General features: G+C 48.0%; 4 protein-coding genes and 1 non-coding gene across 10 annotated transcripts; 2 read left to right on the top strand and 3 right to left on the bottom strand.

The window, feature by feature from the left end:
• Positions 1–20,990: 20,990 nt before the first annotated feature.
• Positions 20,991–83,977, bottom strand: VAV1 (vav guanine nucleotide exchange factor 1). Its single transcript, XM_043466394.1, has 27 exons — positions 83,696–83,977; positions 53,179–53,295; positions 52,620–52,678; positions 52,436–52,501; positions 52,169–52,277; positions 51,982–52,077; positions 50,370–50,438; positions 50,082–50,185; positions 48,606–48,705; positions 47,778–47,873; positions 47,484–47,552; positions 47,128–47,214; positions 46,943–47,028; positions 46,167–46,299; positions 45,254–45,363; positions 44,281–44,382; positions 43,936–44,033; positions 43,825–43,847; positions 43,441–43,486; positions 40,684–40,820; positions 40,305–40,370; positions 36,967–36,998; positions 31,811–31,927; positions 29,307–29,394; positions 25,586–25,700; positions 23,414–23,565; positions 20,991–21,735 (listed from the first exon to the last, which is right to left on the bottom strand). Exons 1-27 carry the CDS (start codon positions 83,897–83,899, stop codon positions 21,682–21,684), a joined length of 2,535 nt encoding a protein of 844 aa, XP_043322329.1. The 5' UTR covers positions 83,900–83,977; the 3' UTR covers positions 20,991–21,681.
• TRNAG-UCC lies at positions 32,925–32,997 on the bottom strand. The gene has a single exon. It is a non-coding gene; the product is annotated as a tRNA-Gly (tRNA).
• A 3,933-nt stretch (positions 83,978–87,910) lies between the features above and the next one.
• Positions 87,911–101,986, top strand: SH2D3A (SH2 domain containing 3A). 4 transcript variants are annotated; one of them, XM_043466393.1, is made up of 12 exons: positions 87,916–88,039; positions 89,017–89,258; positions 91,447–91,583; positions 92,962–93,311; positions 93,734–93,810; positions 98,690–98,728; positions 99,070–99,171; positions 99,304–99,419; positions 99,555–99,752; positions 99,836–99,947; positions 100,473–100,658; positions 101,415–101,986. In XM_043466393.1, the coding sequence occupies exons 3-12, from the start codon at positions 91,515–91,517 to the stop codon at positions 101,573–101,575; spliced, it is 1,410 nt and encodes a 469-aa protein (XP_043322328.1). In that variant the 5' UTR covers positions 87,916–88,039; positions 89,017–89,258; positions 91,447–91,514; the 3' UTR covers positions 101,576–101,986. The 4 variants fall into 4 exon arrangements, with proteins under 4 accessions (XP_043322326.1, XP_043322328.1, XP_043322327.1 ...); XM_043466392.1 differs by adding an exon at positions 88,342–88,468 and having other exon boundaries at positions 98,690–99,171; positions 99,578–99,752; XM_043466390.1 differs by having other exon boundaries at positions 98,690–99,171; positions 99,578–99,752.
• A 307-nt stretch (positions 101,987–102,293) lies between these two features.
• TRIP10 (thyroid hormone receptor interactor 10) lies at positions 102,294–111,804 on the bottom strand. 2 transcript variants are annotated; one of them, XM_043466388.1, is made up of 15 exons: positions 111,666–111,804; positions 110,382–110,497; positions 110,241–110,297; positions 109,236–109,383; positions 109,096–109,158; positions 108,779–108,883; positions 108,559–108,687; positions 107,627–107,773; positions 107,309–107,503; positions 106,085–106,252; positions 105,713–105,822; positions 103,421–103,553; positions 103,050–103,195; positions 102,839–102,960; positions 102,294–102,709 (listed from the first exon to the last, which is right to left on the bottom strand). In XM_043466388.1, exons 1-15 carry the CDS (start codon positions 111,687–111,689, stop codon positions 102,561–102,563), a joined length of 1,812 nt encoding a protein of 603 aa, XP_043322323.1. In that variant the 5' UTR covers positions 111,690–111,804; the 3' UTR covers positions 102,294–102,560. The 2 variants fall into 2 exon arrangements, with proteins under 2 accessions (XP_043322323.1, XP_043322324.1); XM_043466389.1 differs by lacking the exon at positions 106,085–106,252.
• A 2,262-nt stretch (positions 111,805–114,066) lies between these two features.
• GPR108 (G protein-coupled receptor 108) lies at positions 114,067–120,942 on the top strand. 2 transcript variants are annotated; one of them, XM_043466386.1, is made up of 18 exons: positions 114,067–114,222; positions 114,947–115,066; positions 115,835–115,885; positions 116,113–116,195; positions 117,155–117,279; positions 117,380–117,441; positions 117,528–117,596; positions 117,694–117,798; positions 117,985–118,118; positions 118,229–118,304; positions 118,773–118,846; positions 118,944–119,061; positions 119,152–119,282; positions 119,368–119,411; positions 119,618–119,667; positions 119,834–119,917; positions 120,195–120,317; positions 120,594–120,942. In XM_043466386.1, exons 1-18 carry the CDS (start codon positions 114,103–114,105, stop codon positions 120,855–120,857), a joined length of 1,833 nt encoding a protein of 610 aa, XP_043322321.1. In that variant the 5' UTR covers positions 114,067–114,102; the 3' UTR covers positions 120,858–120,942. The 2 variants fall into 2 exon arrangements, with proteins under 2 accessions (XP_043322321.1, XP_043322322.1); XM_043466387.1 differs by having other exon boundaries at positions 117,377–117,441; positions 120,195–120,319.
• Positions 120,943–128,536: the final 7,594 nt, after the last annotated feature.

The following is a 128,536-nucleotide window of genomic DNA, read 5'->3' as shown; positions in this document are numbered from 1 at the left end:
GAGAACATAGGCAAAACACTCTCTGACATGAGTCACAGCAGGATCCTCTATGACCCACCTCCCAGAATATTGGAAATGAAAGCAAAACTAAACAAATGGGACCTAATGAAACTTAAAAGCTTTTGCACTACAAAGGAAACTATAAGTAAGGTGAAAAGACAGCCCTCAGATTGGGAGAAAATAATAGCAAATGAAGAAACAGACAAAGCATTAATCTCAAAAATATACAAGCAACTCCTGCAGCTCAATTCCAGAAAAATAAATGACCCAATCAAAAAATGGGCCAAAGAACTAAACAGACATTTCTCCAAAGAAGACATACAGATGGCTAACAAACATGTGAAAAGATGCTCAACATCACTCATTATCAGAGAAATGCAAATCAAAACCACAATGAGGTACCATTACACGCCAGTCAGGATGGCTGCTATCCAAAAGTCTACAAGCAATAAATGCTGGAGAGGGTGTGGAGAAAAGGGAACCCTCTTACACTGTTGGTGGGAATGCAAACTAGTACAGCCGCTATGGAGAACAGTGTGGAGATTTCTTAAAAAACTGGAAATAGAACTGCCATATGACCCAGCAATCCCACTTCTGGGCATACACACCAAGGAAAGTAGATCTGAAAGAGACACGTGCACCCCAATGTTCATCGCAACACTGTTTATAATAACCAGGACATGGAAGCAACCTAGATGCCCATCAGCAGACGAATGGATAAGAAAGCTGTGGTACATATATACAATGGAATATTACTCAGCCATTAAAAAGAATACATTTGAATCAGTTCTAATGAGATGGATAAAACTGGAGCCCATTATACAGAGTGAAGTAAGCCAGAAAGATAAACACCAATACAGTATGCTAAGGCATACATATGGAATTTAGAAAGATGGTAATGATAACCCTATATGCAAGACAGAAAAAGAGACACAGATGTATAGAACAGACTTTTGGACTCTATGGGAGAAGGCGAGGGTGGGAAGATCTGAGAGAACAGCATCAAAACATGTGTATTATCAAGTGTGAAACAGATCACCAGCCCAGGTTGGATGCATGAGACAAGTGCTCGGGGCTGGTGCACTGGGATGACCCAGAGGGATGGGATGGGGAGGGAGGTGGGAGGGGGGTTCAGGATGGGGAACACATGTAAATCCATGGCTGATTCATGTCAATGTATGGCAAAAACCACTACAATATTGTAAAGTAATTAGCGCCCAACTAATAAAAATAATTGGGAAAAAAAAAAAAGCACCTTCCTCCACCTTCAAAGCCAGGAATGTAGTATCTTCTAAATCTACCTCTCTCTCCCTCTATCACACACATTCACTCCATGGCTGGATGGATAGATAGATAGACAGACAGATTAACAGACAATAGATAGACAGACAATAGATGATAGATAAACGATAGATAGACAAAAGGTAGATAGATTTCTCTGTCTTCAACCTCTCTCTCTCTCTTCATCTCCATCTCTCTCTCTCTGACCCTCCTTCCTTCCCACTTAAAAGGACTTTGTAAGTACATTAGACCTACTCAGATAATCCAGAATAATCTCCTGTCTTAAGATCCTTAACTTCATCGCACCTATACAGTGCTTTTTGCTGTATAAGGTCATATATTCACCATTTCTGGGGACTAGAATGTGGTCAACCTGGCTGGGATTGGAAGGGAGGCTCATCATTCTACCAACCACAGAGAGGGTCTGGGGTCCTGGTGAGTGACTGAGGATTGAAGATGTCAGTCATTCTTCAGACACTAAAGAGGTGACCAAGGCTATGACATCTGGATGGCAGAGATCCTCTAGGGATGAGCGGGGGCGTAAGGAGAGAAGAAAGGGAAGGAAATGTTCAACTCTACTCAAGTGACTTGCGGAAGACTAACCTTTGTGACTTTCCTGGCAAAGGGGAAATTGAAGGAACATTCATGACTCAAGAAGTCAGTTTGGAGAGGCCCCAGAGACGTCACTCAACTGTACTCTTAATGAGTGTGGGGGGAGGGATGGCTCCAGGACAGCCCTGCCGGGCTAAACTACATTCCTCCTATACCCTAAATCCTCCCATGGCTTCCTATTAACCTCGATGAAGTGCAGGGCTCATTAATACAGCACTCAAGACCCTGCCTAATATACCCAGTGAAAGTGTCAGTCACTCAGTTGTGTCTGACTGTTTGCGACCCCCAGGACTGTATAGCCCACCAGGCTCCTCTGTCTGTGGAATTTTCCAGGTAGGAATACTGGAGTGGGTAGCCATTCCCTTCTCCAGGGGCTTCCCCAACCCTGGGACTGAACCCAGGTCTCCTGCATTGCAGGCAGATTCTTTACCATCTGAGCCACCAGGGAAGCCCATATATACCCAGAGCAAACCATAATTCAGAAAGATGCACGCGCCCCAGTGATCAGAGCAGCGCTATTCACAACAGCCAAGACATAGAAGCAACCTGAATGTTCATCGACAGAGGCCTGGGTAAAGAAGATGGGGTACTTATATACAGTGAAACGCTACTCCACTATAAAAAAATAACAAAGTAATACCATTTGCAGCAACATGGATGGGCCTAGGGATTGTCAGACTGAGTGAGCAGAGAAGAACAAATATCATACGGTATCGATTACGTGTGGAATCTGAAAAGAAATGGTACAAATAAACTTATTTACAAAATAGAAATAGAGTCATAGATGCAGAAAACAAACTTATGGGTACTGGAAGGAAAAGTAGGGTGGGATATAAACTGGAAGATTGGGTGTGACATATACACACAACTCCATATAAGATAGATAACTAATAAGGACCTACTGTATAGCACAGGGAATTCTACTCAATACTCTGTAATGACCCATATGGTGAAAGAATTTTAAAGAGTGGATATATATACGTTTAACTGATTCACTCTGCTATACAGCAGAAACTAACGTAACTTTGTAAATCAACAATACTCCAATAAAAATTATAATAAAAAATAAAAATAATATGCAAAAATAAACTAAAATGGATTACAGACCTAAATGTAAGACCAGGAACTATAAAACTCTTAGAGGAAAATGTAAGCACAACACCCTATGACATAAATTGTCTATGACCTCCTTCCTAGAGTAATGGAAATAAAAACAAAAATAAACAAGTGGGATCTAACTAAACTTAAAAGCTTTTGCACAGCAAAGGAAACCATAAACAAGGCAAAAAGACAACCTTCAGAATGGGAGAAAATAATAGCAAGTGAAATAACTGATAAAAGGTTAATCTCAAAAATATACAAGCAACTCCTGCAGCTCAATACCAGAAAAATAAATGACCCAATCAAAAAATGGGCCAAAGATCTAAACAGACATTTCTGCAAAGAAGACACACAAATGGCTAATAAACACATGAAAAGATGCTCAACATCACTCATTATTAGAGAAATGCAAAATAAAACTACAATGAGATAGCATCTCATACCAGTCAGAATGGCCATCATCAAAAGTCTACAAACAATAAATGCTGGGTAGGGTTTGGAGAAAAGGGAACCCTCTTGCACTATTGCTGGGAATGTAAATGGATACAGCTGCTATGGAAGACAGTATGCATATTCCTTAAGAAGCTAGGAATATAACTACCATATGACCCAACAGTCCCACTACTGGGCACACACCTTAAGGAAACCATAATTGAAAAAGACACATGTACCCCAATGTTTATTGCATCACTATTGATGATAACTAGAACATGGAACTAACCTAGATGTCGATCAACAGATGAATGGATAAAAAAGCTGTGGTACGTATATACAGTGGAATATTACTCAGCCATATAAAGGAACACATTTAAGTCAGTTCTGATGAGATAGATGAACCTAGAGCCTTGTACACAGAGTGAAGTAAGTCAGAAAGAGAAAAACAAATATTGTATATTAGTGCATATATATGAAACCTAGAAAGATGGCACTGATGAACCTATCTGCGGGACAGCAACGGAGAAGCAGACGGAGAGAACAGACTTGGGGGCACAGGGGCAGGAAGGAGAGGGTGTGACGAGCGGACAGAGGAGCATGGAAACACACATACTAACATATGTCAAATAAACAGCAGTGGGGATTTGGTGTATGACTCAGGGAACTCAAACCAGGACTCTGTGACAGCCTAGAGGGGCGGGATGGGATGGGAGGTGGGAGGGAGGAAGGGGACACGGGTCTACCTGTGGCTGATTCATGCTGATATATGGCAGGAACCAACACAATCTTGTAAGCAATTATTCTTCAATTAAAAATAAATAAATCTTTAAAAATTAAAAGAAGAACAATGCAAACACACACACACACACAAAGACCCTGAGCAGCCTTACACTGGTCCGCCTCTGGCCTCATTGCACCCTCATCCCTCCAAAGCTCCAGTCATCCTAAACCAACCCAAGTTTCCTGTAATGGACGCTGTTGGTGACCTTGTCCAGCCTCCTTTAGCTGCTGGAGCGCCCATCCCCCAGTTTCAGTTTCTATGGGTGTTCCCTGCTAACAGCTCACAGCTTCCCCTTCTCCAGACAACTGCTCTTCAGTTCAATGCCTGCACAAACCCTCAGACCTGACTCGTGGCCAATAACCAATGGTCGTGAAGGTAAAAACCTCGCCCCAAGGTGAAGTCAACTCGGGGGTGTTATTCAGGCTCCAGGGAGCCCTATGGGGTCAGGCTAAGCCTAGGCTCCAGGTAGGACCACCTCCTTGCTCAACTCTTTCTTCCATCTTACCCTCCTTCCCTGCTCATTGAATTCCTATGCAGAATATATCATGTGAAATGCTGGGCTGGATGAATCACAACCTGGAATCAAAATTGCTGGGAGAAATATCAACAACCTCAGATATGCAGATGATACCACTCTAATGGCAGAAAGCAAAGAACTAAAGAGCCTCTTCATGAGGATAAAAGAGGAGAGTGAAAAAGTTGGCTTGAAGCTCAACATTCAAAAAACTAAGATCATGGCATCTGGTCCCATCACTCCATGGCAAATAGATGGGAAAAAGTGAAAACAGTGACAGACTGGGCTCCAAAATCACTGAGGACCATGACTATATCCATGGAATTTAAGAAATGCTTAGTCCTTGGAAGGAAAACTATGACAAACCTAGAGAGCATATTAAAAAACAAAGACATCACTTTGACGGCAAAGGTTCAGATAGTCAAAGCCATGGTTTTTCCAGTAATCATGTATGGATGTGAGAGTTAAACCATAAAGAAGGCTGAGCACCAAAGATCTGATGCTTTCAAACTGTAGTACTGAAAAAGAATCTTGAGAGTCCCTTGGACAGCAAGGAGATCAAACCAGTCAATCATAAAGGAAATCAACCCTGAATATTCATTGGAAGGACTGATGCTGAAGCTGAAGGTCCAATATTTTGGCCACCTGATGAGAAGAGCTGACTCCTTGGAAAAGACCCTGATGCTGGGAAAGATTGAAGGCAAAAGAAGGGGGCAATAGAGGATGAGGTGCTTAGATGGTTTCACTGACTCAATGGACATGAGTATGAGCAAACTCCAGGAGATGGTAAAGGACAGAGAAGTCTGCTGTTGCAGTCCATGGGGTCACAAAGAGTTGGACACCATTTAGAGGGTTTGCACACAAACCCTCTTCCCCTCACTCATCCTCTGCTATCCCCTCCATCAATCAACCCCAAAATAAGAATCCTCATGGCAGAGTCAGCTTTCAGGGGAGCCTAAGAACCCCTTCCCACCATTAGACACTAAGCTGTCTCCAACAACACAAGAGAAGACTCTACACATGGACATCACCAGATGGTCAACACCAAAATCAGATTGATCATATTCTTTTCAGCCAAAGATGGAGAAACTATTCAGTCAGCAAAAACAAGACTGGGAGCTGACTGTGGCTCAGATTTTGAACTCCTTATTGCCAAATTCAAACTTAAATTTAAGAAAGTGTGGCAAATCACTAGACCATCAAGGTATGACCTAAATCAAATCCTTTATGGTTGTACAGGGGAGGTGACAAATAGATTCAAGGGATTAGATCTGATAGACAGAGTGCCTGAAGAACTATGGACAGAGGTTTGTGACATTGTACAGGAGGCTGTGATCAAGACCATCCCCAAGAAAAAGAAATGCAAAAAGGCAAAATGGTTGTCTGAGGAGGACTTACAAATAGCTGAGAAAAGAAAAGAAGCTAAAGGCAAAGGAGAAAAGGAAAGATATACCCATTTGAATGCAGAGTTCCAAAGAATAGCAAGGAGAGACAAGAAAGCCTTCCTCAGTGATCAGTGCAAAGAAATAAAGGAAAACAATAGAATGGGAGAGACTAGAGATCTCTTCAAGACAATTAGAGATACCAAGGGAACATTTCATGCAAAGATGGGCACAATAAAGGACAGAAATGGTATGGAACTAAAAAAAGCAGAAGATATTAAGAAGAAACAGCAAGAAAACACAGAAGAACTATACAAAAAGCGTCTTCATGACCCAGATAACCATGATGGTGTGATCACTCAGTTAGAGCCAGACATCCTAAAATGCGAAGTCAAGTGGGCCTTAGGAAGCATCACTATGGACAAAGCTAGTGGAGGTGATGAAATTCCAGTTGAGCTATTTCAAATTCTAAAAGATGATGCTGTGAAAGTGCTGCACTCAATATGCCAGCAAATCTGGAAAACTCATCAGTGGCCACAGGGCTGTAAAAGGTCAGTTTTCATTTCAATTCCAAAGAAATGCAATGCCAAAGAATGTTCAACTACCACACAATTGTTCACACATTAGCAAAATAATGCTCAAAATTCTTCAAGCCAGGCTTCAACAGTATGTGAGCTGTGAACTTCCAGATGTTCAAGCTGGATTTAGAAAAGGCAGAGATCAAATTGCCAACATCCATTAGGTCATTGAAAAAGCAAGAGAGTTCCAGAAAAACATCTACAGCTGCTTTATTGACTATGCCAAAGCCTTTGTGTGGATCACAACAAACTGTGGAAAATTCTTAAAGAGGTGGGAATACCAGACCACCTGACCTGCCTCCTGAAAAATCTGTATGCAGGTCAAAAAGTAACAGTTACAAGTGGACATGGAATAACAGACTGGTTCTAAATTGGGAAAGGAGTACGTCAAGGCTGTAGATTGTCACCCTGCTTATTTAACTTATATGCAGAGTACATCATGAGAAATGCCGGGCTGGTTGAAGCACAAGCTGGAATCAAGACTGCCAGGAGAATTATCAATAACCTCAGATATGCAGATGACACCACCCTTATGGCAGAGAGTGAAGAGGAACTAAAAAGCCTCTTGATGAAATTGAAAGAGGAGAGTGAAAAAGTTGGCTTAAAGCTCAACATTCAGGAAACTTAAGATCATGACATCTGGTCCCATCACTTCATGGCAAATAGATGCAGAAACAATGGAAACAGTGAGAGACTTTATTTTGGGGGGCTCCAAAATCACTGAAGATGGTGACTGCGGCCATGAAATTAAAAGACGCTTACTCCTTGGAAGAAAAGTTATGACCAACCTAGATAGCATATTAGAAAGCAGAGACATTACTTTGCCAACAAAGGTCCAAAGCTATAGTTTTTCTAAAAGTCATGTATGGATGTGAAAGTTTGACTATAAAGAAAACTGAGTGCTGAAGAACTGATGCTTTTGAACTGCGGTGCTAGAGAAGACTCTTGCAAGTCCCTTAGACAATGAGTAGATCCAACCAGTCAATCCTAGGGGAAATCAGTCCTGAATATTCACTGGAAGGACTGATGCTGAAGCTGAAACTCCAATACTTTGGCCACCTGATGTGCAGAACGGACTCACTGGAAAAGAGTTGGGAAAGATTGGAGGCAGGAGAAGAGGACAACAGAGGATGAGATGGTTGGATGGCATCACCATCTCAATGGACAAGAGTTTGAGTTGGCTCCGGAAGTTGGTGATGGACAGGGATGCCTGGAACGCTGCAGTCCATGGGATCGCAAAGAGTCACGACTGAGCAACTGAACTGAACTGAACTGAGCTGTCTTAGGAACTGAGGTCTGTCATGGATGCTCATGGGTCCCATATCCTATGTATATTTCCTATGTAAACATCACCTCTTGAGAGGGCAGCAGAGCTTTCTAGTGTAAATATCACGTCTTCCAGGGAGACTTCCCATGTAACTATCACCTCCACCAGGGAGCCTCCCAGTGTAATTATCATCTCCCCCAAGAAGCTTTCCCATATAAATATCACCTCTTACAGGAAACCCTCCCTGCCCTTCACTTCAAGATTAGAGACTTCTGTACTCCCCCAAATCCCAATGCTCAGCATCATCTATGCTTATTGGAAAGGATGAAAGTGAAGTGTTAGTTGCTCCATCGTGTCTGACTCTTTGCAACCCCATGAACTGTAGCCCACCAGGCTCCTCTGTCCATGGAATTCTCTAGGCAAGAATACTGGAGTGGGTTGCCATTTCCTTCTTCAGGATAACTTCCAGATCCAGGGATAGAACCCGGGTTTCCTGCATTACAGGCAGACTCTTCACTGTCTGAGCCACCAAGTCTGCTTCCTTCAAAGACTGGGAGCATCACAGCGGCTGGAAAGCGATTCCGTGGGACGTTGTATCCTAGAAAATGAAGAAGCAAAAGAGGAAGAAGACAAAAGGGGAACTAGTGAATATCCTGATCCTCCCCTGACCCCAGAAAGATGACCAGAGATTTGACGGATTTGGGGGTGAGCAGCAACAGCCTTTCTACTAGACTAAAGGAAAAGGAGCTCTGAGAAGGAAACAGTTGACAAAGACCAGAGCCCCTGCTTTCTCTGAAAGATTCCTAGTTATCCTGGGCTCCTCAGACCCCCGCCAAGTAGGGCTGATTTATTGACAACCCCCCAGAACCATGCCCAGTTCAATGACTCCCTAGGATGACTCTTAGAACTTGGCATATAGCCATCCTCTCAGTGAGATACAAAGCAAATCAACAGGAGGCAAATACTGGGACTTCCCATGTTGTGCGGTGGTTCAGACTCCACGGTTCCAAGGCAGGGGGCCTGGGTTTGATCCCTGATTGGGTAACTAAGATCCAAATGCCACGTGTTGCAGCAAAAAAAAAAAAACATTAAAAAACAAATGAACAAACAAACAAACGAACAAAAAAAAAAAACCAAGAAGAACAGGTTCAATCTTCCAGGGTTGCCTAGGGCCAGGAGTGGAGGGAGGGAAGGATGATCAAAGGAATGAAGAAAATTTAGGAGGAATGACAAAAATGTTCTCTATCTTGATTGCATCAGAGTTTGTCAAAATGCATCAAATCTTATACTGTGAAAAGAAACAGTCTGTTGTATGTAAATCACTCTCTTGGTAAAATTGCTAAGATTAACTCCAAAATGAAGAGTACCCAGCATTCTAATTATTTTATTGTGCATGCCGCATGAAGGGACAAGATTGTTAGATTTTGCATAGTATGTATAAAGGGACCAAATTATTTTTATATTATATAATTGGATCAGAAGACATGTGCTTAGAGGATTGCTAGTGAATTGTGTTCTCTTTTTCATTTAAGCATTTGTTTAAATAAATAGCTAATTTTGGGACTTTCCTGGTGATCCAGTGGCTAAGACTCTGAGCTCTCAATGCAGGACATGAGGATTTGATCCCTGGTCAAGTCATTAGATCCCTCATGTTGCAATTAAAGATCCCGCATGCTGCAACATAGTTCAAAGATCTTGCAATGCCCCGACTTAAGCCAGGCGTAGCTAAAGAAATATTTTTTAAAATAGATAGCTGATCTTATTTCACAACTATAAATACACAACTATAAAGACCTTAGAAAGCTTAGAAACAATCTAAATGTACACTCCCTTTAAAACTGAAATGAAACAACAAACACTAATACATTTTGTGTTTCCTAACTGCACCCGGACAGATAAGAAATGTTCCTTGGAAGTCCTGCCTCATCCACAGTTACAGCATGGTTACACCCATGAACCTACATAGTTACATGAACCTACATTAATCTCATGTAATCTAATGGAACGTTCCTCTCTGAGTGCATTGCTGGTGTTTGCAGACATTGTTGCGCACCTACTCTCCCTCTGCAAAATATCTGCAGAAATTTAGTTCTCTGAATGGTTTTCTAGTGATTATTCCATCTCACAGCTAGAGGAACTGTAAGTAGACCTTGTTTGGACAGAACCAAGAGTATCAACAGAAGAGGATGTGGACAGACAGAGCTGTGAGAGAAAAATAAGAAGTCTTCATATTTGCTCCCCAAACACAGGATAATTAGGGGCCAGAATTTGAAGAAGCAATTCTCCAACAGTGTAAGAAGAAAGTGGGCCTCCAGGTCTGAGCCTCTGCAACTGTCAAAGATTCTGGAAGGAGAGGAACATCAGAAGGAGACAGCCCTTGAGGACTTCCCCGGGGGTTCAGTGGTTAAGACTCTGTGCTTCCAATGCAGGGGGCAAATGTGCAGTCCCTGATGAAGAAACTAGATCCCACATGCCACACATGGCATGGCCAAAAAAGAACAAGACAGCCCAAACAAGTGATAATTCTGTCCACGAGCTTAGAATACACTGGCAGATAGAACTCGTATCAGTGCATTCATTTGCTGGGACTTTCCATAACCAAATACTACAGGTGGTGCTAGTGGGAAAGAATCTGCCTGCCAAAGAGGAGATGCAAGAGACCTGGGCTTCATCCCTGGGTTGGGAAGATCCCCAGGAGAAAGAAATGACAACCCACTCCAGTATTCTTGCCTGAAGAATGCCATAGACAGATGAGCCTAGCAGGCTACATGGAGTCACCAAGAGGCAGACAAAATTGAGCACGCATGTGCACAAATACACACACACACACACACACATACACACGTAGGTGGCTTAAGCAACAGATAGATATTCTCTCGTGGTCCGGAGGCTGGTTGCCCACAGTCACGATGTCAGCAGGGCTGGGTCTCTCTGTGGCCTCTCTGCTCGTCTTGTAGACAACCGTCTTCTCCCTGTGTTCTCACACGGTTCTCCCTCTGCTCAGGTGTCCGTGTTCTAACCTCCTCTTCTCCTAAGGACGCAGTCCTCGTGGATCAGAGCCCACCCTGATGACCTCATTTAGCTTCATCACCTCTGTGAAGACCGCCATCTCCAAGCACAGTCACACTCTGAGGACCTGGAGTTAGACTTTAACAAACGTGTTTTGTTCAGAGATGGTGACACATTTCGGTCCATCACACTCACATTCCAGCTCCAACCACTTAGCATGTGACCTTAAAATGTGATCCCCTCTTTGATCCTCAGTTTTCTCATCTACTGAAAAACATGTCTACTTCTGGAAGGAACCTAAACGTCCATTGATGGAGGAGTGGATAAAGAAGATGTGGCATATGCATATGATGGAATACTACTCAGCCATGAAAAAGAATGAAATCATGTCATTTATAACAACATACTTGGGCCTAGAGATTCTCATACTAAGTGAAGCAAATCAGACAGAGAAAGACAAACATCATATGCGGAGTCTAAAAAATGATACAAATGAACTTATTTACAAAACAGAAATAGACTCACAGACATAGAAAACAAACTTATGGTCACCAAAGGGGCAGGGGGAGGGATAAATTCAGAGTTTAACAGACACACGCAACTATATATAAACTAATCAAGGTCTTACTGTATAGCACAGGAAACTATATTCAATATCTTGTAATAATCTTTAAAGGAAGACAATCTGAAAAAGAATATGATGCAGAGATAGACAGATGGAGGAATTATTGAATCATTTTGCTGTATGCCTGAAATATTATACATCAACTATACTCCGATTAAAAATTAATTTAAAAAATATACATGTCTACTTCAAATAGTAATCATAGAGACTCAATGAAGTGACATAGTACTTAGACAAAGCACTTAGAGTAACAAAATACACAGTAAACATGTATCAGCTATATTATCACTATTACAATACACCACACACATCTACATCCATGTACATATGTATTATTAGGCTTCCCTAGTGGTTCAGTTGGTAAAGAATCCGTCTGTAATGCAGGAGTTACAGGTTCTATCCCTGGGTCAGGAAGATCCCCTGGAGGAGGAAATGGCAACCCATTCTAGTATTCTTGCCTGGGAAATCCCAAGGACAGAGATTTTTCATATGTCGTGAAATATTGTTCTTGTTTTGATTTTCTTCAACCATTTTCTTACTTTTTGGCTGAACCACGCGACTTGTGGGATCTTAGTTCCCCTCTCAGTCATCGAATCCACGCCCCCTGCAGTGAAAGTGCTGAGTACTAACTGCTAGACTGCCGGAGAATTCCCTCTTCAGCCACTTAAATGTAAAAAACACTCATAGAAGCACTATTCCCGAAAGCTAAAAAGTGGAAATAGCCCAAATATCTGTCAACAGATGGGTGGATATGCAAAATATGCTCTATCTATCTGTTACATAATAACAGATCAGCTCTTCACCTTGAGTGGCCAAAGTATTACAGCTTCAGCATCAGACTCTGATGCTGGGAAAGACTGAAGGCAAAAGGAGAAGGGGGCAATAGAGAATGAGACAGTTGGATGGCATCACCAACTCAAAGGACATGAGTTTGAGAAAACTCTGGGGGATAGTGAAGGACAGGAAAGCCTGGGGTGCTGCAGTCCATGGGGTTGTGAAGAGTCAGACCCAACTTAGCAACCAAACAACAGCAACCACAATCTGTTACCCAACCAAACTTGGATCCAAGCCATGGTGTGAATATATTATGTATATTTACCACAATAAAATATTATAAATTTTTACAAATCTTCAAACTTGAAGCTTAACTCAGGATGAGTTTTGATCTCCCCTTGTCCCCCTAACAAAGCACTTTTGTACAGAACACAAATATATGTAGAAACAGCAGCTTCCCATCAAGGTTAGAAAAAAATCCCAAGTTTCCATCACAGTCTGTCTCTGCCAACCTCTTACTTCTCTCTTTTCTCTATTTCAGCCACTTTGGCCTTATTACTAGTTTTTGATTTCACCAAACTCATTCTTCATACCTCCATATAGTGGTTTTTTAAAAAAAAAAAGAAGAAGAAGAAGAAGAAACTCTGTCCTACATCTGACTTCATTGCCTGAAATTCCACTGTTAGAGAGTCATTCCTTTGGCTAAATGCATTTCTCATCCAGGAAATACAGGGTACTGACTCAACAATCTCCTCAGAGTCTTTTCACTTTTCATTTCCTCTGTATAAAACACACAGTTTTTTCCTCCTCGTTTTTCCATGGTGCACTCTCTCCAATTCATTTGGGGTCTCAGTTCAAAAGTCCGAGATGACTTCCCTGCTGTCTGATCGATAATAACCACCCAACACCATCAAGACACTCTCTGCCCTGCGACTCTACATCCTTTTCCTCCATGAAGCTAGTTTCTAAGTAAACTCAAGCTGAGGTCACATCTTTGCTCAGCCTCATCTCCTGCCCCTTCCAGTTTACAGAGGTCAGTGTGGCCAGAACAAGAAGAATAATGGAAATTACATAAGGTTCAATGGCTCATCCTAAGGATTCAGTTTGGTGCCTGAGTTATATGATATTGATTGTGCTTTTGCAGAATGGATTGGAAATTGGGGAGACCTTTACAAAAGTCAATGAACATGATGATACTAACGACTTGAAATAAGCTGTGACAAGTATAAAATGCCATACCAGCATCCACTGAATAAATTCCCTTTCTCCATGACTCAGTCCTCCTGCAGCTTGAAGCTCAACCTTTTTTACAACATTTTTTGGCTGAGCTGGGTCTTTTTTTTTTAAAATGTGGTCCACCGGCTCTTCGTTGCTATGGGGGCACTCTTGTTGTGGCAAGCAGGGTTTACTCTGTAGATATGGTGGATGGGCCTCTCATTACAGTGGCTTCTCTTACGCAGTTCACCGACTCCAGAGAGCCGGCTTCAGTAGTTCAGTAGTTGTAGCTTCCAGGCTTAGTTACCCCACAGCATGTGGAATATTCCTGGACTAGGGATCGAAACTGTGACCCTTACACTGGCTAGAGGATTCTTATGCACTGTATGTTAGTGCCTCAGTCGAGTCCGACTCTTTGTGACCCCGTGGACTGTAGCCTGCCAGGTTCCTCTGTCCACGGAATTCTCCGGGCAAGAATACTGGAGTGGGTTGCCATTCCCTTCGCCAGGGGATCTTCCCAACCGAGGGATCGAACTCAGGTCTCCCGCATTGCAGTCAGATTCTTTGCCGTCTGAGCCCGCAAGGAAGCCCTTTGCACGTACCACCAGGGAAATCCCAAAGCTCAAACTTGTAAGCCTGGTGTAGAGTCCGCCCTTCCAGCCTGGTCACAGAGGTAGAAAGTTTAGAATCCGCCATGGCCACTAGAGGGCAGCACACAGCTTCAAATCGTTGAAGCTGGGACACAGCGCAAAAAGATTTCGCAGGGCCGGAGCCGTTCCTGCTTCCTCTCAAACGTTGTCCTGAGTCGCCGAGGACAGGCTTTCATCAAGTCAACAGTCCCCATGAAATGTGATAGGAACCCAACATGGAAATCCACCGCAGGAGTCAATTTTGGGAGGTGATGAAGATGTTTATGGCCTAGATAGTGGTGGTGTATTTGTAGGAGGATGAGAGTGCGTGTTAGTCACTCGTCTGTGTCTGACTCTTTGCGACCCCCATGGACTGTAGCCTGACAGGCTCCTCTGTCCATGGGATTTTCCAGGCAAGAATACTGGAGTGGGTTGTCATTTACTTCTCGAGGGCATCTTCCCTACCCAGGGATCAAACTCAGGTCTCCTGCATTGCAGGCAAATTCTTTACCATCTGAGCTACCAGTGTGGATATGTATCCCCAAACTCATCGCTATGTATACACTCAATGTGTACAATTTTTATATTAATATGTCAACCATACCTCAATAAACTAGGTTCAAAACGAAAGAAAAAATGCCCTGTGCCTGACTTCATTGGCATTCCACCATTAGAAAGTCATTTCTTTGGCTTTAATATTTCTCTTCCAAGAGATACAGGGTACTAATTCAACAGCACAAGCTGAGCCCTGGAAGGGATTAAAGAATTAGGAAGAGCCTTTGTGTCAGAGTAAAATGTTATGGGCAGAGCCCACTGCACCTACAGCAGGTGCCTTTTCAACAGTATAATTAGAGTTAGTGGCTCAGTTGTGTCCAACTCTTTGCAACCCCATGGACTGTAGCCTGCCAGTCTCCTCTGTCCATGGAATTCTCCAGGCAAGAATACTGGAGTGGGTTGCCATTTCGTTCTCTAGGGGATCTTCCCCACCCTGGGATCATACCCAGGTCTTCTGCATTGCAGGCAGATTCTTTATCATCTGAGCCACTTGGGAAGCCCTTAAACACAGGCTTATCCTCCAAAGACCTAGATCCAACCTCTCCTTCCCGGAAGCTCATTCCTCTAGGCTCCTCCAACTCTGTGTTTCTCCCTCTTGCCCCAACCTGGCCACGTGAAGCTGTGAGTGTTCGTGTCCAACGACTCTGACATGAGACCTCTATGGATCCCGTCCCTATACTTCCGGGTGAATGAGTTGAGGGTGGGATTGAGGGTACCTCTGGGCAGTGTAATGATACCGCAGGGCCAAAAGTATCAAGGGCTCTTTCTGTTGTTCAAACCTGGGCTCATATAAGCAGGCTTGTGAACAAGCGCGTGCACACACACACACACACACACGCACACATATACAGACCCACGCATACACACACCCTGCTCTCTGCTTCCCCAAGCCAAGCTCTCGCTCAAGGAGGTTGGTGCACTATTCCCAATGTCCACCAGAGGGCAGGCGTGGCTTAATTTGGGGCTATCTGCATTTGTAATGTGTGTGTAATCTTTACAGGTTTTGTTTTGTTTTGTTTTTCCCTTTGGATGATGGCCATTCTGGCCGGATGGCTTTGGGTTTCCCAAGTGGCGCTAGTGGTAAAGAACCCACCTGCCACTGCAGGAGACATAAGAGACAAAGGTTGGATCCGTGGGTCTGATCAGAAAGATCCCCTAGAGAAGGAAACGGCAGCCCACTCCAGTATTCTTGCCTGGGAAATCCCATGGACAGAGAAGCCTGGAGGTCTACGGTCCATAAGGTTGCAAAGAGTTGGACCTGATTGAAGCTACTTATCACACACGCATTCTGATCAGTGTGAGGTTATGCCTCACAGTAGTTTTGATTTGCATTTCTCTAATAATTAGTGATAGCGAATATCTTTTCATGTGCTTGTTGGCCATCTTTTGTGATGTTTATAAATGTACTTGTTTGATCCAATGGATATATGTCTGATTATGTTTGAAGTCTGCCCACGAATTTCACCTGTGGATGTCTTCATCTGAGTAAGTTCCCAGGGCAGGGTGTATTGTTTGAGGGTGTTGTATCTGTCAGTCTGTCTGCTTGTTTCGGGGACCATCTGGTGTGTGCTTGGGGTGTGTTTCTGCACCTGGCTGAGTAGACATATGTCTCCGCACCTATCTTTATAAATCAGTTTGACAGGTGCACCTCTGAATTGCCAGTTGAAAGCGGGTGTCAGTATTTTTGCACCTCTGTGTGGGCGTTTCTGATCTTATTTCAGTCAGTTTTGGTATTTGGGGAGGGGAGTATTTGGGGTCTGAGATCTGTTGGCCTGGTGCAATGAGGGGAGGATATCTGTGTGCATCCCTAGAGATGTCAGCTTGCCATCAGATGTGGGCAGTTCCTTTCTGTGTCCACCTGCACGCCTGCTTTCCAGTCTATTTGCTGTATTTGCCTGTCTGTGTATTTGGGGGGCTGTGTTTCTTCATGACAGTCAGTGCACCTGCTTGGCCTGTTACGTGTCTGTTTCATCACAAGGGCCTTTATATCCATCACGTGTGTTATGGGTTAAATTGCATTGCTGCTGCTGCCAAGTCGCTTCAGTCGTGTCTGACTCTGTGCGACCCCATAGACGGCAGCCCACCAGGCTCTGCTGTCCCTGGGATTCTCCAGGCAAGAACACTGGAGTGGGCTGCCATTTGCATTGACCGCTCCCCCCCCAAATAGAGACCTAACACCCAGGATCTCAGAGTGTGACCTTATCTAGAAATAGGATCTTGGCAGATATGATGAGTTAATTTGAGGCCACACTGGAGTAAGGGGGACCCTTAATCCAGTTAGATTGGTGTCCTTATGGTGGTTTAGTTGCTAAGTCATGTCTGACTCTTTTGTGACCCCATGGACTATAGCCCTCCTGCAGGGCTGCAGGCTCCTCTGTCCATGGGATTTCCCAGGCAAGAATCCTGGAGTGGGTTGCCATTTCCTTCTCCAGGGGATCTTCCCGACCCAGGAATAGAACCCATGTTTCTTGCATTGCAGGCAGATTCTTTACCAACTGAGCCATAGGGAAGCCAGTGTCCTTATAGAAGGGAGAAATTTTTTGTTTTTGTTCTTGTTTTCACCTCATGGCTTGCAGAATCTTACTTTCCAAACTGAGGATGGAACTCTGGTCCTTGGTGGTGAAAGCATGGAGTCCTAACCACTGGACCACCAGGGAATTCCCCACAAGGGAGAGATTGGACACTTGCTCACGAGTAGGATGCTGTGTGAACACTGGGGTTGTGCTCCCACAAGGCAAGAAGGGGTGAGAGAGAGAGATGCCTGAAACAGATTTCTCTCCACCATCTTCAGAGGGACAACAGCCCCCCGCTGACACATTGATCTTGAACTTCTGGTCCCCAGAACTGTGAGACAATCCATTTGTGTGGTTTAATTAAGCCATTTATGGCAGGAAAGCTATGACAAACTCAGTGTGTTCGAAAGCAAAGACAGCAGTTTGCTAACAAAGGTCCGTATAGTCAAGGCTATGGTTTTTCCAGTAGTCATGTACAGATGTGAGAGTTGTACCAAAAGGTTGAGCACCAAAGAACTGATGCTTTTGAACTTGAGAGTCCCTTGGACTGCAAGGAGATCAAATCAGTCCATCCTAAAGGAAATCAGTCCTGAATATTCATTGGAAGGACTGATGCTGAAGCTGGAGCTCCAATACTTTGGGCACTTGATGCAGAGTCGATTCATCAGAAAAGACCCTGATGCTGGGAAAGATTGAAGGCGGGAGGAGAAGAGGACGACAGAGGATGGGATCGTTGGGTGGCATCACCGATTCAAAGGACATGAACTTGGGCAAACTCTGGGAGATGGTGAGGGACAGGGAAGCCTGGAGTGCTGCAGTCCATGGGGTTGCAGAGTCAGACATGACTTGGTGACTGAGCAACAACAACAATTAGGCCACTCCGTTTGTGGTACTCAGTTGCGGCGCCCTGAGCTAACTAATACAGTGTGTTTGTGTGCGTGCATCCCCAGGCAGCTGGATGTAACTGACAGCCAGGGCCTGGGAAGTTCCTGGTCAGGGCAACGTGGGACTGCGCTGTGTTCTACTTGTTTATTTATTGGTTGCACTGGGTCTTTGTTGCTACACACGGACTTTCTCTACTTGCAGCGAGCAGGGCGACTCTCTGTTGTGGTTCGTGGGCTTCTCACTGCAGTGGCTTCTCTTGTTGCGGATCATGGGTCCCAGAGGGCTGGCTTCAGTGGTTGTGGCGCAGGGGCTTAGTTGCTCCCCGACATTTGGGATTCTCCCAGAACAGGGGTTGAACCTTGTCCCTTGCGTTGGCAGGCAGATTCTTAACCACTGGACCCCGAGGGAAGCCCCTGCCTTGTGTTCCTCTGAACCTGTCTATGCCAGTACATTTGGGTGACAGCTGTTCCCTGGAACCCAACTCCACAACCATCTGCAGGCCACGCCAGGGCACACCTGAGACCACGCCTCACCTCCGCCCCCGGTCAGAAGTGGCCTCCTTCAGCAGCTGTCTGCCTGGGCCCTCTCGGGGTACGTAACAGGGCAACTCCAGTCTCTTCTCCAGCCCCTTACTCTCTCCCTCCCCTTCTAGCACAGTAAACTCCTGGTGATTTTCAGAACCTACAAGGCTCACGTTCATTTCTCTTTCCCCTAAACCCACTCCATTTTTCTTTTTTCAAATTGAAGTATAGCTGATTTGCAATATTCTGTTAGTTCCAGGGGTATAGCAAAGCGATTCAGTTTTACATCCTTTTTTTTTTTTTCGGATTTCTTCCCATATAGATTGTTACAAGATATTGAGCATAGTTGCCTATACTATAGAGTAGGTCCTTATTGTTTGCCTCTTTTATATAGTGTGTAGACATGAATCTCATACTCCTAATTTATCTCACCCTCCTGCCTTTCCCTTTTGGTAACCACAGGTCTTTAAAATCTATGAATCTGTTTCTATTTTGTAAATAAATAATTGTATGTTGTTGTTTTTTTTTAGTTTCCACGGATAAGTGATATCATACAGTATTTGTCTTTTTCTGATTCACTTTGCTTAGTATGATTATCTTTAGGTCCATCCACATTGCTGCAGATGACAAGATTTCTTTTGTATTATGGCTGAGTAGTATTCCAGTGTGTGTGTGTTTGTGTGTACGTCTTTAGCCATTCATCTGTTGATGGTATTGATGGTGCGTCCCAATCCTCAGAAAGACACTAGTCACATTGACTTAGGGTCCACCCTAATGACATCACTTTAACTTAATTAGCTCTTTAAAGAACCCATCTTCAAATATAGTCAGCCTCATGGATTCCTTCTTATCACAAAAGTGAGTGAATAAATCAATGAATTAATGAATGAATGATAGAAAGGGCTTTCTAGCAGGTTCTGATTTTATTCCAAGTAGGCACTGCTTCTCCCTGGTTGAGGACTAAATCTTTGCCAACTGATGCTGCTCTGGCCAATGAGATATCTTCTTTTCATTCCCAAGAAGAAATATGAGGAAACCACTGGGTGGTCCAGTCATTTCTCTCTCACTCCTGCCACAAGCCTGGCACATCCCAAGGCTGCAGCACCTTCTCCTTCCAGAAGCTTCTTCTTCAGCAGAGTTGAGGCCAGTGCATGAAAGAATTATGCGACGTTGAGATGAGAAATCATTTGTTAACAGCAGCAACACTCAGCCTAAGGTGACAGATTTTTTTTTTTATTCCTTCAGGAAATCTACCAAAGATGTGACTTCCGGGCTTTCAAAAGCCTAAGGAAAGATTCTGGTGCTCACTTCGGCAGCACAAATACTAAAATTGGAACAGCCCCTGTGCAAGGATGACAGCAAATTTGTCAAGTGTCCCATATGTTTGACGTGGATGGACCTGGAGCCCTTCACTCTCTATACAGAGTGAAGTAAGTCAGACAGAGAAAAATAGATACTGTGTATTAACACATTTATGTGGGATCCAGAAAGATGGTATAGATGAACATAGTCCCAAAACAGAAACAAAGACATAGATGCAGAGAAGAGACATGTGGACACCAAGGGGGAAAGGAGGGAGGGCGGGATGATTTGGGAGACTGGGACTCACATATATACGCTGACAATACTGTGTATAAAATAGGTAACTAATGAGAACCTGCTGGACAGCACCCGGAACTCTACACGATGCTCTGTGGTGACCTAAACGGGAAGGAAATCCAAAAAAAGAGGGGGTATGTGTGTACACATAGCTGATTCACTTTGCTGTAGAGTAGAAATTAACATAACATTGTAAAGCAACCTTTGCCGACAAAGGTCCATATGGTCAAAGCTGCGGTTTTTCCAGAAGTCATGCACAGACGTGAGAGTCGGACCATAAAGAAGGCTGAGTGTCGAGGAATTTTTGCTTTCAGATTGTGGTGCTTGAGAAGATTCTTGAGCAAGAGTCTTGGACTCTGGACAGCAAGGAGATCAAACCAGTCAATCCTAAAGGAAATCAACCCTGAATACGCACTGGAAGGACGGATACTGAAGCTGAAGCTCCAATACTTTGGCCTTCTGTAATGAAGATCTGACTCATGGGAAAAGCCCCTGATGCTGTAAAGATTGAGGGCAGGAGAAGAAGGGGACAGTAGAGCATGAAGTGGTTGGGTGGCATCACCGACTCCATGGACATGAATTTGAGCAAACTCCAGGAGATGGTGAAGGACAGGGAAGCCTGACGCACTGCAGTCCCTGGGGTCACTGAACAATCTGTGAATGTAAAATTCTTTCCTGCCACATCGGAGCCCCATTTCCAGATTTCAGGCCTTATTTGTTTCTATATTCTAAACTTTTTATTTTCTATTTGGGTATAGCCAATTAACAAACAATGTTGTGATAGTTTCGAGTCAATAGTGAAGGGACCCAGCCATATATACATATGTGTCCATTCACCCCCAAACTCGCCTCCCAGCCAGGCTGCCATGTAACCTTGAGGAGCAGAGTTCCATGGTCCCTGTTGGTTATCCATTTAAAATATAGCAGTGTGTACATACCCATCCCAAACTCCCTAACTATCCCTTCCTCCCCATCCTCCCTCCACCATCCCACCCCACTGGCAACCATAAGTTCATTCTCTGAGTCTTCGAGGTCTTACTTTAAGTGACAGAGAAAGGTGGCAGGACTGGAAAGCAGGAGTCAGTGGAGGGGCTTGTGTCTCTCCCGACTCCCTCTCCCATCATTCCCCTTGCAGGTCTGACACCGTCCATCCATCCATCATTTTTTGAAAGTGGTTGTTGCCTGGAGCCCCACCTTCTCAAGGGGACCCAAGAGGAAATCCATGTGTTATAAATTAACCATGGCAGGGCATCATCCCTGGAGCCCCGCCAGCTGGACACTACCCCTCCACAGTCCATTGCAGACTCTCAGCCCGCCAGGATCTGTCCCAGCTCCTGGCCCCACTGCCTGTTCATCCTGGGCTTGGAGCCTGGAATCTCTCATCTCTCTGCCAATGTGCCAAGACTCAGCAGTACTCAGAATAGTCCTCTTCCACATAGTTGGAGGGGAACCAGCCAACCTGGAAAGAGACAGGGAAGCAGTCAGGGCGGCCTCTCTGCCCATCCTCCCACTGCTCCTTGACACACCAGCCAGGTTTCCTCCTGCCTCGGGGCCTTTGCACCTGTCCCATCTCCCACCGCAGGAAGTACCTCCTCCAGACACACCCTCGGCTGACCATCTGTACCTCCTCCTGTCCTTTACTCACGTGTCACCGTATCCATAAGGACTTGTAACCATCCTATTTAAGGCCTGCAAACCTCACCCATCCTGACACTCTTTACCCCCACTTACTACTTTTCCATAACACTTTTCACCATCTAATTGATTATATATGTTACTTATTTATAGACTTGTTCTCTGTTCCCCCTCCCTTCACTACAACAGGACAGGGATTTTTGTCTGTCTTATTCATCACTGAGTTCCAAAAATCTAGAATAGTTCCTGGAACACAGTAGATACGTAATAAATATTGAAAAGATAGATGGATGGATGATGGATGGATGGATGAATGGAATGATGGATGGATGCTGGAAAGATGGATGGATGGAATGAATGGATGGATGAACAAAGGATGGATGGGTGTAATAATGAACAATGTACAGATGGACAAAATGATGGATGGATGGATGCGTGGGTGGATGGGTGGGTGGATGGGTGGATGGATGGATGGATGGATAGAATAATGGATGGATGGGTGGGTGGATGAATTCTTTATAGCCCAGACCTTCGTAAACACCCCAGAAGTCTCCTTCACACCCTATTTGTCCTCCATTGCACAATAAATTTACCCTCTATGGTTCCTAAAACTGTTCTCCTAAGCAATTTTCCAGAGGTCACTTTTCATGTTTCCCTCTGGTAGAATCCAAGCTCCTAACCACTCTCCTTATCTTCATTCAACAAGTAGTTTTTGAGAAACTGATACAAGCAAGGGCAATATGCTGGAGACTAGAAATTCATCAGCAGCTGAAATAAAGAAGACTCTCTGCCTTTGTGAGACAACAATAAGAAGCAAAGGGAAGCAAAGTTTTCTGAGAAAATTTGAGTTCCCTCCTGAAAGTCCAAATGCAGGCAAAGAACACAGAAGGCAAAAGTAGTTGGTCTGCCTCTTCATGCATTCAACAAATATTGAGCAACTACTATGTGACAGTCTGTGTTCCAGGCACTGGTGACACTGAAGTGAATAAGACAGACAAACTCCTCCCTTCAGGTTCCCCCAAACATGCCACTCACTCTCTCACCCCAGGGCCTTTGCACATGATGGTTTGTTTGCAATAGTTTCCCACACTGGTCCCCCTCCCCACCCCCACTGTGACCTTTTTACCTGGCTAACTTTACTCATCCCTCAGTGATCAGCTTGCCTCTCAGAAGGTGTCCTGACCTCATCCAGGGTGAGTCAGGGGTTCCCCGGGGGCTCCCAAGGTGCCTCACGAATCCCCATCTCAATCTTGACCACTCACTCTTATGAGGGCATGCTCACAGTTCTACACTTCCCACTAGACTATGAGTTTCATAGGGCAGTGCCTCCTGTGCACCCAGCAGAAGGGCACATAGTAGGTGCTCAATAAATAACTGCAAGATGCATACATGAAATCTCTGTCCCTTCCTCCTTTCCAACCAGGTACGCCCCCCTGCCCACCCTCTCCAGTCCACCATCCAGGACAGCCCCACTGTGACTGCTGAGCCCCGCCCCAACTCACCCGGCCGTAGATCTCCCCTCGCCACCAGCCCTGCTGCCCCTTCTTGTTAAGGATCTTGATAATGTCGCCCTCTTTGAGGGACAGCTCTGATCGGTCCCGGGCGCAGAAGTCATAGCGGGCTTTGGCCGTGCCAAAGTATTTGGTGCTCCCGGCTGTAAGGCAGAGAGCAGACATGGGAAACAGCCTCGATTAGAGCCCTCCCGCCCGCCCACCACCTGCAGAGGACCATGCTCTCAGGAGAATGCGCTGGGATAAAGGACCCCTCAGTGCTTCTTTCCACTGAGTGTTGGGTGCCCTGTGTTCTGAGGGAATACAGCTGTCTTCCCAGAATCATTCTTCCAGCCCAACCAGCGTGCAAATTTAGAAGAGAATACCATATATGATCTTTTAAATGTTTTGTGTCTATTCATGCTTTCCTGGTGGCTCAGATGGTAAAGAACTATTTGCAATGCAGGAGACCCTGAGTCGGGAAGATCCCCTGGAGGAGGAAATGGCAACCCACTCCAGTATTCTTGCCTGGAAAATTCCATGGACAGAGGAGCCTGCTGGGCTAGAATCCATGGGGTCACAAAGCATTAGACATGACTGAGCAACTAACAAACACACATATATTCATAGTAAGAGAAACAGAAGAAAGATGTGGAAATTTTCATTCTAGATAATATTAATTATACTAAGGAGGTCTAAGGGTTAAAAAAGAGAAGGACAGGGGCTTCTTTTGGTGACCCAGTGGTTAAGATTCTGTGCTCCCAATGCAGGGGGCCCAGGTTCAATCCTTGGACAGGGAACTGGATCCCACATGTCACAACTAAGTGTTCGCATGCCACAACTCAAGATCCTGCATGTCACAACTAAAAAGATCCTGGATGTCACAATGAAGATGGAAGATCCCATGTGCCGAACTAAGACCCAGCACAGCCAAATAAATAAACAAAGAAACAAGAAAAGAAAAAGAGAGAGAAAGATAAACAAGGGGGAAAGGGACACAGGAAAACTTCTCAAAGTACAATATTAAGTGATATTGTAGAAAACTAGTTTGTAGTATTTCTGCAGATAGGCTGATTGAATATATTTTCCAACAAGAAATGTGCAGACAGAAACATCTGATTGGGTGATGAGAATAATGACAATTTTCATCTTAGAATCCTGATGTTGTGCTGCTGTTGCTTTATCAAAAATATAGCTTTTTCAGTGGGGAATTGTTATTTTATTGGCAAACATTTGAACAATAATTGATTTTTATTTTTATTTATTTATTTATTTTTTAATAATTGATTTTTAAATCCATCTTAAAAAATTTTTTTGGACAGGTAAGAATTCAGAAACTCCACCACCCATGTGACTTTTCCACTAAATGTACTCCAGAATGCACTCCAGCAAAATAAAGTTTGAATCAGAATAAGGAATTTTAAAAATAAAGGAAAACATGGAAAATAAGAAATGCAGACAGTTTAAATAATGCTTGATAACAACTTTGCAAACTGAAATGCAATGGTGAAGAAAGAATTCCTAAAATGTAAGGCATGATTGTTTTCAACCATAGCCAACAGTCCAGAAAATTTCAACAAACCAGGTGAGTAAGCTATACAAAGGAAAACAGAAGTAAGAGTGTGCTAAAGATCTTGCCTTTCTGTGGGGAAAAAGTTTATTGTTGTCTTAGTCACTCAGTCGTGTCTGACTCTGTATGACCCCATGGACTGTAGCCTGCCAGGCTCCTCTATCAATGGGATTATCCCAACAAGAATACTAGAGTGGGTAACCATTCCCTTCTCCAGGGGCTCTTCCCGACCCAGGGATGGAACCCGGGTCTCCTGCATTGCAGGCAGATTCTTCACCATCTGAGCTACCAGGGAAGCCCAGGAGAAGGTTATCGATACTGATTAATGCCTGATATTAATACAAAATTAAAGGCTTAAAAGATACAGATGAGCACCCTTCTGGTTTCTTGTATCCTCATTTCCCAAATGCGAAAGTAACCCCTTTCATCCAAACAAATGGATATGCAGATCTCTCAGGAGCAAAGGGACAAATTGGAAGTGGGAAGGAGTTCAGGCTCTTTCACCAAGAGGACGTCTCCACGCCCACTGGAAGCAATGTCCTCCGCATCCCCGCACGTTCCCTCCACAACGGGAAGGAGCTGGCACTGCGGGCCCCCGGCTGCAGGCCTCCTACCTGCTGGTTTGCTGATGGCTCTCCTCTCGGGCTCCTTGAAGGGGAACTGCAGAGTGGTGTCCAGCGACTTGAAGCAATCCTTCAGAGAGTTCTGCTGGTAGAATTCCACCAGCTCCTAGAAAGAGAGCAGCAGGACAGATGCTCTTCCAGAGGGCCAGCCCGCAAGAGAGGGAGGCAGAGCTGGAAGGAACCGCACCCCACTCCTTGTGTGAAACAGGCCCCTCTTCTGCGCTCCCTGGCAACAGACTCCTTGAAAGCTCCCCATGACAGGGAGCTCACTCCCTTCCCAGAGGCCAGGACCATTTTATGGGGAAGAAATCACATTGTCTCAAAACAGTTCTCCTAATATCCAGTTTGTTTCATGATAAACTTACCAAAGAATCAACTTGCTTGACAACCAATTCACCAAAACCAACCCCCCCCCACCCCACCCTCTGGGTGTCAAGAGCTCTATTTTTACAAATAATTGTAATAATAATAAATGCTATTTATTAAGCAACTACTGTGTGCTGGTCAGTGTGCAACCACACATCATCAAAATCTCTTAATAACCTAGAGGGGTGGAAGGGAGGCTCAAGGGGGAGGAGATATATGTATATTTATGGCTGATTCACATTATTGTATCGCAGAAACCAACACAACATTGTAAAGCAATTATCCACCAATTAAAAATAAATATTTAGGGGCTTCTCTGGTGGCTGAGTAGTAGAGTCTGCTTGCCAGTGCAGGAGACATGGGTTCCATCCCTGATCCAGGAGGATCCCACATGCCACTGAAATCCCTGCACCACGACTACTGAGTCTGTGCTCTAGACTCCAGGAGCTGCAAATGCTGATCCCATGAGCCGCAACTACTGAAGCCCACGAGCCTTAGAGCCCATGCGCTGCAGCAAGAGAAGCCACCACCAGGAGAAGCCTGCGCACCTCAACTAGAGTCTAGCCCCTACCTGGGGCAAGTAGGGAAAAGCCCACACAGTAATGAAGACCCAGCCCCAGTTTTTTTTTTTTTTCAGTTTTAAAAAATAAATATTTTTTTAAATCTCTTAATAATCATGGGAGGTAAATACATTGATGAGTCCCCTATTTTATAGATGGAGAAACTGAGTCACAGAGAAGGCTCATCCAGGGTCACACAGCTAGAAAAGGACAGATCCAGAATTCAGTCCTAGGACAAGGGATAGAGTGTGGCAGCCAAAAGCTGGTCTCTTTGTGAACGTATGAAAGTCGCTCAGTTGTGTCTGACTTTTTGCAACCCAAGGGACTGTACAGTTCATGGAATTCTCCAGGCCAGAATACTGGAGTGGGTAGCCTATCCCTTCTCCAACAGATCTTCCCAAGCCAGGAATTGAACCGGGGCCTTACTGCGTTGCAGGCAGATTCTTTACCAACTGAACTATCAGGGAAGCCCGATGTTTGGCAGAAACCAATACAATACTATAAAGCAATTATCTTTCAATTAAAAATAAGTACATTTAATTATTTTTAAAAATGCCAATGTCATGGGTGATGGGAGTGGCTTTTTTTTTTTTTTAACAGAATATAGTTGTTTTATGTAATTGAAACCTTTTTCCAGTTCATTACAAGTGTGAAAAAACACTCAAAACTCTGGTTGTTTATTTCATTTTTGTTGGATTAACACATTCTCTCACTTGGAAAACAAACAGACAAAAAACGTCAACATCATGAAAGACCAAAGAAATAAATAAAAGACTGGGGAGCTCTCGAAAATTAAGAGACACACGAAGGAGATGAATGCAATGGGTGATTCCCCTGATTACATCCTGGGGACGAAAAGGCTGTAATAAACATAATTGGGGCCATCAGGGAGCTTGGAAAATGTTCTGTATTAGGTAATAATTTTGTATCAATGTTCAACTCCCTGACCGTGATAAGGATACGGTGGTGAGGGGAAAACAATTGTCTTGGCTCTTCAGAAATGCATGCTGAAGTACTTATAGGAAGAATTTTTAAAATTTATTTTTAATTGGAGGATAATTGTTTACAATGGTGTGCTGGTTTCTGCCATACAACAACGTGAATCTGCTCTAAGCGTACATATGTCCCTGCCCTCTTGAATCTCCCTGCCCCCTTCTACCCCTTCCCACCTGTCTAGGCCATCACAGAGTACCGGGTTGATCTCCCTGTGTTATAAAGCAACTTCCCATTAGCTATCTATTTTGCACATGGTTCTGGAAGAGGGCATGGCAACCCACCCCAGTATTCTTGCCTGGAGAATCCCATGGACAGAGGAGCCTGGTGGGCTACAGTCCATGGGGTTGTAAAGAGCTGGACACGACTGAAGCGACTTAGCATAACACCACACGTGGTAATGTGTATGTTTCCATGCTACTCTCTCAATTCGTCCCACCCTCTCCTTCCCCCACTCTGTCCACAAGTCTGCTCTCTATGTCTTCGTCTCTAATACCGCCCTGCAAATAGGTTCATCAGTACCATTTTACTAAATTATAGGAAGGATCTTGATATCTGCGAATTACTCCTAAATAGTGCAAAATAAGTGTGTGTGTGTGTGTGCGTGCATGTGTAGAGGCAGAGAGGGAGAGAAAGAAAGCAAAAGAGGAATATTAACAACCAATCAGTAAAACCAGGTGAAAGGCCCACAGATATTCATGACACTATTCCAGTAACATCTCAGTAATTTTTCAGAAATAAAAAAAAAATAGAGGGAGGAAAAATTTTCAGAATAAAAAGTTTGGGGAAGAAAAAGGTATGTGGAATGAATGAATAGTCCTTAACTTTTGGGGGAGTTAAGGATCTGTTTGAAGCTCAAATGGAATTTGAGACACCTTCCTCAAAAAAAAAAAAAATACAGATATATGCAAAATTCTAGATTTTTTTCCAGACAATTCAAAGCTCCCCAAGGATCCACAGACCATGGGTAGGATCCATGAGCCTTATCCATGGGCTTAAGAGGTCTAAAAGATAGTCCAAAATTGCACGGCAACAAATAGAAGCAAAAACACTTGAAAGGCCCCTGGATTCTCCATGAAATGGTCATTAAACAGATTAAGGAGAGCTAAATCTTTTTAAATTGGGGTATAGCTGCTTTACAACGTTGTGTTCATTTCTGCTATTCAGCAATATGAATCAGCTCTATGTGTGTATATATATATATATATATCCCCTCTTTTTTGGCTTTCCCTCCCATTTAGGTCACCAGAGAGCATTAATTAAGTAGAGTTCCCTGTGCTATGCAGCAGGCTCTCATTGGTTTTCTGTCTCACACATATTAGTGTATACATGTCAGTCCCAATCTCCCAATCCATCCCACTCCCCTTTTCCCACCTTGGTGTCCATACATTGGTTCTCTATATCTGTGTCTCTATTTCTGCCTTGCAAAAAGAGCTAACTCTTGATGTCTGACAAAAACAGAGACTCTGCCATTCTATGATACCAGATGAGAACTAAACCTCAGTTTCCCCCATCTGTGAAATGGGAACTCAGAGCTGAGCGAATGACCTGCTGTCCTAGTGATAATACGTCTGGCACTCAACAAGTGCTTTGCAAATGACCACTGCAGCTACTGTGGTTATTATTGTTATTCTCGTTGTTGGTGATTAGAAAAACAAGTTTAAAGCCAGTTGCTCCATAGTGCCTCTTGGAGCGGTTATTTTGGATGGAGGAAAAGGGGTCCTAAGGTGGAGCCTCAGAGAGGGTCCAACTTAGATTCTGAAAGACTGGGGTTGGGGTAGATTGACCCTTACCGTAAGCCCCCTGAAAGCTTTCTTCTCTGTAATCCGGTACAGTCCTTCTGATGTCATGATTTTAATATGCTTGACTTCAACATTATACCTGCATGCAGGGAAAGAGCGCAAGATGTCCCTGACAGCTGAGTCGGGGAATTCAGGCCCATTTCCTATCGTGTCTCAGCCCCGGGCTATACCCGCCCCCAACCATGGAAGAAGGGTACTTGGCTACTGGAGGGAAGGGGCGACCACTGGAACCCTACAGAATCCCTTCCCTGGAGACTTTGCTGTTCTAAGCCTTCATTTCTTCCCCTGTGTAATAGGAATCATCTTCCTTAAGGTTGTTTAGAAATCAAATGGACTCTGTAAGCAAGGCATCCTTCTAGAATAGATTGGATGAAATCTCCACTTCCACCAATACAAAGGACCATAGAATCTAAAGGATGTAGGAGAGGGGAATTCATTTCCACCAATATGGCAGACCACAGACTAGTAAGGACCCGGAAGAGACATGAATTGGCAGGAAAGGTTCTGTCTACATGAAGAACTAGATAACCAAAAAAAATCTCCTACTTCTAAAAACACCTAGAAATGCTGAGAAAAGAATGCTGAACTCTTAAAAAAAAAAAAGTAAGGGAAATCCCCCAAAGGACAAAATGAGGATGAAACTTAAAAGTATGTGTCAATTCAATTTTGGCTGTGCAATGCGGCTTGCAGGATCTCAGTTCCCCAACCAGGGATCAAACTCGGGCCCTCAGTTACCATGGAGAGTAAAACTGTTAGCTGCTCAATTGTGTGCAGCTCTTTGTGACCCCATGGACTGTAGCCCACCAGGCTCCCCAGTCCACGGAATTCTCCAGGCAAGAATACTGGAGTGAGTTGCCATTTCCTTCTCCAGGGGGTCTTGTTGACCAAGGGATCAAACCTGGGTCTCCCGCATTGCAGGCAGGGCAGCCCCAACTGGACCACCAGGGGATTCCCTAGAGCGTACATCTTGATCACATAGAAATATGAGATGAGTTATTGTGTCCTTGTTGGGTAGAGAGTTGGCACTGAGACCCACCCTCATCTCAAAAGGCTGGACTGTCAAGTCAAAAAGCTCCTTCCTCAGGGGGGAAAAAGTGTTCTAGAAAAACCCCACCCATCAGCACAGCAGGGACCATTTGAGTCTGTTTGTCTCAGACTCAAAATAGAAAAGTTACACTTAAGAATTCATCACCTTAACCTCACCTTCTTATGGGTTTAGCATTTATATTTAAATCACCTGTATAGACTGGGAAACTAAGGAATTAAACAAAACTATTTTAATCTGAAAAAGAAGTAAACTTGTTGGTGATTCCCAACGGAAGCAAATGCAAAATCTCTGGAGACCCAAGCAGCAAAGATACCCATGGGGAAAGCCCCACTTATCATCACAAGACAAAATGAAAAAACCAACAAGGAAACGAGTCACCACAAGAAAGAAGCTGCACCCAAAACAAACAGAAAGGAAGGACAGCCAGGGTCCGCAAGACTTGGGTCCAGACTGCATTTCTGCCTCTTAGGGCATCACCGATCAATGGACATGAGTTGGAGCAAACTCCGAGAGATGGTGAAGGACAGGGAAGCCTGGTGTGCTGCAGTCCATGGGGTCACAAAGAGGCAGAAACTACAGAGCGACTGAACAACAACAAAGAATATGCTTAATGTCCCCTTAGAGCCTTGCTTAAGAAGCTTGTCTTTTTTCTGTGGGTTACCAATCAATGAAAAAAAATAAAAAACAAAAATTAAAAACACACAGGACCCTACAGAAGCTCAATAAAAAGTGACTATTGTTAATGTACAGTAGTCAATCGTCTTGACAGGGACAGAATAAAGGGACAAAGTAGGTGATTAAACAGTCAATCCCACTAGGGGATTGTAAATAGAAAAATATGGGAGACCCCTGTAAGTTAATGATTACTCAAGAAAGAAGATTTGCTTAACCACAAAACCAAGCAGCCTTGCTTAGTCACATAACCAGGTAACAGAGGCTCGGGACATGCCCCAAAACAATAAAAAAATGGTGGCATGAGCCCCACTTCCTGCCCCGTGAACTCAGTAAGTTAATGAATCCTAGGACATGCTCTCTGCACACAAGAAGAATAATTGGCGGACCACACAGGGACAAGAAAACTCCTCTACTCAACCTGGGGGAGGAGGAGCTGATGCTGGAAGCATGACATCTATCTATTCAAGAAAGTCAAAGAAGTTCTCTTCCCCCTCCCCACTTTTCCTTGGTTTATGAAATTGTAGGCCGGTGAGTCCTTAGGGCACAGCATTTCTGGCCCACCCGTTGGTAAACCTCACAAGCATCCTATCCTAATAAGTCACTTCTTATCTCTCACTTTGCCTCTCACTGAGTTCTCTTCCTGTGCTGAGACATAAAGGACTGGTACTAGAGCTCTTCAGAGCCCCTGGACACAATACCCAAATGGTTACATCCTAAGCACCTGAAGTGCTCAGCTCACAAGGGGAAACGGGCCAGGGAAAGAAGAAATTACTTAATGCTGATGGCAAATTCTGCGGCATCCTTCACCCTCTGCCGCACCAAGAACGTCCCATCCGAGCGGTTGGTGAGAATGCTTTCCGCCCCGGCTCGCTCCATGGGGCCAGCATACCTGTCAAGACATACCAAGAAGAGAGGTTCACATAACTCTGATGGGTACACCTCGGGGAGGCAGTGGGCATTAGACACGTATAAGCCACACCCAAGCTTTCACAACTGGATTGCAGGAGACAACACAATCCTTTGGGTGTAGCTATGTCTCAGTGTGATACAGGAAGAAATATATTTGTTCTCTATGCTTTCCACCCTTTCCTGGCACATAACTCCTAAAACCTTTGGAATCTCCAATATGTCTTCTTAAAATTTGTATTTATTTCTATTTATTTCTCTTTTTGGCTGTGTTGGGTCTCTGCTGCTGTGTAGGCTTTTCTCTAGCTGTGGCACAGGGGCTCAGGAGTTGCAGCTTCCGGGCTCTAGGGCACAGGCTCAGTAGTTGTGGCACACAGGCCTAGTTGCTCCACAGCAGGTGGGATCTTCCCAGATCAGGGATCGAACCCTGATCTTCTTCATTGGCAGGCAGATTCTTTACCTCTGAGCCACCAGGGAAGCCCAATAAGTGTCTTTTTGTATGCTAATAAGCTGATTGGGGCTCTTCTTTTTTTAATATTGACTTTTATTTACTTGGCTGCCCTGGGTCTTAGTTGAGGCATGTAGGATCATCGGTCTTTGTCGCAGCTTGCAAACTATTAGCTGCATGTGGGATCTAGTTCCCTGACCAGGGATTGAACTCAGGCCCCTTGCATGGGGAGCTTGGAGTCTTAGCTACTAGACCAGGGAAGCTCCTGGGGGCTCTTTAATAGCCTCAGGATGAGGGTTAGTAGTCAGAAGAACCATGTGATTAGAGGCTTGAAATTTTCATCCCTGCCCCACCTCCACATCTGCGAAGATGGAGGTTGAGTCCATCACTAACGACCCATAATTTAATCAATCTTGCCTATATAAAGATGCCTCAACCGAACTCCAACCAAATAGTTTCGATTTTTTTTTGCGGGGGGTGGGGGGAGTGGTGTGGGGATTCCCAACCACCACCACGTCATGTGGGATCCTACTTCCCTGACCAGGGATCGAACCTGTGCCCTCTGCATGGGAAGTGCAAAGTCTTAACCACTGGACTACCAGGGAAGCCCCAGCCAAAGTGTTTGGAGAGATTCCAGGTTGGTGAGCACAGAGAGATACTGGGGGTGGGGTGGGCGGTTGCAAGGCCAGAGAGAGCATGGAAGCCCCGTCCCGTCTCCCCGCACCTTGCCCCAAGCAACTCTTCCAGCTGACTCTTCCTGATTGGAATCCTTTGATAATAAACAGGTAGTCTAGTAAGGAAACTATTTCTACAAGTTCTTGGAGTTTGTGTTAGCAAATTATCAGACCCAAGGAGGGGGCTATGGGAAGCCCCCATTTGTAGCTGGTGGGTCAGAAGTCTGGGTGACCCAGGCTTGTGATTGTCACCTAAAGTGGAGGGGTATCTCTTGAAGCGTGTTAGTCACTTAGTCGTGTCCAACTCTTTGCAACTCTGTGGACTGTGGCCCAGCAGGCTCCTCGGTTCACGGGATTCTCCAGGCAAGAATACTGGAGTGGGTTGCCATTTCCTGCTCCAGCTGATCTTCCCAATCCAGGGACTGAACCGAGGTCTCCTGCACTGCACACGGATGTTTTCTACCCTGTGAGCTAGGTAAACCAAGATAGAGGCCGAGCCCTTAATCTATGGGATTTGTCACTAACTCCAGACAAATAGTGTCAGAATTGAATTGAATTGTAGCACACCCAAGCTGGTGTCTGTAGAATTAGAGAATTATTAGGTGTGGAGGAAAAAAAAAAACCACCACACATTTGGTTTCAGAACTGTTGAGAGTATGAGCATAGGAAAACAGCTGTGGGTTTTTTTCCCTTTTACTCTGAAATTTGGCATTTGTGGAAAGGTATTTACTGAGTGTCCACTGTCTGCCCATCTTTGTGGTCACCAGGATGGAAATAGGATGAGGAGAGTGAGACACAGCCTCGCGTACAAAAATTAAAGGGCAAGCCAAAAAACTCAGTCATCAGGGTAAATAACAGCAAACAAATAATAACAAAGAAAATAAGCAGCACTTTAATGCAATATTTTCTAAATCGCAAAAGCAGCCATACAAAGGAATGAAGTACTGATTAAGTGCTATAAGGTGAATGAACCCTGAAAATGTGGTGCTGAGTGGGAGAAGCCAGTCACAAAGGGCACACAGTGTAAAATTCCATTTATATGAAACACCCAGAACTGGCAAATTCATGGAGACGGAAAGTGTGTTCACGGCTGTCAGGGCTTGGGGAGGGAGAGGAGGGGTCACTGTTAACAAGGGGGGCATTTCTTTTGGGGGTAATGAAAATGTTTCAGAGCTAGAGAGAGGTGCTGGCTGCATACCATTGTGAATGTACTAAATATCATTTAATATAAATGTGAAAAATAAACAAAGATGTGACTATGAATATATTTATGCTATAAGTGCAAATATACAACATAAATAATGTATATTAATTATAGCTAATATATAATTATATATGATGTATCAGCAAGAATATGAATATGTTAATAGCATAAGTTTAAGAATATAACATAAAAATATACATTAGCATTATACACTAAATATACATTAATATAGATAACACACAATTATAAGTGATATAAAATATGATGTCAATGTGTTTATGCTATAAATATAAACATTAATATATAACAAGTAATATATATTAATTATATACTATATAATTATAGACAGTACATATGGAATTAGTATATAACATAAATAATATACACTATAGATAATGCATTTATGATATAAATATGAATTATGTATTATATATAAAATGAATGTGTATGTAAATATATAACAGTTTATATTATATACCATATAATTACAGATAATCTATGTATGAATATGCCTATATGCTCTAAGTGTGAATATAACATATATAATATATGTTAATCATACATTTTTGTTGTTGTTAAGTCGATTAATCATGCCTGACTCTTTGCAGTCCCATGCACTACAGCTGGCCAGGCTGCTTTGTCCATGGGATTTCCCAGGCAAGAATACTGAAGTGGGTTGCCATTTCCTTCTCCAGGGGACCTTCCCGGCCCAGGGATCAAACCCACATCTCCTGCATTTGTCAAATATTAGCAGGCAGATTCTTTACTGCTGAGCCACCAGGGCTTCCCATAATATAAACATATAACCTAATGTGTATTAATTACATATTTTTTAATATATAACTAGCTACATTATGCAATATATAATTATATTGATAAATGTGAATATGTAATATAAGTGTAAATAATAACATAAATGCCATTTTAAATGGTGAGTTTTATGTCATGTGAATTTTACCTCAATTTTGAAACTAAATTTTAAAAAACCCATGGTGAATAAAATGTGGAAACTTTACATAAGGACCAGATCTGACTCTGCACGTGCCTGGCTGACCACAACTCACCTCTCCCTACTCCCAGCGCTGTCATATCCTGTCGTGATTTACAGTTTTGATAGTTTGCCCATCATAGTTGTTTTTTTTTTTTTTCCTTGCTTTTGTTTGATAAAACATCACTTTAAAACAGTATGGCTCTCAAAAAAAAAAAAAGAGAGCACGGCTCTCAAAGTTTGAGTTTTGGGCACCCACTGCAATCCTCGTTGCACCCAAAGTCAGGGTCTCTCTCTCTCCTGACCCCAGGTCCGGCCGCAGTGGCCTCACCTGACCACATCTGACAGGGCAGGGATACAGTGAGCACCCTGCCTCAGGTGAGCACAGTTTAAACCCTGGGTCTGCCACCCAGCTGCCCCGAGACCTCAGGAACTGAGTGTGCTCCTCTGAGCCTGAATTGCCTTCTCTGAAAAGAGGAGATAAAACTGCCCATCACAGAGGAGCATTTTTGACAAAAGGCAAAGACGCAGTTGAAGCACCTCATACGTGGTGGGTGTTCACCACACGGGAGCATTGTTAGGCCCTTTGTGTAATGAGGTTGGGCTTTGAAGGCCTGCAGACTTGGGTTCGAATCCCACCTCTTTGACTTCCTTGCTTTGTGACACTGAACCAGTTACCGCTCTCTGGGTCTCGGTTTCCTCCGTCGCAGAAAGAGATTAAGAAGAGTATGCACTCAAAGCATTATTACAAGAATTGCCCTTAAAATGCTGACACAGTGGTCATAAAAACAATACCACAGTGCATCAAGTCTAAGATATCAATCATTGTAAAATACACCATGCTTTCACAGGCAATTACGAAATAAAAATGACTGGTTTCCCTGGTGGCTCAGATGGTAAAGAATCTGCCCGGAGAAGGGAATGGCTACCCATTCCAGTATTCTTGTCTGGGCAGAGGAGCCTGGCAGATTACAGTCCATGAGGTCACAGAGTCTGACACGACTGAGCAACTTAGCATGCACATGCGCCCATAAAATTAGGCAAAAGAACTGAGACACCACTAATCGTTAAGAGCCATTCCAATGCCAGAGGCGTTAAACAGCGAGAGGGTAAAATATGCATTTTACAATGGATGAAATGTGGTCATAACAGTTAATGCTAATAAGAACAGATAATAAAGTGCTTTTTGCATGTCAGGAATAGAGCTTAGCACTTTACAGGCTCATGGAAACTTCTTAACAGCCTTATGAATCAGATATTGTTACCAGTCTGTTTTCCAGGGAGGAAAGCTGAAGCACAGAGAAGCTGAGTTACTAGCTAAAGGTCACACAGCTGGATAATGTTAGAGTCAGGATTGGAACCAAAGTCAGTGGGCTCCGAAGCAACAGCATAAACCTCCATCCCTCACTGTGCTCTAAGCAGTAGGTTCTCAAAAGAAGGCAGGGGGAGAGGGAGAAGAAGCTCCCATTATATTGTCACCGTCATTTTCTTTCCATTAGAACCCAATATCCCAAAGTCAAGGACCCTCTTTGGTCTGTGCTCTCTTCTCAGCAGCCCCCAGTGTAGGGCTGGACCCAGAAGTTAATGCCCAAACTTTGAAGAATGAATAATTGACTTCTTTGCAGCCCCTTGTGGCACCCCAATGTCCAGCCCAAACATCCACCCCAAAGCACCCCAAGCTGAAAATAAGAAAGATGGTTCTACTCACCAGAGATGAACGGACAGGTCCTGAGGGGGACCCTGGGGACACAGACAGAGACGGAGACTTAGGGAAAAGGGTTCAGCGTGGCAACAGACTTCAGGACACTGCATTCATTCATTCCACTGTCATGTATTGGGGGTCTATTATGTGCCAGGCACTGTGCTCTTCTCTGGAAATACAGCCCCAGAATCCAGTGGGAGAGATCAGTCCACCCCTCCCAAATGAATCAGCTTTTAAGAGGCAGCTACGTGTGTAGGCAGAAACTGGAAAGGCGTTCAGATCTTGACATGTGAATGCCAAGTCCCACAGAAAGGATCCTGGCTCCTTGGAAAAATGGTTGATTCCAAGATTGAGGCAGAAAGAGTACAAGAGCAGCCTGCTCTTGTCCTAAACAGTAAGGAAGGGCTCAGAGAACAATGAGGTTATGTCAAAAGGACAGAGGAGCCAGGCTGAAGGGGCTCCCACTGGTCCAGTGAACCAGTGAAGTTGCCCAGTCATGTCCAACTCTTTGCGACCCCATGGACTGTAGCCTACCAGGCTCCTCCATCCATGGAATTTTCCAGGAAACAGTACTGGAGTAGGTTGCCATTTCCTTCTCCAGGGGATCTTCCCCACCCAGGGATCAAACCCAGGTCTCCCGCATTACAGGCAGACGCTTTACAGTCTGAGCCACCAGGGAAGCCCTAAGCCCACTGGTCCAGGCCAGGACAACATTAAAATAAAAATCCAGGAACATTTCCTGAGATAGATAACACACAGATACACAGATAGACACATAGATGATTGATAGATACATAGATAAATACAAAGATGATAATTAGATACATAAATGATTGATAGATACAGAGATGGATATATAGATAGATACATAGATAATCGATGGATACACAAGTACATAGACACACAGATGATTGCTACATAGATACACAGATAAATATATAGATGATTATTAGACAGATCCATAGATAATTGATACATAGATGCAGACGGATACATGGATAGACACACAGATACATAGATACGCAGGTGACTGACAGATTCATAGATACAAAGATGATTGATTGATAGATACATACATACACAATGCACAGATACATAGAAGAGACAGTTCTTTACAATAAGTGAAAGTGAAGTTGCCCAGTCATGTCCAACTCTTTGCGACCCCATGGACTGTAGCCTAACAGGCTCCTCCGTCCATGGGGTTTTCCAAGCAAGAATACTGGAGTGGGTTGCCATTTCCTTCTCCAGGATATCTTCCTGACCTTGGGATTGAACACAGGTCTCCTTCATTGTAGGCAGACGCTTTACCGTCTGAGCCACCAGGGAAGCCCTTTTTACAATAGAATATCAGCTAATAACTTAGGAAGAATAACGGAGTTAAAAATTCATAATGCAACTCCACAGTGGAGAAAGGACCCCAAGCCAAAGAAAGAAAAAGCAAAAGATATTTTCTGGAAAATTGGTAAAGTGCAAATACATACTCTGAATTACATAATATATAATTTATACATTATAATTTCTAATATGTGATAATTTATAATAATAGAATATCCATGCTGAATTTCATGTTTTCAAAAATCACGCCATGAATATACAAGAGAAGGTTCCTGTTCTTGGCAGGTATTCAGAGATTAAATGTGAAATGTGTCTGTAAACTTACTTTGAAATGTCTCAATAAAAAATAAATAATAAGACATTTTCTAAATAAATAAAATGTTCAGAGAAAGATGACAGAGCCAATGAGACAAAATGTTAACAATTGGTGATCTGACTAAGAGATATATGGGAGTTCTTTGCATTATTCTCGTGACTTTTCTGGGAGTCTGAAATTACGTAAAGTGAAAGCAAAAAAAATGGGAGGCTATTGTCTCCCATTTGTCTCTGCAGGCTCCGATGAGGGCTACAAGGCGGGCAGCGGGGTAGTGAGGAAGAATGAGGTCTGGGGAGAGTGGGGAAGATTTGAAGTCATTATCAACATGGGGAAATCAAGAGAGTGGGAAACAGGTGAAGAAAGACAAGCGCCGGGCAGAGGGGTGGGCAGGTCTGCTCCCTGCAGAAGGAGGCACAGGGGATGTGACCCCGTAGAGGACTCTATTTGGTGCCTCTGAAGGAATGCAGGGGTTGGCCAGCCTTCTGAACCCCTGTTCCTTCCCCCAGTGATGGAGAAGGTCTTCATACAAAAAGAATCAAGGATGGAGGTTCTTTAAAAAACTAAAAATACAGCTACCATATGACTCTGAAATCCCACTCCTAGGCACATATACAGAGAAAAACGTGGTCCAAACGGATACACGTGCCCCAATGTTTACTGCTGCACTGTTTACAATAGCCAGGACAGCCTAAATATCCATTGTCAGAGGAACGGACAAAGAAGATGTGATACGCATATAAAATGAAATACTACCCAGCCATTAAAAAGAATAAAATAATGCCTTTGCAGCAATGTAGACGGAACTAGAGATTGGCTTCTCTGGTGGTTCAGATGGTAGAGAATCCACCTGTAATGTGGGAGACCTAGGTTTGATTCCTGGGTTGGGAAGAGCCCCTGGAGGAGGGCATGGCAACCCACTCTGGTATTCTCGCCTAGAGAATCCCCATGGACAGAGGAGCCTGCGGGCTACAGTCCATGGGGTCACAAAGAGTCAGACATGACTGAGCAACTAAGCACAGAGATTGTCATACTGAGTGAAAGAAGTCAGACAGAGAAGCAGAGACATCATATGACATCCATTTTATGCTAAATCTAAAAAGACATGATACAAATGAACATATTTACAAAACAGAAACAGACTCACAGGAACTTAGAGAATAAACTTATGGTTGCTGAGGAAAGGATGGGAGAAAGGGAGAGTTGGGAAGTTTCAGATGGACATGTATACCCTGCTATATTTAAAATAGATAACCAACAAGGATCTGCTGTATGGCACAGGGAACTCTGCTCAATGTCATGTGGCAGCCTGGATGGGAGCAGGGTTTGGGGGAGAATGGATACATGTATATGTATGACTGAGTCCCTTTTCTGCCCACCGGAAACTATCACAACATTGTTCACTGGCTATACTCCAAGACAAAATTAAAGGTTAATTTTAAAAAGTCATATGTTCATGTGTATGTAATAAAAACTGAAAAGTAAAAAATAAAAATAAAAAGAACCAAGGAGATAAAGGACTGGCCATCCTTCCCAGGGTGAACCTCTCTCTGGGCTTAGTCAGCAAGGTAGGGAGTGACATGCCATGATGGGCAGCCCCTCCTGATCTCAGGAGCATTCCCCTCAATGCTGCCCACCCTCACAGGACTCTCTCTGCAACCCCATGCCCTCACTCCAACCAGACTGAGGCACTCACATGCACATAGGGCTTGACCCTATTGCAGGGAAACCAGCCGACTTCATTGGTAGACGTATTCCTTCCCTAAAAAGATGGAAGGGAGAGATGGACAGAGAGGTTACAGGCAGCCACCCTGCTTGTGTGTATCCATCTTTCACCCAATAGCCACTCTGCTTGGCTATCTCTCCATGACCTGGAATGACCCAGAGAGGTACCAACCAGTATCAACTTCTGGAAATACCACCAGCCAAGAAGGGCCAGGTCAGCCCCAGAAATCCCCATAGACATCACCCTGCCCAGAGCAAACTTCCATTGCATGATCCCACTCCAAAGGCCACCTACACCCTGACCCCATGTTCAGGTCCTTCCCCATCACTCCCAAGGCCCCAGCCTATACCTCCCACCAGTTCTGTTCGGCTTCAGCCTTAGTGAGCTCCACAATGTCTCCCGGGTTGAGGCGTAGAAAAGGTCCAATGGCTCCAGGGGGTGGGGGCAGCCCGTAGTATTCCTGGCACACCTCCATCTTGGGAAGGCCTGGAGGGGAGGGGAGGGGAGGGGATGATACAGTGAAAGTCCAGGACTTTCAAACCCAAGTCTCGCCACCCAGCAGGATGGCTAAGTTAAAAAGACAGACAATACCAAGTGGTGGCAAGGATGTGGAGCAACTGGAAGTCACCTGGATTCCTGGATTCTTTTTTTTATTTTAATTTGAAGAAGTTTTTAATATGAAAGCATCTAAAATAATTTTTTTTGCATAAATGGGAAGGGTGACCATGGCTCCACAGCTCATTCCTGCATGACTAGTAGGAACCCACTTTGGAAAACTGCTGGGCACTATTCACTAAAGCTAATTCCACTTACGAATACATCACCAAGAGAAATGAAACACAGGTCCCCAGAGAGTCGTAGATGAAGAATGTTCACAGCAGCTCTATTCACAAGAGCCAAAAAATTGGCAACAAACCCAATGTCTTTAAGAAGATGGATAAACACAGCATGAAATAACCACATCATGGAATACCATATAGCAATGAAAAAGAACGAGTGACTGCTTCAAGCAGATGCACCAATATGCTGTGAGAGTCCATGCTATACAACTGCATTTGTGTGAAGTTAAATGGCAGGCAAAACTAATCTATGCTGATAGAGGTCAGAAAGTGGCTCCCTCTGGGAGACAGGACAGACTAGCAGTGAGTATGACCAGCGCCATCCAATAAAACTTTCTGTGATGATGGAAGTGTTCTATACATTGATCTGAGGGGCAGTTACATGGGTAGAGATTCAGTGAGCCATATTCTTAAGATTTATTCATTTTACACACTTTATGGTATGTATTTTCTATCTCAAAAGAAATATATCTGTCTCATAGAAAATTATATATATATATCTCAATAGGAAATTATAGAAAATTACGTATTTCTGTCTCAATAGAAAATGATAATTATATATATCCATATAAAATGGATATGAGCAAGAGTATGTGTATATATATATGCAAACATATATGGGAACATATACATATTAAGTATCTATATGGTGGATATATATGCACATACACACATTCATATGTATTTTCTCCTACTGAGGACATCTGGGTTGTTTCTGGTTTTTGACCAGTAAAGCTAATATGTACATTTTTTTATAAAGCTGATTTTATACATATATATTATTACATTATATACATGTATAGCATATATCATATATGTATTCCCACTGTTGACCATATTTGAGTTGTTTCTAATTTTTAACTATTACAAATAAAGTTGAAGTACCTATAGCTATAGACATAGAACTATAGCTATCTATAGATATAGATAGAAAGACAGATATGAAACTGAATCTTTATATTGATTCTGAGCAAAGAGTTTATTTTTCTTGGCCACACCAAGTTCTTTTTTTTACTTTGTGGCCACACTGTGCAGCATGTGGGGATCCTGGCTCCCCGGCCATGAATCAAATCCACACCTCCTTCATTGCAAGGCAAATTCTTAACCACTAGACCACCTGGGAGGTCCCCCTTAGTTCTTGAATAAAGTCTTGCCCTACCCACCCCCTGCTTCCTAGGCTTTGCACATGCTGTTCCCTCTGCCTGGACCACTCCTGCCACCTCATCCGTCTAACTCCACCTCATCTTTCAAGGGTCCACTTTAATGCCTCCTCCTCTGAGCAGCCTTCCCTGATGGCTCAGATTCATCATGTCTCCCACTGTGATGCACTGGAAAACCCTCTACTCCTATCACCTCAACTGGAATAACTTAGCCAAACCCTGTCTCCCACTATGCACCTGGGAGCTTTGGGAGGACAGGAAGTATCCCGTTTTCAGTCATCAGTTTACCTCAGAGGATATATACAATAGATGTTGAATAAAAATTACTCATCGTGATTGTGATCCCACAGACACTGTTAACATATATATGAATCCAGCCTTTCTACCACCTCCCCCAGGCTAAAAAGAATTCTGGCTTGGTCAAACTGCATCTCCTGCTCCTTACCTTTCAGGAGGACTATGCTTTGCTGAAACCACCCTATTATGATAAGATTCTGTGACACAGAATCCAGGGGAGAGGGCATGAGGTGTGCCCAGCCAGCTAAGACTGCAGATGGAGTTTGTCAGCAAACAAAAAAAGGGAGGGTGGCTAGTGAATAATAAAGGTGAATGGGAGGGGGTGGAGGAATAAACTGGGAATTTGAGATGGACAGATGCACACTACTATATATAAAGAGATAAACAACAAGGACCTACTTATAATACAGGGAACTATATTCAGTATCTTAAAATAACCTACAATGGAAAAGAATCTGAAAAATATCTATAACTAAATCACTTTGCTGTATATCTGAATCACTGTAAATCAACTAAACTTCAATTTTAAAAAACACCTGTGTACATAAAAAAGTGAATGGGAGGAAAGAGCATAGTAACAAGGATTGCGATGTTCCAAGCACTCCCTTCACAGTGTTTAAGCAAAGCTAATAACAAACTGACTTCACCATTTAAAACTTCCTTTCCAGTTTCTGGGACTAGAACAGATGCCTTATAAGTAGGATGTTATGTGGTCATTAACATAATCATTGAGATCTCTCCCTGGGTCAGCATCACTGAGGCAAAGACTAGATTTCTTTCTGTCCTGCAGAGTGCCCTCTGCTGACTCACCCAGCTCATTCCTCTTTTTGTCCTGAGCCCGCCGATGCGGCTTATCCTGGAGGGAGAGACCAAAAAAGGGAGCATGACTATCTGCACCCAGTCCAGGGGCTCCTCAGCCCTTATCTGCCTGCGTGTGCCTGCTCAGTCACTCAGTTGTGTCAGACTCTTTGCAACCCCAGGGACTGTAGCTCGCCAGGCTCCTCTGTCCTTGGGATTTCCCAGGCAAAAATAGCGGAGTGGGTTGCCGTTTCCTACTCCGGGGGATCTTCTAGACCCAGGGATCGACTGGGCATCCAGCCAAGAGCCACACCCACTGATAGAGTCTCCCAGGTCCTTCCTTCCTGACTCCTACCCCAATTTTCCATGCACAGAAAGGAACTTGGGGGGTCTTACCTTCTTCATAGTTCCTGAATAATCTACGAGAGGGTAAAGGATATACTGGTTAGAATGGGGTGGGGGGAGCTCTCACGTAGAAACCCACCTCCCAGCTCAGTCCCCTAGTACCTTGTCCATGTCGACCACAAGGAGGGACCCTCCCAAGACACTCCTTATGGGCAGGTGCTCGGCACCGTTGACATCGGTACCCCTGATAGAAAGTGCCTCTGAGATGCAAGTAGGAGATAAAGGAAGGAGTCAGTGATGCTGAACAAACACAGCCAATCATTTTGCCAACAACATAAAGGGCCCCTTTGGGTTTTCTTTAGAGCAGAAAAGAGACGGAGAAGCTGAAGATCAAAGGAGAGCCTCCGCCCTCCCAGCTCAGGGGCATGATGGCCAGGGGAGCCCCTCACCCCAAAGAGGTAGGGACAACCCACCCCAGCATCCAGGTCCATCCTCCCAGACTCCCACCTCAGCAGCATCTGGCAAGCCTTGCAGGATGTTGTCTCCTCAAAGGAAAACATCTGGAAGTCATGACCATTGGCAGTGGCATTCTCGGGGTAGATGTTGGAGCTGGCGAGGGAAGAGAATTCCATGCAGTGGAACAGGATTCAGCCATTAAAGGGAATGAGGTACCGGGACACGCTGCAACCTGGATGGATCAAGACCTCTTTCCTTTTTTACGGCTAAATACTGTTCCATTGCATGGATATGCCCTATTGTGTTTCTCCATCCACCCACTGACGGACATTTGGATTGTGACCACCATTTTGCTATTGTGAATAGTGCTGCGGGGAACATAGGTGGAGACAGAAAGTGGGTGAGTGGGTGCCAGGGGCTGGGAGTAGGGAAAACAGGAAGTGATTGCTGCTTGAGTGCAGGGCCTCATCTTGGGGTTTGAAGATGTTTTGGAACTAGATAGAGGTGATGGTCGCACAGGGTGAATTTACTAAATACCACTGAATTGTGCACTTTTTTAAAAGATTTTTTTTTAATGTGGAGCATTTTAAAAGTCTTCATTGAATGTGTTACAATATTGCTTCTATTTCTTATGTTTTGGTTTTTTGGCCACAAGGCATGTAGGATCTTAGTTCCCTGACCAGGGATTGAACTCACACCCACCCTGCACTGGAAGGGGGAGTTTCAACCGTTGAACTGCCAGGGAAGTCCCAGAACTGTGCACTTCAAAATGGCCAAGTTTTTCTTATGTGAATTTCATCTCAAGAAAGAGAAGGAGAAAGACAAGGAGAAAGGATTTCCAGGCTGGTGATGGAAAATAGTGACCACCTCGCATTCTGGGGATGCAGACTGTCTTGAAAGCTTGTCCCTCCCATTTCCCAGAGGAAGAAGCTGAGGTTCTGAGTGACCCCATGGCAGGGTGAGACTAAAGTCCAAAACCGCCTAACGTCCCCTGAGGATGGAAAGATGGAGGAGGGGGTCTCACATGGCCATCTCGAATTGCTCCATCCACTTCTTCTTTAGCTCCCGTGTCTTGAAGAACAGCTCATAGCCCTGGGCACCTTGGTCCTCGATCAGGAGGAACATGTGAGTCCACTGCAGAGAAGCAGGGTTCAAAATGAAGGCACCCGCCCTGCGGAGGGTGGGACCACATGCCCATTGACCCTACTGCTCTGGGGAGGAAGGGGTCAAGCCAACTACAGCCTGTCTGCCCCCAGGAGAGCCGTGTAAAGGGCTTCCCAGGAGAAGCAGATACACATCCACAAATCTAGATTCATACACACGCATACTTATACCCATGGCCGATTCACGTTGACATATGGCAGAAACCAACACAATATTGTAAAGCAATTATCCTCCAATGAAAAACAAATTTAAATAAAAATTTTAAGAAATTTAAAAAACAAAATCACACTCGGGACTTCCGTGGCTGTCCAGTGGTTAAGACTCCATACTTCCACTGCAGGGGGCGTGAGTCTGATCCTTGATGGGGGAACTAAGATCCCACATGCCACGTGGCCAAAATAAATAAATTAAAATTTTTTAATTAATTTATTTAATTGGAGGCTAATTACTTTACAACATTGTAGTGATTTTTGCCATACAGTGACATGAATCAGCCATGGGTGTACATGTGTCCCCCATCCTGAACTCCTCCTCCCACCGCCCTCCCCATCCCATCCCTCAGGGTTGTCCCACTGCACTGGGTTTGAGTGCCCTGTTTCATGCATTGAACTTGAACTGGTGATCTATTTCACATATGGTAACATACATGTTTCGATGCTAAATCTCTCACACACACACACACACACTGGCATTCCAAGGGCCAAGCAGACAGCTCAAGTGGCATTGAGGGTCCCCTGCATTGGGGTCCCCCAGTTACCACCTCCGAGCCTTACCTTCTTGTTGTCCCTCTCTCCGGAGGAGTCATCTCGAACCTGGAAGCTATGCAGGTTCACAAAGTCCTTGAGGTCGTAGGAGTCCCCTCGGCGCTTACAGATGAGCAGAGCTTTGTCAAGCAGGAAGGCATACCTGGAGGCAGGCAAGTGTCCCTGTCTGGCTCCTCCCTAGGCCCCCAGCTCCCTAAGTTCAGCCAGCTCTCTACCTGATCGCCTCCCACTTTCCGGGCCCACTCTGCTGTCAATCTAGGATTCTGGCTCTCTTCTCCCCAGTGGCCAGCTTGGCCACACCTACCTGTCTATCGTGACCTCACCCATTTGATTCTTGCTGTTCCTGCCACCTGTCCTTCTTGGCTCCACCCACACAACCATGCTGGCTTTGCCTCTCCTCTCAGTCTAGGCTCCACCCACTGGTCCATATGGCCCCACCCACCTACCTCAGATGGTAAGGAATCCGCCTGCAATGCGGGAAACCCAGGTTCGATCCCCAGGTTGGGAAGATCCCCTGGAGAAGGGAATGGCAACCCACTCCAGTATTCTTGCCTGGAGATTCCCATGGACAGAGGAGCCTGACGGGCTACAGTCTATGGGATCGCAACGAGTCGGACACGCCTGGGCCACTAACATTTTTTTTTAACCTGTCTATCTAGAAATAGCACCAAGCCCTTGCCCAGGCTGCATCCTAGGTCTGTGTTGGCTCCACCCACCTGCCTAACCAGTAGCCTGGCCCCGCCCCTGTCCAGGCTCCGCCCCAGATCCGTATTGGCTCCGCCCACCTGTCCATCTTGGAGCGCCTCTCCACCGAAGTTATCTTCAGCTCACCATCGATCTTGGGTCGGCCGTAGTGGGCTAGAGACTGGTCCTACACAGCAGACAAGAGGTCTGGCAAGGGGCCCTCAGGAGGAGGTGACAACCTCTCCCCACGTGGCCACACCCCGGCCCTCCCCTCCCACCCCCTCACCAGGTTCTCGATGGACAGCTGGAAGTTGGTAATCTGCCGCAACGTCTCATTGTCCCGCTTGACCTCGTTTACGCACTGTGCCAGGTCCTGGGGGTGGGGCAGGGGTGAGCCTGGGTGCCCCCCCCGCCAGCCTTATCCCCCACCTGGCAGGGAATGGAGGGTCAGCCTCCATTCCCTGCCAGGGGGCAGCAGGAGAATGTCACTGTCCCCAAGGGGGATGCTGGGAATAAGTCATTCGAGGTATAGGTGTGGAGGGAGGGGGCGGCCCGTGGGTGTGGCCGTGCCTGGGTGGTACTCCCTGACTTAAACCCATGGGTGTCTGTGTGGCACCGCCGTCCCTGTGTGTGACCACTCACCCTCATGGCATCTAGGGCCAGCCGCAAGTTGTCCTTCTCCATTGCATCCTGTGTGTGTTTCACCAGCTCCTGTGTGACCCACAGAGATGCATGTTGCCTGGGCCTGCCCCCTCCTCCTGGGGGGCCTTCCAAACAAGCCTGGCCCACCAGCTCCTTCTTCCTCCCCCTGCTGTCCCTAGAGGCTGGGGCAGAGCCCCAGTGATACCCCCCCAGAGACGGAAGCCCAGCCCCCAGCAGTCCTTGCAGGGAGATCTGTGTGCCCCGAGAAGCCCACGCCTTGCCCTCTTTGTGCACCTGGAGAAGGAGGTGATATTTGAGCACCCGCTGCATGGGCACCATCAACAGGTCCCTTAAGGTGAACCTCCCGTTGTTCGCGCGCTGAGAGCATTCCTAGGAGGTTGGCGAAAGGGGTGAGTGAGAAGAGGTGGAGGCAGGTGGGGATTGTTCTAGACCTGAAGCCTCTTCTCCCCGCTCCCCAAGGAAATAAGGAAGAATGCCACGGGGTGAGGGGTGACCAGCTGGAGGCTGCCTGAGGTAGAGGTCCAGGATTCCTCAACTGAGGGGGGGCTCCAGAGAGGGAGGTAGACAGGCCTGGAGGGTCCCCATGATGGAGACCAGAGAAATTAAATGGACAGCAGATACTGGCCACCCCTCATCATCCCTGCTCCATCTATGCTTCCACTAGACAAACGGATCCAGGTTGGGGTTCAGTCCAGGATCCGTGCTCCCTCCAGGATCAGGGCTTGTCTGGGATCGGGGCTCTGTGTGAAGTGGGAACTCAGCCCAGAACTGGGGTTTGGCCCAGACTTGGTGCACAGCCAGGGTTGGGCCTCTGGCTGGGGTTCAGGTCAGTGTCAGGACCCCAGGCTGGTACCAGGGCTCCATCCAGAGTACAGGGTTCAGCTGGGGTCAGGGCTCAGCGCTCTGGTCTATCTCCTCCTGCTCAGTTTCTCCCACTTGGCTGATCAGTACCTCCCTCCCCAAACCTTCAGCGGGCAGACCCCTGGCTGGGCTGCACCAGGAAGGGATGCTCTCTCCAGCTCAGTCTCCCCCCTACTGCCCCCCGGAGAGTGGAAAGGAGTGAGAGAGCTTCCCCCCGCAGAGATGGAGCCCATCCCCTACTTCCAGCTTCATTTGTACATCCTCCCGGGCTGTGGCCACACGGTCCAGGTGCTTGCTGGCCGACTCCACTTGGCTGCAGTAGCGGCCATAGATGAGGAACCTGCAGGAAGAGGGCAGGCGGCCGGGGAATGACACTGGCACCAAGGTGTCAATCCCGGCCCTGCCTCTTCCCAGCTGGATGACGCTGAGCCTCACTCTCCCTGTCTATAAAATGGGCATAACAATAGCCCCTCCCTATACAGAGTGAAGTAAGCCAGAAAGATAAAGAACATTACAGCATCCTAACACATATATATGGAATTTAGAAAGATGGTAATGATAACCCTATATGCAAAACAGAAAAAGAGACACAGATGTACAGAACAGACTTTTGGACTCTGTGGGAGAAGGCGAGGGTGGGATGTTTCCAGAGAACAGCATTGAAACATGTATATTATCTATAGTGAAACAGATCACCAGCCCAGGTTCGATGCATGAGACAAGTGCTCGGGCCTGGTGCACTGGGAACACCCAGAGGAATCAGGTGGAGAGGGAGGTGGGAGGGGGGATCGGGATGGGGAATACATGTAACTCCATGGCTGATTCATGTCAATGTATGACAAAACCCACTACAATATTGTAAAGTAATTAGCCTCCAACTAATAAAAATAAATGAAAAAAAAATAAAATAAAAACAAACAAACAAACAAACAAAAAAAACCCAATAGCCCCTCCCACATATGGGTTATTGTAGCATTAAATGAGATAATGCACAAGAAGCTCTTAGTGGAGCACCTGGCATATCAACTCTGCTTAATGTTCATTTATTTAGTAAGAATTTATTGAACACGTACTTTGTGCCAAGTTCCACATTAAGCTCTGTAGGATTCCCTGGTAGCCCAGCTGGTAAAGAATCCGCCTGCAGTGCAGGAGAACCTGTTCGATTCCTGGGTCAGAAATATCCGCTGGGGAAGGGATAGGCTACCCACTCCAGTATTCTTGGGCTTCCCTAGTGGCTCAGCTGGCAAAGAATCCGCCTGCAATGCGGGAGACCTGGGTTTGATCCCTCGGTTGGAAAGATCGCCTGGAGAAGGGAATGGCTATGCACTCCAGTATTCTGGCCTGGAGAATTCCATGGACTGTATAGTCCATGGGGTCACAAAGAGTCAGACATGACTGAGAAACTTTAAAAAAAAAAAACCAAAAAAAAGGCATCAATTTATTCGATGCTCACCACAACCCCAAAGAGGTACATTCTTGGATCACACTGATTTTAGAGACGTAGAAGCACAGAGTGGTTAAGTGACTTTCCAGTGCCATAGAGCTCATAAGAGGAAGAGCTGGGAATTTAACCAGAGATGAGCAGTCCTGTGCCCACAAAGAAAGAAAGAAAAGCCTTCTCTGTTTGGTGGTCTATGAGGGCAATGTCTCCCGAATGCCCAACCTGGGCAGGGGAGGGTGACCTCCAGAGGTCTGGGCTGGCTGCCTGGGTCTCACCTCTCCTTGTATTTGATGAAGACTTGGTAGAGGGTGGGTGCACTGGGGTTGGCCAGGGCTTCCTTCATCTCCTTTAGGAAATGGGTGTGCACACGAAGCAGGTCCTACTTGGAGGGAAGGGGTGAGGGTTGGAGTGGGAGCCTGGAGCTGGGGATGCTGGGTGGGAGAAGGATCATCCGCCCACCCTATGTGGTTCATCTCCCAACCCCCACAACCCAGGGACAGGTGAAGCCAGCAAACCATCCCCACTGGACAGAAGCCTGGGAAGGTGGGAATCAGTCAGCTCACCTCAATGTTGATGAAGATAATCTCGATGTCTTGGGGTTTAAGGAACCGCTGCAAGGGCTTCATAAAATGCTGTGGGAGAGTGGGGAGAGAAGGATGGAGAAGGGGAAGACTCCTTCCAGGCCAGTCCCAGAGACACAGAGAGGAGGAGACAGAGATGGAAAGGGACAAAAAGAAACATAAGAGACTGGGAGAGAGAGAGAGAGATGTGCAGAGAGAAAGAGACAGAGGCAAGGAAACAGAAAATGAGAAAGAAATGGAGAAAGTCCACACAAAAACCTGTACAGGACTGTTCCATGCAGAATTTATCATCATAAATTCCCAAAGTGGAAACAACCCACATGTCCATCGACAGATGAATGAATAACAAAATGTGGTCCACCCAGAAAAAGGAGTGAAGCACTGACACTCACTACAGTGTGGATGAACCTTGAAAACACGATGTTCAGCAACAGAAGTCAGGCACAGAAGGCCACAGAGTGAATGAGTTCATTTAGATGAAATGTCCAGAATAAATAAAGCCACAGAGACAGAAAGTAGGTTAGTGGTTGCCAGGGAGGGGCTAGGGGGAAATTGGAGTTTAAGGGGTGATGGTTAAGGGGTGTGGGGTTTCTTTGAGGGATGATGAAAATGTTCTAAAATTGGGAATTTCCTGGTTGCCCAGTGGTTAGGACTCTGTGCTGTCACTGCTGAGAGCCTGGATTCAATTCCTGGCCCAGGAACTAAAATCTCACAAGCTGCAAGGCCAAAACAACAGAAAAAGAAAGAAAATGTTCTAAAATTAAACAGTGGTACACAACTTTGAGGGGTTCCCAGGTGGCGCTAGTAGCAAAGAACCCGCCTGCCAATGCAGGAGACACAGGTTCAATCCCTGGGTCAGGAAGATTCCCCTGGAGGAGGGCATGGCAACCCACTCCAGTATTCTTGCCTGGAGAATCCTATGGACAGAGGAGCCTGGCAGGCTGCGGTCCATGGAGTCACAAAGAGTCGGACATGAATGAGCACACATATAACACTGTAAATAAACTATACTGCAATAAAATATTTTAAAATAAACAGTGGTGATGGTGGCAAACCCTTGTGAATATACCAGAAAATATTAAATTGTAGATGTTCAATGGCTGAATTGTATGGCATTTTGATTAAATCTCAATAAAAGGCTTAAAAGAGAGATGGCCAGGGACTTCCCTGGTGGTCCAGTGCTTAAAACTCCGTGCTTCCACTGCACGGGGCAAGGGTTAGATCCCTGATCCAGGGAACTGAGATCTCACATGCCACATAGTGCAGGAAAAACAAAAAAGAAAGAAAAAAAAAAAAAACCAAGAGCGAGAGATGGCCAAAGGAAAAAGAGGAAGTAGAAAGTGAGAGACAGCAATAGAGATAGATGGACAAATGAGGATACAGGAAAAGAGGGAGACAGAGATAAAGAGACACAGAAGGAGAGAAATTCAAACAGAGGGAGAAGTAGGGAGCAACACCGAGGGGACCAGAGGCTATGAGAGACGAAGACATACGGAGAAGGGAGGACAGGAAACATCCCCAAGCCCGTGTGCGGTGGACGCTGCCTCTCCACTCTGCGCATGCGCCTGGCAAGGGCCAGGTCTAAGCATCACACCTGTTGGATGGAGCCCAGCGTGTCCGTGTATTTCTCCTCCGTCTGCTGGATCTCCCGCAGACAGCAGCACCGCTTGTCATACTCTGTCATCTTGGGCTGAGAGCGGGGAGGAGAGGCTGATGTTGGGGTGTCCGGGGACGCGCCCCACCCATGAGCCTGCCCAACCCGGCCCTGCGCCCCCACACACCGGCATGGGTACCGGCTCCGAGCGCATGAGGTCCTCGTAGACCTCGTCGCCCTCCGCCTCCTCGTTCTCCACGCAGTCATACAGGTCCTCATCCTCCTCCACCGTGTCGCTGCAGGACGCGGAGTCAGGCGGAGCCAGGGAAGCCCCCGGACCAGGGACCTTCCGACACCCCCAGGGAGAGGCCAGGTCCCCTCAGACCCCCACCCCCCATGGCGGGGCCTTGTCTCCTCAGACCACCAGGGCAGGATCATGGTCTCAGACACTCACTCGATCTGGTCGGACAGTCCACTGTAGATGTCTTCATCACCCACACTCTCCTCAGTGGGGAAGGGCCTGGGGGAGCCAAGATGGTATGAGCAGAGACCCAGGGGGGCCAGGTGGGCAGGGGGCTTCAAGGAGGAGGGTTAGGGCCCAACGGGGTCCAGAGCTGTCGGCTCTCATAGTTACTCACATGATCCCCTTGTTCTGGGCAATCGAGGTCCAGGACAGAGCGGACAGGGTGTAGATGACCTGTGACAAGGGCCAAGGCTGCTCAGCAAGCCCCTTGCCCACCCGCATGCCAGAACACTGCCTCCAAGCCTTGACCTTAAGGTTGGACTTCATGTCCCTGGGAGCCCAATTCAGAATTTTCCCACCTTCCTATGTCCCCACGTCAGCATGTCCACATTCCCTTAACTGAGCACCCACCACTTGAACCCTTTGTTCTAGTCAATAGTCATAACCACTGAGACAGAATGGGATGATCTTATTTCCAAGTTACAAAGGACCTAGGGCTCAGAGAGGCACGGCCACATATCTGAGGTCACACAGCAAGTGATGGGACACGGACTCAAACTGGGTTCCACGTGTTCCAAGCAAGGCTCTTTGCACCTACTGCAAACTTGTTCTAGCCCAGCAGTCCTTCCCTGACAATGCTTGGTTTGTCCAGTGTAGACATTCATGGAAATGAATTGAAATCCAGCCTTTGGGCTCTAGGTGTCCAGCTCACAAGCAGCTCAGTCCCATCTTACCTTGCCAAAATCCTGCACATCGAAGAGGTCGAAGGCCTCGAAGAGTTCACTCCGCTTGAGGCCAAACTTCTCATAGCAGGTAGACAGGAAGGTGCGGATATTCTTAAGGCAGAGGAACTGTGGGAAGAGAAACGAGGTTGGAGGACACAAAATGGGACAGGGGAGAAGTTGACTCCTGGCCATTAGGCTTGAGGTCTGGCACAGAAGAGGAAAAAGAAGGCCCAGCCCCCTCTCAAGAAAGATCAGGCTGTACCTGAAGCCACCTCTACCCCTGCATTTTTTTTTACTGAGGTAAAACTTATAAGATACAAAGTTAACCATTAACAGATAACAATCTGGTGTATATAAACAATGGAATGTTACTCAGCCATTGAAAAGGAATCAAATTTTGATTTATGCTGCATCACAGATAAACCTTGAAAACATTATGCTAAGTGAAATAAGCCAAACACAGAAAGATGAAAGTTGTATGATACTGTCCCTAGGAAAGGCACATCCATAGAGACAGAAATTAGGATGGGGGGCTGGGTACCAGAGGCCGGGGGAGGGGATGGGGAGTCTGTGTTTAATGGGCACACAATGTCTGTTCGGGATGATGAAAAAGTTTTCGATATAGTGGTGATGGTGACACAACATGATGAATGTATCAAATGCCGCTGAATTGTATACTTAAGCAACTCCTACAGCTCAATTCCAGAAAAATAAATGACCCAATCAAAAAATGGGCCAAAGATCTAAACAGACATTTCTCCAAAGAAGACATACAGATGGCTAACAAACACATGAAAAGATGCTCAACATCACTCATTATCAGAGAAATGCAAATCAAAACCACAATGAGGTACCATTACACGCCAGTCAGGATGGCTGCTATCCAAAAGTCTACAAGCAATAAATGCTGGAGCGGGTGTGGAGAAAAGGGAACCCTCTTACACTTTTGGTGGGAATGCAAACTAGTACAGCCACTATGGAGAACAGTGTGGAGATTCCTTAAAAAACTGGAAATAGAACTGCCATATGACCCAGCAATCCCACTTCTGGGCATACACACCGAGGAAACCAGATCTGAAAGAGACACGTGCACCCAATGTTCATCGCAGCACTGTTTATAATAGCCAGGATATGGAAGCAACCTAGATGCCCATCAGCAGACGAATGGATAAGGAAGCTGTGGTACATATACACAGTGGAATATTGCTCAGCCGTTAAAAAGAATTCATTTGAATCAGTTCTAATGAGATGGATGAAACTGGAGCCCATTATACAGAGTGAAGTAAACCAGAAAGATAAAGACCATTACAGTATACTAACACATATATATGGAATTTAGAAAGATGGTAACAATAACCCTATATGCAAAACAGAAAAAGAGACACAGATGTACAGAACAGACTTTGGACTCTGTGGGAGAAGGTGAGGGTGGGATGTTTCAAGAGAACAGCATCGAAACATGTATATTATCTATGGTGAAACAGATCACCAGCCCAGGTTGGATGCATGAGACAAGTGCTCGGGCCTGTTGCACTGGGAAGACCCAGAGGGATCGGGTAGAGAGGGAGGTGGGAGAGGGGATCGGGATGGGGAATACATGTAAATCCATGGCTGATTCATGTCAATATATGACAAAACCCACTACAATATTGTAAAGTAATTAGCCTCCAACTAATAAAAATAAATGAAAAAAAAATTAAAAAAAAAAGTGGTTAAAATGGCAAGTATTATTGTTTTATTTTATATATATAATTTGTATATTTTCATATAAAATTTTATTTATATTTATAAAACATACTTATTTTATTTATAGACAATGATAAATATGTATAGTTTACCACAATAAAAAATTTAACCATTAACCACTTTATTCATTTTTTAATTAATTTTTATAGGGGTATAGTTGATTTACAATGTTGTATTAGTTTCTGCTCTCCAACAAAGTTTTTCGGTTATACATATACATATACCCACTCTTTTTTAGATTCTTTTCCTATGTAGGTCATTACAGAGTCTTTTTTTAGAGCAATGTAAAAATATTTTTATTTTCAGAAATAGTAGATGCAAGCATTTAAGGTTGTCTAATACTATCGTACAAATGATCTTCTTCAGGTTGTATACAAAATATCTGACACAGGGATAGCCTATTTTTTTTATTGCAGGATAGTTGCTTTACAACGTTGTGGTCATCTCTGCCATTACAGAGTCCCGAGCAGAGTTCCCTGTGCTACAATGTAGGTTCTCATTAGTTATCTGTTTTATAACCACTGACTGGTGGTGGTTTAGTTGCTAAGTCATGTGAAACTCTCCACAACGCCATGGGCTGTAGCCCTCCAGGCTCCTCTGTCCATGGAATTTCCCAGACAAGAATACTGGAGTGGGTTGCCATTTCCTTCTCCAGGGGGTCTTCCCGACCCAGAGGTCAAACTTGTGTCTCCTGTGTTGCACGTGGATTCTTTACCGCTGAACCACCAGGGAAACCCATTATAACCATTAACCATTTTAAAATATCCACCTCAGTGGAATTTAATGCATTCGCGGTATTGCGCCATCATCACCCCCCCTAGTTCCAAGACAATCTGTCACCCAAAAGGAAATCCTGCACCCACGAAGCATGCACTTTGCATTCCTCTCTCCCTTCCTTTCTCCCTGGCAACCGCCAGTGTGCTTTCTGTCTCTATGCTTTTATTTATCTCTGTCTATCAATTGATACTAGGTATACAACATGAGGTGTAGCTAAGCAATGGAATAAAACTCAGCTGCAAAAAGGGGTGAAGGACTGATGCATGCTACAAATAACCAAAAACATGTTCTGTGAAAGCTGCCAGACAGGTCACATATTTTGTGGTTCCATTTATATGAATCATCCTTGGTAACATTTATATGAAATATCTCTGATATTCCACTTCTATGAAATATCCCTGCTACTGTATAGCACAGGAAATTACATTTAATATTTTATAATAACCTATAATGGGCTTCCCTGGTGGCTCAGTGGTAAAGAATCCGCCTGCAATGCAGGAGACACAGGTTCAATCCCTGGGTCGGGAAGATCCCCTGGAGAAGGAAATGGCAACCCGCTCCAGCATTCTTGCCTGGGAAAATCCCATGGACAGAGGAGCCTGGGGGCTACAACCCATAGGGTCACAAAAGAGTCGGACACGACTTAACTAAACAACAACAGCAGCAACTCTGTGATTCTACAATATTTGTATTTGGGGATGCCTACTCCATGTGGTTGGGCACTCAGAACTGTTCCATTCTCTTGATAACCCTGTGGGGTTTTAACACCCATTTTACCTAAAAGGAAGCAGGCTCAAAGAGGGAAGGAAAGTTGCCCAAGATTATTAACAGCAAGAGTGACTCTGTGGCTGGGAATTCCCTGGTGGTCTAGTGGTTAAGACTCTGCGCTTCCAGTGCAGGGGGGCACAGCCTTGATCCCTGGTGGGGAAATTAAGATTCCACAAGTCACAGAGGTGTGGCGAAAAAAAAAAAATTTCTATGCACAGAGAACTCTGCTCGATATTATGTAACAACCTAAATGGGACAAGAATTTTAAAAAGAACAGATACAAGTATATGTATCACTGAATCACCAGACTATACACCTGAAACTAACATAACATTGTTAATCAACTATACTTCAATATAAAATAAGAATTTAAAAAAGGAAAAAGAGTAAGCATGTGGCATAGAAAACACATTTCTGGTTATCAAAGGGGAAAGGCCAAGAGGGTGACAAATTAGGAGATGGGGATTTACAGATACACACTATTGAGTATAAAATAAATAAACAGGGACCTACTGTATAGCACAGGCAACTATACTCAACACTCTTGAAATAACTTACAACGGAAAAGAATCTGAAAAAGAATATATGGCAACCCACTCCAGTATTCTTGCCTAAAGAATCCCCATGGACAGAGGAGCCTGGCAGGCTACAGTCCATGGGTTCCCAAAGAGTCAGACACGACTGAGCAGCTAAGCCCAGCACATACATATATATAACTGTATCATATTTGCTATGTACTTGAAACTAACCACACCGTAAAATTCTTGCCTGGAGAATCCCCATGGACAGAGAAGCCTGGCGGGCTACAGTCCATAGGGTCACAAAGAGTTGAATATGACTTAAGTGACTTGGCATGCACAAATCAACTATACTTCAATTTTTTAAAATCAAAATAAAAACAAACAAAAGTAAGTCCATGGAAGAGCTGAAATTTGATTCCAAGATGGTGTGAATCTGGAGTCGATTTTCTTGACTATAACTTCATTGCTTTGCGTGCAGTGGAAGTCATCATGAGCACCTGCCACGTGCTCCGTTCTCAGCACTTTCTATATATTGTTTTAAATTTATGTATCTTCAAATTAAAAAAAAATATATATATATATAAGGTAGGCAACAGGACGGTTTGATATACTTATTCATAGTGAAAGCATTACTACAGTCAAGCTAATTAACACTTCTCGTAGTCACCATGTTTTCATGTGTAATGAATGCACTTGAAATCTGCTCCCATAGCATAGTCATGGTGTTCAATACAGTGTTACCAAGTACAGTGACACAGTACCCTAGAGATCCAGACTGACTCCTCCTAAGTAACTTCAACTTAATACCCTTTAACCAATATCTGCCCATTAATTTCCCCACCCCTACCCCCAGCTCCTTGTACCCATGGTTCTACTCTGCTTCCGGAAGTTTTACTCTCTCTGTGTAGAGAGGTCAGCTCATCAAAATGAATTTAAAAATTAAACAGGAATGCTTCTACTGTGAGTGTCCCCATTAATTATAATGTTCTCTGTTGGTTCCTAACAGAAATTATGTTTTTCTTCTTTTTTTTTTTTAATTGAAGTATTAGTTGATTTACAATGTTGTCTTTGTTTCAGGTGTACAACAAAGTGATTCAGACATAGATAGATAATTCTTTTTCAGATTGTTTTCCATTATTAGTTTTTGCAAGGTCTTCCCTGGTGGTCCAGTGGTGAAGAATCTGCCTGCCTATGTAGGCGACATGGGTTCAATCCCTGATCAGGGAAGATCACACATGCTGTGGAGTAACAAAGCCCCTGTACGAAAACTATTGTGCTCACATGCTGCAACTGCTGAAGCCCATGAGCCTAGAACTGGTGCTCTGTGGCAAGAGAAGCCACTGCAATGCGAAGCCCACATACAACTACAGTAGTCCCCAGGGGATGCAACTAGAGAAAGCCAGCGCAGCAGTTTAGACCCAGCGCAGCCAAAAAAAAAATTAATAAAAAATAAGTTGTTATAAGATAATGACTATAGTTCCCTGTGCTATATAGCAGATCTTTGTTGGTCATCTATTTTATATATAGCAGGGTATATATGTTAATCCCAAACTTCTAATTTATAGAAACATTTTCATCCATTTAAATAAGTTTCTTTTTATTCCTAGCTTCTTGGAAAGTCTTTGTATTTGCTCATTTCATTGAATCAGGAATGGATGTTGACTTTGATTAAGTGATTTCAAAGACCTGTACAAGACAAGCAAGTGTATTTTGTTCTTGATTCTATTAGTATAGTGAGTTATATTAATCGAATCCCCGATACTGAATCCTTGGTTCTTTTGAAGTGACTCTCAACTTTTCTCTGCATTTGAAAAAGGTAAAAATGAAAAAAAAAGAAAAAGGTAAAAATGAGTCACACAACATCTATGGGCTCTAAAATGTCAGTGTAAGACCCTGATTATAATTTCAGTGTCATTAATTCCTGCTGCTGCTGCTGCTAAGTCGCTTCAGTCGTGTCCGACTCTGTGTGACCCCATAGACAGAAGCCCACCAGGCTCCCCGGACCCTGGGATTCTCCAGGCAAGAACACTGGAGCGGGTTGCCATTTCCTTCTCCAATGCATGAAGTGAAAAGTGAAAGTGAAGTCGCTCAGTCACGTCCGACTCTCAGCAACCCCATGGACTGCAGCCTACCAGGCTCCTCCGTCCATGGGATTTTCCAGGCAAGAGTACTGGAGTGGGGTGCCATTGCCTTCTGATTAATTCCTATGTATCTAAAAATTATAGATTTTTGGAGGCTATTCCACCTCAATATTTGTGAATATTTTTGCTCTCATGCATGTGGCCACATTTAAGTCAGATCAGAAGTGATTAAAATAATGAAAAGGGGAATTTATTATAAATTTTTTTAATATATGTAATCATATTTATATGAGAGATACCATGGAATCCCTGCAATAATCTTACAAAATAATTACAATTATTATACTCACTTTATAGATAAGAAAACTCAGGCAGGGACAGACACAGCTGGAGTACAAACTTAGACAGCTGCATTTATGAATCAATTCAATACACACTGTTCTCTGTATCTTTGTATCTCACACTTTCATCTTCAGATTGTATCTTCCTCTGAATTATTTCCACATCCACAGCCTATTTAAGCCATATTATGTGGAACATGAACTTTAACATAAATGAATGTATTTAAGGCGAGAACATCCTACTCTCAAAGAAAACCAGGATCAAGTGCTATAAACAGAAGTCAGTGTAAAACAAATATAATGTAAATAGTGTTATAAAATTTTAGCTTGGTGGTCCAGTGGTTAGGACTCCGCACTCCCAATGCAGAGGGCCAGAGTTCAACCCCTGGTCAGGGAACTAGATCCCACATGCCACAACTAAAGATCCTGTATGTCACAACTAAGATCTGGTGCTGCCAAATAAGTAAATACTTTTTTAAGAACTTAAACCTTTGTCTTAGGTAAAAAGCAAAACATTACACCTAAGAACGAAATGCTACAGAAATTTTCTTTGACATCAGAACTAAGGCAAGAGTGCCCACTGTTCATTCTTATTCATATTGCACCAAAGATCTTAGCCTGTGTTGTAAGACAAGACAAAGAAAGAAAAGAAAATTAGAAAAGAAAGACATTAATACTCAGTTTTGCAGATGATATGATTGTCAACATAGAAAGCCCCAAAGAACACACACATAAATAACTGGAATCAATAAAATAGCAACGTCACCGAATACAAAATCAACTTACCACATCACATATCGGCACATCAACAACAATCAATCAGAAAATGTGTTTTGTTTTAAGATAACGTTAGTGAAATATTAGAACTCAAAGTTCTAAAGTCAAACTAAACTATGGTGATAGAAATCAAATCAGTGGTTGCTTCTGGGGTGGGGAGGGTAGAAGAGATTGACTCAGAAAGGCTGCAAGTGATGGAAAAGTTCCATGTCTTGATAAGGGTGTGGGTTGCACAAGGGTACGTGTTTGCTAGAACTGATTGAACAATAAGTTGAAGAACCGAGCAGTTCCCTATATGAAAACTGAATTTGATTTTAAAAGGATAGCATTTCCCATCACCTAAAAAATGTAAAAGCTCACTGCCTGCCAATTCAGGGACACGGGTTTAATCCCTGGGTCAGGAATATCCCCTGGAGTAGGTAATATATTCTCTAGCATTCTTGACTGGGAAATCCATGGGCAGAGGAACCTGACGAGCTAGAGTTGATAGTGTCGCAAAAGAATCAGACACAACTTTGTGACTAAACAACAACAAAATGTAAAAAAAAACAACAAAGTTGGTTAATATCTAACACACCTAACAAACGAAGTACAAATTGTTTATGAAGTAAATTATAAAATTTTATGGAAAGGTATGAAGGAGCATCTAAATAACTAGAGTGAAATATGTACTAATTCTTATCTAGAAAAACTCAATATTTTAAAATTTTCAGCCTTCACCAAAACTGAGCTATAGATTCAAGGCAATTACTATTAAAATCCCAGAATGACTTTTCATTGAACATCTTTTGTGTGACCATCACTGAACTCCAGGGCTCTCTTTAAAACTTATAATCTTTAATCTCTGGAGCCAGGAGAGATCCTGGGATGGTAAGGTAGGGAACAGGATGGAAAATAAACTCCCACAGTGCCCCTAATCCAAAAGGATACAAGAAGGAAATTCTGTGGCAGTCCAGTGATTAGGACTCCACATTCTCACTGCCAAGGGCCCAGGCTCAATTCCTGCTTGGAGAACTAAGATCTCACAAAACTCGAGCTATGGCCAAAAGAAGGATAAGAGAAGATTCTCCTATTTGCTGTGTGTCTTTGGGAAAATGACCTCCCCTCTCTGAACTTGTTTCCTCACCTATAAAATGGACCATCATAATGCCCACTGTGGCATGTTGTTGTACTTCAACAGAATAATCCAGGTAAAGGGTTCAGCATGGTATGAGACCTCAATATCTGGAAATAATCATTATCATCCTTATCATCATCCTTGTTATCACCATAATGATTATCACATCATCAGTATTATGATTACCACCACCATAATCATCTTTATAATCATCACCATCACTGTCATCATCATCTTCATCATCATGACCAACGTCACCATTATAATCACCATTACCACCATCATCATCACCATCACCATCGTCACCATTAACATCTTCATCATGATCAATGTCCCTATCATAATCACTACTACCACCACCACCATCATCTCCATCAACATCTTCTTCATCATGACCAACGTCACCATTGTAATCACCACTACCACCATCATCATCATTACCATCACCATCACCATCACCATTGTCACCATTAACAGCTTCTTCATCATGATCAATGTGACCGTCATAATCACTACTACCACCACCACCATCATCTCCATCAACATCTTCATCATCATGATCAGTGTCACCATCATAATCATTACTACCACCACCATCAACATCGCCATCAATATGACCACCATCACCATCATCACATCAACATGGTCATCATGATCAGTGTCCCCATCATAATCACTATTACCACCACCATCATCATGTTCATCTCCATCATCATAACCATCAGCAGCAGCAATGTCACCACATCATCACCCCTGTCACCACCACCACAATCACCAGCATCACCACCATCACTGTCACTGCCATCATCATCACCACCATCATCATCACTATGATTATATTCACCATCATCTTCTTAGCTCCAGCTGGAAAGCCCAAGAGCATTCACCGACTGACCCATCATTTCTCAGAACTGGAAAAGACCTCAGGTATCCACTAGTCTCCAACGTTCATCACCCAGAGAGAGGAAAAAAGTCCAGAGAGGAAGAACTTATTCACGGTCACAAAGCAAGCTGGCTATCTCATAGCACCTCCCAGGCCTTAGTTCTATTCCTGCTGCCTACCTGTGCAGAGGCCACTGGAAGTCCACGAGAATTCTTGCTTTCTCTTCTATAATAAGGAATTGCTGCTGGAAAGTTGACTGCCCAGCCAGAGACTACATTTGCATCCCCTTTTGCAAGTGGGTGTGGTCATATGATTAGTTCCAGTCAATGGAATGTGAGTATTCATTATATGCATCATTTTCAGGGCAATGTATTTAAGAAGTGGAATTGCATTCTGCAAACTTTCTTTTCTCTCGTTGTCTACAGACAGAAATGAGACTTAGAGGGATAGCAAAGCCACAAATGAAAATAGTCTCTGAATCACGCCATCAGAAAAAAACCTCCCTCCTGGTACCAGGAGGAACATTAGACTACTAGGTGAACAGGAAATAAATTTCTATTGAATTAAGTCACTGAAAAGGCTTATTTGTTACAGCAGCTAGTGTTATCCTAATACAGTAGCCTTACGGGCCAGAGCCAGCTGCGGTCTGAATGTTCCTCAGAGGCCCCATGACTGCCCACTCTAGCTCTTCTTGTAATTGTTCCACTAACGACACACATGGCAATAAACGAACATCTAGAACCTGAGCTAAGAGATCCTCTCACATCTGCTTAGTGGACTTCTGCTCATCCTTCAAGGCTCACCTCCAATATCTCTTCTTCCAGGAGGCCTCTCCCAATTTCTTCACCCAAGCAGAGTCCTCACCCTCATTCCCCTACCCTGGGATCTCTTAGTATGATGTCCCTCCCCACCCCTGGATATTACGTATTGTATGTTTTATACCTTGTTCCTATTTCCCCTCTTCCTGAATGCCCCTTGTGATCATAACAAATATTTCTCAGCTCCTGCCATCCAGAGGGGCTTTCCAGGTAGTAGTAGTGGTAAAGAACCTGCCTGCCAATGCAGGAGATGCAAGAGACGCAGGTTCGATCCCTGAGTCAGGAAGATCCCCTAGAGCGGGGCATGGCAACCCACTCCAGTATTCTTGCCTGGAGAATCCCCATGGACAGAGGAGCCTGGCGGGCTATGGGCCATAGGGTCTCAAAGAGTCAGACACAGCTGAAGCAACTTAGCACACATGCACCTACAGCAACCTGAGTAAGAGCGTCAGAACTCTCCGAGACAATACGCCTGGATGCAAACCCAAATCCCCTCTGCAGCTCACCCATGCAACCTTCCACCATCACCTCCCTCCACTCAGCTCCTCCCCATCCTCCCCTCACCCACTTGGCCCTCTTCACTATTCCTAGAACAGTCAGCCCTAGGACCTTTGCACGGGGTTACTCTCTTCCCAGAAGACTGTTCATCCCCCCAATTAATTTGGTGCCTCCCTTCCTTGTTGCTTTCTGACCTTTGATGAAATGTCATTTCTCAGGGTGACCTTCCCAACCACTCGATTTAAACTTGTAGGGAATTCCCTGGTGGTCCAATGGTTAGGACTTGGCGCTTTCACTGCTCTGGGTCCCAATTTAATCCCTAGTTGGGGAACTAAGACCCCACAAGCTGAGAAGCATGGACAAAAATTAAAATAAAATCGTAACATACACATATTTCACTTTTGCAATTTTTTAAAAAATTGTATTTATTTATTTTTGGCTGCACTGGGTTTCTGTTACTGCTCGTAGGCTTTCTCTAGTTGTGGCAAGTGAGGGCTAGACTCCAGTTGCAGTGTGCAGGCTTCCCATCACAGTAGCTTCTCTTGTTGCGCAGCACAGGCTCTAGGGCTCAAGAATTTCAGTAGTTGCAACTTTCAGGCTTAGTTGCACTGCAGCATGTGGGATCTTCCTGGACCTGGGATCAAACTGGTGTCCCCTGCATTGGCAGGCAGATTCTTAACCACTGGACCACCAGGGAAGTCCTCACGTATTTATTCATTTTGTGATTGTCTGTCTGTATTCCCCCACGCAAGCCCCCTCCCCAACACTCTAGGACATCAGCACCACGAAGGCAGGATTCTCTGTGTATTTAGTTCACTAGCCTCAACAGCTAGTACAAGGCCCAGCGTACAGTCAGTGCTCAAAAAAACGTTGATGAAGGAATGGATCTCCATTTGACAGATGGGACAACTGAGGCTCAGAAAGGAGATAGCCCCTTCTCAAGCCCACACAGGTAGAAGTGGGGAGCCAGATACCAGCTCTGCAGGTCCAGAGGAGGGGCTCCTCACCCGACCTCTTCAAACCACACCAGGTTGCCTCGTGTTTCAAGGTGCCGCACGGCAGGTGGAACTACTTGGAAACCAGGGTGCAAAGGCACCTGGGAAATGTAGTTCCCTTTGATACAGAGCAAAACGAAGTGCAGGTAGGATCTGAGAGCAAGCAGGCTAATAGCCTTCATAGAGCCTGAGCCAGTGACTGCCTGTTTTAGTTATCTCAGCTCCAATTCTTTGGCCACCTGATGTGAAGAGCCGACTCACTGGAAAAGACCCTGATGCTGGGAAAGACCACTGAGCGGTTTGAGGGGCTCAGCTCAGCATGTGACAGGAAACCACACGTACCACTCTGCAGCCTGGCAGCCTTTGTGGGATGAGTCCAGACAGGACCTACAACAGAACAGATGGCCCCGTCTGGCCTGAGGGAGGAAGTCCTCTGCTGACCTCAGGAAGATCAGCTGAGCCTTAAGCCTCCCCCCACCACCACCACCCAGTCATGTGACATCTCAAAAGGGGAAAGGGGGTATGACTCATCAGCCCTCTGGGCTGGAGTAGGGCCAGGTGAAGAAAGGGGCTCCCTTCGACAGCAGGAGTGACTGAGGTTAGACCACTAAAAGGACTTCCTGGTAGCCGGAAGTGTGGGCGAAGGTAGCAAAGGACAGGAGGCCCTTTGAATAAATGGAGAAGGGGCCTGGGAGATGTATTTCCTCCCTGCTGGGGTCGGGGGGCAACCCCCTCAGTTCCCCCTCCTCCCTCCATCAGAACCTCAGAGCTGGGCTGGCATCTCGCCCATATGCAAATCAGCACCCAGACACTTCCCCTTTGCTTGCAGGTCCCCCACCGTCACAGCCCTGTACCAGGCAAAGAAAGCTGGAAAGGTCGCCCAGTTCACCACCCTCTTTCGGGGAACTGGTGTGCAGCGATAGAGGTCCCGTGGGGTGCCGGAGATGGGGGCGACGGGATGTAGGGGACATGGAGCAGGAGAGGCAGAAGCCAGAGCCGAGCCCACAAACAAGCAGAAACCAGCTCCTCCACCCCCACCCCAGCCCCAGGGAGCCGACCGGAAACAGGAAATGCCTGTTACCAGGGCTTGCTGGGGGAGACCGAGAAAGGGAGGCCCCGCAGCATTCAGCCCTTGCAGCCCCTTAATCTTGAGCTCGCAAGACCTCTTCCTGCAGACCAGAGAGGGTGGGCGTGCTGTGCATCCTTTTCGAAGCCTGCAAGCAGAGGTGCTGAGTATAAACGCCTCTTCCTGGCATTCAAAACCCTCCCTACTCCAGCCCATCTCTCTCCCCATCCCCTCCCCACCCACTCTAGCAGGCACTCAGCATCTCACTACCAGTACAGGGGATCAGACAAACAGGGTTTGACTCTCAGCCAAGCCAACTGCAACCTGAAGGGCCTTGGATGGGTCACTGCACTTCCCCGGTACCTCTGTTTCCTCATCGTCATCATGGAAATAAAAATACCAGTCGAATCTCCACTCTATCCCCTACCCAACAGTCAGGGCCACACTTTCATTCAGCAAGCATGTGTTGAATGCCTACTGTATGCCAAATCCTGGGTCTGGGCAGTGGCTAAGACAGACAGAACCTTGTTCCTACAGAGCTTACAGTCTAGTAGCGAGGCAGACACCAAGCAGTTGTCATTGTTTAGCCGCTCAGTCGTGTCCGACTCTTTGCGACCCCATGGACTGTAGCCCACCAGGCTCCTCTGTCCATGGGATTTCCCAGGCAAGAATATTGGAGTGGATTGCCACTCCCTTCTCCAGGGGATCTTCCCCGACTCAGGGATCGAATCCGCATCTCCTGTGGCTCCCACGTTGGCAGGCAGATTCTTTAGCACTGCGCCACCTGGGAAGCCCCACTACTTATGTAAAAAGTATTATAAACCTATTACAGTATGGCATTATATAACAAATTGTGTTAGTTTTGGGTATCTGGTCTAACTTTGTTGGACTTACGAAAAAATTAAACTTACAGGGAATGGAGCTTGTTCGTACGTAGGGGACTTATTATGAATATTATTTTAGAGTGTGAGGTGGGGGCAAAGTGTTCCAGGCAAAGGGAATAGCATGAAAGGAGTCTCTGATCATTCAGCCACTCATTCACTGATTAGGGAAATATTTATTGAGCAACTATTATGTTCCAAACACTGGTTTAAATGCCACGGATACAGTTGTGAAAAAAAAAAAAGATTTACATCCCTGCCTCCATGAAGCTGACATTCTGGCAGGAGACCGACAACAAATGTGTTACATGAGTGTGTATATAGCTTGTGTGTGTGTGTGTATGTGTACGTGTGCGCTCAGTCATGTCTTGCTCTCTGCAACCCCATGGACTGTAGCCCGCCAGGCTCCTCTGTCCATGGGGATTCTCTGGGCAAGAATGCTAGAGTGGGTTGCCACTCCCTTCTCCAGGGGATCTTCCCGACCGAGGGATGGAACCCATGTCCCTTGTGTCTCCAGCATTGGCAGGCGGGTTCTTTACCACTGCACGACCTGAGGAGTTCATATAGCTTATCAGCAGGTGGTAAATATTAAGCGAGAAAAGTAAGTAGGATAACGGTTTAGGGCATGCCAGGAAGGGATGCCATTCTAAATGAAGGGGCCAAAGAAGGCTCCACTGAGAGAGTGACATTTGAATAAAGACTTGTAGGAGGACTTCTCTAGTGGTCCAGTGTTTAAGAATTACACTTGCCAATGTAGGGGACACAGATTTGATCCCTGGTCCGGGAGAATCCCACATGCCTCGGGGCAGCCACAACTACTGAGCCTGCGTGCCTAGAGCCCATGCTCTGCAACAAGAGAAGCCACCACAGTGAGAAACCCACACACCACAATGAAGAGGAGCCCCTGCCTGCTGCAACTAGAGAAAGCCAGCGCACAGCAACAAAGACCCAGAGCAGCCAAAAATAATAAGAATTTTTTAAATTAAAAAAAAAAAAGACTTGAAGGAGGGAATAATCTGGTTAGGTGTCTGGAAGAAAACCCTTCCAGGCAAGAGGGAACAGCTAGTGCAAAGACCCTGAGACTGGACCCTGCCTGGGGCTTTGAAGGAAGAGGTTGGAGACCAGTGTGGGTGGAGCAGAGTGAGAAAGGGGGAGTGGGAGGGAGTGAGCCACGGATGGTATCCGATGCTGATTTACCAAAACTGGGGCCATGTGAGGGAAATGGGGCAAGTGTTGCCATGGCAGCATCCCACCATCCTGCCGTTATCTCCCAGAGTCCCTGTGAGGGAAGTACAAATGATTTTAACATTTTAAAAAGATTTTTTTGATATGGACCATTTTTAAGTCTTTATTGAATCTGTTACAACAGTGCTTCTGTTTTATGTCTTGGTTTCTCGGCCATGAGGCATGTGGGATCTTAGTTCCCCGACCAGGGATCAAACCCACACACCCTGCATTGGAAGGTGAAGCCTTAACCACTGGACCACCAGGGAAGTCCCAAGTACAAATAATCGATGTCTTTTGAAACATTTTCTCCAACTCTCTCCTGGTCCCCCACTCAATCACAGCTAAGATTTGAAGGCAACAGCCCTACATCTCTTGGGATGCTCAGATGCTGCAAACATCTGGGGGTCACTCTGGGTCCCCCAAGCAAATAAGCACAAGACAGCCACCCCCAGGGAGAAGTTCTGGAAACCCCATCCTTTGAGGAGTCATGAAAGCACTGTGGGTGTTCTTCCTCAATGAGAGGGAACTTGGAGGAAGCTGAAAAGTAATCATAGAGGCAGATCTCTGATGGGTTATCTGAAGGAAGATGATTAAGCTGGGGGCATGTGATAAGGACAGTCCTAAGAAACGAGATCTGGGTTTGATCTAAGAGTGAACAAGAGTCCAAAAGCAGCAGAGCCATTAAAGCTTAGAAGGGCCCTGCCACTGGAAAGAAAAGTACTGCTTATCATTGATTCTCAGGCAAAGAGCAAGAGGAGGAGCTCTCTTTAACTAAGACACTTCGTTGCTGTCCAGTCACTAAGTCATTTCTCTTTTGTGACCCCCCCATGACTTCCCTGGTGATTCAGATGGTAAAGTGTCTGCCTACAATGCAGGAGACCCGGGTTCAACCCCTGGGTTGGGAAGATCTCCTGGAGAAGGAAATGGCAACCCACTCCAGTATTCTTGCCTGGAAAATCCCATGGACGGAGGAGCCTGGTAGGCTACAGTGCATGGGGTTGCAAAGAGTTAACTGAGCGACTTCACTTTCACTTTCATGGACTGTAGTAAACCAGGCTCCTCTGCCCTCCACTATCTTCCAGAGTTTGCTCAAGTTCATGTCCATTGGGTTGGCGATGTTATCTAACAATCTCGTCCTCTGCCACCCCTTTCTCCTTTTGCCTTCAACCTTCCCCAGCATCAGGGTCTTTTCCAGTGAGTCAGCTCTTTTGCATCAGGTGGCCAAAGGTTTGGAGCTGAGATAACACTCTGAGCTCAAAGAGGCAGTCACTTGCTCAGGGTCTATGAGGGTTATTAGCCTGCTTGCTCTCAGATCCTACCTGTCCTTCCTTGACTTGGCTCTGTATCAAAGGGAACTGCATTTCCCAGGTGTCTTTGCACCCTTCCTTCCAGGTAGTTCTAGCCAATGGGAGGCCCAGGCAGGAGACCAGCGGGTGGAAGGAAGAGAGAAGCCAGGGTATTTCTCCTTCTCTTGGTCTGCCTCTCCAGCAGCAAATATACCTCCTCCATGGTCTCAGCTCCCTGAAGGGAGCTTTAGCCTGAAGGTCTAGCTCTTGTTAAATGGTTCTGACCCCAGGGTCCTGGTCCTACTGCCTCCTCCTATTTTTTCTTCAGTCTGTGACTACTGTCTGGGTTACCTTAGTAGCGGGCATCCCTGGCGGTTCAGACAGTAAAAGAAGCTGCCTGTAATGCAGGAAACCTGGGTTGGGAAGATCCCCTGGAGAAAGGAACGTCTACCTACTCCAGTATTCTTGCCTGGAGAATCCCATGGAAAGAGGAGCCGCGCGGGCTACAGGCCATGGGGTCGCAAGAGTCGGACAAGACTCAGCGAAATTATTAATAACTGTGCTTTCCAAAGATGGCAACAAAAATACCACCATCCAGCATGCTCTTCTGCAGTGTGACTTGTCAAATCCCCCTCAAGAGGTGAAGTTTGTGTCCCCACCCCCTTGAATCTAGGCTGGTCTCAGCTACTTGCTTATCACTGAGAAAACAGCCAAGTGGCACCATAGGATTCCTAGTTAGGTCAGAAGAAACCTTCCAGCTTCTGCCTTGGTTTCTAAGAAACACTTGCTCTCTCTCCACACTCCTTCTTGAGAGCCCAGTCACCATGTTGTGAGGAAACCCAAGTCACATGGAGAGACCACATGTCAGTTTTCCAGGCAAGAGCTCCAGCGGAGCAGAGCTTCAAGTCATCCTAGCCGAGGCACTCCCACAAGAGAGTGAAGAAAGTTCCAGGTGCTTCCAGACCCCAAATGTTCAAGGTTTCTCCTCACAGAGCTGACAGACCATCATCACCACGCCCCGTCTGAACTGCAGACTCACTAAATCTGTGAGAAGGATAACATAGTTATTGACATACATTACTTAGTTTGGGCTGGTCTATTTCACAGCAACAGATAACCGAAACACGGAGGTACCTAAGTCATAAGTACTGAGAACAACACTTGCAAGTAAGTAAGTGCTCAGTTAGTGAGACCTGTTTCTGTTGTTATTCATTATACTTTCTGAATCTATTCCCATCCACTTCATTAAAATTATTGTTTTCAAAGTACCAAAACCTAGGGAGTTCCCTGGTGGTCCAATGGTTAGGATTCTGCGCTCTCACTGCTGGTGGCCTGGGTTCAACCCTTGGTCAGGGAACTAAGATCCCACAAGCCACATGGTGCTGCCAAAATAAATCATTAATTAATTAATTTACAACAGGGTTTCAGTTTCCAAGGAGGATACAGGTTCTCCTGGAAAGAGGAATTTATTACTACCAGTCATTCACACTTTAGTGAGAATTAACAAACTATCAAAGTGACAGGTGATGGAGATTTACCAAAAAAAAAATTTCAAGTACCAAGACCGGATGTAAATACACTTTCCTCTTTAGGTCTCTTGACATTACATCCTTCTGGCCACTTGACACTACAACCTTATAAGGTAAGTACTATTCTTACCCCCAATTCAAAGGGGGGAAACCAAGTCACAGAGAGGTTCAGCAACTCATCCAAGATCGCAAAGTCAGGATTGGCACCCAGACACCCAGGCAACCAGAGTCCATGATCCTCAAACAGGGTTTCTAGGTGTTAGCACAACTGATAATTGGGCAGCTATCTTGGGCATTCTTGCTGTTGATCAGTTGCTAAGTTGAATCCGATTCTTTGTGACCCCATGGATTGCAGCACACTAGGCTTCCCTGTCCTTCACTATCTCCCGGAGTCTCCTCAAATTCATGTCCACTGAATCAGTGATGCTATCTAACCATCTCATCCTCTGCCACCCCCTTCTCCTTTTGCCCTCAATCTTTTCCAGCATCAGTGTCTTTCCCAATGAGGCTGCTCTTCACATCAGGTGGCCAAAGTTTTGTAGCTTCAGCTTCAGCATCAGTCCTTCCAATGACTATTCAGAGTTGATTTCCTTTAGGATTGACTGATTTGATCTCCTCGCAATCCAAGGGCCTCTCAAGAGTCTTCTCCAGCACCACAATTCAAGAGCATCAATTCTTCAGCACTCAGCCTTCTTTATGGTCCAGCTCTCACGTCCGTACATGACCACTAGAAAAACTATAGTTTTGACTATACGGACCTGTGCCTTGGGCACAAGAAGACAAATAGCTACACCTCTGTTCTCTACCCCTCAGCACAGAACCACACCACTCCCTCCAGTAGTGACAGCCCAAAACATCTCCGGGCATTGCCACATGTCCCCTGGTAGGACAGAGCTGCTTCACCCTACCCCCAGTTAAGAACAACTGCTCTGTGACCCAGGTTCAACCCCTAGTCAGGATTGAAAAAAAAAAAAGGAACCACTGCACTAACCAGCACGCTGGGCTGCCTCCCATCTCCAAGGTCAGATGACCCAATCAGAACTCCCCAAAAGCTATATCTCCACCAGCCTTCCCATCTCAGCAAATGATACCCCCATTTGTGTGGGTCCCTAAGCTACAAACTTTGCCTGACATCATCTGGCTTCCTCCTTTCATTTATTTCCAGCCCTCCTCCATCCAATCTGTCAGCAAGTCTGATCAGCCCAACCCATCAAAATGGGAGGCAGATGCATTGTCCCCAGCTCCTTGTCCAAGCCCCCATCACTTCTCCCTGGAACCCCTCCATCAACTTCCTCCTCCCAGGTTCCCTTGCTGCCACCTCTGTTGCCTTTAGAGTCTGGTCACCATAGAGCAGCTTAAAACCCTCCAAAGATTTCCGATCCCATTTAAATTCCATACACAGTCCCAAAGCATTTTCCAGTGAAGTGCCTTCCTCCCAAACATCATTTCCCTCCACTCCCCCTTCACTGGCTCACCTTCTTCAGTCAGCAGTCTTCACTCTCATCTGCCTGCCACAGGGCCATTGCGCAGGCTTTCTCCTCCCTGCCCCATGCTTCCTAGAACTGGCTCCTCATTCTTCAGCTCTCAGCTTTGCTTGACCACCCTGTTCTGTTTGCTCTTCAGCATCCCGAACGTCGATTTATTCCATCTGCAACACTTACCACTGTGTTTTATTGATTTGCAGGGGGTTGAAAGGAAGCCCCCAGATACATCCACATCAGGTCCCTGGCACCAGTGAATGTGATGTTATTTGGAAAAGATGGCCCGGGACGGGGAAGGAGGGGGTGGGGTAGTGGTCTTCCCCGATTGCTCAGTGGCAAAGAATCAGCGTGCCAGTGCAGGAGACACAAGTTTGAGCCCTGACCTGGGAAGATCCCACATGCCACGAAGCAATTAAGCCCGTGCCGCACAACTACTTAGCCTGTGCTCTAGAGCCTGGAAGCCGCAACTACTGAGCCCACATGCTTCAACTACTGAAGCCCATGCACCCTAGAGCCCGTTCTCCACAACAAGAGAAGCCATTGCAACGAGGAGACCATGTACCACAACTAGAGAGTAGTCTCTGCTCGCCACAACTAGAGAAAAGCCTGCGCAGCAACAAAGATCCAGCATAGCCAAAATAAATTAATTAATTTTAAAAAAAAGACCCTGTGCTTCCAATACAGAGGGTGTGGATTCGATTTTTCTAATAGTGACTTTGCAAAACATCATAAAGGATATCAAGGTGAGGAGATTATTCCAGATTATGAGATGCAGACAGACAGACATAAAGGACACAGTCACTGTGAAGATGGAGGCAGAGGCTGGACTAACACAGCCCCAGGCCAAGGAATGCCTGGAGCCAGTCAAAGCTGGAAGATAGATGCAAATAAGGGATTCTCCCCTATAGCCTGGAGTTGGAGCAAGATGCTGCTGACGCCTTGATTTCCAACCACTGCCCTCCCGAACTCTGAGACAATATAGCTGTTGTTTCAAGCCACCCGGTTTTTGTGACTTTGTTACAGCGGCCACAGAAAACAGAACACAGACATCCTTCTCTCCCATGAGGCCACGAACTCAAGAGAGCAGAGAGGAAATCTGTGGTGTTTTTTCCCATCACCCCAGTCATCAGTACAGTGCTGCTTGCCTGATAATAAAATAAAGGAATATCTAACTTGAAGAAGCTCTTAATCTCATCTTCACCCCAGCCAGTAATTAATTGTTCATTTCTCTTTAGATTCTGTGCCACCCACCTCCCCCTACTCACCTCCCTCCCCCACCCACCTCCCACCTCTCAGACACAGGAAGCTCACTCCCTCTGAAACAGTGGTTCTCCCAGGGGAAATTCTGCCCCCCAGGGTATATTTTGCAATGCCCAGGGACATTTTGTTGATCCCACCCTAGGGGGGAAGAGTGGGTGAAGGTCAGGGATGCTACCCAACTTCCCACAATGTACAGGCAGCTCCCAGGACAGAGAATGAAACACTGATTTCAGCATTACTGATACTGAGAAACTCTGGACTCAGTTTAGCACTTGATACCAAGATAAACATTGATGGAATAACTGCCTCTTGACTTCTCCCTGCTTTTCTGGTAACCATCCCTCAATTTCCCTGGGATGAAACAGCCCGTCCCCCAGTCTAGTTCCTTTGGGTAGACTTGACTCCCTTGCCAATGCCAGGAATGGGCGTGTGATCTGGCCTGATCAATCAGACCATGCATTCTCCCAGCAATGGGTTCAGGATTGGACATGTTACCCCCTCCCCCAAATGATCACATCCAGTGAAAGAGAGATCTGGGGTTGAGGGGCCATTAAATAGACTCTCTTATTTTCCACTGGACTCAGAATTGTGGGAATAAAAATTTGGAACATCTGGACACTCGTATCTACCTCCATGAGGGCAAAGAATGACTAAGATGGAGGAAAACACTTCAAAGAAAACAGAGTTAAGAGATGGAGGGCAATGGGTAGAGACAGGAGGGTTCCTGAGATATTGTCGAGACCTGGATCCAGCTGGACCTAAAGGCCTCTCTCCCAGGTTTTTCAGTTATGTGAGGTAATAAATATTATTTTTGACTAAGCCAGTTTCAGTTGGTTTTCTGTCACAAGATCTAAGACTCTTGCTCGAAACTTCTGCAGATTAAGCTCAGAATTTCCTCAAACCTTAAACTTCTCCAACTGAACATCCCTTATTTCTTAAAGGACACTGTTCCCCCAAGGGCCCTGACTTTCACGTTCCTCTTAAAGTCCAGGTCTCAGAACACCATCCTTGATATCAAAGGAGGACAGTCCATCTCTGCAAGGTAGTCAGATCGTTAGAACGTAATATAGTGAGACTGTTAGAAACCCAAATATGCCCATCCAACATACCCTCAGGTCCTGCCCACTTCCTGGCACCATTAGTTTTAGGAAGGGAGAAACAGAACTCCTTTCGGCCCCTGAAAATATACCCTGACTTCCCACAGTCAGTTGGCATGTCACCTCCTCCAGGAAGCCTACCCTGATTGTTTCTGGGACTTCCCTTCTCTCTGCTCCCACAATGCCCTGAGTGCCACCCACCCTTCACTGAGTGTGTTACTGTCATAACTGCCTACTTCCTCATCTGTTTCCATGAGCTGCAATATGGTCTGTGTCTCATTCATTGTGGGACTCTCCATCACCCAGTGAGTAGAACTAGTACAAAGAAATGTCTCTGAGGTGGGTGGCAGTCTCATCACCATTATTATTTTTGCTATTATTGCTCTTATCATCAGCTTCATTTGCCCCATCTTACGGACGAGAAAACCCAACATGAGAAAGCCGAGGCAACTGCTTGAGGTCATGTAGCCTGGAACTAGTAAAGGCAGGATGATCTCAGGTAATTCATTCTCAATCACCGGTTACCAAATACCACTAACTAGTCATAAGCACTCAACAAATACCTACTAAATCAGAGATGGATCAGCAAACTCTGTAAAGAGGCAGACAGTAATTTGGGTTTTTTTGGCTTTGCAGGTCATAGAGTCTTTGTCATAGGTCTGAGAGACAGAGCAGCCACAATGTGACGACAAGTGGGCAAGACTTTGTATCAGTTAAACTCTGCTTACAAAAAGAGGCAGATCTCTGACGGTTTACAGGGTGCTGACCCCTGTACTGAATGACTGAATGAATGAATATCTGATCAATGTTTTACTGAGTGGGGCTTCCCCGGTGGCTCAGTGGTAAAGAATCTGCCTGCCAATGCGGGAGATGAGAATTCTATCCCTGGATCAGGAAGATCCCCTGGAGAAGGAAATGGCAACCCACTCCAGTATTCTTTGCCTGGGAAATCCCATGGACAGAGGAGCCTGGCAGGTTATATAGTCCATGGGGTCATAAATCAGTCGGACACAACTCAGCAACTAAACACCAACAACAATTTTATTAAGCACCTACTATGCTTTGAGTGCTGTCCTAGGAACTGAGGACACAATTGTGAACCAAACAGACAAAAAGCTTTCCCCTGATATTACAATGGGGGAAGCAGATAATAATCAAATAAGCTAAAAAACTATGATAAGTCTGGGGCTTCCCTGGTGATCCAATGGTTAAGAATCTGCCTTCTAACACAGGGGTCACAAGTGTGAACCCTCGTCCAGGAAGATCCTACATGCCGCAGGGCAACTAATCCCCTGCCCCACAACTACTGAGCCCACGGTGCCCTGGGTTAGCCCATGCACCACAACGCATGCCACAACTAAGACTCAACACAGCCGAATAAGTAAAGAATATTTTTAAGTTAAAAAAAAAATCAATGGTAAGTCAGCAAGTGCTAAGTACTACTTTGTTGTTCTTTAGTCACTAAGTCATGTCCAACTCTTTTGTAACCACAAGGACTATAGCCTGCCAAGCTCCTCTGTCCATAGGATTTTCCAGGCAAGAATACTGGAGTGGGTTGCCACTTCCTCCTCCAGGGGATTTTCCTAACCTAGGGATCGAGCTTGCATCTCCTGCATTGGCAGGCAGATTCTTTTACCATTGAGCCACTTGGGAAGACCCACTAAGTATTACAGAGGAAAATTTAAAAAGGGAAGAGAATGAAAGGTGTTGTGGTGGGGGTGGGGGGTGGCAGACGGCAGGGGATGCAGTTTCATATAAAGAAACCAGCAGAAATCTCTCTGATAAGAAACCTTCAGGAGATAAGAGAACAACCAGGGTATATATATGAGGGGAAGAGTGATTTGTGGAGAAAGACAGCAAGTGCAAAGGCCCTGGGGCTGAATTGTACCTGGTGAGTTCTAAGAACAGTGAGGGGGCCCATGTGGCTGCAGGCTGTAGGGTGAGGGAGGAGATGAGAGCTGAGAGGCGGGCAGAAACCAAATGCATAGGCTCTTACGGATCATGCTGAAGATTTTGCCTTTCGCTCCAAGGGGATCTATGCATGGCAGGGCTGAGAGCAACGGAAGGGCTAGGGGTTCCCAGCATCCTCCATGAAGTCCTAAAGGGTGACGTTTCCCGGTACTAGGCCCAGAGAGGAAGTCAGTGAACAGAACAGAATGGAATGGGAAAGAAGGCATGGCACCAAATACTGACTCTCTTGGGCGTCCATCCCCACCAGCCCTAATGGGCATGTTTAGATGAGGTCTTCCACCCAAGCCAACCCACTGGGCTGAGATTTCCTTGTACCCAGGCCCCACTCTGTCCCCAGCTGAATCCTTCCCTATGGCTCTGGTCCATGTCCTCCTCCTTCCTCACCTCACAGAGGTTTCCTCAAAGCCAGCCCCCTCCAAAGCTACATCACTGAAGTCAGCTAGACATCACCCAGGGGTCCTCTGTCACTGCCTTCTCTATATCCACCCAACCCATTTCCTTGTCCTTCCTGGCACAGAGCTAAACTACATTCCCAGCCTGTCTTGCAGGTGGATGGGACCACATAACCAAGTTCTGGCCAACAGAACAAGGATGGAAGGGATGGTGCCACTTTTGGGTCTGGTCCATGAAAACCTCCCAGGGTTTCCCTCCCCATCACTTCCTCCTTGCCTTCTGACTCCAAGGGCATCAGGGAGGGTGGGGCCGTGAGGCAGAATGAGCCCAGGTCCTGTAGGGACTTTGTAAAGAATGGCTGGGCTTCCCTGGTACCTCAGTAGTAAAGAATCCACCTGCCAATGCAGAAGACATGGGTTTGATCTCTAGTCCGGGAAGATCCCACATGCCTTGAAGCAACGAAGCTGGTACGCCACAACTACTGAGCCTGTGTTCTAGAGCCTGAGGACCACAACTACGGAGCGTGCAAGCCCCAGAGCTTGAGCTTCCAGCAACAGAGGCCACAGCAATGAGAAGCCCTCGCACCACAACTAGAGAGTAGCCCCTGCTTACCGAAACCAGAGAAAAAGCCTGCGCAGAAACTAAGACCTAGTACAGCCAAAAAATAAAGAAATAAATAAAAGAAATATATATATACAAAGAAGGAATATTTTTGTAATCCCCCAGTTGACCCAAACCAGATTGTGATATAAGCCAGAAGGAAATTCTTTCAATTCACTGAAGAAATACAGTTCATTACAGCAACTAACATTTTGCACCCTGACCTATAGCACATCCTACAGGCAAGCTCTGCTCAGCTGCTGTGAAGTCACTTCAGTAGTGTCTGACTCTGTGCGACCCGGTAGATGGCAGCCCACCAGGCTCCCTGGTCCCTGGGATTCTCCAGGCAAGAACACTGGAGTGGGTTGCCATTTCCTTCTCCAATGCGTGAAAGTGAAAAGTGAAAGTGAAGTCGCCCAGTCGTGTCTGACTCTTAGTGACCCCATGGACTGCAGCCCACCAGGCTCCTCTGGCCATGGGATTTTCCAGGCAAGAGTACTGGAGGGGGGTGCCATTGCCTTCTCTGCTGAAATCAAATTAGCAAAAAGAATGACTCCCATTAATTTATATGCTATATATCAATCATATGTCAATCACCGTGATAAGAATTTAGCCTACATTATCATGCTGAACCTTCACACAACCCTGAGATAAAAATGCTGCCCACACCCCCATTTTGTAGATAAGGCTCAGATGAAGTCATTTTTTTCTCCAAGATCACAAGGCTACTAAGTACCTGACTTGAAATTCAGAACAGCTCAATATATAAAGAGTTCCTAAAAATCAATTAAAAGGGGGGGGGGGGCAATAGTCTTAGAAGGGAAAAACATGGGCAAATGATATGAACAAATATTAGTTTGCAGAAAGAAAATAAAAATAACTCTGATAAGAAAGGATGCTCAGTCTCAGACTAAGAGAAATGTAAACTAAGTCACAATGAGCTTTGTTTATCACCCAAGTTGGCAAGACTCCAAAAGCTTAACAACTGTTGGCAAGGCAATGAAGAAACCAGCATTCTCACTGTTAGAGGTAACGTAATTGGAACAATGCATATGGGAACAACCCCATACAGAAAACAATTTGGCAAGATCTACCAAAAACATAGACTCACCTGCTTTGAGCCAAGAAACCGTTCTGAGAATTCATCCCATGGATATACTTGCTCATGTATCTGGCTGCAATAACAGCATGTATATATAACTAGATACTTTTCTATGTTCTTGACAGTAACTCATTTATCCTTCACAACAATACTTTCACATAAGGACTTATTATCTCCATTTTAGAGATGAAACGGAAGCACAGAGAGGTTAAGTAACATGCCCAAGATCACACCGTAGAGGAGCCGAAAAACAGTTCATGGACAAGATTACTGATCATAGTAAGTGTGTAGGAACAAAAGCCTCGTTCAATACAAGTGCCCAGCAATAGGCGTGATGGTAAAATACACCATTGCCCAGCTGGGCCATGGAATTGAGTTTAGAGTAAGTTAACAGTAAAGATTCTGAAAAAGAGAGAGAGAGGAGGGATTCTGAGGGGCTTCCCTGGCGGTCTGGTGGTTAAGAGTCCATGCAGGGGGCATGGATTCAATCCCTGATTGGGGAAGTTCCACGTGTCAACACAGGGCGGCCAAAAAGGAAAGAAAAAAAAGAGTAAGGATCCTGGGGCCAGGCTGCCTGGGTTCAAATCTCTGACTTGGTCGCTTTCAAGCTGGTTACCCTGGGGCAAGGGACTTAACTTCTGTCTCTCAGTTTTCCCAGATGCAGTGTGCGGATTAAGTCAATGTGTAAAACGTGTTTTAAACCAAGGATCAGCTCGCTTTTTCTACAAACATCTAGATAATAAATGTCTTCAGCACCGTAGGCCAGATACGCTCTTTGTCAGTTACTCAAATGTAGAATTGTAGCTGGAAATTGGCCAAAGATAATACATAAACAAATGGGCATGGGTGTGTGCCAATAAAACTTTATTTATAAAACGTGCTGTGGTCCAGATTCAGCCCTCTTGTTGCAGTTTGCCAGTCCCTAGTTCAGAAGAATGCCTGGCACATGGTTAGCCCAATACAAGTAGTTTGTTTAGTAAATGGGCAATCTAGAATATCCTGCAGTCAATTTTTCACACATGATCTTAGCCAAAAGGCCAAGAAGTGATGCTGTAGTCATTTTTTTAAAAAGAATGGGAACACTGTATGAACTGATTTAGAAAGACAACCAAGGTGATGATTAAAGTGATGAAAGCAGGGTACACAGATATTATGTTCTGTCTTTCACAGAAAGAGAGGAGTGTAGTTAATAAGAACCTAAATTTCTATGTGCATAAGAAAATTCTGTAAAGACATACAGTCAGCTTAAAAAAAGTAGTCACTTACACTTGGGTATCTGAGGAAGACGGCCAGAGGTTATATTTTTCTCTGCACAGTTTTTACGTGTTTTGAACTTTGAACGATACACACATATTATTTAACTAAAGAATCAAATATTTTAAAGATTCTACCAGGCTGTCTGTCCCCCAGCACAGGGTTTCTCAAAGTCAGCCCTGTTGACATTGGGTGCATCCATGTTCAGGCTTGTCCAACTCTTTGAGACCCCATGGGCTGTAGCCCACAAGGCTACTATGTCCATGGAGTTTTCCAGACAAGAATTCTGGAGTAGGTTGCCATTTCCTCCTCCAGGGGATCTTCCCAACCCAGGGATGGAACCCACATCTCCTGTACTGGCAGGCGGATTCTTCACCACTGCCCCACCTAGGAATCCCACTGTTGACACTGGGGCTGGATAATTCTCTGTTGTATGTGAAATTGTCAGATGTTGCACAGCATCCCTAGTCTCCATCCACGGGATAACAGTAGCAGCTCCCAGAAGTGACAACCCAGACTGACCCTGCCGAAGGTCCCCTGCTGGGGAGGCAAAACCATCCCACTTGAGAACCACCGCCCTAACCCAAGCTCCTACAAGCTACGCTATGTTACCAACCCTCCCATTTTCCCTCATCTTTCCTAAGAAGATGTTTAGCGAGAGTTTATCGTGGATTTGATCCCTGGGTCGGGAAGATCCCCTGGAGGAGGGCAGGGCAACCCACCCCAGTATTCTTTCCTGGAGAATCTCATGGACAGAGAAACCTGGTGGGTTACAGTCCATGGGGTCACACAGAGTCGGACCCAACTGAAGTGACCCAGCACAGCACATCAGGTGTTGACACTATGCTGAGCGGTATTGAAATGTTACAACAGTCCTCCCCTCAAAGGTGCCGTTTTTAGCCACAGTTCACAGATGGGGAAACTGAGGTTCTGAGAGGTGAAACCAGGAAGTGGTGCAGCCGGGATCTGAACCCAGATCTGGCGCCTCCAAGCCACCACCACCACCTCCAGCATCAGCCTCCTGTTCTAACCCTCCCGCCCTATCCCTTCCCTGCCTCTACTGATGGTGCCAGGATTTATTGGCTGGGGACAGAAACACAGAGAGGTTAAGTAACATGCCTAAGGTCACACAGCGGAGGAACTGAAAAAAAGATTCATCATCTTGGCTCCAGTGACCACTCCCATTCCCAGTATAATCAGCTTCCCCGTCCTGGTAGGATCTTTCCCACAATGACGGTCACATTCATCTCTTCCTCTCTGCTTCCTCAGCTTTAAAGTTTCATGTCTGCCACCCAGAATTTGGGCTCCCAGAGACAGCAAAGAGTGTCTGGTCACCTCTGTGGCCATCTGTGATGACATCATCCTCTCTCTGGGTCTCAGATCTCAGAGGGACCATCCAGCATGGAGAGCCACTTCAATCTGAACTCACCCATGAACTATGCCCACACAGTCAGCCCATTTACTGCACGACTATGCTCTTCCCTCACTTTGCCCAGGTCTCTGCTCAAACGTCACCTCGTCAGGGAAGCCTCCCAGACCTCATATGTGAAAGTGCAGCCCCACACTCTCAAGCCCCGCTTTTTCCAGACCACCTACCGCTCCTGACAATGTATATGTTGCCTTATTTGCCCACTGTCAGTGTCTCCCATTAGAACGCCAGCTCTCTGACAACAGGGTGTTTTTTTTGGAGGGGCGGGGAGTACTTTAGTTATTTATTTTTGATGGTGCTGCACGGCATGTGGGATCTTAATTCCTAGATCAGGGATCGAACTCATGTCCCCTGCAGTAGAAATGTGGAGTTTTAACCAGTGGACCACCAGGGAAGTCCTGACAACAGGGGTTTATGTGTGTCTTTGTCCTAATATCTCAGCACCATGGATGAATGAATGAACGAATATGCTCTTCCCACTCTACCCAGGAAAGAGTGGCACAAAAGCAGAGGAACTCTCAAGAGGAAATGAGAGAAACTGAGAAGCATTCTAATTCCAGGCTCCACACCTTTATTTATGGTATTGTGTGTCCCCCAGCCCATCCCACCCCCATCAGGAGCACTCCCTTTTCTCTCTCTGCCCTTCCATATCTCACTGGCAGTTCATAGCCCTCGCTTAAATCTGTTGACGGACAGGAACTTGCAAACTTAAAGAGGCTGTTCTTGGGGCACCTCCCTTTGGTTTAAAATGACTACCTTTTCGCTTCCCGCGCATGGCCCCACTGTGAACAAGGCAGAGGACTGCTCTTCGAAAGGAGATAAAATGCACAGGGCAGGAAGGCCCAGAGCTCCCAGATAGAGAGGACCATGGAACACTCTTGCCCAGTGCAGGGTCTGACATAGCTAGGCACCAGAGTCAGAGCAATAAGAAAACTCCTACTCACTCTTCAAAACCCAGCACAAATGTCCCCTCTTGCATTAAGCCAAACTCCCCCAGGCAGTGTTTTGCCTTTGCTCCAGCGCCCGCAGCCCAGAATTTTTTTCCTGACAACACAGGGCTAGGGAATATCTGTCTCCCCCAGCCTGGGAACTCCTGGAGGGCCAGACTGAGACCTGGGTCCTCAGCATTGACCAGCACAGAAAATCAGGATTCATTAGTCCCTGCAGCTGCCCTCCTAGAGGTTAATACCACACCTCGCTGCCCTTTATCAGAAATCAGCTATAGGGAAGATGGAGGCAAGGATGGAAGTTCATCCTTAGGTCTAACCACTTTCCCATTAGCGGCTATTGAAGCCACACTGGGTCTCGACTGCCCATAGGTAGAGGCCTGACTGATCCGAGGGCTACTTCCTTCTGTGTGCAAACACATGTAGGCATAATTGGGATGTCCTGTGGCCACAACAGCTGGCCGGGGTGGGGGGGGGTCTCTGGGGTTCCCTCATTCTTTCAGGAAGCCTACCTCCGCTCAGGGAGGGTGACCACCCACCTCTCCCACGCGTGGGCCTGTCACCCAGGAAACACCCCCAGGGACCCCTCCCTGATCACTTACTGCCCTTCCCCCCATCTGCACGTGGCATCTCAACCCAGAACAGAGGCAGTGCCCCAGGCTGCCCCCCCATCTATCCCCAGAAAGGGCCCCCCACCACCAGCCCACTGCACCTCCAGACAAGGCTTTCATCCTGGGGTGGGACCTGAGGGCTGGATGGCTAGTGTTGCCTCAGACCCCCAGGGCAGGCAGGGCACCCCCAACCACCAGCCATCAGCAGATATTACTTTTCATCCAGCACTCAAGAGGCCAGAGGGAACCAGAGAAGGTACAACAGAGAGAGAATCCAGTCCAGTGACCTCCCCCACCCAACCGCATTCAAATAGGGATTTGAATATATTTCCTGAACCAGAGAAGTTAAAGTCAAATCCACCACCCCCTGAACCCCAGGGCCCTTGCAGAAATCCCTACAGAGAAAAAGCAGCTATTTCTAGGTTCCCCCAAACCCCAGGAACCCAGTCTCAGGGCTCTTTGGGACTGGATCCTGCCTCAATGTACCTCTTGGAATGGGCAGGGCTAGGAAGACCAGAGTCCTAGACGCACAGTCCCCCCACTCTCCCATGCTGCCCCAGGCCCCGGCAGGAAGCCGAGGGGAAGATGTGAGGGGAAGGAAGGGGCCCAGGGCCCAGGAGGAGGCGACGCATGTGGGGGAAGGAATAGGAGGAGGCCCTTCCCCCATAGCCAGAATCTCAGGGGTGGCGGGGTCAAGGGAGTCCAAAACCTCAGGTGCCCTATCAGCCACCCAGGAGATTCCTAGGACCCCCTGTGGACCCCTAGCAAGTCCCTTTTGGGGTCTAGATCTCCAGCGGAGTCAGCCTGAGGTTTTGGACTTGGGTTAACCCCAAGTTTGCCAGTTTTCAGCCTAGACGTGGGAACCCATTCCTGTTAACCTTGCGGGGGGGCCCACCCCTGAATCTTCAGTGTTAGGACCCCCACATATCCCCCGTGCAAGGCCCAGAGTGGGGGCCAGCCTCCTCTCTTCACTGCTGGCCCAGAGGGGCAGGGCATCACCCTCCTGGGTACCAGCCTGGGGTGCCTCCCGCCACCCACCCTCCGGCAGACCCGCCTGTGGCCCGTCTCACCTGGGACATCTGGGGACGCAGGTTGACTTCCCGCAGGTTGATAGCGTGGGGCAGCAGGTTGTTGAGCAGCTGGCACAGAAGGACGCCATCCCGGAGGGCCTGCGCCAGCTCGCACACCTGGGCCCCGTCCCAGGTCACACGGTGGCTGGGCGGCAGCACCCGGCACTGGATGAGCCAGTGGGTGCACTGGCGCCACAGCTCCATGGCCGCCGCCTCCCCAGGCCGGTCCGCGCACCCTCGCGGCCTCCTTCGCCCGCCCGCCCGCCTGCCTGCCTCTGCTAGCTAGCTACCACTTCCTCTTTTTTGCCTGTAACTGTCGCCCTGAGAGGGGGTGGAGGGGGAGGAGCCGTGGGGTGGGGGCGGGGGGAGCACCTGCCGGCCAGACCCAGCCCAGCCCCTTTTCAAGCAGGACCTGGCCTCTCTTTCGCCCACCAGCTAACTCCAGGGCATCTGGGCGTGGGGACAGGGTCATTAGGCGGAGGCCCGCTGCCTTGCTCTGCAGGCAACCCAGGAGCGGTACCACCTCAGGAACATACTCAAAATCCACCCTCTTCTCACCCCTCCCTCCTTCACCTCCTTGCGTGGCCAGCCCTGCTCCTTGCTGACCTGGACCAGTCTCCTCCACATCATCCCCAGGCTCCCCATCTCACCCACCGCAGTCTGTACCCCGCCCCCATCAGAGGGCGCCTATGAACACCCCAGTCAAGCCACTGTGTCCCACAGCCCCCCTTGTTAGGAGTAAAAGTCCTGCTTGTATACCACAAGGCTCTTTCCTTATCTCTTCCACTCTCTTCTTCATTTGCTCTATTCCAGTCAAACAGGGCCTCCTCAATGTTCCCCCAACCCACGAGGTCACCCCAAAATCTTGCCCTAGAGTCCTGCCACAGGGCCTTTGCACGTGCTGGTCCTCTGCCTTAGACAGCTCCATGGCCAGCTCCTTCATCTTCCACAAATCTTAGCTCCAGGCCACCTTCTCATGAAGTCTTCCCAAACCTCTCCATTTCAAATCACAGTCTTTATTCCCCACCCCATCACACCCTGTCCCACTCCCTCCCCCCACATTAAGCCCTGATTACCAGTATTCTTGCCTGGAGAATTCATAGACAGAGGCTCCTGGTGGGCTACAGCCCATGGATTACAAAGAGTTGGACACAATTGAGTGACTTTCACTTTTCACAACACTACTGTTCCAGAAACCTGATATTTTATTATGCTTACTTTTTTCATTGTGTATTTGGAAATTTGCGTCTATGTTAAAACCACTACTCCAGAACCTGACACATATATATATGTTCCACAAGTATTTGTTGAATGAATGAATGAATAGTTCAAAGCTCAATTGGCTCTATCTTTGACATTTATCCCATGGCTCTGCCCACCATCATCTTACAGATGTCCATAATGTAGTTCATTCATTTAGCAAATATTTGCAATCCCAAAGAAAGGCCATGCCAAAGAATGCTCAAACTACCACACAATTGCACTCATCTCATATGCTAGTAAAGTAATGCTCAAAATTCTCCAAGCCAGGCTTCAACAGTACGTGAACCATGATCTTCCAGATGTTCAAGCTGGATTTAGAAAAGGCAAAGGAACCAGAGATCAAATTGCCAACATCCACTGGATCCCTGAAAAAGCAAGAGAGTTCCAGAAAAACATCTACTTCGGTTTTATTGACTACTCCAAAGCCCTTGATTGTGTGGATCACAGAAAACTGTGGAAAAATCTTAAAGAGATGGGAATACCAGACCACCTGATCTGCCTCCTGAGAAATCTGTATGCAGGTGAAGAAGTGACAGCTAGAACTGGACATGGAACAATAGACTGGTTCCAAATCAGGAAAGGAGTATGTCGAGGCTGTATATCGTCACCCTGCTTATTTAATTTCTATGCAGAGTACATCATGAGAAATGCTGGGCTGGATGAAACACAAGCTGGAATCAAGATTGCCAGGAGAATTATCAATAACCTCAGATATGCAGATGACACCACCCTTATGGCAGACAGCAAAGAGGAACTAAAGAGCCTCTTGATGAAAGTGAAAGAGGAGAGTAAAAAAGTTGGCTTAAAACTCAACATTCAGAAAACTAAGATCATGGCATCCGGTCCCATCACTTCATGGGAAATAGATGCAGAAAAAATGAGAACAGTGAGAGACTTTATTTTGGGGGGCTCCAAAAATCACTGCAGATGGTGACTGCGGCCATGAAATTAAAAGACACTTGCTCCTTGGAAGAAAAGTTGTGACCAACCTAGACAGCATATTAAAAAGCAGAGACATTACTTTGCCGACAAAGGTCCGTCTAGTCAAAGCTATGGTTTTTCCAGTTGTTATGTATGGATGTGAGAGTTGGACTAGAAAGAAAGCTGAGTGCCGAAGAATTGATGCCTTTGAACTGTGGTGTTGGAAGAGACTCTTGAGAGTCCCTTGGACTGCAAGGAGATCCAACCAGTCCATCCTAAAGGAGATCAGTCCTGAATATTCATTGGAAGGACTGATACTGAAGCTGAAGCTCCAATACTTTGGCCACGTGATGCAAAGAACTGACTCATTTGAAAAGACCTTGATGCTGAGAAAGATTGAAGGTGGGAGGAGAAGGGGATGACAGAGGATGAGATGGTTGGATGGCATCACAGACTCTACGAATATGAATTTGAGTAAGCTCCAGTAGTTGGTGAGTGACAGGGAGGCCTGGCGTGCTACAGTCCATGGGGTAACTAAGAGTCGGACAAGACTGAGCAACTGAACTGAACTGCTGTCTTGTAGCCCTTATCATTACCTGAAATCATGTGGTCTGCGAGATCTCTCCCCACCTCCACCACACTAGACTGGGACTGTTCTCCTCAGACCCCTCTATCTTACAAGCCCCCACCCCACCCCGCCACTCCTGGGATTTTTAAATTATTGTAACCACCAGGGGGCGCTAGAAACCTTCATTGGATATAACCGAGCTGTGCATCAAAACCAGGCTGGTCAAGGAAAAGACACTCCTCAGCCTGTCCTGAGGCTGAAGTCTCTTCCACATTGGCAGGTGGGAAAGCCCAGCCTGGAAATTCCCAGATTTATGATTCTACAGACACCAAAACTTTCTTCCCCAGGCATCCGTGACTCTCTATGCGTCAATTTCCTCATCTGTAACATGAGTGACAGTAAACTTCACAGTTTAAAATACGGTAGGGATCAGAGATTGTGGGGCCGCAAAGATCAGAGGAAGACAGGATAGAGCTCCAGGGCTCCAGGCTTGAATCCCACCTCGGCCAATCACAAGTTGAGTCAACCTTAGGCAAACTTAGGCTTAGTTGCCCATACCTCAGTTTCTGCATCTAGAAAATGGGGTGATGGAAAATAGGACCCATCTCATTGAGAGGTCTATGTAAAAATAGAATTGTGGAGGCAGGGCAAACAAGTATACAGCAAGCACTTAATGAATGTTAGCTGCAGCTACTGCTTTCAGTTCTGTTGCTATTACTATGCACCCTCAAAAAACTTGGCCAGAGGGTCCTATTTCTGGTTCCAGATCCCCCAAACACACCTTCCTCACGCTTGTCTCCAGGCAACAGGATGGAAGCCCCCTTCCCCTCCTTCCCTCCACCTAGGAAACCACCTGAATGTTTGCCCCCTGCGTCCCGCCAGAGTCTAGATCAAGTCCAACGGTCTGTTACTGGGAAAGACTGTCGTATTTTCCCGCATCTCTCTCCACAAACCCGACACCCAATGTGGGGTTCCTTCCGAGAAACCCAGGGGGGCAGTCTGAAGGAAGCGCACTCTGCCACGTCACAGCCGCCACCACTCCCGGTCCTGTGAGACAGCCCGTAAGGGCCGCCCCGCCCTTACCGGGAACAGAGGGGCTAGGAGACATCCCTTGCCCCGTCGCAAGGGGTCAGGGGCTCTTAGGACCAGCCTGTGGCCTTAAGCGGAAACAAGGGACAGGACTCTAAGGGCAAGACTAAAAGAGGGGTGACTAGATGGGTGGGCGTGGTCAGTATGAAGGGGCGGGGCAAGTTTAAGGGGGCGGGTCCACTAGTAGGAACGAAAGGAGTTCCCCAGGGAACGTGACCTACGGGAAGAAGGTTAATCCAAGGGGGCGTGGTTAGCGAAAAGAAAGTTTATAGAGGGCGGGGCGATAACAAGGGGCGGGGCGAGAAGTTAGAGTAGGAGAAAGGGCGGGGCCTGGAGGGGAGGGGTTTAAAGTGGGCGGGACCAGGTGATGGCGCTCCGTTCCCTTCGGGCGCGGCGGGGAAGGCTGGACCTGACTGGGGCGGGGAGGGAGGGGTCGGGAGACGCAGAGCCTCAGGCTTCCGCCCGGCCCCAAGTTCTTGCGAGCTCCGCGGGTCCAGGCCCAGGTGAGTGAGGGGCCCCAAGCAGAGCCAGGACCGGGAGATTTGGTGGGGGTAGGGAGTTCTCTTTTCCAGGTGGGGCCATCTGCTCTCTGGAAGAATCTGGGTGTCTGTCCATGCGCGTCCGCCAACGTAAAAAGGGTCACCTGATAGGGTCACTGTGCATCATGCGTGTCCGTGTACCTGGGCGTCCTCCTCCAAGCGTATTTTCTCTGCAACATGGACAGCTTCCCTGCTTCCATGCCTGAGCAATCTTTTTGAACCACAAACCAGATCATGCCCCTCTCTCACTTCATACCTTTCCGTAGCTCCTCTTCCATCCCACCGAGACGAAAATTCGAGGTCCGCCAGTTTCCTGCATCGTCTCTGCCTAACCTCACTGCTCTCCACTTCGCTCGTGGCTCACAGCATTGTCACACCTGCCTCCTTGACAACGTAAAATATAAAAAGCAAGCTCTGCACCTTTGCCCTCCCGGTATACCCCTCACCTATACTGTTCTTTCTTCACATCTTTGCTTAACTGTTCCCCGCCCCGTCACTGAGATCTCAGCTCCCATGTCACTTCGTGGGAGACAGCCTTCTGACTACCTATTCATAATTAAGGTAGCCTCCCCCGGCCAGCCTCTCTTTACATCTCCCTGTCTTATCACCTTCGTTGTTCACCCTTAGACATTATCTTCTTCCTTCATCGCGCACTTATTTGTTTGTGTGTCTCCTCCACCGGAGGGGCCTTGGTCTCATTCATCACTGTTTCTCCTTGGCACACAGTAGCCATTCAACCAGTCAGTATTTTGCTCACGTTTGAGTCTCCGTGTCCACTATCCCTATCTTGTCCACTGTGTCCCTATCTTGTGCAAGTGGTTGCCCCCTGCAGGAGTATATGGTAGATAGAAAATGAATAATCCCCTCCCTTCTTTCCCCAAATTTGCCTCTCACCCACCTCCTCTCTTGATTTCTGCCCCCTTCCTCTCTCTCCTGCCCAGATACCCAGAAATTTTCCAAACAATGCAGGACAGGTGGATGACTTAATTGGCCTGTGGCCGTCCTGTGACCACTCTGAGCTCCCGCTGAACAAACCGGAGTCCGTGATGCACCTAAACACCCACTAAGGGGCACGTAAGACAGAGGACGCTGGAGTCAGGGGACTCTTAAAACCAAGGCCAGGCCAGGCCCAGCTGACAAACAGGAAGTGCACAGGTATCCAGGAGACACACCTGGTATTCAGGTATGTGGCGCCTGGAGCCAAAGCTCTGCTCAGCTCTCCCGCCCCTTAAGTCACCTCGGACCAGTCTGGGAACTTCCTGGCCCTTTCAGGCCCTCAGCCCAGCTGACTCAGGTCCTAAAAATCCTCCTGCTATTTCCCTGCAGACCCTGCCAGGCCCAGAGGCCCTGGAGGTAGGGGAGGCAAGACACTTTCCCCACCACCACCTCCTGCTCCCTCTCCCCCTCTTCCCTCTCTTCCAGAGCAGTTTTTTCACCGGATGCCTGAGAGACGCGGGGCCTGAGGCATGTGAGATGATCAAGGGGTCCTAGAGTGTCCGTGTCCTAAGTTTGATCACAGTAATAAGGAAGTGGATTGGCTCCAAAATATGAAAACCTGCAGATGTCTATTTGCTGTTTGCTGACCTGTCTACAAAAATGTGACCTTTTACTGGTCTTTTAAAATGGGTTTCCCCATTGGCTCAGTAGTAAAGAATTCACTTGTAACCTGGGATCTGTCTGGAGACACAGTTTGATCCCTGAGTAGGGAAGATCCCCTGGAGGAGAAAATGGCAACCTACTCCAGTATTCTTGCCTGGAGAATCCCATAGACAGAGAAGCCTGCCGGGGTACAGTCCATGGGATCGCAGAGTCAGACACCACTGAGTGACTGAGCACACAAAATGACCTTATTGGAAAGCCATGCATGGGTTAGATTTTTTTGTACAATCTAAGAATCCTTGAGTGTGCCTACAGATCACTGAGATGCTATGGGTTTTAGTAAATTTAATTCTCCCCAGCCTGGAATTTATTTCACCCCAAGAACCACCCGGCTTGAGACTTCCCCAGTGCTCCGGTGGCTCTGCTCTCCCAGTGCAGGAGGCCTGGGTTGCATCCTGGTCAGGGAACTAGATCCCAAGTGCCAGAACTAAGAGTTCTCATGCCGTAACTAAGACTCAATGGAGCCAAATAAATAAATTAAATTTTTTTTAAAAAAAAAGAATCACCTGACTTGGCCCCTTAAAATCCTTCCAACTTTTACCCACCCCCAAGACCTTCCCAGGTCACCCTATAGAAAAATCTTAACTCCACTGCTTGAATCTTCATATCCAATACCTGGTTTCATTTTTCCCCTTGGTTCTCTCTGATCTATTCTAAGCTTCCTTTTCTACTCACTTATTTTCCTAATCTCTGTCTTCTCAGCTAGAAGATGCCTAAGCGCAGGAATCTTGGTCTGTGTTGTTCACTGCTAGGTCTCTAGTGCCTGGAAGGGGCTCCTGGCACAGAGTGGGTGCCCCATAAATACTCTTTTGAGTCAGTTTGTTAATTATATTTCTACAAAACATAACACTATGTCTTCTGCATTAAAATTTGCATCACATTTGAGATCATTGTCCTCTTCCTTCGCAAGAATCCCAGTGAATTTGCATGACTGTTTTCATGAAATCACAGCCTATTCTAAATTAAAGTTAGGGACTTCCCTGGCGGTCTAGTGATTAAGACTGCTCACTTCCAAAGCAGGGGGTGCCAGTTTGATCCCTGGTTGGGGAACTAAGACCCCAGATGCTGCATGGCACAACTGAAAAATAAATTAATTAAAAATGATAAATTATTCATTTCATGCTTAGTTGCTCAGTCATGTCTGACTCTTTGCAACCCTTTGGACTGTAGTCTTCCTGGCTCCTCCATCAATGGGATTTTTCAGGCAAGAATGCTGGAATGGGTGGCCATTTCCTACTCCAGGGGATCTTCATGACCCAGGGATCGAACCCACGTCTCCTGTGTCACCTGCATTGCAGGTGGCTGCTTTACCCGCTGAGCCATCCAGGAAGCCCCAAAGTTACTCATAGCTTGAATTTAATCTGATATATATATATATATCAAATATAACTCATATAATTTATAATTAAAAATATATAATCTGACTATGGGTAACTTCTTTAACTTAATATAAATATATATTAACATATATTTAAATATATTTATATTTAGAATATAAAATACACAAATGTTATATGTAAATATTTAAATACATTTATATATAATTATATAAACATGCTGTATATTAAAATATTATATATATTTATACATATACAGAGAGCATTGCATTTTATGACTTGATAAGATGTGGGCTGTTGTCTTCAAACTATGAGGAACATGAAAGGGCTGACCAAGCCATTCAGGAAGCAAGAATAATTATTCCCCTTTTACAGATGAGGAAGACTGAGGCCTGTTGGATGTATAAAGCACAGCCCCTGCACCCTCTGCCCCCGAGAGCTCCATGCAGGTGCCACAAGACGGAGAGGACTTTGTGGGCCAACCCTGGTACCATGGCCCCCTGTCCCGCCAGGTACCTCCCACAGGACCGCATACCATCTGATGGGGAGTCTCGCTCATCTTTGACTTATTGGGGACTCCTGGGTCCCAGATAAGGGTCTTAGGGTCAAGATCTATCAGAAAGAGTGGCTTGAGGGCTGAGGATTATTTTGCAACTTGGTCTATGTGGGATGTCACTTCTTATCTTTAAATTATCACTTCCTTTGGGATGGTGTTGAAGAAGGTGACAGGAGTTGAAAAGGGTACTAATGACTCCTCAAACCACCCTTTGGCCCTACTTGTCTCTGTGTCTCTCTCTGGATTCCAGGCCACCTGTGGCTGCCAGGGTCCCATCTCCCTCTCAATTCAAAGCCCCTCACTCTCATCTCCAACTTAGGAGTCACCTTCAGGAGTCCCAGGACCTGAGACATCTAATCAAATCATGAGAGGCAGTGTAGCTTAATGGTGAAAATCCCACAGTTTAGCCACAAGCAGCCTGAGTTCAAATCCTATCCCTACAACTTATATTGGATGTAAACTAGAGCAAGGTAGTTGATGTCTCTGGGCCTCTGTTTCCTCATCTGTAAAATGGGCATAATAGTACCTACCTCTTATCCTTGGTAAAGGATGAAGTGAGCTCATACATTTTACACTTAAAACAGTGCCTGGCATATAATAAGGGCCATACAAGTGTCCTCTGCACGTATTTTCCAGTTCCCAGCCTCTATCAGCAGCTCTGCTTTGCCCCTCTATGATGTTGTGGCCCTCAGGCCCTGTTTTCAGCCACCATAGCTGGCATGATAGTGCTCTATTTTTACAAAGGTGAATTTCAAGGCCATGATCTGTTTGGAAGAACCTAGCAAATGGCTTTTCTGAAAGCCATATTTGCATAACAAGCTCAGCACCTGTCGCTGGGTTGGAACTTGCATTAGTCAGCGTGGGCTAGTGGCTGTAACAAACATCCCCACGCTGTCAACGACTCCATCAACATTTAAGGACTAGTTCATGTCACAGTCTAAGAGGATGCACAGCTTCAAAAGGAGTCAGACCCAAGCCCTTTCGGTCTTCTGCCTCCACTATCCCCCAGGGCTCTGGGGGCATCAACTGACAGATTCAGGACGAAACCTGTAGGATTCTGCTAGACTTACTTCATGGGCCAGGTCTGACCATTGCCCACAGCACTCCTCCCACATCCCATTTGTCAGATCTTGTCACACGATAGTTAACCGCAAGGGAGCCTGGGAAATGTAGTGCGGAAGTATGTCCACTAGACAAGAACAAATTGTTTGGCTCAAAACTATCCAGTCTCTGGGGTGGCTTTCCTTGGGTCGGGGGGAGGGGTCGGGAGTCTCCATTAATTACTGATATGTGCTCATACGTAAACCCCTTGCCCCCCAATCCTCCATCCCCAGAAGGCCGAGGACCTTCTCCAGCAAGATGGTGACTTCTTAGTTCGTGCGTCCAAGTCCCGTGGGGGCCACCCTGTGATCTCCTGCCGCTGGCGGGGCTCAGCCCTGCACTTCGAGGTGCTCCGTGTGGCCCTGAGGCCCCGGCCAGGCCGGCCCACAGCTCTCTTTCAGCTAGAGGATGAGCGTTTCCCCAGCCTGCCTGCCCTGGTTCGCAGCTATGTGATTGGCCAGCGTCCACTGTCCCAAGCCACAGGGGCTGTGGCCTCCAGGCCAGTGCCGCGGCAAGGACCAATTCGACGCAGCTTTAGTGAGGACATCCTTCCAGACGGCCCGGCTCGCACAGAGCCGCTCAGGTATTCACAGGCTCTCTACATCCCGAAGACACCCAACACCCTCCCAGGGTTCTCCACCACTGTTCCTGTATGTTCCAATAGTGGACGGCTCTGTCCACTATTGACATTTGTAGCCAAATTATTCTTGGTTGTGGGGGGGGGGGGGGGACGCATTCTGTGCATTGCAGGCTGTTGAACAGCACCCCTGGTCTCTTATCTACTAGATGCCAGTAGAATGCTCTGCACTCCACCCCTTAGTTATGACAAGCAAAAATATATTTCCTGACATTGCCAAGTGTTCCCTGGGGTTAGCAAGTACCCTGGGGGATCCCCTGGTTCTGAGTGATGGGATGTAAGGTTTTCTGGGCATTGGTGGAGGCTATATGCTATCTAACTATCTGCTGGGAGTAGGACAACATATCTCCCTCATCTCTGTCCCCTAGGGATAGGAAGCGGAGTGATAGTCAGCCTGCAGGTTTGGAGCATCTGTGGCGGCCACCAGAAGACCCTCCTGGACCAGGTAAAGGTCCTGGACCAGGACAGGGCATAGCTCAGAAATTCCTCTGCCATGCACTATCCAGGTAACACCAGGCAGGTGATAACCTGCTGGGAGAAAAGGATGGTGATGCTCTCAGCGTGGTCACAGTGACTGAAACACACACAGGAACTTTGTAGGTGCTTAAAAGTATGGGTTTACAATGATTCCAAGAAACCCTCCACACTCTAACCATAGCTAACCTCTCCAATAATTCCATCCCTCATCCCTTCCTCTCTCTGGCCACACAGACTTCCTTTCAGGAGCTGGTTGTTGTTGTTCAGTCTGCTGGAACCTTGTACATTCGTTCCTGCCTCGGGGCCTTTGCACTTGCTGTTCTCATCACTGGAAAGCTCATTCCGTAACCTTTAACTGACTGTTTCTCATCTAACAGGAGTTCCTCAAAGCAGCTAACCCTGACCATCCTACATAAAGGAGGAGTTCCCCTTGTGCCCTGACTGCCCTGTTGTCTCCCATTCAACATGAGCCCTCACTGTGTGTGTCAGACACTATACTAAGTGCTGAGACACATCAATGAACAAGAAAGACAAAGATCCCTGCTCAAGTGGAGCCCACATCCTATTAGAGAATGAAGGACCATGAACAACAGAAGTGAGTCAATTTGTTATTGTCGTTCAGTTGCCAAGTTGTGTCCACTCTGTGATCCCATGGATGCAGCACACCAGGCTTTCCTGTCCTTCACTGTCTCCCAGAGTTTGCTCAAATTCTTGTCCATTGATTCAGTGATGCTCTCTAACCATCTCATCCTCTGTCACCCCCTTCTCCTTTTGCTTTCAATCTTTACCAGCACCAAAGTCTTTTCCAATGATTTGGCTCTTCCCATTAGGTGGCCAAAGCATTGGAGCTTCAGCTTTAGCATCAGTCCTTCCAATGATTATTCAGGGTTGATGTCATTTAGGATTGACTGGTTTGATCTTCATACTGTCCAAGGGATTCTCAAGAGTCTTCTCCAACACCACAATTTGAAAGCATCAGTTATTTGGCACTCAGCTTTCTTTATGATCCAACTCTCACATCCATACATAACTACTGGAAAAATCATAGCTTTGACAATACAGACCTTTGTCAGCAAATTGATGTCTCTGCTTTTTAATATGCTGTCTAGATTTGTCATAGCTTTCCTTATAAAGAGCAAGCTTCTTTTAATTTCATAGCTGCAGTCACCATCCACAGTGATTTTCGAGTCCAAGAAAATAAAATCTGTCACTCCTTCCACTTTTCCCCCTTCTGTTTGCCGTGAAGTGATGGAACAAGATGCCATGATGTTTATTTTTTGAATGTTGAGTTTTAAGCCAACTTTTTCACTCTCCTCTTTCACCCTCATCAAGAGGCTCTTTAGTTCCTCTTCACTTTCTGCCATTAGAATGGCATCATCTGCATATCTGAGGTTGTTGGTATTTTACCCGGCAATCTTGATTCCAGCATGTAATTCATCCAGCCCAGCATTTCACATGATGTACTTACTATGCATATAAGTTAAATAAAAAGGGTGACAGTATACAGCCTTGTCTCACTCCTTTCCCAATTTTGAACCACTTTCAGTAAGATTCTAACTGTTGCTTCTTGTCCAGCATACAGGTTTTTCAGGAGACAGGTAAGGTGGTCTGGTATTCCTGTTTTTTAAAGAGCTTTCCATAATTTGTTGTGTTCCACATAGTCAAAGGCTTTAGCATAGTCAATAAAGCAGAAGTAGATGTTTTTCTGGAATTCCCTAGCTTTCTCTATGACCCAACGAATGTTGGCGATTTAATCTCTGGTTCCTCTGCCTTTTCTAAACTCAGATTTTATATCTAGAAGTTCTCAGTTCATGCACTGCTGAAGCCTAGCTTGAAGGGCTTTGAGCATAACCTTACTACCATATGAAATGAGTGCAATTGTATTGTAGTTTGAACATTCTTGGAGAAGGAAATAACAACCCACTCTAGTATTCTTGCCTGGCAGGCTACAATCCATGGGGTCACAAAGAGTCGGACACGACTGAGCGACTTCACTTTTGAACATTCTTTGGCATTGCCCTTCTTTGGGACTGGAATGAAAACTAACCTTTTCCAGTCTTGTGGCCACTGCTGAGTTTTCCAGATTTGCTAATGTATTGAGTGCAGCACTTTAACAGCATCATCTTTTAAGATTTGAAATAGCTCAGTTGGAATTCCATCACCTCCACCAGCTTTGTTTGTAGTAATGCTTCCTAAGGCCCACTTGACTTCACACCCCAGAATGTCAAGCTTTAGGTGAGTGACCACACCATCGTGGTTACCCATGTCATTAAGACCTTTTTTTTGTACAGTTCTTCTGTGCATTCTTGCCACCTCTTCTTAATAGCTTCTGCTTCACTTAGGTCCTTACCATTTCTGTCCTTCCTTTATTGTGTCCATTCTTGCATGAAATGTTCCCTTGAATCTCAATTTTCTTGAAGAGATCTCTAGTCTTTCCCATCCTATTGTTTTCCTCTATTTCTCTGCATTGTTCATCTCTCCTTGCTATTCTCTGGAACTCTGCATTCAGTTGGTTATACCTTTCTCTTTCTCCACTGCTTTTCATTTCTCTTCTTTCCTCACTGTTTGTAAAGCCTCCTCAGACAACCATTTTGCCTTCTTGCATTTCTTTTTCTTTGGGATGGTTATGGTTACTGCCTCCTGTACAATGTTACAAACCTCTGTCCATAGCTCTTCAGGTACCCGTGTCTGTCATATTTAATCCCTTGAATCTATTTGTCACTTTCACTGTATAATCATAAGTGATTAGATCTAGGTCATACCTGAATGGCCTAGTGTTTTCCCCCTACTTTCTCCAATTTAAGCTTGAATTCTGCAATAAGGAGCTGATGATTTGAGCCACAGTGAGGTCTAGGTCTTGTTTTTGCTGACTGTATTGAGTTTCTTCATCTTCTGCTGCAAAGAATATAGTCAATCTTATTTCCATATTGACCATTTGGTGATGTCTGTGTATAGAGTCGTCTCTTGTATAGTTGGGAATGGTGTTTGCTGTGAGCAGCATATTCTCTTGACAAATCTCTTAGCCTTTGCCCTGCTTCATTTTATACTCCAAGGCCAGACTTTCTTGTTATTCCAGGTATCTCTTGACTTCTTACTTTTGCAACCCCCTATGACAAAAGAACATCTTTTTTGGTGTTAGTTCTAGAAAGTCTTGTAGGTCTTCATAGAACGGTTCAACTTCATCTTCTCCAGCATTAGAGGTTGGGGCATAGATTTGAATTACTGCGATGTTGAATAGTTTGCCTTGGAAACGAACCAAGATCATTCTGTCATTTTTGTGATTGCACCCAAGTACTACGTTTCAGAATGTTTTGTTGACTATGAGGGCTACTCCATTTCTTCTAAGGGATTCTTGCCCACAGTAGTAGATATAATGGTCATATGAATTAAATTTGCCTATTCCTGTCCATTTTAGTTCACTGATCCCTAAAATGTCGATGTTTACTCTTGCCATCTGCTTGACCACATCCAATTTACCTTGACTCATGGTGTGCTGTAGTTCATAGGGTCACAAAGAGTTGGACACACCTTAGCGACTCAACAGCAACAACAAATGGATCTAACATTCCAGGTTCTTATACAATATTGTTCTTTACAGCATTGAAGTTTACTTTCACCACCAGGCACATCCACAACAGAGCACCATTTCCCCTTTGGCCCAGCTGTTTCATTCTTTCTGGAGCTGTTAGTGATTGCCCTCCACTCTGCCCCAGTAGCATATTGGATACCTTCTGACCTGAGGGGCTTATCTTCCGGTGTCATATCTTTTTGCCTTTTCATACTGTTCATAGGGTTCTAACGGCAAGAATACTGGAGTGGTTTGCCATTCCCTCCTCCAGTGGACCACTTCACTGTAACCCATTTATCTTGGGTGGCCCTGCACGGCACGGATCATAGCTTCATTGAGTTATGCAAGCCCCTTTGCTGTGATCCATGTGAATCCTTTGCTGTGACAAGGCTGTGATCCATGAAGGGGAATCAATTATGCTTTGGTTAAAAATTAAAAGTAGGACAGAGCAAAGAGTATTACAGTTTTTAGTAGTAGTTAGGAAATTTTCTCATGGAGAAATATTTGAAGGAGAGGAGGGAGGAAACAATGTGGATAATGGGGTGAGAGTGGCCCAGACAGAGAGAACAGTCCGTGCAAAGGAACTAGAACCAGAACAAGAGTCTGAACTGTTCATTGAACCGAAAAGAAGAGAGTGTAGCAGAAACAGTGGGAGTGAGAGGGAAGTCGGAGACAGATCAGGCTCAGATTGTGAGAGCTTTGAGAGCTAACAAGAGGACTTTGGTCCTTATTCAGAGTGAGATGGGAACATTAGGGAGGTTTTAAACCCCCTTAACAGGGTCGACTTAAATGTTTAGTAGACATAGTCTCCCAAAAGTCTGTGTGCAGTGTTAAGTTAATAACCTCAGAAGTAAATATACCACAAACTTAACAGAAGACGTCATTTGAAAGTTTGATAAAGTCAGTTTCTTTGAGGCATATGTAACTTTGTGAATTTTGAGTGACATTTTTTTTTTTTTTCATTTTAATTTTGTGTGGTCAGTGCTTACCATCGTCAATCAGAGGAGCAAAAAGGAAGAGTTCAGACTTAAAATGTAGTATTCAGAATTGGCAGAACTACATCCATGTCAGAGAAAGTTCATTTTCAGACCATTGGTAGGTGTCTAGCATTGATGTTGGTGAAGCTGTTCAGCTTCAAAGCTGCACCAAGGTAATTTAGGATACCTGCTTATTGGCTGAATGAGTGCAGGAACCAGGAAGTTGGTAGCTCGGGAAGCCATCACCCCAGCGAGCTATTTTCTCTGTGTACCTCTTTCTCCCCCTCTTGTATGACCCCCAGGAGCCTCCACTGTACCTGCATCTGGCCTGCCTCGGACAGGTAGTGACCCCGTGATACTAAAGACCCCAGTTCCCTTAGGGTCCGTTGCTGACAGTCTCAGGGCCTCTGATGGGCAGCTTCATGCCAAGGCCCCAACCAAGCCACCTCGAACACCCTCATTGCTGCTGCCTGATGCCTCTGGATGCCCCCCGACATACTGTGAGCTGGTGCCCCGAGTGCTCAGGGTCCAAGGACCACCCCCTGGCCACAGCTGCCCAGAGTCAGAGGTGCCCTGGTGGGAAGCCGAGGAGGAGAAAGAGGAGGACAGATGTTTTGCAAGACCACAGGCTGAGGTCTCCTTCTGTCTCCCTGACACCCCCTCCTGCCTGCTGGGGTCCCAGAATCGGCCTCTGGAACCCGAAGTCCTGCATACTCTCCGTGGCCTGTTCCTGGAACACCATCCTGGGAGCACAGCTCTCCACCTGCTATTGATAGACTGCCAGGTGGGTCCCCTACCAGGTCTTCCCTCCCCGGGTAGGGCCTGAAGCCAGGGCATGACCCAACCCCACCTCACACCCACAGACTCACTCCGCTCCTTTAACGTCCCTACTCTTACCCCCGCCCCCCATCGCCAGGCCACAGGCGTCCTGGGAGTGACCAAGGCTCAGCGGGGCGCCATGGGGGTCGCCTCTGGTCTGGAGCTGCTCACACTTCCCCACGGGCATCTCTTGAGGTTGGAATTGCTGGAGAGGTAAGCCAGCCACCTGAAATCCCCAGGGTCTTCAAACCTCCTCCCATTCCCGGTTCCCCAGGGAGGAGGGGAATGGGCAATGCCGCCGACTGTCCCTCCTCACCCCGACATCGCAAACCTCCCCACTGCCCCCAGACCCTTGCCCTCCGCCTCTACAGGCTCGAGACGCTGGCGTTGGCGGGGGCGCTGGCAGTGCTGGGCTGCGCAGGGCCGCTGGAAGAACGCGCGGGCGCCCTGAGGGGCCTGGTGGAGCTGGCCGTGGCGCTGCGGCCAGGGGCGGTGGGGGACCTGCCCGGACTGGCCGCGGTGATGGGCGCCTTGCTCATGCCCCAGGTGCGTGGGAAGCAAGGGAGGAGGCCAGAGTGCAAGTGATGGGGAAGAGTGGAGGGAAGTAGGGCTCAGGTCTCTTCCTCCAGGTGTCGCGTTTGGAACGCACGTGGCGCCACCTGAGAAGGAGCCACACGGAAGCTGCGCTGGCCTTTGAGCAGGAGCTGAAGCCGCTGATGCGATCGCTGAATGAGGGCGCCGGTGAGTGGCGGCTTTCGAAGAGTGATAAGCCTAACCAGAATCTGGATTAAGCCCTAAGCCCCGCCCGCTCGTGTCTTAGTCCCCGCCCCTGGGTCTCTCCTAGGCCCCGCCCCCTGCCTAGGCCCGGCCCCTGACTCACATCCAGCAATGCGCTAGGCTCTGGCCTCCCGGTCTCGCGACGAACCCTTGCTTCTGTCCCGGGCTCCACCTCGGTCGTTCGAGCCGCCTGCTCTTTCGGTCCTAGGCTCCGCCCCTTAATCGAGGCTCCGCCCTTCGCGCCCTTTCCCCCGCCCTCTACGCGAGACTCTGCCCTGGACCCAATCCCTGGGCGGACCTGTTCTAGGCTCCGCCCCGGCTCTAGGCCACACCTTGCCCTCCTCCGGTCCCGGCTCGAGCCTGCGTGTCTGACCCAAACCCCACCCGCTGCCCTGTCCTAGAGTGCCCTGGCCCCAGTTTATGTTGGGTCCTCTTCACGCTAGGACCCACACCCCACCCCTAGCCCAGCCCAGACCCTTCCCCCAACAGGACCCAGCGATCCCGGCGAGGTGGCGCTGCCGCACGTGGCACCCGCGGCGCGCCTGCTGGAGGGTGAGGAACTCCCGGGGCCCTTGGACGAGAGCTGCGAGCGGCTGCTGCGCACCCTGCACCGGGCGCGTCAGACGGCCCGGGACGCGCCCAGATTCCGCGAGGCGGCGGCGCGGCGCCTGCGAGGTGAGCGCCTCCCATTCGAGGTGTTGCCAGAGGATCCCCACTTTAGAAACAACCTGCATGCTCCAGCGCGGTAACCCCCAAACCCACCGGGCCAGAGACTAGACTCCTGTCACGCCTCCCAGAGTCCCACCCAAACTGGGCGGGCCCCGGTCCCAGGGAGCGCCCTCTGCCCCTCAGAGCCGTGCCCACAGGGCCCCACCCCCACTCTCCCACCTGGGAAGGTCCTACCCCCAGAGGGTCTCAGTTCTCCGCAGGAATGCGCAGCTCCCTTCAAAATGACTCAGACCATCACTCTGGCAGGACAGCGCCCCCACTTACTCAGAACCACACTTCTCTCCTGTCCTGGGGCAGCCCTGCCTCCGGAATCCCCCACCTGGGGGGGTCCTTAAGACCCTTCTGCTTCCAACATGGCCCAACCTCCTCCTCCCAAGTTTGTCGCGCAGGGTGGCCCCAAATTCCACCCTCAAGGCAGCTCCTTCAGGTTCTACCCCTAAAGTAGGGGGCGCCCTGATGTGGCCCCTGGAACGGACTGGGCCCCATGCACCTTGGCAGAGCCCACATGGGCCAAGCCCTTCAGCCACCCCACCCCCCCACCCCAACTCCTGCAGACCCCTCCCCAGCTAACCCTGCCCGGTTGTCAAGATAATCTGGGGCAGAGTCCCTCCTGGGTCAAAGTCCAGAGGGAACCAGGCAGGTGTGGGAGGAGCAAGGCTGGTGCCTGGGCCCCGCCCCCAGCTCACCTGGCCTTGCCCCCAGGATTCCGGCCCAACCCGGAGCTGACAGAGGCCCTGACCACTGGCTTCTTGAGGAGGTTGCTCTGGGGGAGCCGAGGGGCTGGGGCGCCATGGGCCACAAGACTCGAGAAGTTCCAACGCGTCCTCAGCGTCCTCTCGCAGCGCCTGGAGCCTGACCCTTGAAAGCACAAACCCCCTTCTCACCCTGGGATACCCAAGCATCTGGGGACCCCTGATGGAGACCTAGGAAGCCGCCCAAGTTTCTTCACCCAGCCAAATGCAGTGGGGACCTGCACCCTGCCGCACAGAAGGAGAGGACCGGTTTCCAAGAACCCACCTTGCACCCTAAAAAGGCATGTGGATCCTGGGAGTGGGCAGCTCCTGCCTTACACTAGAAGACCCAGATGTCTGGAGGCTCTGCACCCCCCGCCCCACCCCTACCCAACAAGTGGTGGACACGTGTCTCTTAATGTTAAAGATAACTTGAAGATCTCTCTGTAAGAAGCCAGAGTTCAAGTGTTTTAAAACCTGTGTGACTTCTATCAGATCACTTGACCTCTCTGTGCCCAGTTTTAATATAAAAGTGAGACTGTACTTTCTAGAGGTTATCATGGGGATGAAAACTCAACGTTTGAATGAGCTCCTGGGTGGAGAATGCCTGGCACACAGTAGGTGCTCAGCAGATGTGAGCTGCAGGGAACACCAAAGAGGTGACATCCAGCCCCCTCCTCCCTCCCCGAGTCACAGACAAGCACTGGACTCCCAGCAAGGGGCATAGTTTATCCAAGGTGTACCCAGGTTCATTGCCGCTTCCTCATTCCCCGCATGGCCCTTAAGAAGGGTGGTGTTTGAATATCCAGCCCCAGAATCCAAACCTGCTAATAAGCCACAGACTCCAAGAGTTTTTCATCATTTTTTATATAAAACAAAATGACCCTAGCCGAGCGGCAGGAAGAAAAAAGATTCGAAACATGAGTATGTACATCAATGGTAGAAGGCACAGCGGGTCCATCTGGGGAGAGGAGTGAGGGGGTGGGGGTGGGGGGCAGCAGGTTACACAGGTCTCAGCCAAAGCCACGGGGGCAGAAATAAAGTGCGTAGGTCCTGGGGCCCCCCGTGGCCCAGAAGCAGCAGCCAACAGCCCCCCTCTTCCCGCTGCCAGCAGGGTTCAGTTGAGCATGACGCGGAGGTAAGAGGTGGGCACATAGCCCTCACCTCCCTGTTTCCGCCTGACTCGGGTCCACCCATCGCCTTTGTCCTCTTCCATGAGACTGAGGTCCTCGCCCTCAGCCATGGAGATGGTGCCCTCGCTGGACCCTGTCACAGAGCGGCAGTGGGCTCAGGTCTGCTGGAGGCGGATCTCAACAGAGCCCAGCCCCAAATGCCACCCTCCCCTGCCCCCCGCCCCCGCCAGAGTCACCGATGTACCACCCAAACTGTCCATACCTTCAAAGTGGTAGATGGCCACACAGTGACCGATGGGGGAGGCGGGCTCCTCCTCAAATTCCTCATCAAACTCCGTGTAGATGGGGGCGTCCTGACCCTCCTCAGAGGGGGGCTCTTCAGAGCTGGTTGGAGAAGGCAAAGCAGTGAGAACAGGCACCCCTTACCAGGGTCTGGGGTCTGGGGACAGACCCACCCCGGCCTCCCTGCACACCTCTCCTTGTTCTCTTGCGATCCATTGTTGCTGTTACTGCTGCTGTCCGGCGGCGCGCTGGCTGGGGGGTCTGGAGGCCGGGTGTGCCGGCCCAGGGTGTCTCCCCGGTTGCTTAGGACCCGGCTCTCAGCTTCTGCCAGCCAAGCCTGAAAGGAGGGGACCGCACACTCAGCTCCAGGGCCAGGCTCTGGGGTCAGCCCACTCTGGGCCTGGAGGTTTCCTGAGATCACCCATGTACACCAGAGGCCGTGATGAGAAACAGCTGGAGCCCCCACCACCTACACCTCCCTGTCCCTCTTTCTCCCCCTCCCCACCAGGCAGTGACTCAGCCAGGCCTGCCGGCCCCGCCTCTCCCCAGGGTCTGCCCTGACCTCATACTTCTGTACTTCCAGTTTCAGCCGTTCAATGTTGTTCAGGGTTTCCGTGATCCGGGGTTCCAAGCTGGCTGGGTCTCCCATCTGGGGTGTCTTTTCATACACATCCTTCATTTTCTTCAGGGCCTCCCTAGGGTGAGACAGATGGAGGAGAAAGAAATCCACGTGATTTAACAAACAAAAAAAGATGGGCTTTGCTTCAGGGAGCTCAGCCAGTGCTTCATAGCCTGGATTCAAATCCCAGAGCGGGCATTTCCTAGTTGTTCCAAAACTGTGTCTCAGTAGGCTTGTCTGTGAAAGGAGAATAATGGTATCTATATGTGTTGTGAAGATGAGAGCAGTGCCTTTACCGGAGTATAACTAGACTGGAGTATAGTTGCTGTACAATGTTGTGTTAGTAAAGTGAATCAGCTCACATGTATACAAATATCCCCTCTTTTTTGGATTTCTTTCCCATTTAGTCCACCACAGTGCACTGAGTTGAGGTCCCTGTGCTATGCAGTAGGTTCTCGTTAGTTATCTATTTTATACGTAGTAGTGTATATAGGGGGCTTCCCAGGTGGTGCTAGTGGTAAAGAACCACCCATGCAAGAGATGCAGGACATGCGGGTTTGATCCCTGGGTCAGGAAGATCCCCTGCAGAAGGAAATGGCAACCCACTCCAGTATTCTTGCCTGGAAAATTCCATGGACAGAGGAGGCTGGAGGGCTACAGTTCATGGGGTCGCAAAGAGTCTGACAAGACTGAGCAACTAACACTTCCAGATTTTCACATTGAGTGCGTACAGCATACCAGAAGCCCATTCTAGGCATTAGGAATACAGCAGTAAACAGAACTATGTGGATCCTACCTCTCAGGTAGGATACACAGTGTCTCCTATGTGTATCACAGTCTCTCAGGAAAACAGGAATTCCAATGATCCATGTAAGGAGTTAGAAACTCTATAAATGGTAGGTATTATTATTATCATTAGTCCCCCGTCCCTGCTTCCTCCATGTCTATACATACAAATGGTAATCGTTACACGCATATCTGATGTGCATACCTGATGTGCATATCTGATGCGCATACAGATGAGGAAACTGCAAAGAGCTAGAACAAAAGCCAGTCCATTTGGACTCCAGAGCATGCACCCATAACCCCAATGTCATAAAAATCTCAGGAACGGGGACTTCTCTGGTGGTCTAGTGGTTAAGAGTCTGCACTTCCCCTGCAGGGGGTGCAGGGTCCATCCCTGGTTGGGAACGGGAGACCCAGGAAGACCCAGGATGCTGCTCGAGGTGCAGCCAAAAATTAAAAAAAAAAAAAGAACACTCAGGAACAACAATCAAATGGAACTTTACACCAATAAAAGCCATTTTGTACAAGGAGTTCTGTGCAAAACAGCAAAATATTATTTGGCTGCCTATCTGCAAGTGGCAAACGTCATTCTTATTATGTAAGAGGACTGGGAAGAGAATCTTGCTGCTTGGAAAGTGTGAGTAAAGATTTTCTTTTTTTTTTTAATCTGGCAGGTTTTTTTATTGTTAATATTTTAAGTTTTTTGAGTTATTAAATGAAAAAAACCACATGCTTTTTTTCTTTTAGCCAATTAATGGAGTGAATAAGACTCATAGATGTTTTTGATATTGAACCATCTTTGCATTACTGGTCTAACCCCACTAATCATGATTTTTGTTTGTTTATTTTTTTATTATTATTCTTTATTGTGGTATATACAAAATATAAAATTTCCCATTTGTGCTATTTTTAAGTGTACAGTTCTATGGCATTAAATTCATTCATGGAGTTGGGCAATCACCATCACCACATGATGTAATACTGTTCTTAATACATTGCTGAACTTGGATTGGCTAGGATTTTGCAATCTAAGATTGTTAATTAAACAAATCCATAATTTTATTTTCTTGAATTCTCGCTAACTTGGTTTTGGAACCAAGATTCCACCAGCCTCCTAAATGAGCTGGCAGCTTTCCCTCTTTTTTTTTTTTCCCCAATCTTTTTGGCAGCATGTGGGATCTTCATTCTCTGACCAGGGATTGAACCTGTGCCCCCTGCATTGGCAGCACAGAGTCTTAACCGCTGGACCTCCAGCAAAGTCCCTTTCACTCTTTTTGTTTCCTGGAATGACTTGTGTAAGGTGGGAAGTAACTGTTTCTCCTACTTGCAGTTCACCTATAAACCCATTGGGGCCTGGGGTTTGTTAGAGAGGAGATCTTTGGGTACCATTTCAGTGTGATTCATTTATCCTTTCATCTTGTTCCTTACCTACTCAGCCCCTCGCCTTACCTCTGGTCCATCTCCTTCTGTAGTTCACGGTTCCGTTCTTCCAGCTGCTGCTGCAGTCGCTTTCTCTGCTGCTCCGGGGGCAAGTGGCTGAAATCCTCAGTCACCACTGTCTGCAAGGTGGAAGAGGACTGAGTTCCGGAACACAGAGTTTGAGCTCCCAGGTCTAAGATAGGCCTAAGACACACCGAGTCCACCTTCCTCCCTGCCCAAGGTTCTTGGGGGGCAAGGCCATGCAGAGAGCAAAGCAGGTCCAGGTGGGGCCTTGGAAGGAGGGGGCCCAGCCAGCGGCAGGAAGCGAGCCCAGGGTCCCGCCACCCGGCCGCTGGGCGGGCTGGGGCCGCCCCCTCCTCCTCCCCCAGAGGCCTCACTTACCCCACGGCTGCCTCGAAGGCTGCGGAAGGATGCTAGCCGCGGTTTGACCGACTTACTGATCTCGCTCAGTATGGCCAAGGGGTCGAGGCCGGAGCGGGGGGACGGGGGTCCATTAGGTAATGCCGAGGGCAGGGGGCCCCCCAGGGGGGAGAGAGGTGGGGGGCACGGCTACCGGCAGGGGCCAGGGAGGGCATGGGTCAGAAGGATCGGGAGGATGTAGAGAACAAAGACGGATGGACGGACGGACGGACGGCGGATGGACGCAATAAAGAAAAAAGAAAAAAAAAAAAAAACCAAATGGAGAAAAGAAAAAAAAAAGTAAGAAAACCACAACTCAAGATGCACAATCACACACACAGAAAATGCATGCAAAGAGCAACACAAAAATCTGGGAGGTGGCGGGAGGGCATTAGATTGTGAGCCAGAAGGCTAGACCTCTCCCCCTCTACCCCACAACACTTCCCACCTCCCTTGCATCCTATGTCCAGTTTCTAGAATGGAGCCTGGGGGCACAGGGAGGCCCATATTTCTCTACCCCACCCCCACCTCCAGCTTTCTGGGCTCACAGTCTAGAAGGTGGAGGGAGAGGCATGCAGAAATCAAGGTCTCAGACGAAAATGGGGCCATAGATGTCAAGGGCAAGCTAAGAGAAGGGTCAAAGGCATGAAATACCAAAAGGGCTATAGCCGGGGTTTAAGCTAGGGGATTCAAAGTATATGTTGACAAGGATGGAAAGTATGAAACAGGAGTCAAAGGTATAAAGTGGGCAGAGGAGGGGGTTGTCAAAGGTATAGACCAGGGGTGTCCAGGTACGTGCCTGACACTGAAAGCCAAAAATCCCAAGAAAAACCAGCCTGAGGGTAGGGGGCCCAAAGACTCATCAGAGGGTTGAAGAGACTCAAGGGGAGTCCCTAGGGCTGGTGTCCCAAGCCCTTATCCAGCCCTGAACCCCAAAGCAGGTCTCTTCTCTCAGCCTCCTGAGAAGCAGCAGACAGACGCCACAGGCCCTCCCCCGTCAATCTCCCCCCCACCCCCGCCCCCCCAGCCTCAGGGGACTCCCAGACCAATGGCCCAGCCGCCTTCCTTCCCTCCAGCCCGGGCCAGCAGCCAAGAGGAAAATTCCTGCCCGGGACTCAGCGTCCCGGCGGCTGGGGCTGACTCAGTGTGGGCCCCTGCTGTCCCCACTCACACCCAGCCCTCCACCCTGAGGGCCCCGGCCCCCACCTTGTTCTTCTTGCCGAATGGCCAGCGCTTAGCCCGGCTGCGGCTCGCGCCTCGGAGCTCTGGCCGTCCATCGGAGGGGGTACCCAGGCTGCTGTCGGAGGGCACTCGGTTCATGGGCTGGCTAAAGTCTTCGAATTCCACGTCACCCGGACGGGCAAAGCCTGACTTGTGCAGCTCAATTAGGACCTGGGAATCCTGGGGATGGTGAGGGGCAATCAGGAGCAAGACTGGGGGCCCAGCCTTCGGACTCCTACTTCTTCACACCACCCCCAACCACTGCTTGCCCCCCGAGGTCCACTACCAGGACCAGGCACCCACGTTCTTGGCATTCACAGCATCTGCGGCCACCTTCATGCCCTCCAAACACTTGGCGATGATGGGCACCACTTCCAGCTCAGTCTCTGAAAGGAGCCCGTAACCAGCCCCCAGGTGGGTGGCCCGCCGCTCGTCCATGTCCTGCAGCTTCTGTAGAGACGGGGAGGGGGGTAGGGACACGGTTCTCAGGGGCATTGATCGAGGGACTGGTGCCAGAGTGATTCCCTCCTGAACATAATGGAGCCCCACACTGGCCACAGCCCCAAGCCCAGTAGCAGGGAAAACACAGAATTGAACACAGAGACTTCCAGCCCAGTGTGGTCAGGGGAGAAATTTCGGAGGCCAGCGAGATGTCAGAGAGGAATCTGAGGCCTTCCCTTTGCCTAGGGAGTCAGGAAAGGCTTCTCAAAGGAGGTGAAAATGGAAGCCGGAAGGGACTTCCCTGGTGGTCCAATGTCTAAGGCACTGCATTCCCAATGAAAGGGGTCCAGGTTCCGTCCCTGGTCAGGGAACTAGATCCCACATGCTGCAGCTAAGACAAGGTGCAGCCTAATTAATTAATTTAAAAAATATACTAAGAAAAAAACAGAGCCAGGAATTTTAAGAAAAAAGCAGACCCAACACAGATACTGCCGGTCTCATGGTTGGGATAGAGAGTAGAGTACAGGGCTGAAACAGAAGGGAAGTTTGAGATCTTTCAGAGGGTTTGTTAGAATTGGGGCTTGGAAGAATGTAGGAATTACAAAAGGAAAGAATGACATTCCTGGCAGAAAGAACAGCTTGAATAAAATCGGAGAACACTTTGACTATTTGGTTCTAACTCCTTTTCAACTTAAAGATTAGGGCATTACAGCTGGGATTTTGACAAATGTGTAGGAGTTGGTTAATTCTGGGGTTCTCTAGGGAAGGTGGGACTGGGGGTTTGCAGCACTCACATCAAATATCTGAGGCATCTGGGAAAAATAGAAGTGAGACTGGTCACGGTTGAAGCGCTGTAGTTGGGCTGCATACTCATTTTTGCTTTCTTCTGCCATGTGACTCCGAAGGTGGGCTTGTTGTTTGGCCTGAGGAATATCGAGGTGGGGGGAGCGTCATAGCCCAGTTCTGGCCTTGCCTAACCCTGACCCCCAAGCCTGTCTCAGACCCCACAGGCACCTTCTCCACATCAGCCTTGGTGGCGTTGATATCCTGGTCAAGCCTCTCAGCGGTCTGGGCTGCCTTCTCAGCCTCCCGGCAGTCCCGTTCAAATTTACGTTTACTCTGCGTTGAGGACAGAACCAGAGTGAAGGAGCCGCCTGCCATGGTTTCAGGGACTGGGGGGAAGTCACCCAGCAACTGGGAGTCGGGGTGGGAACAACAGGCAGATTGGAAACCCACAGGAGAGGAGGGATCCAGGCCAGACGAAGTGAATCGACAAGCCTCACCCAGCTGCTCGGGGCCAGAGCCTTGCTTCTCCACACCCACAGACTCACATTCTCCAGCTGCTTGAAGCCACTTTCCAGCTGCTGCTGGGCCCGACGACCTTCTTGGAAGTGCTATGGGAAGAGGGGACGATAAGGCTCACCCTGATGTCAGGGGACCCTTGGGAAGCCCCAGAGAAGGGATCACCCACCATCTTTCTCTCCTGTTTCATCTCTTGCGAGTACTTGGCCAGCTCCAGACATACACGCACGCTGAGGTTCTCGGCCACCAGCTCCCGCTGGCCAGCAAAATCATTCACCTCCTGCAGAATCTGCACAAAGGACTGTTGCTGGCTGAACCTGGGGTGGGGTGGAGGAGGGACAGGGGCAGGGGGTCAGGACCCCCAGGAGCCACATGCCCCCAGACCCACCTCCATATGAGAAAGCGTGAGCCCCAAGACATTCACCCCAGAAGCAACGATAAATTCTGGCCCACACCCCCCTGGAGGGGGACAGAGAAGCTCAGAATTCTCAGAATTTGGGGAGGTCTTAGAAAGGGGATGTGATGCTTACACCATCTTTCTGCATCACCCTCGTGGTGTCAGTAGCAGCATCATATAATCAAATACTATAAATGCTTTTGCAAGAAGCATTAGTATTCACATAAGTGAGATAAAATCCAAGAAGACCCTAATGAACTTAATTAACTTCATGTCAGTTCAGGTCTTGAGATTGCCTCCAAACAAGCGACCAGAAAATCTTTTGCTTTCTAGAGCTTTGGGGGTTTCTGGAACTAGAATAAAGTGAAATGGGCCAGGCATTGTTTTAACACACTATCTTAATCTTCATATGAGCCCCTACAAGGACATCGTCATCCCCAACTCACAGGAGAGGAAAACCGAGGCTCACACCATGAGTCACTGGCCCAGAGTCACTCGTTTAATAACTGTGGGAGCCTCTCCCATTTAATAGGCGAGGGAAACGGAGGCTGAGAAAGAAGTCAAGTGGCCAAAGCAGTTCAGCTGGAAAGTAGTGGATTTAGAATTCCAAGCCAGGTAATTCGGTTCCTGCATCCAAGCTCCTGCCTCTAGGTGGAACTGGGTTCAGAAGTGAGGGATCTGTTTGCAGGGAGCCCAGCTTGAGAGAGAGAGGAAGTGGGTCCCATACCCCCTGTCCTCCCAAATCTAGCCCTGTAGCCATCCGGTGTTCGTTCTTACTTGGATTCAGGGTCATCTTTGGCAGGTCTTTTGGGCATGTATTTTTTCACCAGGCTCCTACGGAGAGAGGCAGGAAGGCTGAGCCCCCAGTCCTCCAACCGCTCCCCTTAACCCCAGGGCGCGGCCACCCTAGGGTCTCACCGCAGCTGCTTTGCATAAGCCTGCTCCACCTCTGTCCTCTCTTTCACGAACTTCACGTATCTGTCCAACAGGTCCAGACCCCACTGCGTGTGCCGCTCGAGTACCTCAAACTGATCCTAGCAGGGAGATTGGGAGGACCAAGGTCAGGACCTGAAGACCCCACAGCCGCCAACCCAGCGGCAGGGGAGCCTCCCGGCTCCGAGCTTCAAGAAGGAGTGGCTTCCCGGCCCCGCCCCGGAGCGGCGCGGGGGGAGGCAGGAAACCGGCGGGAACCCCCTCCCCTTCCCGGGAAGGGCCAGAGAACTGGGGCGGGGCCCCGGCCGGACTACAGGGTCCCCTCTCCAGGCGCCCAGGAGGGGTGTGGAATGGGGCAAGGCCACTCCCCCTGCCCCAGGTCCCCTAATCCCCCCCAGATTCCGGAAAATCCGGCCGGCCTGGCGTGAGTCAGGGCCAGAGGGGCAGGGTTCCCTGCAGCTTGGGGGGGCCCCAGAATGGTCGGAGCGCGGGCATCAGGTTCCCCCGGTCGCCACGCTTCCCAGGGTCCCCCCAGGGGCGACTCAGTTTTCCTCACTGACTCCACTTTACCTCCAAAAGAAATCCCAGAGTTGGGGAGGCGGGGGACGATCTAGTTAACCCAGGGCACCCAGAAGCCCACGAGTGCCACCGCCCCCAGAAAGAGGAGGGGTCAGAGGTTCCGGCTAGGAAAGGGGGAAAAAATTCTGGGGCTTACAGGGCATAGGTTCGAGGCGATTGGTGGCGGCCCCTCCCAGTACCTAAGGAGGGCTGGGGGAGGGGGCTGAGGCCGAGGCTCGCAGCCCCCTCCCCCCTACAGCGTCCCAAGCCCTAATTGTAGATTAGAGGCGACGTGAGGGCGGTCTGGACTTCCAGGTCCCACGTGGGGTTGGAAGTGGCCAGAGGGCCCCCTCCCCCGCCCCAGCCGGACAGGCGGACGGTGGGCAGGGACCCAGGGGCCGTAAGATAAGCCGCCGGCCCAGTCAGGGCGCTCAAAATAGGTGACCTCTCCCGGCTGCTCAGGCCTGGTCCCAGGATTTCTTCTACCCTCCTCACTATGAACCCCGTACCTCAGTTTCCCTACGCGGCTCCTGAAAGGTAGCCCTCCGCTCAGGGGCGTCCTGAACCGCCCTGGGAAACTCCGCGGAGAGAGGGGATTCCAGGGGTCGGTGGAAGGGAACGCGCAGAGATCCCGCTGGGGTACTGCAGGGGCAAATCGTGGGTCTGGACCCCAGGAAGGGAGCAACTTGGAGTCAAGCGGAACGGACTCACCCACAGTTCGGTGCCCCAATCCATGCTGCTCCCGCCGCGGCCGACGCCTCCGCCGCACCCGGTCCCTGCCGCCCGCCGCCGCCGGGAGACTCAGACCAGGGCTAGGAGCCCGACCCCGCCCCGCTAAGGCCCCGCCCACTTCAGGCTCTGCCACGCCCCATACACTCTGCCACGCCCCCGCACTCTTGGAGCCCTAGCGCGGCCCCCTGAAAGCGAGACCCCCCCTCCAAGGAGGCGGGGCCCAACGGACGCCCCGCCCCTTCTTAAAGGAATGCGCTCCACCAGACCCCACTGGACAGACCCCTTAAAGGACCCCCATCCACTTTCCAAATCCCCTGGGACCCTTTTGTCCACCCCATCCCTGCCCCGCCCTGGACGGTTTTTCTTTTCCTCTTTCCTTTCAACCATTCATTAAAGGGCCAAGACACTAAAACCCCAACCCAAGAGGTTTCCCCCCAACTCCATAGCAGCGAGAACTGAGGTCACCCCGCTCTTGAGGGCCGGCCTGGCTCCAGACGTCTACGTTCGTCCCACTAATGGTCTGGTCCCTCCGGCCACAGGGCGGATGGGAGGACTTCGATCCTGTCCAGGACGCGCCTCCGCCAAGGCCGGGTCCATTAGCGCCCCCACCGCATCCTGCCTCCCTCCCTAAAGTCTACGCCGGGAAACTGAGGACGGGCTGTCCTTGGGGCGCCAGGCCCAGGCCTTTCCTCGGCTCCCGTACAGTTTGAGCTTGCACCTGCTCGTTTCCCAGTCTCATCCATTAAGGCCCAATCAGGTTTGATAATTTGCACAGACCCTAGGATTCCTACTCCACCACTCCCCTGCTCCTCGAACCCTTGGGCTTGGAAGTCTGTCACCTCTCTCATAAAAGTCAGTTCCTTCACACTGTTAATCCCTTTGAGGCACTGGGATGAAAGGGGAGAGATACAAACAGCAGCCTTCCCCCACTCCCATCCCATCCCGCCTTTGGTGCTTTCTCTTTGGTTACAGAGGTGACAGTCGCCCTGCTGGGGCTGAGGGCTTTAGACCCTCTGGGACAAGTCAGGCTCTGAGCCCCGTCTTCCAGGACACAAGAAGTACACAATACGTCTTGAAGTATAGATAGCTCCAGTAACCCACACTGGGACAGACAGCTCTGCAGGGACCTGGCCCCACCTGCTGGTGGCTTCCGAGTTAGAAAACTTCAAATTGCAAAATAGACTTGGGCTCCAGAGGTTAGATGGAGAAGGAAATGGCAACCCACTCCAGTACTCTTGCCTGGGAAATTCCATGGACAGGGGAACCTGGCAGGCTACAGTCCATGGGGTCACAAAGAGTCAGACATGACTGAGTTACTGAGCATGCATGCCAGAGGTTAGAGGGTCAGATTGAGTCAGAAACTCAGCCTGGAGTCTGGAACTCAGCAGCTCAGCCTGGGAGTTAGGGTCTCAACTGAAATTGGGATTCATCCCAGGGGGGCACCACAATTGGGATGGGACCTGACTGGGATTGGGGGTTTAGGAGAGGGGTGAGCCACCAGTCGAAGGCTTGGGACTCAAACCAAAGTCCACAGGTCTGTCCTAATCTGAGATCAGGGCAGTCTTCATATGAGATCTGTCTAGGTGTAAACTCAGCCAGAGATTAAGGCTCAGTATAGGCTGAAAGTAGAAGGGGAAGGCAGAGCTGCGTTTCAGCTGAGGTCAGGGCTCAGCTGTAGGTAGGCGCTCAGCCTGGTGTTGGGGTTCAGCCTGAATCAAGATTGTCCTGGATTCTGGGGATGGGACTCCATCCAGTGGCCTCACTCCAAGACAGAAGCGTCCACCTAAGCCTGGTAACTCAGTCTGGGATCATAGATCACTCCAGGGTCATGATTTAGCTTGGGGCCAGGTTTTGGCCTCTCGGTGGATCTGCAAGATTAGGAAAACAAGACAGGCTTTAGCAAATGCAAGTGTTTACCAAAAGCCTGAACTTTGGCTGGGAGCCACATTCCCGGGGGGGAAGGGAAAGTCTGTCCTTAGGGATGCTGGGAGATGTAGTTTATTGAATGCCCCCATTGAGTTGTTTGCTGCCCCACCCCCTCCAACCTTGCGTTCTGGGTAATGTAGTTCTGAACGGATCTGTCAGTTAAGAGTGGGTGGAGGAATTCCGCTTCAGGGTAGGATATCAGATCCATCACAATTGGTTGGAAGAACTGTTTATCAACTTACATCCGGGACAATCTTTCTAGTGATTGGTGGGCGTGAAGGCGGGGTTAAGCAATATTAGCATTCCCATTCGGGACTGGTGCTGTCTATTTGGTGTCTGACAGGGGGCGGGCGCGAGAAGAGGCCATCGGTGATTGGCTGGAAGGGCTCAAAAAGCAGACGGGTCGGCCCCCACCGTGCGGCGATTGGCTCATCGGTAGGCGGGCCTGGGGGCGTCAGAGGCGGTGTCAAGGGAGGCGGTGACTCCAGAGATGGCAGTGAGCGAGAGGAGGGGGCTCGGTCGTGGGAGCCCCGCGGAATGGAGGCCGTGGCTACTTCTCCTGCTGCTGTTAGGCGGTTCCTCTGGACGCATTCACCGGCTGACGCTGACGGTGAGTCCCGCCGCGTGGCGGTCTGGGGTGCGGGGCGCACCTTTGGCCCGGAGAAGCCCCTAGCTTGGAGTGGTCTCGTCCTACCTCCCCCGCTCCTTATGCGGGATGGAGAGGTCCAGCGCCCCCTGCTTCAGGCCAGGAGTGGTCTCGCCAGAGGATCCCCCTCAGTGGTTCTTTTGAAGTTGCCTGGCCTGCGGCGCTGGGGTAGTCCCTTGCCCATAGCGGGCGGGGCTTCACCTCTGGGGACCCGGGACTCTGAGGCTTTTAAATTCTTGGGATCGCTTTGGGGCTGCTAGGAACCCTTGACGCCGCCCAGGGAAGTCCCTGGGGGTTCTAGAATGGGGGTACTAATTGGGATCTTGGGGACTCCGTTGGAATCTAAAAATTTTCCGAGAAGTGAGAGCCAGGCTCCCCAAGAAACGTAACTCTGCTTTACGGGTGATGCTCACCTCGTAGGGAGAATTCCACGTATCCCAGACCTTCTCTTCCTGGACTCTCCGAATGGTGGCCAGAGGATGCCGAGCCATTCTTGCTTACGTGGAACTGGTCTGGGGTCATGGCCTACAGGGGTGGCCTTCTCTTCCTCTCCTGTCACCCTTTGAACCTGTCCTAAATACAGAGATACCGGGAGGGGGCCGAAGCCCTTGGCGGAACCTCGTGCCAGAGCCCTGGGGCTGGGCTGGTGGGAAGTCTGAACTGTCTCTGTTTCCTTGGTCTCCGGCAGGGGGAGAAGCGAGCAGACATCCAACTGAACAGCTTTGGTTTCTACACCAACGGCTCCCTGGAGGTGGATCTGAGCCTCCTGAGGCTAGGCTGCCAGAATACAGAAGAGAAGGCCCCGCTGGTGAGGGGCTTTGGGGAATTTGCTGGAGGAGGGAGAGGTGCACGAGTTTCTGAGCCCACCCCCCTCCCCACCAATTCTGGATTCACATCCTAGCTCTGCCTCACCCTTGTGATCTTGGGCAAGTCCTTTGGTCTCTCTGAGTTTCTATTTGCTCATCTGTAACTGAGGAATAATTTCTCAGGCTATATGTGCTAGGCACTGAGCTGGTGAGAGGGGAGCCTACTAGTGAATGGGACAGCCCCAGTTCCTGCAGTCAAAATAAGAGGCTGGTGTTATTGAACACCTGCTGGGTACCCGTACACTGCAAATCAATTTCCATGAGTCTGTTCTGTCATAGCCACCTTTCAGGATTCCTGTGAAAATATTACACCTGTAAACCGAATTTTTCAGGTGTTTGTACAGACTCAGAGGTATGTGGCTTACTCAGAGTCCCAGAGCTTGGATGTAGATCCAAGTGTGTTGGATTCCAGAGCCCAAGGCAGGCAGCTATAAACATTCTATTTATTTTTTACATCATCATTTTAAAATTGGGGGGGGGGGGTGGGGGAGGAACCAGCAAAGGTCTCTTGGAGGAAATGACATCCCAGTTGAGTGGTTAGGAGTTAAAGGAAGAGGATTGGGGTGCTGGGGGCAAGTGGGGAAAATCAGTGAATGCGGGATCTCCCCCTGAGTAAGTATTAAGGAAATTCGAGGTTATGTGTCTATTGCCACTGATAGAGGTCCCTGCTGGTGTCCCTCACCTCATAGTCTCTTCTTTCCACTTGCCAGGTGGGGTTCAGTCTGACCCGGGTGAGGTCTGGCAGCATTCGCTCCTATTCAGTGAGTGGTAGGGGTGGAAGTGGGGAGAGGAGGGTGGAGGGGTAGAGGCAGCAGAAGGGGAGGGTTGTCTGTCGGCCTCTGAAACTCAAAGGCCCCTGTCCTCTCCCAGAGAGGAAGGGAGAGACTCACCTTTGCCCCGGGGAAGGAGGAGGGGATGGGAAGGGAGGCAGGGTGGGACTGGACCAGTGGGTGGGGGTAACCAAAGCTCCCTACTGCCCACCCTCCAGAACCGGGACTCCCATGAGTGTCCTCTCCGGAAAAACAGTAGCAGCCTCCTGGTTCTCTTCCTCATCAACACCAAGGATCTGCAGTGAGTACGGGGGCTACCCTAAAGATCCATCACTGGGGTGTCCCTTGTTGTGATACCCATGTGAGCTGATCAGGTGGGATGAGAACCAGCCAGAAAGAACCTTGATGGCTTTGGAGAAAGCCACTCACTTTTGTTGTTGTTAAATTTTATTTATTTATTTATTTTTGGCTGCACTGGGTCTCTGTTGCTGCGCGTAGGCTTTCTCTACTGGTGGCAAGCAGAAGCTACTCTCTCTCTACTCAAGATGCTCTGGCTTCTCATTCCTATGGCATCTCTAATTGCAGAGCACGGGCTCTAGGGCATTTGGGCTTCAGTAGTTGCGACAGGTGAGCTCTAGAACGCAGGCTCAGTGGTTGTGGCGCATGGGCTTAGCTGTTCCGTGGCTTAGGGGATCCTCCCAGACCAGGGATTGAACCCATCTCCCCCCTGCATTTGGCAGGGGAGTTCTGTACCACTGAGCCACCAGGGCAGCCCTCCCTGGGGGTACAGTGGATAAAAAGCCACCTGCCAGTGAAGGAGAGGCGGATTTGATCTCTGGATCAGAAAGATCCCCTGGAGTAGGAAATGGCAACCCGCTCCAGTATTCTTGCCTGGAGAATCCCATGGACAGAGGAACCTGGAGGGCTACAGTCCATAGGGTCCCAAAGAGTTGGACAGAACTGAAGTGACTTAGCATGCACATACAACCAGGGAAGCCTGACAGCATTTTCTTATTAAATAAGGTGTACTTCAGTAGAATGAGTGACTCGGTGTCATGGGAAGTGACAGATAATCCCTGGTGCTGGCAACACAGGGATGTGGCAGCCATCTCGATGGATGGTGGCCAAAGGCTGCCACTTGATGACCACTGATAGAGCCCCCCCCAGAGAGGAGACCCTGAGGACCCGAGTGGCCATTGAGTCCCTCAGCACAGCTGGTATGCCCGACCTCAGCCTTCAGCCTCCCCACATTATCCCCAGGGTCCAGGTGCGAAAGTATGGAGAGCAGAAAAAGCTATTCATCTCTGCCGGGCTCCTCCCAGAATCGCCCTCCGAACCAGGGCTCCCGAAGTCAGAGCACATGGTCACCCCCAAGGTGGACCACGGTGAGTCGGGCTGGGAGGAATGGGTGGGCAGGGGTGCTCCACACATCCCCCCATCATTCTGCTGTCTGTCCATCTCTGATCTCGCCTGTTTCCCCAGCAGGGACCACTGCTGCACCCGACAAGGCCAAGTTGAAACCCACAGGGTCACAAGGGGACAGGCAGGTATGGGAAGCCAGGGCAGGAAGGAGGAAGGCCCCGCCCCCATAGGGGGCAGCTGATATTCCATGGAGGCACTCTGTCCCCCTCAGGGTGTCAGTGGGAAGGACCAGGAGCTGGTGTTGGGCCTGGGCCACCTCAACAACTCCTACAATTTCAGTGTGAGTATCCGGGCATGCCTGCAGCCCCTCCCCTCCGCAAAGTGGGGTCGCCCCCAAGCTGAGGTCCCCCCTCCCCTCTGTCTGCCCCGCCTCTCAGTTCCATGTAGTGATCGGCTCTAGGGCCGAGGAAGGCCAGTACAACCTCAACTTCCACAACTGTGACAACTCTGTGCCAGGCCGGGAGCAGCCGTTTGACATCACGGTGAGCAGAGGGGGAGGACAGTGGGTTCATGGAGCCCTCGCTGCAGGCCAGGTACCCCATGTGCATCAGGGAGACAGGAAATCTGAAGATCAGAAATGAGAGAACGGAACCTGGAGACTCACATTCAGGGCCCAGCACGTCTGGAGCTAGCCTGCAACCCGCTTTCCCCCACTGCTCCCTCGCCAGGTAATGATCCGGGAGAAGAACCCCGAGGGCTACCTGTCAGCGGCGGAAATCCCTCTTTTCAAGCTGTACATGGTCATGTCCGCCTGCTTCCTGGGCGCCGGCATCTTCTGGGTGTCCATCCTCTGCAAGAACACGTAATGCCCTTGACCCTGGGGGTCCCCCACCTCCTGTCTTTCCACATTCCCACGCCTGCCCCTGACCAATGCCCCCTCTCTTCTGTCCCTCATCTCCCCTCCCCCACCAGGTACAACGTCTTCAAGATCCACTGGCTCATGGCAGCCCTGACTTTCACCAAGAGCGTCTCTCTCCTCTTCCACAGTGTGAGAGTCTGGGGCCAGGAACAGCGCGGGGTGGGCTGGAGTCTCTGGGGCCAGGAAAAAGCCCCTACAAGCCACTCCCCAAATCCCTGCAGACCCTGGGCTGGAGAGTTCCAAATGTCCATCCGAGTATCCATCCATTATATCACTGCGGCCAGCTTTCCATCCAGCCCTTCTGTCCAGCTGTGATGGCCCACCTTCCAGTCTGACTGTCCGTGGGTCCAGCTGTGACTATCAACCAGGCCGATTGTCTAACTGTCCATCTGTCCAACTATGATCTTCCCTCCATTGTCACAGCTGTGACTGTCTCTTTCTCTGTCCACTCGCCATCCTGATTGGAACCGTCCATTCCTGTCCCCTTCCTGGTCATCCATCCAACAGTGATTGTGCATGTTCCCAAACCACCATCCATCCACCCTCCCCATTCCCCTGTCCATCTGTCTGACTGTCCATCCGTCCACCCACCTCCAGATCAACTACTACTTCATCAACAGCCAGGGCCACCCCATCGAAGGCCTCGCTGTCATGCACTACATCACGCATCTGTGAGTGCCCCTCTCTGCCGGGCAAGGTGGCGGGGAGGCAGACAGGGGAGGGCTGGGCCCCCAGCGTCTCACCACACCTCCTACCTCCCTCCACCAGGCTGAAGGGTGCCCTCCTCTTCATCACCATCGCCTTGATCGGCTCCGGCTGGGCCTTCGTCAAGTACGTGCTGTCGGACAAGGAGAAGAAGATCTTCGGGATAGTGATCCCACTGCAGGTGCCTAGGGAGGCCCCAGGGGCGGAACCGGTGAGCGTGGCTATACAAGCCCAGTCCACTGGCCCACCTGTCCCGCCCCCCGCCCTGCAGGTCCTGGCCAACGTGGCCTACATTGTCATCGAGTCCCGTGAGGAGGGCGCCAGTGACTACGGTATCTGGAAGGAAATCCTCTTCCTGGTGGATCTCATCTGCTGCGGCACCATCCTCTTCCCCGTGGTCTGGTGAGGACCCCCACTGGGCCCCTCCCGCCAGGGGAAAGGGCAGGGGCAGTGCTGACTGCCCCCTGTGTCCCTCACTCCGTCCCAGGTCCATTCGGCATCTCCAGGACGCATCTGGCACTGATGGGAAGGGTGAGGCTGTGCCCGGGGCCCTCGCCTGGCTGCTGGTCCCTCTTGCTGACCCGTGGATGCTCCTCCCGTCCCCACCTCCGACCGCTTCTCCTCCCACTTACCTTCCCTTGCATGTCCCTCTCCACATTCTGCCCCCAAATGTCCTCCCCTCCACCCCTGCTCCCAGAGCCCTTCCCTTGACCCCACTCTCTGTGCCCACCGTTCAGTGGCAGTGAACCTGGCCAAGCTGAAGCTGTTCCGGCATTACTATGTCATGGTAGGAACCCTGTGCTCACTCAGGACGTTCGGGGGGCAGGGGGTGGGGGACAGCTAGCAAGCACACGCACCCTAACCCCTCCATCTGCAGTCCCCTGGCGCCCAGCCCCCCTACCCTCCGCCCCAGGCAGCCCCAGTGGTGCGATGGTCTCACCCCGTCTCTGCAGGTCATCTGCTACATCTACTTCACACGGATCATCGCCATCCTGCTGCGGGTGGTCGTGCCCTTCCAGTGGCAGTGGTTGTATCAGGTGAGCGCAGAGGCCCCAGGAGGGGCGGAGGCTGAGCCGGACAGCAGCGGAAGAGGCAGGGGGCGTGTGCCTGACACTCCCACTGCGCCCCCTCCACTCCTGAGGGGATGAGGCCACTGGGGACACCTAGGGTGGGGGCCGGGGAATTATCGGTGGAGGGCAGGGGAGCCGGGCTTCAAGGGACTGCAGATGGAGGGGTTAGGGTGGCCGTGCTAAGGAGTCGGCTGTCGTCGGTTCCCCCCACCCACCCCTCACCTCCGCCTCCCAAACTTCCCAGCTCTTGGTGGAGGGCTCCACTCTCGCCTTCTTCGTGCTCACGGGCTACAAGTTCCAACCCGCAAGGGATAACCCGTACCTGCAGCTACCCCAGGAGGATGAGGAGGAAATGCAGATGGAGCAAGTGTGAGCCCAAGGGCTGGGGTGGGTGGGGCTTTGGGCTTTGGCAGCGAGGGGGCGGGGCCCGGGCTGTGGGTTGGGTGGGCGGGGCCAGGAGGCTCTGGGGTGGATGTGGTGGGGCTGAGTGGGTGGGCCTAGGCAGCAGGGGTGGGACAGGCTCAAAGCACAGGTGGGTGGGATCTGGGCGGGGCCGGGAGGCTCGGAGTGGGCGTGGTGAGCTTCGAAGGTGAGACTTGGCTCCCCTCAGCTCCTGGACCACCTCCTTACTCTCTGCTTGTAGAATGACCGATTCTGGGTTCCGGGAAGGCCTGTCCAAAGTCAACAAAACAGCCAGCGGGCGGGAGCTGTTGTGATCAGGTCTCCACCTCGGACAGTCCGTCCTTCTTCCTCCTCGTCTCTTCACACATTCCCCGCTTCGGCTTCTCCCAAAGACCGTGAGGGGAGGAGGGGGCCGGTGCTCACAGGGCAGCCAGCATCCTGGAACCAGAGTTCCTGGAGCCCATTCAGAAGACGACAGACAGCCCCCATCCCCCACAGATGCTGAGCACCCTGGCCCCACCCCGGGACCACCACTCCCAGCCACCCCCCCCCCCCACTTGCAGCTGTACAATAATAACCCATTTGTTTTGCTACCCTGGTTTCTTGCCTTTTAGGGGGGTTGGAGAACGCATGCAGAGGCTGTTTGGAATTTAGAGACCCCGGGTGGGATTGGGGGCAGGAGTTGAGGCTGCAGTACCCATTACTTTGCACATTCAATAAATATCAATTGAGCCACCACTGCGTGCCCGCCCCACACAGGACACAGCAGTGACCACAGTCCACACCAAATCCCAACACTTAAGTGTCTGCTTCCAGCACAGGGTCCTGACCCAGCCTGGGGAGTCAGAGGTGAGCAGAGAGAAGAAAGGGATGCACAGGCCCAGATGAGGGGACTGCCTGTGCAAAGGCTGGAGGGGAGGGGAAAATGGTGGCTCAATGGCATATCTTTCTGCCTTTTCATACTGTAAAAAAATTTCTCTCACAATGGAAATGGTGAGAGACTTTGTATTTGGGGGCTCCAAAATCACTGCAGATGGTGACTGCAGCCATGAAATTAAAAGACACTTGCTCCTTGGTAGAAAAGCTATGACCAACCTAAACAGCATATTAAAAAGCAGAGACATTACTTCGCCAACAAAGGTCCATCTAGTCAAAGCTATGGTTTTTCCAGTAGTCAGGTATGGATGTGAGAGTTGGGCTATAAAGAAAGCTGAGCGCTGAATAATTGATGCTTTTGAACTGTGGTGTTGGAGGAGACTCTTGAGAGTCCCTTGGACTGCAAGGAGATCCAACCAGTCAGTCCTAAAGGAAATCAGACCTGAATAATCATTGGAAGGACTGATACTGAAGCTGAAGCTCCAATACTTTGGCCATCTGATGCAAAGAACTGACTCATTTGAAAAGACGCTGATGCTGTGAAAGATTGAAGGCAGGAGGAAAAGGGATGAGATGGTTGGATGGCATCACCGACTCGATGGACATGAGTTTGAGCAAGCTCGGGGAGTTGATGATGGACAGTGGTGCCTAGCATGCTGCAGTCCATAGGGTTGCAAAGAGTCAGACACGACTGAGCGGCTGAACTGAACTGAAATGAGGTGACTCAGGCTGAGTGCTGTGTACCACACCCTAGTCTAAAGCCTCCAGGGTCTTTAACTCTAGAAAAGCTTATGAAGCACAGAAAGACTGTTTAACTTGCCCAAGGTAACACAGCAAAATGTTGGAAGGCTCAAGACTCAAAACATCAGCAGTCTGGTTCCAGAGCTGCCCTTTAGCATGGTACGCACTGCCGGCTCTGCACCCAGACTCTTGCCCCCAAGCCTCTTGACCTTGCCCACATTTGCTGTGCAGCCCGTTAAGTAGCTTAACCTGTCTGTTTCCTTTCTTGTAAAATGGGGACCCCAGAGAGCTGAGTATCACACATCAGGATGGGAATCTGGCTCAGCACAGTGCCTTGCAACACAGCCTGACCATTTGGGAATGTCCCCCAACCTCAAGGAGTGCAGGTTAGAGGTGCACCTGTGCACACATCTGTGCACACCCCTGTGCACACCTGTGGGCAGGCGCCCATGATGCATCTTGCTCTGCCCCACTTCGCCCTTCATCTAGAGCACTCAAAACCTCTGCTGGAGCCCTGAGAAATATTCCTCGGTGGGGACCGCAGGCATGGATGGGCCAGGGGGAGGCAATCAGGCTGGGGTCAAGGCTTTCTGCAAGCGGAAACAGGTCCAGCTAGGGCCCGGATGAATATATATAGCCCAGCCAGACAAAGAAGGAAGTGGGAAGGCATTGCAGGCTGAGGAAATTCTGCAGTAAGGCGATGCCCAGAACAATTTGCAAGTTCCTCTGCAGGTCTGGCGGGAGTCAGGGGGGAGGGCAAGAGCAACTGGCAGAAACCTCAAGGCAGGCAGACGTTCTTGGACTTTATGCTGGGGCCCACGGGAGCCAAGAAGAGTTTAAAGCAATGAGGGACTTGGTTGTCTAGGGATGATGTTTTTATTCTTCGTGTGTGTTAGGACGTATGGCTCTCCCAAGTTGTCCCCTCCCTAATTCCCACAGCCTGGGACTACGTCCCCTTACATGTCAAGAGGCACTTTCCAGGTGTGATTCAATTAAACATGTTAGAATGAGGAATGATTCTGGATTGTTCAGATGGATGCTTTGTTGTTACAAGAGTCCTTGTAAGGGGGGGGGCACTTTGCAGGTGGTTCAGATGGTCAAGAATCTGCATGCAATATAGGAGACCCAGGTACAATTCCTGGGTCAGGAATATCCCCTGGAGAAGGAAATGGCAACCTGCTCCAGTAATCTTGCCTGAAGAGTCCCATGGACTGAGGAGCCTAGTGGGCTATAGTCCATGGGGTCGCAAAGAAATGGACACGACTCAGTGACTAAAACTAGGAGGGTCAGGATCAATGAATGAGGTGTGGTGGTGGAAAGTGATGTGGGGTGTTTTGTTTGGTTGAGTTTTATTTTGTTTTGGTTTTTAGCTGTGCCAGGTCTTACTTGCAGCATGCAGGATCTTCAATTTTTGTTGCAGCATGTGGGATCTTTAGTTATGGCAGTCGGGATTTTTCATTTGTTCCCTGTGGGATCTAGTTCCCCAACCAGAGATGGAACTCAGGCCCCCTGCATTTGGAGCACAGAGTCTTAGCCAGTGGGCTGCTGAGAAGTCCCTAGAGTCATGCATTTTGAAGATGGAAGAAGCCATGAGCCAAGGAGTGCAGGCAGCCCATAGAAGCCAGAATAGCCCTGGTACAGATTCTCCCCTAGAACTTCCAGAAGAAACACAGCCCTCCTGACACCTCAGTTTCAGACTTCAGCCCTCCAGAACTGTAGGATAATAAGCACATTGTTTCAAGCCACCAGAACTGTGATCATCTGTTACAGCAGCAATCAGAAACTCTGGAGCCCACCTCCCTGCTTCAAATCTCAGCTGCTACCAGCTAGAGGCTCTTAACCAAGTGGCCAAAGCCCTCAGTTTCTTTATCTGTAAAATGGGGATAGTAATAGCACTTAATGGGCTTGCCTGGTGGCTCAGTGATAAAGAATCCACTTGCCAATGCAGGGGACTTGAGTTCGATACCTGGGTCGGGAAGATCCCCTGGAGAAGGAACTGGAAACTCACTCCAAAATTTTGCCTGAGAAATCCTATGGACAGAGGAGCCTGGTGAGCTACATGGGGTCGCAAAAGCGTCAGACACGACCGAGCAACTAAACAACAATAGCACCTGAGGCATTCAGAATAAACAAGATGTGCAAAGTTAAGATGCATAAAATCAATAAGATGCTGCCACTGAGAGGTTCACAGTCACTAGCATACATTCCGATATTACACATCATAATTTTGTAGAAGGAATGCAAAGGTGTGTTTTAGAAAAAAGTCCCCAGGGACTTCTCTGGTGGTTCAGTGGTTAAGACTCCATACTTGCAGTTTGAGGGGCGCAGGTTCAATCCCTGGTCAGAAAACTAAGATCCCACATGCTGTACCATGAGTCCAAAGGAAAAAAAAATCCCCAGTTGCTATGTACTAGATGACCTGGAAGAGGTGAGTTTATAGCAAGGAGGCCAGGGACCACAGGGGTGGAAAGAAGGATGGATGGGGAGAGACAACCAAGGGGTCCCAGGGAGGATTACAGGGGATGAGGAAGAGGGAACTCTGGCTTGGAGGCCTGGAGGGGCTGTCACTGAAATAAGGCAAGAGAGAGGGGAAGCAGGTGTTAGTAAAAATAAAAATACAGTTCATTACATCCTGCATGCACCAAGTGCCCGGCGCCTGTCTGAGCACTAGCTTGCCTGATGATATGTGCTGTCACCCAAAACTCAGAGGGAAGTTCAGTAGCTGCAATGTCTAATTTAAAGATGAGCAACAGAGGCTGAGAGAAAGCAAAGCTGGAGTCAAAACTTTTGGCTTGGAATTCCCTGGTGGTCCAGTGGTTAGGACTCCACCGTCACTGCTGATGGCCTGGGTTCGATCCCTGGTTGGGGAACTAAGATCCTTCAAGCTGAGTGGCACGTTCAAGGGAAAAAAAAAACAAAACACCCCTGGCCCCTGCATCCCCCAAGGTAGAGGGTTCCTACTGTCTCTGCTTGCATATGCATGAGTAGGTGGGGGAAAGGAGCCAGAGGGCAAATGGATGGGTTCCATCAGATCAAGGTTAACCCAAGTTAATGAGTAACAAGTAGGGGAGAAGGGGGAGCCTGGTGGGGGAGGTGGAGGTGGGGCCAGGCTCTGGGTCCTGGAGAGAAATTCCCAGAAAGCAGTGTAGCACCCATCCTGGAATGGGCGGGAGTGAAGGATGAGGAAGATGGATGTCCGCTGCTCCCAGATGTGGCCACGCCTGTGTGGGGAAAGGGTGGGGTTGGGGTGCAGCCAGGAGATAACAATACTAAGGCAAATGAAGGGGACTGAAGGGGAGAGGGGCACCTGGGCTCCCGTCACTCAGAAATCACGCCCGTTTCTGCCCCCCCATTCTATTTGCATCCTAGCTAGGGTTGCCAGACAAAATACAAGATGCCCAGTTAAATCTGTATTTCAGATAAATAACAAATATTTTGGGTTTCTCTGGTGGCTCAGTGGCACGGGATCCACCTGCCAATGCAAATGACTTAGGTTCAATCCCTGATTCAAGAAGATCCCCTGGAGAAGGAAATGGCAACTCACTCCAGGATTCTTGCCAGGGAAATGCCATGGACAGAAGGCCCTGGTGGGCTACAATCCATGGTGTTGCAAAAGAGTTGGGCACAACTTAGGGACTAAACAACAACAAGCAAACATATTCTGTTGGTGTAAGAGTCTCCTAGAGGGGCATCCCTGATGGTCCAGTGGTTAGGACTCTGGGCTTCCAGTGCAGGGGTTTCTGGGTTTGTTCCCTGGTCAGGAAACTAAGATCCTGCAAGATGTATGGCATGGCCAAAAAAAAAAAAAAAATCTCCTAGATATTCCACTTAGAACCTGCCCAGGCAGCCTCGCTCCCCCTGGGTCCACACCAGGAGTGCCTCCTTCTCTTTCTCCCCTGTTGGCTTATCTTTCCCATCATCCCCCTCCCAAACTTCTGGATGCAAATATCCATTCCCCTGAAAAAAGCCTGGAAGAATTCCTCTGGTTTCCTTCCCTCCCAGGAGACCTTGGTTCATTTTCACCTCCATCCCTTCGGTCACCTCCTTGATGTCATGGGTAGGACCCTTCTCAGACCTCCATCGCTGTGGGCATGAGCCTTCCCTCCAAGCCCAGGACTTCAGGGCATCTGTGTGTACTCAGTCGCTCGGTGTCCGACTCTTTGCTACGCCATGGACTGTAGCCCACCAGGCTCCCCTGTCCATGGGATTCTTCAGGCAAGAATACTGGAGTGGGTAGCCATGCCCTCCTCTAGGGGATCTTCCCAACCCAGGAATCAAACTTGTGTCTCTCACAGCATCTGGGTTCTCTTAATTGTCAAAACAGCAGGAACTGGGACTTCCCTGGCAGTCCAGTGGTTAAGACTGCACTTCAAATGCAGGGGGGCAGTTTCGATCCCTGGTCAGGGGAACTAAGATCCCACCTGCCTGCTGCACGGTGTGGCCAAAATAAAAAATAAAAAACAAAGCTGCAGGAACTGCCATCAACCCCATTGTTCAGATGGACTAACTGAGGCTCTGAGGGAGGGGCAGGCAACCTCACAGGGAGAGCGAGGTCAGCAGGAATTCCTTTTCAAATTCTTGATTTCTTGACAAATCACAGAGCCCTAAGGCTTAAGCCTATAACGGAACCAGGAAACCTGGTGAATATTTTGGCCAGTGGACAGGAGAGAAAGATAAAGAAAGTATTGGGGAGTGGAGGATCCTGGCAGGTGGCCACATCTCAGTTTCAGAAGTTGAACCCCAGTTCTGTAGAGTAAGCAAGTGTTTGCCTCCCCCTCCTCCTCCTCCTCTTCCAAAGAAAGCATGTTGCAATCAGATCAGACAGAGGCCAAGTTTGTTGTTTCTCCACGCCTCCCCTTACTCGGGACATGGGGGCATGGCCGGGAAAAGAGCATGGTTTACAGGAAATCAGAGTGAGGTCCCTGTTAACCCCTTCAAGGAGGCTTTGGAAAACAACCCTCTGGGCTTCTGAATCCTCCATCTCTTCAGGGCTCTAGATCCCCCATCCTCCCTACATCTGGCTTCACATTCCCCCCATCCCCCAGAGGCTCAATTTACAAGCAAATTAAATTGACACTGAGGCAAAAATCCAGTTTGGACGATGTGGCCTTAAGTGGGGCAGTGGGCTGGGGGCGGGGTGGAAATGAGGAAATTGGCAATTTTGTGCAAGACTGGTGAATATGCAAATCAATATAACTATGGAGGGGAATTTAGCGATATCTAGCAAGGTTACTGTTAACACACAGCCTTTGATCAGAATTATCTTTTCTCATTGTAGTAAGAACCCTTTGAAGTTGCTTGCCGTTATAACCCCTTTATACGAGGAAACTGAGGCTCAAGTGGTTATCAGTAATTTCCCCAAGGTTTACCAGTTAATAATCATGAGAACTGGGCAATAACTGGGCAAGAACTGGGCAATAATGCAGATTATCTCTGCAGGGAGCATGGTTTTATAACAATAGGAAGTCTGTCTGTCCATCAGTAGATGACTGGTTACTTTCACAGCCTGTAAGAACAAGGAAGCTCTCTGTGCTCTGATAATGAAACAATCTCTATGGTATATTGTTTATGAAAAAGCAAGGTGTAACCCAGGGAGACCAGGAAGAAGAGTCTGTAGAGCTTTCTGATATTTGTTTTTGAAACGTGTGAATGTTCGTAAATGTATAATATACCTCTGGAGAGAAACATGAGACTTGGTTACATGGTCATGTCTGAGACCCTGCTGCTGCTGCTAAGTCACTTCAGTCGTGTCCGGCTCTGTGCGACCCCATCCCTGGGATTCTCCAGGCAAGAACACTGCAGTGGGTTGCCATTTCCTTCTCCAATGCATAAAAGTGAACAGCGAAAGTGAAGTCGCTCAGTCGTGTCCGACTCGTAGTGACCCCATGGACTGCGGCCTACCAGGCTCCTCCGTCCATGGGATTTTCCAGGCAAGAGTACTGGAGTGGGGTGCCATTGCCTTCTCCGGTCTGAGACTGTGGTGGCTACCAACAAGAGCAGGAGGAAGATTACCTTTTGGATATTGAACCATATTACCAATTCATATGCAACAAGTTAAATACAATTTTTAATAATAATAATATCCTAAGAGGATGTTTTTAAATTTATTTTTTAATTGGAGGATAATTGCTTTACAATGTTGTGTTGGTTTCTGCCATACATAAACATGAATCAGTCATAGGTATACACATGTCCCATCCCTCTTGAACCTCCCTCCCTTAAGAAGGTGTTGATGTAACACAAAAGCTAGCCATGGGACTTTCCCCAATTATGACTTTTTAAAACCACATAGCCACTCAGGCCTCTTGACGAGAGTAGGTGGAGGGAATTCCAGGCTCTCCTTGCCGTAGAAAACATTCTCAGTTGGATAGTGAACTCCTACATATACTTCAAAGCCCAGTTGAAATGTCCCCTCCTCCAAGAAACCTTCCCTGACCCTCCAAGAAGCTGAGTCTTTCTCCACTGGAGAAAACACTCCGTGGGACTAGGAGCATTGATGCTGGAGTCTGTCCCTGGCCCCCAGCCCCATGCCAACATGGAAGATTCTGGAAGTGGGACATGAGATGC

The sequence above is a fragment of the Cervus canadensis genome, chromosome 4 (genome assembly GCF_019320065.1).
Source record: "Cervus canadensis isolate Bull #8, Minnesota chromosome 4, ASM1932006v1, whole genome shotgun sequence".
NCBI lineage: Eukaryota > Metazoa > Chordata > Mammalia > Artiodactyla > Cervidae > Cervus > Cervus canadensis.
This window is presented reverse-complemented; position numbering and strand designations above follow the sequence as displayed.

Excerpts from the sequence above, each read along its gene's own strand:
- VAV1 (XM_043466394.1), bottom strand. The coding sequence starts at position 83,899 with ATGGAGCTGTGGCGCCAGTGCACCCACTGGCTCATCCAGTGCCGGGTG. Across the intron at positions 44,383-45,253 it reads GAGCAATTCGAGATGGCCAT|CTCCAACATCTACCCCGAGA; the intron begins GTGAGACCCCCT and ends TTCCCTCGCCAG. Across the intron at positions 29,395-31,810 it reads GAATTTGCCATCAGCATTAA|GTATAATGTTGAAGTCAAGC; the intron begins GTAATTTCTTCT and ends CCCTGCATGCAG.
- SH2D3A (XM_043466391.1), top strand. The coding sequence starts at position 91,515 with ATGCAGGTGCCACAAGACGGAGAGGACTTTGTGGGCCAACCCTGGTAC. Across the intron at positions 99,420-99,577 it reads AGGTTGGAATTGCTGGAGAG|GCTCGAGACGCTGGCGTTGG; the intron begins GTAAGCCAGCCA and ends CCGCCTCTACAG. Across the intron at positions 100,659-101,414 it reads GGCGGCGCGGCGCCTGCGAG|GATTCCGGCCCAACCCGGAG; the intron begins GTGAGCGCCTCC and ends CCTTGCCCCCAG.
- TRIP10 (XM_043466388.1), bottom strand. The coding sequence starts at position 111,689 with ATGGATTGGGGCACCGAACTGTGG. Across the intron at positions 107,504-107,626 it reads ATGCTGTGAATGCCAAGAAC|GATTCCCAGGTCCTAATTGA; the intron begins GTGGGTGCCTGG and ends CACCATCCCCAG. Across the intron at positions 105,823-106,084 it reads GCCTTCGAGGCAGCCGTGGG|ACAGTGGTGACTGAGGATTT; the intron begins GTAAGTGAGGCC and ends TCCACCTTGCAG.
- GPR108 (XM_043466386.1), top strand. The coding sequence starts at position 114,103 with ATGGCAGTGAGCGAGAGGAGGGGGCTCGGTCGTGGGAGCCCCGCGGAA. Across the intron at positions 117,442-117,527 it reads GGTCACAAGGGGACAGGCAG|GGTGTCAGTGGGAAGGACCA; the intron begins GTATGGGAAGCC and ends TGTCCCCCTCAG. Across the intron at positions 119,412-119,617 it reads ATCTGGCACTGATGGGAAGG|TGGCAGTGAACCTGGCCAAG; the intron begins GTGAGGCTGTGC and ends CCCACCGTTCAG.